Source organism: Hypanus sabinus, unplaced genomic scaffold (assembly GCF_030144855.1).
Source record: "Hypanus sabinus isolate sHypSab1 unplaced genomic scaffold, sHypSab1.hap1 scaffold_1157, whole genome shotgun sequence".
NCBI classification, from domain to species: Eukaryota; Metazoa; Chordata; class Chondrichthyes; order Myliobatiformes; family Dasyatidae; genus Hypanus; species Hypanus sabinus.
This window is the reverse complement of record NW_026779215.1, coordinates 13,234-135,508: the sequence shown is the minus strand read 5'-3', so window position 1 is coordinate 135,508 and position 122,275 is coordinate 13,234. Positions and strand designations below refer to the sequence as shown.

General features: G+C 45.3%; 4 protein-coding genes and 1 pseudogene across 12 annotated transcripts; 1 reads left to right on the top strand and 4 right to left on the bottom strand.

Annotated features, from left to right (window-relative positions):
• The first annotated feature begins 10,317 nt into the window (after nt 1-10,317).
• Nucleotides 10,318-46,052, top strand: LOC132386430 (zinc finger protein 235-like). Of its 9 annotated transcripts, none has more exons than XM_059958699.1 (2): nt 10,318-10,362; nt 18,798-21,818. In XM_059958699.1, exon 2 carries the CDS (start codon nt 19,127-19,129, stop codon nt 21,002-21,004), a length of 1,878 nt encoding a protein of 625 aa, XP_059814682.1. In that variant the 5' UTR covers nt 10,318-10,362; nt 18,798-19,126; the 3' UTR covers nt 21,005-21,818. The 9 variants fall into 9 exon arrangements, with proteins under 9 accessions (XP_059814682.1, XP_059814691.1, XP_059814687.1 ...); XM_059958708.1 differs by lacking the exon at nt 10,318-10,362 and adding an exon at nt 41,249-46,052 and having other exon boundaries at nt 18,683-20,989; XM_059958704.1 differs by lacking the exons at nt 10,318-10,362; nt 18,798-21,818 and adding exons at nt 32,856-33,328; nt 40,753-46,035.
• Nucleotides 46,053-51,148: 5,096 nt separating this feature from the next.
• LOC132386432 (NACHT, LRR and PYD domains-containing protein 3-like) lies at nt 51,149-56,397 on the bottom strand. Its single transcript, XM_059958710.1, has 6 exons — nt 55,721-56,397; nt 54,632-54,718; nt 54,314-54,484; nt 53,988-54,158; nt 53,665-53,832; nt 51,149-53,500 (listed from the first exon to the last, which is right to left on the bottom strand). The coding sequence occupies exons 1-6, from the start codon at nt 56,395-56,397 to the stop codon at nt 53,413-53,415; spliced, it is 1,362 nt and encodes a 453-aa protein (XP_059814693.1). The 3' UTR covers nt 51,149-53,412.
• Nucleotides 56,398-56,437: 40 nt separating this feature from the next.
• LOC132386431 (NACHT, LRR and PYD domains-containing protein 12-like) lies at nt 56,438-85,329 on the bottom strand. The gene is made up of 8 exons (XM_059958709.1): nt 85,163-85,329; nt 73,603-73,767; nt 71,134-71,245; nt 68,419-68,706; nt 67,685-67,855; nt 63,660-63,827; nt 63,497-63,562; nt 56,438-57,402 (listed from the first exon to the last, which is right to left on the bottom strand). Exons 3-8 carry the CDS (start codon nt 71,141-71,143, stop codon nt 56,438-56,440), a joined length of 1,668 nt encoding a protein of 555 aa, XP_059814692.1. The 5' UTR covers nt 71,144-71,245; nt 73,603-73,767; nt 85,163-85,329.
• Nucleotides 85,330-93,825: 8,496 nt separating this feature from the next.
• On the bottom strand, nt 93,826-99,838 carry LOC132386433 (zinc finger protein 850-like). Its single transcript, XM_059958711.1, has one exon. It carries the CDS (start codon nt 98,532-98,534, stop codon nt 96,153-96,155), a length of 2,382 nt encoding a protein of 793 aa, XP_059814694.1. The 5' UTR covers nt 98,535-99,838; the 3' UTR covers nt 93,826-96,152.
• A 9,912-nt stretch (nt 99,839-109,750) lies between these two features.
• LOC132386429 (gastrula zinc finger protein XlCGF26.1-like) lies at nt 109,751-120,836 on the bottom strand (annotated as a pseudogene).
• Nucleotides 120,837-122,275: the final 1,439 nt, after the last annotated feature.

Here is a 122,275-nt window from a genome sequence, read left to right as displayed (position 1 = left end):
GTGTGATTGGCAACTAAATATTCCTGGATTTAGTTGCTTCAGGTGTGATAGAGTAGGAGGAGCCAGAGGAGGAGGTTGCATTGCTTGTCCGAGAAAATCTTATGGCGGTGCTTTTGAAGGATAGATTAGAGAGCTCCTCTAGGGAGGCAATTTGGGTGGAATTGAAGAATGGGAAAGGTGCAGTTACACTGATAGGAGTGTATTATAGGCCACCTAATGGGGCGCGTGAGTTGGAAGAACAAATGTGTAAGGAGATAGCAGATATTTGTAGTAAACACAAGGTGGTGATTGTGGGAGATTTTAATTTTCCACACGTAGACTGGGAAGCTCATTCTGTAAAAGGGCTGGATGGTTTAGAGTTTGTGAAATGTGTGCAGGATAGTTTTTTGCAACAATACATAGAAGTACCGACTAGAGATGGGGCAGTGTTGGATCTCCTGTTAGGGAATGCGATAGGTCAGCTGACAGATGTATGTGTTGGGGGGCACTTCGGGTCCAGTGATCACAATAGCATTAGCTTCAATATAATTATGGAGAAGGACAGGACTGGACCTAGAGTTGAGATTTTTGATTGGAGAAAGGCTAACTTTGAGGGGATGCGAAGGGATTTAGAGAGAGTGGATTGGGTCAAGTTGTTTTATGGGAAGGATGTAATAGAGAAATGGAGGTCATTTAAGGGTGAAATTATGAGGGTACAGAATCTTTATGTTCCTGTTAGGGTGAAAGGAAAGGTTTCACCCTAGGTTTGAGAGCACCATGGTTTTCAAGGGATATTAGAAATTTGGTTCAGAAAAAGAGGGATGTCTACAATAGATATAGGCAGCATGGAGTAAAGGAATTGCTCGAGGAATATAAAGAATGTAAAAGGAATCTTAAGAAAGAGATTAGAAAAGCTAAAAGAAGATACGAGGTTGGTTTGGCAAATAAGGTGAAAGTAAATCCGAAAGGTTTCTACAGTTATATTAAAAGCAAGAGGATAGTGAGGGATAAAATTGGCCCCTTAGAGAATCAGAGTGGTCAGCTATATGTGGAACCGAAGGAGATGGGAGAGATTTTGAATGATTTCTTCTCTTCGGTATTCACTAAGGAGAAGGATATTGAATTGTCTAAGGTGTGGGAAACAAATAAGGAAGTTATGGAACCGATGACAATTAAAGAGGTGGAGGTACTGGCGCTTATAAGAAATTTAAAAGTGGATAAATCTCCGGGTCCTGACAGGATAATCCCCAGGACCTAGAGGGAAGTTTGTGTAGAAATAGCAGGAGCTCTGACGGAGATCTTTAATATGTCATTAGAAACGGAGATTGTGCCGGAGGATTGGCGTATTGCTCATGTGGTTCCATTGTTTAAAAAGGGTTCTAGAAGGAAGCCTAGCAATTATAGACCTGTCAGTTTGACATCAGTGGTGGGTAAATTAATGGAAAGTATTCTTAGAGATAGTATTTATAATTATCTGGATAGACGGGATCTGATTAGAAGTAGCCAGCATGGATTTGTGCGTGGAAGGTCATGTTTGACAAACCTTATTGAATTTTTTGAAGAAGTTACGAGGGTAAGGCAGTGGATGTAGTCTATATGGACTTCAGCAAAGCCTTTGACAAAGTTCCACATGGAAGGTTAGTTAAGAAGGTTCAGTCGTTAGGTATTAATGTTGGAGTAATAAAATGGATTCAACAGTGGCTAGATTTACTAGGATGTTACCAGGGTTTCAGCAATTAAGTTACAGAGAAAGGTTGAACAAGTTAGGTATCTATTCATTGGAGCGTAGAAGGTTGAGGGGTGATTTGAACGAGGTATTTAAAATTTTGAGAGGGATAGATAGAGTTGACGTGAACAGGCTGTTTCCATTGAGAGTAGGGGAGATTCAAACTTGAGGACATGATTTGAGAGTTAGGGGGGCAGAAGTTTAAGGGAAACACCAGGGGGTATTTCTTTACTCAAAGAGTGATAGCTGCGTGGAATGAGCTTCCTGTAGAAGTAGTAGAGGCCAGTTCAGTTGTGTCATTTAAGGTAAAATTGGATAGGTATATGGACAGGAAAGGAGTGGAGGGTTATGGGCTGAGTGCGGGTAGGTGGGACTAGGTGAGATTAAGGGTTCGGCACGGACTAGGAGGGCCAAGATGGCCTGTTTCCGTGCTGTGATTGTTATATGGTTATATGGTTTATATGGTTAACAGCTGAAGGAATTATTTCTGAAGTTTAAAGATTTATTTCCCTTTGTTCCCAAGCAAACCACGGTCGTAGTACATGACGTAGATGTTGGTCAAGCTAAACTGATTAAACAACACCCAAATTGCATGAAGGTAGAAAAGTGTAAATTGGCTGACCAGGGAATTGAGTATATCCTGGAGAATGGTATTATTAGGCCTTCAAAATGAGATTGGAGTCACCCTGCATTATTGTGCCCATACCTGATGGTAGTGTTAGATTTTGCACTGATTATAGAAAGGTAAATACAGTAACAAAAACAGATGCCTATTCTATCCCTAGAGTGGATGATTGCATCGATAAGTCTGGAAAAGCTAAATTCTTACAACGATTGATCTGTTGAAAGGGTATTGGTGTGTTCCATTGATGGACAGAGGTAGAGAAATTTCTGCATTTGTGACACCATCTGGGTTGTATGAATACAATGTTTTGCCTTTTGGAAGGAAAAATGCTCCAGGAACATCCCAGAGAAAGACTGATTTTGTAATTCGAGGGTGAGAACACACAGATACCTATATTGATGACTTAGTTACAGGGAGTGACACTTGGGAAGAGCATATCTCTGCAGTAGAAAAGCTGTTTGACAGGCTTTCCCAGGACAACCTTACAGTTAACTTGGCTAAGAGTGAATTTGGCCATGCCAGTATGACCTATCTTGGCTATGTTGTCGGTCAAAGCAAGTTGGCTCCTGTTCGGGCAAAAGTCCAGACAATTTCTCCAGTTCCTATTCTGACTGCTGAGAAGGCTCTTAGAAGGTTTCTGGGAATGGATGGATATTACCGTAAGAACTCTGCTGCGATTGCTCTTCCTCTGACCAATCTCCTGAAGAAGCGTGAAAAGTTTGTTTGGACCGAGCCCTGTCAGGATGCATTTGATCGATTGAAAGTTATTATGTGAGATTAGGCCAATCAATGTAGTGCTGTCAGCAAAATTTAATTAGCAGATTGGAGCTGTGGGTGGCAACACAAGTCATGGGTGCACAAAGAGTAAAGGAGGGGTCCAAAGTGACAACCCTGTGGGGTATGTGTGCTGAGGGTCAGAGAGACAAAGGAGATGGAGCCCACTCTTACTACCTGCCGGTGACCTGACAGGAAGTCCAGGATCCAGCTACACAAGGCAGGGTGAAGGCCGAGGTCTCTGAGCTCCTTGTCGATACTTCACGCCTTTGTATGGCTACTGCTCTGCCCATGACTGCAAGGAACGGCAGAGAACTTTGGAGAGCAGAGAACATCAGAGAAACAAGCCCCCACTCCATGGACTCTTCCTATACTTCCCCTCCCTCGGAAAAGCAGGCCATGTACACAAAGAACCTCATTACCTGGACATTCTTGCTGCAAGCCCGCTCCCCCATCGGGGAAGAGATACAAAAGCCTTAAAGTGCGTAACACCAGGCTGAAGGACCGCTTCCTGTCTGCAGCTATAAGCCAAATGAATGATAAAATGGACTCAACCTCACAATGTAACTGGACGTGACCCTGCACCATTGTCTATCTGCACTGCACTTTCTCTGCAGCCATAATGCTTTGTTACAGTGATTATTTTGTTGTATATCAGCTCAATGTACTGTTGGAATGTATCCATCTGTGTGGATGGTACGTCAGGCAAGATTTTCACTGTAGCTCAGTACATGATGATAATAAACAAATTTCCCATTTTAATTGTGTGGAAATATTAAACAGACTGAGCTTCTGCTCTGGAAGCTCAGAAGGAAACTGAACTGTTGTCATTTCTGAGGAATGCAAATATATGGAAAATACTTCAATCTCACATTACGATCTGTGGTACCTGGGATCAGGGTGGTGGGTCTCCCATCAGAATCCGGTATAATAGCACCGGCATGTGTCATGAAATTCGTTGTCCCTGCGGCAGCAGTAGAAAATAATTCAGAACAATAGATTTTAACAATTGTGATTTAAAATATGAATATACATATATATAGTACAAAAATGGAAAAAATGCAATAAGCTATTTTAATTGTGTGGAGCAATTTGACTGACTGGGTGTTGCTTCAGAAATTCTGAAGTGAAGCTGAACTAAACTTTACACATTTATGAGAAGCTCAGATAAATACAAAAGGCTAAATTCTCACATAAACGGGTCAGACACCCAGAAACATCGGCTGCACTTCAGCACCACAAAACAGTGGAATGAAACAACAGAAAGTGTTGCAGAGAAATAAACATTGTCCACCCACAACGAGAGGACGTGACAGATCCGGATCTCACTGACTTGTCTGAACGGGGAAAGGTGAAGCTACACGTACACATAGAGCAGTGACCCGCAGATGCTGCAAATCTGCAGAAAAACGTGAACAGGAACCGGGATCAGGTGACGGGTGGAGGGTCTCCCTCCTGAACTGGTGACTCTGCTCCTCGCCCCTCACACGCTGTCCTACCCATCCGCCGCATTCCCCACATTATTCCATATTTACCCCAGATACATGATTATTTTTCCACACCATATCTTCCCCGATCCTTTTCCCTCCACCTCCAGGTCACAGAGTCACCGGTTCAATTCCCATCCAGGTCCAAAACATAATTCAGACCCAAACAGGAAATGTTCATGTTTCATTTAAATCAGTTCTGTGTTCATAAACTCTAATTTCTATTTACATTCCTCCAGAGCCTTGCTGGACAGGAACTCTGAAACATCAAGTGAGAAACAGCAGGAAGAGGCCATTCAGCCCCTCTAACCATCAACAAGATGGCGGCTGCTCACCCATCTCAGCCACGTGTTTCTGCCCGATCCTCATTTCCTCGATCCCTTCGGTCTCCACACAACTGCCGGCCTCTGTTTTACATGGGGACGATCACTGAGTCTTCACTGCCCTCTGTGGTGGGGATTTACAGACATTCACCACCCTCGGAGTGGAGGCATTTCCCCTCATCTCAGTCCCAGACAGACCACTCCTCTTTTCAGAGACTGGGATCCCTGGTTCAACCGGTAATGATGTTGTGCATTTCAGTGTGTTCACCTCTCAGTCCTCGATTCTCCAAATGAAAGGGTTAGCACATTTGATCTTTCTCCATATGATGACCCCACCACTCCAGGGATCAGTCTGGTGTATCTTCATTGCACTCTCTATAACAAATACTCTCTAACCACTTTGTTAATCCTCTGTGGAATTAATTACCATCTTCTGCAGACCCATGTTGCTCCAACCACTCACCTCCCACCCCTGTCACTATTTCCACCTTCCCACCTCCCCGCTCACCTGGATCCACCTCTCACTCCCCAGCTCTTGCCCCATCCCCACCCCTCACCTCTTTTCTCTGACTATTTCCCGTCCACTCTCAGTCCAGAGGGAGGGTCTCGGCCCGAAATGTTGACGGTCCATTTCCCTCCACAGATGCTGCCCGACCCACTGAGTTCCTCCGGCAGTTTGTTCTTTGGTCTGTATAACCCGTGTTAGTTTGGGGAGCGGGATTTTACACCATATTCCAGGTACAATCCCAACAAGCCCAAACAATTGTCACTTTGCCCGGACCATTGGTCCCGCTTGCAGGGCAACAGTCTGCCGGTGTTTGCCCCCAATGTGGTGAATCCCTCTGCTCGGCACCACCGTGGGCTCAGACATTTCCACAGATGAGCCCCTCCTGTCCCCATCGGGACAAACATCCTGGCCGCCCCCTCTCACAGCATCTTCATCCTGTCAATAAAATCCCTCCCCGGGGAACCGGCATCGAACCGACGGGCCGAGCGGTCTCCTCCTACCTCTCAGCGATACATCAGACTCCGGCCGCAGGAGACGCTTCACAAACGCCCCAACTTCCCTCGGAGGGAAATGGAAATAAATCAGAAAGCGGACATTTACTTTGAGGTTTTCTCCGCTCTGAGGAGGCGGTCGGCGCTTGAGCGGGAGACGAACTCAGCGGGGTAACGCCCACTCGGCTTGTCCGCCTCCGTGACTGGTTGTAACCAGTGACTGACATCGCTTAGCACCAATAGGAATAGCGTAGCTCCTGAATCCTCTGTTGACAGCGGTGGGGGAGGGGCTGGTCACGTGATTATTAGCCCAGCCGTTAAACCGATAAAGCTCGAGCACAGCAGCGCGTGGTGACGTAAGACACCGCGCACGTGAGGGCAGATCCCGGTGTGGGGAGCCCATGTGTGACGTCAGGCGCGTGGGAACTGTGTCTGACGTCACCAGTGGGCGAGCGCTGGCATTTAAAAGCACCTTAATGGACTTTTCAGTGGGACAACAACATTAATGACGGGTTTCATCACTGAATCCAGTGTTGTGGGATGTAAAGTCCCCTGTTATGTGTCCGGCTGTGCCGTGTTGTTGGTGGAGTGGGCAGCGTGGTGTTTGTCTCGATTCGGGTCACAACACCAGAATTGCCAGCGGGGTCCACACACAGTGTATTAGTCAACAGAAAACACTGTGTGTATTCTCAAGTGAGGAGTCTGTGTGGTGATGCAGCTTCCCTGGAGGTGGACGAAAGAGGACACAGCAACAGGTGGAACCAGCTGCGGGAAGACATGATTTTTCAGGTCTGACGACGAGCTGAATGTACCATAACTTTCAGACTGAATCAGAAAACCATTATGAGGGTATTTGAAACGTCAGAAGCAGAGGAGATGTGATCCCATGTCTCCATCAGACCCTCAGTGAGATGGTTCCAGTTATAACGTGCAGGGATGAAAGCACAGTGATTTAATCACTGATTCTGACACAGTGAGAGGGTTAGTTTTGCTGTAAGGAAGCAACATTAATGCAAGAAGACACAGGAACTTCATCAGTTGCCAGTTGTTGAGCAGAAGTGACCAATCTCTATGCTACTTTGACAGAAACAGATACTCCCAGTGGTGACAAAGGGGCGCAGTCTGGTTTATTTCAGGTTGGAGAGGGGTGTGGAGTTTTGAAATCAATGCCTCGCGGTGCCACCATCGTTAATTTCCCATGTCCGGAGCGGTGGATCACACAGCACGGGAACAGGCCTTTGGCCGGCCATACCTGTTCTGACCATCCACTCACTGTCCACACGGGACCCATTCATCAGCACTTGGTTCACAGCCGACTGTATCTCGGCAGTTTCAATGCTCATCCTCTTCGTAAATGTTGTGAAGGGACCTGCCTCCACCACCACCTCGGGCAGTGAGTTCCAGATTTCAGCTACCCTGGTGACACCGGCTCCTCCGCTGTTGTGCGGGGTAGGGTTGTTTCCTTTGGGGGGGGGGGGGGGCTCGATGTTATTGTTCCCTTTTGTCCAGAGGGGTGGGGTTTGTAGATTGATGATCGGGATGCCGTTCTTTTTTTAAGCTGGGGTTGGGGTGGGAGTTTGATTTTTCTCTCTGAACGACTTTCATGCTGGGACTCACAAACACAACAGCTCGTTAGTTCCGCTGTATCTGTCAGTTCACCAGCGCTTGAATGCCGCCGATCCTTGAATGTGGAGGCGGAGATGCTGGAGAAGACAGCGCCCCATTCGCTGCAAGGAGAGCCCGAACACGTGCCCATGTCCGTGATCTGATTGGATACATCGCCATGACGTTCAGAGCAGTGAGATATCATTCCCTGGATCTCATTTTGGAAGGGATTCAGTCGGCCATCGCAGATACACCGACAGCTTCGCTCTGGGAAGCGGCCGTTCACCTGCTCCGTGTGTGCGAAGAGACTCATTCAGTTAACCCACCTTGTGACGCTCCGGTGTGTTCACAATAAATAGAGGCCACATTTCTGTCCGGAGTGAGCAAAGAGTTTCACTCAATCATCCCAGCTGCGGCAACACCAGCAACTTCACATCAGGGAGGAAGTTCAAATCAGCTCCGTGTTAAATGTTTAACCATCACGGTGATGAAGGCAGCTGCAGGTTCATGAGGGACTGTTACTGTCAGATTCTGCAGTTCTTGCGGCTGCTCATCGCACCCAGGACTGAACCCTGGTCACTGAGCATTGGAGGAGTCTGTTCTGCTGATGTTAGACTTAAACTAGACTGGTGTTTAATATTGTGGAGCTGTGAAAGATAAATCAGTTTGTATCAAATCCCGTGTCTCAGGTTCTTATCGTCTCTAACACACTCACAATGTACACTAGAGTGGCCACTCTGTCCATCTGGTCCCTGCCCATGTTTCTGTTCCATATCAGTATATTAAAATCTACCCCTGCCGTTCCCCCTCTCACTCTCCCTGTGATGACAGGTTACAACTAGTCACCGCTCCGTGGAATAGGAGATTTCTCTTGAATTTCAGAGAATCATAGAAATCTACAACACATTACAGACGCTTTGGCCCACAATGTTGCGCCGACCATGTAACTTACACTAGAAACTGCTTTAAAATTACCCTACCGCATAGCCACCTATTTTCCTAAGCTCCGTGTACCTATCTAAGAGACTCTTAAAATACTCTATTGTATTCGCTTCTGCCACCATCGCTGGCAATGCATTCCACACAAACACCACTCTTTGCTTTAAAACCTTAGCTCTGACATCTCCTCTGTACCTACTTCCAAGCAGCTTAAACCTATTCCCCCTCGTGTTAGCCGTTTCTGCCCTGGGAAAAAAGCCCCTGGCTATCCAAACGACCAATGCCTCTCATCATCTTATACACCTGCATGAATTTCCTGCATGATTTTCTCCGGGCTGAACAAGACGATGAGCTCACTGTGGTTGTGACGTTGTTCAGGGCTCCGGACGAAGTTGGTTAAACTCCTTCTTCTCCGCTCTTTTCAATGTTTTGTGTCATTTTCACCTATTTTAAAGGACTGTGCCTCAGACAGCTGGGTTGTTGCAATTTTTACGTACCAGCAGCAATAGATCACTAACGGAGTCTGGTTTCGATGTTAAAACCACTCTCTTCATTAGTATCTACTCCAAATCTAAAAGATTGAACGAAATAAACAGCAATTAACGGTGTTGTACGTATTCCAAACTATTGGGAAACAATACTTAAAGTCTTCAGATGGTAAAGTGGAAAAGTTCAGTAATCTACGGAACAAGCGAGTGAGAGGAGAGATTTGTAAATCCACACGAAGATGTAGAGAGAAGGCAATTACGACGAATTCCACACACATTCCACGCTGGGTGAACGAAATAACAGTCGCCGAAGATCTTATCCGTCGATTAGTTCCGAAATCCACTTAGAAATATCACCAGGTGACAGTCACAGGAATATCGTCTTCAAGTGGTTACCACAGAACACCCCGATTCCGGGTAAGGGAAATCCACACATATGGATTATACGAAGTGACAGTCACACATCCGTTGTGCACTGCGTGCCGATGATCAACCCAATCTTTTGGGCATAGCAGTGACAAGCTGAAGTCTCTCTCACTCTTCCTCTCTTCCTCTCCCTCTATCTCTCTCTCCCCCCTCCCTCTCCTCCCCCCTCTGTCTCTCTGTCTCTGCTGCAGCGCCTGTGTGACGTCACAGACCCGCCTCACTCAGTCACTTAAAGCGACACTCACAGTAAACGAACCTGCGGTCTCGTAACACAATGCACCTCTAAAGTCTGACAGCAGACTGGCGAGTGAAACTTCGATGGTGCAGAGTCGGAAACCAAAGAGTTGCCAGCCTGAGTCAGGCTTTGCGGCTCCAGAGAGAGAATGGGTCTGGAGTTTACGAGGAAGAGGAGAGGGAAGAAACAGACCAACAGGATATGGCTACAAAAGGAAAATCAGAAAAATTTGGAAAAAAGATTGTTAGTTTCTGCAAAATACTGGTGGAAATCAAAAGATTAGGCAGCAATTGTGGAGAGGAATAAATAAACAACTTTTAGACCGAGCCTCTTCAGCATGCCTAGACTGTGGACTCCACTGCTTAGTTACTACCTGAACTGCAGAGCTCCTCCAGCATTTTGTGTGTGTGCGCGTCTCTGTATGTCCAGCCACTGCAGAATCTCTTGTGTTTTATATCCACATTTTACATTGGCATTAGATACACGTGGATATTGAATACATTGTTTATGTGAGCCGCTTCCTGCGTTAAAAAAGCTTCAGATTTTTTCTATATACCCGAAAAAAAAATGAGATATGGACATTGAATCGGTGCTTCAAGAACTGTTTAATGGCACCGGTATTACCCAAAAGGCCCTGCCAGAATAATTCTTATCAGGCACTGAAGCGCTGATGAACTGCGCAGGCGTCAGGCTGACGACGTCCCCGAGTATCACGCATGCGCGCAGCACACGAGGCCTTGAAAATGTCGGTTGCAGGTAAGAGCGATTCTCCGTGTTTTTTTCGTAAACACCGACTTCGGGATAATTCCTCTGAATTTCGGAGACCGTGACCCGCAATCCCGGGACAGTCCTGCCCTCTTCCCTCTCTCTCAGCCCCACGACCCGTACACGGGCCCCGGGGAGCTTCCGGCTGATGAGGGAATGGGAACCGATGGATCTCTCAGACAGAGCTGAGCTCCAGCTATCTAAATCCAAGGATTAGGAACTCGGAGAAAGGGAACAAAATCTTTTACATCACCCATCTGTGGACACTCTCTGGAGGTCCAAGATTCGTATGTTACACGACTGCTGGACTAAGTGTGTAAATGTAGGAGTGGACTATGTTGAAAAATAGATGTGCTAGATTTTCTAAAATTGACTCCTTCTACCTTAGGCCACAACCTTATCTGTCATTCCTTATTTATTTATTTATTTATTTATCTATCTATCTATCTATCTATCTAGCTATCTATCTATCCATCTATCTATATTATATATATGGAAAAGCAGTATAACATTAGATGATCCAGCATAAGATGAAAGTTTAAACCTTAGCCTTTGTTTTAAATCAATACTTAGTCTTTTCTGTGATTAGAAAATCGGAATCTTGGTTAAATTACTGGACATAAAGTATGGTGAGGTGCATTGCTAGCATTGTAGATTAGCAAATATTCTACTGTGGATTGGACTTCCAGAGCACAGTTATTGGATATCCACAGGACAGTACTGTCAAAGACTAAGATGGTACTTTCAAATAGAATTGGAAAGGAAATGAGAGGGAATTTTTGAGTGATGCAGAGCAAGAGAAAAGGATTGGAATTGAGAGGATAGTTCTGGTTGATGATCTCCTTTCATGCCAACAATAATTTTATAATAATTATTCTGTGATTCTGTGTGAAGCTTTCCCTGGTCATTTGCCACCTCTTCTTGTGATTCTGCTCCTAAATGTGAAGACATGGAGAAGTGAGTTTAAAATTATGCCATCGAACTGGTTGTAAGAATGGACCACACCTATTGGTCCTCATTTGGTTTATTCGGAGCCTTGTCAATAGCATGAATAACTGAATAAACATCTCATTAGAACGGGGTGGATTAAACTGAATATATAGGATCTTTAAATTATACCCCTTCCCACTTATTATTTTCACTGGAAAAGAGATGTTGAAATTCTAAGTAATCCTGACTAAAGTGTATTAATGTTTGAAAAAAAAAGCTCAAGGTCAAATAAGTGTGAAACATTTGTAGAGTATTTTATAGGAAGGGACATTAAAGACATTCATCATTCATGCTGATTTTTCCTCCCAGCACTGCCGCAAATACACAAACCACCCCACCTCCCTTCAAATCTACTCCATGCTATGCCTGATGAACCAGCCAAGATTAGCAGTTCACCATCTGTGGGAAAAATTGAGTACAAATACCTAATAAGGTTGGGATGTGTACATTCGTCTCCCAATTTATGATGTAGGAGCATTGACATTATGCTGCTTTGTGTGTAAAATATACAATCCTCTTTGTTCAATTCTTTATTAGCTCGTGAACTTACAAGTTTGCTTCAGGGAGTTAAGCAATTTAATTTTAAACAACAGCATGAATTGACAAATGTTACCAATTTTAAATAGCAAAAAGTTTATAGTATTTTTTTCCTGGGAAAAAATAGAAGTGGGGAAAAAAAAGACTTTTGGTCTGAAGTTTGAATAGTGTTATCATGTGACTGCATTTTTCAAAAGAAAAGAACAAAGATTGTAGTTATCCAAATGCAGAAGGGTTAATCCTACGTTAAACTTGTGAATTAGGATTAAGAGATCCAAGATAATGTTAATTTAATGAAATAATTTAAATCCAATTAATGCTTTAAATCTACACTATATGTTCAAGAATGCATTTTAGGTAGCTCAACACCTCAAGCAGGTCAGTCAGGTATCTCTGCTCCCTTTAAACTTGCACGTTTCTGTTTCCCAGATGCCTTTGAAACTTACTTTGACCTTATTTTCTGAGCTTCTTTTAAACTTGGAGGTTATGTGGAACACATCATTCTGTAATGTGATGTCTAAAAACAGTGATTTGGAAGTGAGGTATGATATATTAATATGAGAACATCTAATAATACAGAAAATCTGCTGGTCCGACACCCAAGACCCAACCATGGCAGGTTCACTAAGTTTTACTGTGGTTCGTCACATGTTTGGAGGGCTGTCGCCTGAAAGTAATGATCATTAATCACCATCAATGTTACATAGTTCACACTGAAAATAAAAGCACAAGGGAGAAATCGGCCTCTGCCGCACCTTTTTTTCAGAGTGCTCAGTGGTTCATTTGAAATCAGGTCCAGAATTTTTCTGCACTTCTGATGGGAAATCTGTTGGATGTGTTTCTGACAAACAAACACCCAAAAAATGTAATGAGTCAATGCACCAAGTGGATTGAACGCCAGCACTTTTGAACAGTGTGTTTCAGCCTATTCTGTTTCAATCTTTATGAAATGTGAAATAATATGAAAGGTCTAGAACTTGATTGAGGGCTAAAAGATTACGAGAGGCATAGACAGGGTGGATAGTCAGTACCCGTTTCCCAGGGCACCAACAGCAAACACCAGAGGGCATATGTATAAAATTAAGGGAGGGAAGTTCAGGGGAGACATCAGGGGTAAGTTTTTTTTTACACAGAGGGTTGTGAGTGACTGGAATGACTTGCCAGGGGTGATGGTGGAGGCTAAAACATTAGGGGTATTTAACAGCCTCTTGGACAGGCACATGGATGAAAGAAAAATGGAGGGTTACGGGGTAGTGTGGGTTTAGTTCTTTTTTTTAAGGTTTATATGGGTTGGCACAACATGGAGGGCTGAAGGGCCTGTACTGTGCTGTAGTGTTCTATTCTATGGCTCTAAAATCTTTTACATCACCAGTTGAGAAAATCATCTTTGATCTACCTCCAATCACAAAGAGGAAATCTGCAGGTGCTGGAAATCCAAGCTACACACACAAATTGCTGGAGGAATTCAGCATTAGTACTCTTTTCCATAGATGCTGCCTGGCCTGCTGAGTTCCTCCAGCATTTTGTGTCTGTTGCTTGTTCTACCTCCTCTCGGTCTGCATTTTTCTACCAGTGAGAACACGCTTCCACCAATTCTGTCTGGCTACGTAATGATATCAAACACCTTTGCCCCGGGCAACAAGTAGCTTTCACATCAGAAATGTGCCAGACTCCAGGGAGATGGACTACTGTCCTTAAAGGCAGTATTCCTTGGCATTACCATCACTGAGTTCTCCACTGTCAGTCACCTGGGTGAGACTTGAGGGGAAATACTTATGTACAATACCGTCTGTATTGTTGCTGTAGAATTTTCAAGTGGGAAGAAGTGGAGTGATATTTGGAAATCTGAAATTGAAAGCATCATTTAGCAAGAAAATCACAAATAGGTGGTTTGCAAAAGCTGTGGCGAGTAAATCCTTCATTAACCTGTTACATAGGTTGTGTGAGAGTGCAGATGAACTCGATCAAGACTCAACCAGAGGAGATTAAAGTTCTTACTGACAGTGATTTGCTCGCTGTTGAAATGAATACCTCTCTATATAAAATTCAGTTTGCACATGTTGTTGTCACTGGGTAAAAATTGTACAGTACAAGGTTTTTGCACACACTGGTCATTACAAATTAGAGGGGATATTGGTGGGAAGGCGGGGAGACCTCCAGTGTCCCTGACGTCCTCACGTATATCCAGCTGCACTTTAAGGAGTTGGAGCTGGAAATGGATGAATTCCGCATCATCCAAGCGTCAGAGGGTGTGATAGGTATGACGAGCAGAGAGGTGAGTTGTACCCAGGGTGCAAGACACAGGAAACTGGGTGAGAGTCAGGAAGGAGAATGTTAAATAGCCATCGCCGAGTACTCTTGTTGCTATCCCACACAACAACAGGTGGACACTTTAGAAACTGTTGGGGGGAATTACCTGGCAGAGGAAAGTCAAAGGGGTGATAGGGGATTTGTTAGTTAGTGGAACAGAACTAGAAAGGGATGAGTATCCTAGTGGCAAGGCTTGCTGGTGCTCCCCTGTGGGGTGGGTGGTTAAACTAAAGTTGCAGGGAGGATCGGAGCCAGAATGACAGAACAGAGAGTGGAGAGGTTGAATTGAATCGAATTGACTTTATTACTTACATTCTTCATACATGAGTTGTAGAAATCTTTATGTTATGTCTCTGTCTAAATGTGCAATGTTAAATTTTTTAATAGTTTATAATAAATAGTATGTACAACAGGACAGTCAGGATAAATAAAAGTACAATTGTATCAGCATGAATTAATCAATCAGAGGGCCTGGTGGAAGAAGCTGTCCCACAATCTGTTGGTTCTGGCTTTCAGGCTGTGGTACCATTTCCCAGATGGTAGCAGCTGTAACAGTTTGTGGTTGGGGTGGCTCTGGTCCCCAATGATCCTTTTTACACAGTGGTCCTTTTTACACACCTGTTTTTGTCAATGTGCTGAATAGTGAGAAGTTCACATCTACATATGCGCTGGGCTGTCCGCACCACTCTCTGCAGGGTCCTGCAACTGAGTGAAGTACAGCACCCATATCAGGCAGTGATGCAGCCAGTCAGGATGCTCTCAATTGTGCCCCTGTGGAAAGTTGTTAGTATTTGGGGCCCCGTCCCACACTTCCTGAACCGCCTGCGGTGAAAGTGGTGCTGTTGTGCCTTTTTCACCACACAGCCAGTATGTACAGACCAGGTGAGATCCTCGGTGTTGTGTGTGCCAGGGAACTTAAAGCTGTTCACCCTCTCAACCCCAGATCCTGGGTCAGCCTGTCTCCATTTCTCCTGTAGTCTGCAGCCAGCTACTTTGTTTCAGTGACATTGAGGGCAAGGTTGTTTTTTTGACAGCAAACAGATGTCATTCAGACCTCAGGACATGAAATTATGATATTGTAGCCATTACTTGGACTTGCTTGCGCTCAACAGTCTGAGGGATTTCAAGGAACAAATCTGTAGAGACATTGCGGACTATGCCAAGAAACAAAGGTTGATAAAGTGAGTGATTTTAACTTTCCATTTATTGACTGGAATCCTAGGCTGTAAAAAGACTAGATGGGGTAGAGCTTATCAAATCTACCTTAATCAGTATGTAAAATTCCTGATGTAGAAGTGTGCAATAAGCTATTGGGAAGTGATCTAGGGCGAGTGACAGAAATTAGTGTATGGGAACACTTTGTATCTACTGATCATGAGATTCCAAGTAAATACAGAAAAGCAGAGGCCTGGACCTCTCTTGAGATTCTAAATTGGAGAAAGGCCAATTTTTATGATATTTACAAGGATTTGACAAGTGTGGATTGGGACAGGATGTTTTTTAGCAAAGGAGAACTTGGTAAGTGGGAGTTCTTCAGAAGTGAAATTTTAAGGGTGTAGAGTTTGTATGTGTCTGACAAAATAAAAGTTGAATGGTAACTAGTGCAGGGAATCTTGGTTTTCAAGAGATATTGAGGCCCTGGATATCTCGTTCCTCTAAATGCCGTGGACTGTTGGGTGCAACCAAAACTCATTAATTCATTTCATAATTCCACTCCTGAACTCATCTGACTTTCCTTTAGTTGTCTTCTTTTGGATTCTAAAAGCTTCCTAATGGTCTTTTGCTCTTTTGTTTGCCCTCTCCTCTGCTTTTATGTTGGTTTTGGTTTCTCATTTAATCCACGGTTGTGCCCTGCTGTCATTCCAATGCTTCCACGTCTTTGGGATGTATCGATTACTCAGCTCTCGAATTGCTCCCAGAAACTCCAGCCATTGCTGCTCCATTGTCACTCCTACCTTTTCCCTTCCAAACAAGTTTGGCCAGCTTCTCTGTCACAGAAACATGGAGAAGTTCAGTACAGAAACAGGCTATTTGGCCCATCTAGTCAATGCCAAAAACATTTAATCTCTCTAATGCAACTACCTGCACCGGGATCATCACGCTCCGTACCCCTACCATCCAGGTACCTGTCAAACTTCTCTTAATGGTGAAATCGAGCTCATATTCTCCACTAGTGCTGACATCTCATTCTGCACTCTCACGACCATTTCAGCAAAGAACTTTTCCAAATGCTCCCATTAAATTTTCACCTTCCCCACTTGCCCATGACCTCTGGTTGTCGTCCCACCCAACCTCAGTGGAAAAAGCTGCTTGCATTTACCCTATCTATACCCTCATAATTGTGTTTACTTCTGACAAATCCTCAGAGCAATGTAAAATTTCCTTGTTTATGTTTGGAGCCTTTTTTAGGTGTATAAGATGATGAGGGGCATTGAGTGTGTGGATAGCCAGAGGATTTTTTCCCAGCGTTAAGATGGCTAACAGGATGGGGCATAGTTTGAAGGTGCTTGGAAATATATGCGGAGGGGATGTCAGGGGTAGGTTTTTTACACAGAGAGTGTTGGATGTGTCGAATGCACTGCCAGCAGCGGTTGTCGAGGCGGATACAACAGGGACTTTTAACACTCTCTCAGATAGTTACATGGAGCTCAGAAAAATAGAGGACTATGCGCTAGGGAAACTCCCGGCAGCTTCTAGAGTAAGTTACATAGTCGGCACAGCACTGTGGGCCAAAGGGTCTGTAATGTGCTATAGATTTCTATGATTCTATGAAATTCAAGGGAAATCTCCAAACCCACGGAGTGGTGACTAGTAGTGAATAGTGGGAAAGTTACTGGAACGTATGTTCAGGAACCGGAAATATAAGTATTTGGATAGATGTGGACTGATTAAGTATAGGCAGCACGGCTTTGTGCATGGTAGGTCATGTCTAACCAATCTCATGGAGCTACTCGAGGAAGTTATCAGGAAAGTGGATGAAGACAAGGCAGTGGATGTCGTCTACATGGACTTTAGCAAGGCGCTTGACAAAGTCTCATATGGGAGGTTGGTCAAGAAGTTTCAGTCACTCAGCATTCAAGATGAGATAGTAAATTGGATGAGACACTGTCTTTGGCAGTATGGTAGCAGATGGTTGCCTCTCTGACTGGAGGCCTGTGACTAGTGGTTGCCACAGGGATCAGTGCTGAATCTGTTGTGGTTTGTCATCTAGATCAGTAATCTGGATGATAGTGTGGTTAACTGGATTAGCAGATTTATGACTGGTGGTGTAGTGGACAGCGAGGAAGACTATCATGGCTTGCAGTGCAATCTGGACCCCCTGGGAAAATGGTTTGAGAAATGGAAAATGGAATTTAATGCAGACAAGTGTGAGTTGTTGCACTTTGGACTGACCTACCAACAGAGGTCTTTCACAGTGACTGGTCGGGCACGGAGGAGTGTTGTAGAAGAAAGGGACCTGGGAATATAAGTCCTTAATTCACTGAAAGTGGTATCACAGTTAGATAGTGATGGAAAGAAAGATTTTAGCCCATTGGCTTTCATGAACCAAATACTGACAATAGATGGTTATTATGTTGACTTGTAAAAGAGGCCTAATTTGGAGTGTTGTGTGATGTTTTGGTCACCTACCTACAGGAAAGATTTAAAAGAGTTTCAGAGATTTCAGAGGAAATTCACAAGGATGTTGCCAAGTTTGGAGTACTTGGTTATAAGGAAAGATTGAACAGGTCAGGACTTCATTCCTTGGAATGTGGAAGATCGAGGTGAGATTTGATTGTGGTAGAGGGGCACAGATAGTGTAAATGCAAGCTGGCTTTCTCCACTGAGATTGGGTGGGACTTCAACCAGTGGCCAGGGGTCAAGGGTGAAAGGTGAAATGTTGAGGGGAACATGAGGGGAATCTTCTTCACACAGATGGTCATCTAGGTTTGGAATGAGCAGCCATCCCGAGTGGTGCATGCGAACTCGATTTCAACATTTAAGAGGTTCATGTAGGTACCTGGATGGTAGGGGTGTGGGAGTGGCAGTTTAAATAGTTCAGCACAGACTAGATGGCCCAAAGGACCTGTTTCTGTGTTGTAATTTTCTACAAGAACCTGAAATATTACAAAAATTCACTCTAACCCCTTTTAACCGCTGTGCGGACCAACCATTCATCTCAGCACGAGTTTTTTTTTTATATGGTGTTAAAACTGTGGCAGTTTAAGTTAATAATACATAAAAGAAAATCCTAGGTGCACATCCACAAAGACAATTTGCGTGAGACTGTTTCAGTTACTGTGGGGCCAGGCACCCATACTGCTCAACAGGAACAGGGAATAATACCAACGGAGAGAGTCAAAATGAGCCAGGTCACAGATTGGAGGCGGCAGAAATGCCCCATTGTTATAGAGACAGGAAGAGTATCAGGGAATTGATGGTCATTCCAGGTTCCAGCACTCTGCCCAGTCAGGAGATGATTTCTCTGTCCAACTTGGGTTGAACATCACTGTAACAGTGTGATACCAGATCAAACCTTGGCAACTCAAGAATTCTCATCTGAAATGTGGTCCTAAATCCATTGATGGATTTTGTAAATCTTTTCACAGGATAAAAATGAGAAGGAATTTGTCACCGGGAATCTCAAACACAGTCCGCCAGTTTTGCTGTCTCTGTCTGGATATTTAAGAAGTGGAGCAAGGATATTCAATCAACCATCCTTCCTGCTCAGACTGTGGGGAGGGATTTATTCGGTCATCTCAACTGAAGGTACATCAGCAAGTTCACACTGGGCAGGGCCATTCACCTGTTCTGTGTGTGAAAAAGGATTCAGTTGGTCTTCCCGCCTGTGGACACACCAGTCAGTTCACACCACACCGGGCGGAGGCTGGTCATCTGTTGAATTTCTGGGAAAGGATTCACTCAGTCATTTGACCTAATGGCTCACCAGCAAGTTCACACTGGGGAGAAGCCGTTCACCTGTTCAGTCTGTGGGAAGGGATTCACTCAGGCATCCAACCTACGGAGACATCAGCGAGTTCACACCGGAGAGAAGCCATTCACCTGTTCAGTCTGTGGGAAGGGATTCACTCAGACATCCAACCTACGGAGACATCAGCGAGTTCATACTGGGGAGAAGCCATTCACCTGCTCAGAATGTGGGAAAGGATTCAGTGAGTTATCCAACCTACTGGTACATCAGCGAGTTCACACTGGGGAGAAGCCGTTCACCTGCTCAGAATGTGGGAAAGGATTCAGTGAGTTATCCAGCCTACTGAGACATCGGCGAGTTCACACTGGGGAGAAGCCGTTCATCTGCTCAGAATGTGGGAAAGGATTCCGTGAGTTATCCAGCCTACTGAGACATCGTCGAGTTCACACTGGGGAAAAGCCATTCACCTGCTCAGAATGTGGGAAAGGATTTACTGATTCATCCACCCTACAGAGTCATCAGCGACTTCACACTGGGGAGAAGCCGTACACCTGTTCAGAATGTGGGAAGAGTTTTACTCAGTTATCCCAAGTACAGAGTCATCTGCGAGTTCACACTGGGGAGAGGCCATTCACCTGCTCAGACTGTGGGAGCAGATTCACTCATTTATCCAGCCTACAGAGACATCAGCGAGTTCACACTGGGGAGAAGCCGTACATCTGCTCAGAATGTGGAAAGGGATTCATTCAGTTATCCCACCTACAGAGTCATCAGCGAGTTCACACTGGGGAGAAGCCATTCACCTGCTCAGTCTGTGGGAAGGGATTCACTGATCCATCCAACCTGCAGAGTCATCATCGAGTTCACACTGGGGAGAAGCCGTTCACCTGTTCAGAATGTGGGAAGAGATTTACTCAGTCATCCCAACTACAGAGTCATAAGCGAGTTCACACTGGGGAGAAGCCGTTCACCTGCTCAGTCTGTGGGAAGAGATTCACTCATTCATCCACCCTACAGCGACACCAGCGAGCTCACACTGGGGAGAAGCCGTTCATCTGTTCAGTCTGTGGGAAGAGATTCACAGAGTCATCCAGCCTACAGAGTCATCAGCGTGTTCACACTGGGGAGAAGCCATTCACCTGCTCAGTCTGTGGGAAGAGATTCACTGATCCATCCAGCCTACAGAGTCATCAGCGAGTTCACACTGGGGAGAAGCCGTTCACCTGTTCAGAATGTGGGAAGAGATTTACTCAGTCATCCCAACTACAGAGTCATCAGCGAGTTCACACTGGGGAGAGGCCGTTCACCTGTTCAGAATGTGGGAAAGGATTTACTCAGTCATCCGACCTACAGAGTCATCAGCGAGTTCACACTAGGGAGAAGCCGTTCACCTGCTCAGAATGTGGGAAGGGATTCACTCAATCTTCCACCCGACTGAGACATGAGCGTGTTCACACCGGTGAGAAGCCGTTCAATTGCACAGAATGTGGGAAACGGTTCACTCTGTCATCCCACCTTCTGGAACACCAGCGAGTTCACACTGGGGAGATGCCGTTCCCCTGCTCAGAATGTGGGAAGAGATTCACTCAGTCATCCCACCTACAGAGTCATCAGCGAGTTCACACTGGAGAGAGGCCATTCACCTGCTCAGACTGTGGGAGCAGATTCACTCATTTATCCAGCCTACAGAGACATCAGCGAGTTCACACTGGGGAGAAGCCGTTCATCGGCTTCGTCTGTGGGAAGAGATTCACTGAGTCATCCAGATTACTGGAACATCAGCGAGTTCACACTGGAGAGAGGCCATTCACCTGCTCAGAATGTGGGAAGAGATTCACTCACTCTTCCACACTACAGAGACATCAGCGAGTTCACCCTGGCTAGCAGCCTTTTACCTGCTGAGAATGTGGGCAAGGATTCACTCAGTCATCCCAACTACTGGCACTCCAGTCAGTTGTTATGAATCCCTAGGTTTTGTTTGCTGTGGACTGTCATTTTAAGAGAGAGAGATTAAGAAGGTGAATCAGTCTGATTTGCAGCTTGTTTACATCACTCCCAGCTTGTTTAGTTTTAGCTGAGGACACAGACACTCAGAGTCAGGAGATGAAGGAGAAAAAATGGAAGGATCTATACAAGGGAAATAGGTGCCAAGGGTCACTGTTTGGAATTTCCCTATGCCCACAAAAGTGGGTTAATTATCGATCCAGCGTACACAAATGTGTGGTTGTCACGTCGTTTGATCCGTATGAGTGGATCTGATTTGGGGTATCCTATGAAGACCACTGATGTGTTAACCCTTGCCTGTGTGTGGTGTGGTAATTCATTTGAAGACGATACCCCTTGTGACAAGTCACTTTGGGTGATAATTAGTATGTGGATTTGGAAGGATGACAGATAAAATCTGCAGTGACTGTTCTCTTGTTTTACCACCATGCAACCTGTGGAATTCGACATAATTGCCTTCCCTTTACATTTACCCTGGATTACAAATATCTCTTTCATCAGTTATTCCGTGGCTGAACTGAACTTTCATAATTTACCATCTCAAGACTCCAGACCTTGGTTCCCCCATGCTCAATAGTTTTGGATTTATACTTACACACATATATAAACATAACACTGTTAACTTTTGTTTATTTTGCTTAAGTTACTATATTATAAGTACATTCTAATAAAGGTAGTTTTAACATCAAAAACAGATTCCTGCTGTAGTCTCCACGAGGAAATCTGCAGATGTTGGAAATTCAAACACACACAAAATGCTGGTGGAACACAGCAGGCCAGGCAGCATCTATAAGGAGAAGCACTGTCAATGATTCAGGCCGAGACCCTTCGTCAGGCAGTCTCAGGCAGTCCTGACGAAGGGTCTTGGCTTGAAACGTCGACAGTGCTTCTCCTTACAGATGCTGCCTGGCCTGCTGTGTTCCACCAGCATTTTGTGTGAGTGTTGTTTCAGGTGTAGTCTATTGGTGCTGATTTGTTTCAAAAGCTTTACAATTCATAACAAAATTGGGGCCTGCATCCGGGATATGAACATCTATGGGGGCGTCGTCATTAATTATCGATTTCATTGGGGAAGTCCCTTTTGATTTATTTGTGTGTGGAAAATCAGCAGCGGATGCTGATTATTGTTTGGAAGCAGCAACCTCTGAGGCATTAGAGGATGCCAGAAGGATTGAGTTGTTGAGTCTTGTTAGAAGGGTAAAACTTGTTATGTTGAAATTGACAATGAGGAGGGCACAGTTGCAGAGGATAACAGCTGAACATTATGTTTCTGAGAGTGTGTTTAAAGTGGAGGAGTTGGAGGTGTTTCCTGAAAGTAAATCTAGTGAGCTTGAGCTCCAGTATGAGTGAGAAAAATTAAAGATGGAGGCTGCGGAAAGGCAGAGGCAGTTTGAGGCTATCGAGGCAGAAAATCAGAGAGGAGGCAGAAAAACAGAGGGAGGAAGCAGAAGGACAGAGGCTATTCGAGCTGTAAAAGATACAGTGGTTGCAGCAAAGGGGTCTAGCGTTAGACTCTGGTGATGAGTTTGAGGCCAGTCAGGAAATTAAATTGGTACCTCCATTTGATGAGACAGAGGTTGATAAATACTTACAGCATTTTGAGAAGGTTGCTTAGAATTTAAAGTGGCCAAAAGAGGGTTGGTTCTCTTACAAAGGGGGAGGCTTAGCAAGCCTATTCTGCTTTGACAGTTGATGAAGCAGCTGATTATGACATAGTGAAACAGGCTGTGCTCAAAGCTTATGAGTTGGTCCCAGAATCATACAGGCAAAAGTTTAGAAATTTGTGGAAATCTGTGAACCGGACATATGTAATTTGCTTATGAGAAGTCTGTGTGTTTTGATTGCTGGTGCACATATATGATGATATATATGATGATGATAAATATATGATGATTTTAATAGCTTGAAAGAGTTAGTTTTAATTGAAGAATTCAAAAAGTGTGTCCCTGATGACACAAAAACATATTTAGATGAAAAGGATGCTGCCACTTTGCAGGAGTCTGCTAGATTAGCAGATGAGTTTGCTTTAACTCATAAGTTTAAGTTTACCCAGAATAAGAGCTTCCAAAAGAGTAGCAGGGATCACCAGGGTAAACGCGAAATTATAGCTGGGACTAGTGACAAGTGTAAGGATGAAGGGAAGCAGTTGAAAGAGAAATATTCTGGTCTTGCTTGTTACTATTGTAAGAAAGCTGGTCATATGATGGCTAATTGTTCTGTCCTGAAGAAGAAAAAGGAAAAGGTGTCAGTCCCGAATACCTGTGATCAGTCTGTTGAAGCACCTATCAACCCACAGGGTTCTGAACATTCTGTTGAGGCTCAGTTATGGACTGAGAGTTCTGACCGAATTAAGAAGGCTTTTGATCATTTTATGTCAAATGGGTTTGTATTAGTAAAGGAAGGGTGAACCCAAGAACCAGTGAAAATTCTTCAAGTTACTGGCGATTCTCAGTCACTTATATTAGACAGCATTCTAAAGTTTGGTGATGAGATTTAACACTGGTGAGGTAAATCTTATTAAAGGCATTGTGCCGTTGTACAAGGTAACTTTACTGTCAGGGTTGGTTTCAGGACCTGTTAAAATCGGATTATACTCCATTTTACCATTGGAAGATGTTGGTTTGCTGTTCGGGAATGACCTAAAATTGTTCCTGCAGTGCTATTGACAACTAAGACAACCACTGACGACCCACAGATGGATTTTAACATTTATCCTTCCTGCGCAGTAACTCAAAGTATGGCTAAGAAGTCTGCCGATGCAGACGGTTCTGTGCAGCATGATTCTGATATCCATGATAGCCAACATCGGGATTCAGGTTATGATGTCAGGGAATTTCTGCCTTCATTGTTTCAACAGGATTCAGGTCGTAAGTCTGATGAGAAAAATTTATCCCTGTCTGGGAAGGAGTTTATAGCAGAACAGAACCGAGACCCTGAGATTGAAGCTTTAAAAGAAACAACTTTCTCAGATGATGAGATTAAGAAAGTGCCAGTAGGGTATTATCTCAAGGATGGAGCGTCAATGAGGAAGTGGAGGCCACCTGCTATTCCAGCAAGTGAGGAATGGGCAATTGTTCACCAAGTTGTAGTTCCTAAAGTTATATGGCTGAAATTTTAACTTTGGCCTGCAGTCTGCCATCAGGTCGACATTTTGGAGTGAATAAAACTGTAAACAGTTATGAAATAATTCTACTGGCCTAATTTGAGGAAAGATGTTGTGACCTTTTGCAGAATCTGTCACACTTGTCAAGTTGTGGGTAAACTGAATCACTCTGCCCTATACCTGCATTCGGTGAACCCTTTTTAAAATTTATAGTGAGGGGACCTTTGTCCTTGTTAAAGGAACAGTGGATTGATGGGGATATACATCTTAACTTGTTAGACTTTGTGTAGAAGTTCAAGAATAAACTACAAGTCTGTAGTCCAGTGAGACAAAACTTAAAGATTTCTCAAAACAAAATGAAGTGTTGGTTTGATAAGTTGGCTTTGGAAAGAAAATACCAGGTGGGGGATAAGGTGCTTGCCTTATCTCCAATATTGATGAATCCACTTCAGGCTAAGTTCAATAGACCGCATGAAATAGTCTCTCAAATTAATGATCTGAATAATGCTATTAAAACACCTGACCAACGTAAACTAACACAGGTGGTACACATAAATATGATAAAGCCTTATTTTGACAAGCAGGCTCCATCTGTGAGTGTTGTTGTCAAAACAAATGAATCTGGTAACCCTGAGAATGAAGCAATTGACTCGTCTGAGAATTTTCACAAGCCAAACATGGTCGCAGTTAGGCTAATCAACTCGGTTGTTCCAGAAAACATTGTTAACAAGTCGGCTCATCTGCAGCCAAAGCAACAACAACAGCTGAAGGAAGTAATCCTGATGTTTAAAGATTTATTTCCCGATGTTCCCAAGCAAACCACGGTCGCAGTACATGATGTAGATATTGGTCAAGCCAAACCGATTAAACAACATCCATATTGTATGAACGTTGAAAAATGTAAATTGGCTGAGCAAGGAATTGAATATATGCTGAAAATGGTACTATGAGTCCTTCAGCATCAGATTGGAGCTCACCCTGCATTATTGTGCCTTAACCTGATGGTGGTGTTAGATATTGCACTGATTATGGGAAGGTAAATTCATTAACAAAAACAGAATCCTGTCCTATCCCTAGGGAGGATGATTGCATCAATAAGGTTGGAAAAGCTAAATTTCTTACAAAGATTGATCTGTTGAAAGGGTATTGGTGTGTTTCATTGACGGACAGATGTAGAGAAATTTCTGCATTTGTGACACCTTCTGGGTTGTGTGAATGCAATATTTTCTCTTTTGGAAGGAAAAATGGTCCAGGATCATTCCAGAGAATGATTGATTCTCTAATTCGAGGGTTAGAACATACAGATGCCTATATTGATGACTTAGCCACAGGGAGTGGCACTTGGGAAAAGCATATCTCTGCAGTAGAGAAGCCGTTTGACAGGCTTTCCCAGGACAACCTTACAGTTAACTTGGCTAAGAGTGAATTTGGCCATGCCACTGTGACCTGTCTTGGCTATGTTGTTGGTCAAAGCAAGTTGGCTCCTGTTGGGGCAAAAGTCCAGGCAATTTCTCAAGTTCCTATTCTGACTGCTAAGAAGGCTCTTAGAAGGTTTCTGGGAATGGATGGATATTATCGTAAGTTCTGTAAGAACTTTGCTGCTATCGCTCTTTCTCTGACTAATCTCCTGAAGAAGCGTGAAAAGTATGTTTGGACCGAACCTTGTCGGGAGGCATTTGATCGATTGAAAGTTATTATTTGAGGTTAGGCCAATCAATGTAGTGCTGTCAGCCAATTTCATTAGCAGGTTGGAGCTGTGGGTGGCAACACAAGTCATGGGTGCACAGAGAGTAAAGGAGAGGGCCAAAGAGACAACACTGTGGGGTATGAGTGCTGAGGGTCAGAGAGACAGGAGATGGAGCCCACTCTTACCACCTGCCGGCGATCTGACAGGAAGTCCAGGATCCAGCTACACAAGGCAGGGTGAAGGCCGAGGTCTCTGAGCTTCTTGTCGATACTTCACGCCTTCGTATGGCTACTGCTCTGCCCATGACTGTAAGGAACTGCAGAGAACTTTGGAGAGCAGAGAACATCAGAGAAACAAGCCTCCACTCCATGGACTCTCCCTACACTTCCACTCCCTCGGAGAACCAGGCCATGTACTCAAAGATCCTCACAACCTGGACATTCTCGCTGCAAACCCGCTCCCCCATCGGGGAGGAGATACAAAAGCCTTAAAGTGCGTAACACCAGGCTGAAGGATGGCTTCCTGTCTGCAGTTATAAGCCAAATGAATGATTAAATGGACTCGACCTCACAATGTAACTCGACGTGACCCTGCACCATGTGTCTATCTGCACTGCACTTTCTCTGCAGCCATAATGCTTTGTTACAGTTATTGTTTTATCGTATATCAGACCGATGTACCGTTGTTATGTATCGATCTGTGTGGATGGTACGTCAGGGAAGATTTTCACTGTCGTTCAGTACATGATGATAATAAACAAATTCCCCATTTTAATTGTGTGCAAATATTAGACAGACTGAGCTTCTGCTCTGGAACCACAGAAGGAAACTGAACAGTTCTCTTTCTGAGGAACGCAAATGAATAGAAAAGGCGTTAATCTCTCATTACGATCTGCGGTAAGTGGGATCAGGTGACTGGTGGTGGGTCTCCCATATCAATATCAGAATCAGGTTTAATAGCACCGGCATATGTCATGAAATTCGTTCAGAAGTAGAACCTAATTTTTAACCATAGATTTTAACAATTGTGATTTAATATAAGAATATAAATATCACATTGTTAAATTATATAAATAGTACAAAATGAAAAAAAAGATATAATAAACTATTTTAACTGTGCCGACTGTTTGACTGACTGGGTTGTTGCTTTGGAAGTAGTGGAGTGAAGCTTAACTGAACTTTACACAATGATGAGAAGCTCAGATAATTATAAAAAGCTAAATTCTCACATAAGTGGGTCAGACACCCAGAAACATCGGCAGCACTTCAGCAGGTAAAAACAGTGGAATGAAACATGCTGAAAATATTGCCGAAAAAAACCATATTGTCCACCACAACGAGAGGACGTGACAGATCCGGATCTCACTGCCTTGTCTGAACGGGGAAAGATGAAGCTCCACGTATAGGTAGAGCAGTGACCCGCAGATGCTGCAGATCTGCAGAGAAACGTGAACAGGAAACGGGATCACATGGCCGCTTCGGTCTCTCACCCCCAGACATGTCCGTTTACCCACTACTCTGTGGAAAGACGCAAACGCCACTCATATCTCCACTCACCTTAACTGTATTAGACATTTCAACCTCCAGGAAAAATATATCGTCTGTCCACTCGATCTATTCCTCTCGTAATCTTATAAACGTCCATCCAGTCTCACCCCAGCCTGCGCCGCTCTGGAGAAAACAACACAAGTTTGTCCAGCCTCTCGTTATAGCTCATGCCCTCTAATCCAGGCAGGGTCCTGGTAAACCTCTTCTGCGCCTTCTCCAAAGCCCCGACATCCTTCCAAGAATGGGGGCAACCAGAACTGTATGAAACACTCCAGATGTGGGCTAACTAGTTTTATAAAATTGTGTTACAAACTGTAGCGTTTTAGAAACAAACCAGCAGCAATAGAGTTCACACTGGAGTCTGGTTTTGATGTTAAAACCATTATCTTTAGTAGTATCGACTGATAATATAGTAACTTAACGAAATAAAGGAAAGTTACCAGTGTTATGTGTATATATGTGTAAATATAACTCCCAGACTATCGAGCGTGAGGGAACAATGCTCAGAGTCTTGAGATGGTAAAGTAGGAAAGTTCAGTAACACACAGAATAAATGATGGGAGAGAGATATTTGTAATCCAGGGTGAAACGTAGAGAAAAGGCCGTTACCTCAAAACAACCACCGTCGAAGTTCTTATCCGCTGAATCCGTCCACCGACGAGTTATCAGCGAAAGTGACCTGTCACAGGAATACCGTCTTCCAGGGGTTACCACACAACATTACCAGGCAAGGGTTAACACAAGATATTCCAAAACCTACTCCTATGGATTATACGAAGTGACAGCCACACACATTCGTTGTGGTTCCGTGTACCGATGATCAACCCACTCCTGTGGGCATAGGAGAGTTCCAAGCCTCAGCTGCGACTAACTGAAGCGATCAGCTTTTCCAGTCTCTCTCTCTCCCTCTCCCTCCCCCTCCCTCTCCTCTCTCTCTCCCTCTCTCTCTCTCTGATGGTTCAGTCCACAGTCAGCGCTGTCAGCCTGTGACTGACGTCATAGTCCCGCCTCCTCACGCCGGCGCTCTTAAAGAAACAGTCACAGTACGACCGCAGGCTCGTAACAGCCGCAACACAACTTCCCGACTTTTGAACTCAATGCTTCAACTAATAAAGACAACCATGCCATTTGCCTTCTTAACCACCCGATCAATCTGTGCAGACTCTTTCAGGGAGCGATGAACTTGGAGTCTAAGATCCCTCTGATCATCAACACTGTTCAGGGTTTTACATTTAACAGTGTTCTGTCTCATACATTCGACCTACCGAGCTGCCAAGATGATCATCACTAATCAAATCCCACTGAGATTTCTCAGGTCCTGTTGAATTTATTGCCAAGTGCTCAAGTACGGGAAGGTACAGGTACAGAGAAACACTGACTTGTGGCAGCATCACAGGCAAGTACATTCAGATAACACGCGGAACACAAATTATACGATTCTCTGTCAGTAACAGTTTATAAATATGTTTTATGTCATTAACGATATTTAAAATACATTGTGTCATGATCAATACTAAAATGTGCATTTGTGTCAATAACAGACTCGGAAATGTTGAATTTGGTCTCTGTCTCCATTCCTCCTGTAATCCACAACCAGCTCCTGTGTTTTTGTCACAATGAGAGAGAGGTTGTTTTCTTGACACCACTGTGTCGGGGTGATGACTTCTTCTCTGTCGGCTGCCTCGTTATTATTTGGGATTCGGTCGATCAATGTTCTGTGGTCAGCAAATCTAATTAGCAGATTGGAACCCGCCACTGCAGACCCACAGTGCACTATGTACTGATTGCAAAGCTACGAAATTGCATGTGAATAGCCTCCCCTCCCCCAACTCCACTCTTTCTGCCTCACCAGCAGACTGAGGCATCACACATCTCGCTGCCTCCGCCAGGATATTAAACTGTGAACAACTATGGTCAGGGACTGCTCTGTGGGGTACTCCAAACGCTACCTCCTTCCAGTCTGAAAACGATCCACTCATCCAGACACACACTACCGGCAGTTTATCATCTCCAACGAAAAAGCCTAATCACCTATTCCCGATGTTCAATACCATTGCTGACTCTGAGTTTACCACCGTCAAATGCCGGGAGGGACATAATAATCAGAAAGTCTCTAGTCACAGCCGTGTAAATAAAATGTGATCTCAGTGGGTGTGTGGCGCATGCTCAGAATGCGAAGGAGACAGACAAACTGAGCCAAGTCACAGACTGATGAAGGGGAGGAATGATCCATTTTGATACAGAGAGGGAATCAGAGAGTTTGATGTTGTGCCTGATGCCGGAACTGTGGCCAGTTAGAAGTCTTGTTCCTCCAACTTGTTTTGAACTGTGAAAATGTTTTATTTATACGAAGACACCATGGACGCTAAAGTTATTTGAGTTGAAATGTTGTCCTTCACCCACTGACGTGCTTTGTAAACTTTTAACAGTGTAGAAAAGGCAAAGGATTTGTGTATGGGAATTTCAAACACAACAACACGTTAGTTCCGCTGTATCTGTCAGTTCACCAGCGCTTGAATGCCGCCGATCCTTGAATGTGGAGGCGGAGATGCTGGAGAAGACAGCGCCCCACTCGCCACAAGGAGAGCCCGAACACGTGACCATGTCCGTGATCTGATTGGATACATCGCCATGACGTTCCGAGCACTGTGACGTCAATCACTGGCTCTCATTTTGGAAGGGATTCAGTTGGCCATCACAGATACACCAACAGCTTCGCACTGGGAAGCGGTCGTTCACCTGCTCCGTGTGTGCGAAGAGACTCATTCAGTTAACCCACCTTGTGATGCTCCGGTGTGTTTACAATAAAAAGAGGCCACATTTCTGTCCGGAGTGAGCAATGAGTTTCACTCAATCATCCCAGCTGCTGCAACACCAGCAACTTCACATCAGGGAGGAAGTTCAAATCAGCTCCGTGTTAAATGTTTAACCATCACGGTGACTGAAGGCAGCTGCAGGTTCATGAGGGACTGTTACTGTCAGATTCTGCAGTTCTTGCGGCTGCTCATGTACCCAGGACTGAACCCTGGTCACTGAGCATTGGAGGAGTCTGTTCTGCTGATGTTAGCCTTAAACTAGACTGGCGTTTAATATTGTGGATCTGTGAAAGGTAAATCAGTTCTGTATCAAATCCCGCGTCTCAGGTACTTACTGTCTCCACCACACTCACACTGTATACTAGGAAGGCCACTCGGCCCATCTGGTCCCTGCCCAAGTTTCATTTCCATATCAGTATATGCCGTTCCCCTTTCACTCTCCCTGAGATTACAGGTTGCAACTAGTCACCACTCTGTGGGATAGGAGATTTCCCTTGAATTTCATAAAATCACAGAAATATATAACATATTACCGATGCTTAGGCCCAGAATGTTGTGCCGACCATGTAATTTACTCCAGAAGCAGCCTAGAATTACCCTACCGCATAGCCACCTATTTTCCTAAGCTCCATGTACCTATCTAAAAGTCTCTTAAAAGATCCTATTGTATCCGCCTCTACCACCGTCGCTGGCAGTGCATTCCACCCACACACCACTGCTTAAAAAAATTAGCTCTGACATCTCCTCTGTACCTACTTCCAAGCAGCTTAAATCTATGCCCCCTCGTGTTAGCTGTTTCAGACTGGGAAAAAGCCTCTGTCTATCCACACGACCAATGCCTCTCATCATCTTATACACCAGCATGAATTCCCTGCATGATTGTCTCCGGGCTGAACAAGACGATGAGCTCACTGTGGTTGTGACGTTGTTCAGGGCTCCGGACGAAGTTGATTAAACTCCTTCTTCGGCGCTCTTTTCAACGTTTTGGGTCATTTTCACCAATTTTAAAGGACTGTGCCTCAGACAGCTGGGTTGTTGCAATTGTTACGTACCAGCAGCAATAGATCACTAATGGAGTCTGGTTTCGATGTGAAAACCACTATCTTTATTAGTATCTACTCCAAATATAAAAGATTAAACGAAATGAACAGAAGTTAACAGTGTAATGCGTATATATAGCTCCCAAACTATCAAGCTTGGGAAACAATGCTTAATGTCTCCAGATGGTAACGTGGAAAAGTTTAGTAATCCACGGAATAAGTGAGTGAAAGGAGAGATTTGTAAATCCACACGATCATGTAGAGAGAAGGCAATTACGAAGAATTCCACACACATTCCACGCTGGGTGAACGAAATAACAGTCGCCGATGATCTTATCCGTCGATTAGTTCCGAAATCAACTTAGAAATATCACCAGGTGACAGTGACAGGAATATCGTTTCCAAGTGGTTACTACAGAACACTCGGATTCCAGGTAGGGGCCAACAAAAGTGATACCACAGGATACTCCAGCAAATCCACACATATGGATGATACGAAGTGACAGTCACACATCCGTTGTGCACCGCGTGCCGATAATCAACCCGATCTTCTGGGCGTGGAAGAGCTCCAACCTTAGAAGTGGCAAGCTGAAGGTCCAACAGCTTGTGCCTGTGTGTGTGTGTGTCTCTCCTCTCTCTCTCTCTCTCTCTCTCTCTCTCTCTCTCTCTCTCTCTCTCTCTCTCTCTCTCTCTCTCTCTCTCTCTCTCTCTCCCCTCTCTCTCTCACTCTCTCTCTCTCTCTCTCTCTCTCTCTCTCTCTCTCTCTCTCTCTCTCTCTCTCTCTCTCTCTCTCGCAGCCGCAGTGTGTGACTGACGTCACAGTCCCACCTCACTCAGGCACTTAAAGCGACATTCACAGTGAACGGATCTGCGGTCTCGCAACACAATGCTCCACTAAATTCTGACAGCAGACTAGCGAGTGAAACTTCGAGTCAGAAACCAAAGAGTTGCCAGCCTGAGTCGGGGCTTTGGGGCTCCAGAGAGAGAGATGGGGTCTAGAGTTTAAGAGGAGGAGGAATCAAACCAGCAGGATGTGGCTACAAAAGAAAGATCAGAAACAATTGGAAACTGGTTGACCTAAAAAAATGTGGTTAATTTCTGCAAAACTCTGGTGGAAATCAACAGATCCGGAAGCAAATGTGGAGAGGAATAAATGGACATCGTTTAGGCCGAGCCCCTTTTGCACGCTCAGGCTGTGTACTCCGCTGCTTAGTTGCTGCTTGAACTACAGAATTCCTCCAGCATTGTGTGTGTGTGCGTCGCTGTATTCCCAGCAACTGCAGAATCTCCTGTGTTTTATAACTGCATTTTACTTTGGCATATGATACACGTTGATATTGAGTATATTGTTTATGGGAGCCGCTTTCTGCGTTAAAACAGCTGCAGATTTTTCTATACACACGAAAAAAATGAGGTATGTATATTGAAACAGTGCCTGCAGAAATCTTTAATGGCAGTGTATTTAAAATTTCGCTTACTCTGAAGCACCGAACAAATGCGCAAGCGTCAGGGTTGATGACGTCCCCAAGTATCACGCATGCGCACAGTACACAGAAGGCCTTGCAAATACCGGGTGCAGCTAAGAGCGATTCTCTACTTTTTTAAATAAACAGCGACTGAGGGACGATTCCTGTGAAATCCGGACACCGTTACCCGCAATCCCTGGACTGTCCTGCTCAATCTCCTCTCTCTCAGCCCCACGATCCGTACACGGGCCCCGGGGAGCTTCCGGCTGATGAGGGAATGGGAACCGATGGATCTCTCAGACAGAGCTGAGCTCCAGCTATCTAAATGCAAGGATTAGGAACTCGGAGAAAGGGAACAAAATCTTTTACATCAGCAGTTGAGAAGATCACCTTTGTTCTTTCCTCAATCACAAACAAGAGAACATCTGCAGATGCTGGAAATCCAAGCAACACAAATTGCTGGATGAACTTTTCCACAGATGCTGCCAGACCTGCTGAGTTCCTCCAGCATTTTGTGTGTGTTCTTGTTCTGGACTTTTCTACCGGTGAGAATATAATTTGTCCCATTCTCTTTTGGTACATAATGATATCAAACACCTTTGTCCTGGGCAACAAGTAACTTTCACATCACAAATGTGCCGGACTCCAATGAGACAGACTACTGCCCTTCACTTCATATTCATTGGCATTGCCATCACTGTAAGTCACTTGGGGGAGACTTCAGGGAAAATATTTATGTAGAATACAGAAACTGGTGATACCTGTGTGCATTGTTGGTGATGAAAAGTTGCTGGAGAATTTGCAAGTTGGAAGAAGTGGAGTTATATTTGGAAATCTGACTTTTTAAACATAATTTAGCAAGCAAACCACATATGGACAGTATGCAAAAGCTTTGTTGAGAAAATCCTTCATGTTCGGTTACAAGCCTGCTACATAGATCGTGTGAGAGTGCAGATGAACTGGACTGAACCCAGAGGAGATCAAAGTTCCTATTGACAGTGATTTGCTAGCTCATAAGATGAACACCTCTCTGTATAAAACTCACTGTGCACATTGTCACTGGCAACAAAATGCACAGTACAAGATTTATGTGCACACTGGTTATTCCAAATTAGAGGAGATATTAGAGGGAAGGAGGGGAGACATCCAGTGTCCCTGATGCCTTCACTGACAAGATGTACATCCAGCTGCAGCTTGTAACCCTGCACTTTAAGGTGTTGGAACTTGAGGCAGATGAATTCCACATCATCCGGCAGTTGGATGTGGTGATGGATGTGACATGAAGTGAGGTGAGTTGCACCTAAGGTGCAGGGCACAGGAAACTGTGTGAGAGTCAGGAAGGGGAATGCGGTTAAATGGTCATCATTGAATAATCTTGTGGCCATCCCCCACAACAACAGGTAGACCACTTTAGAAAGTGTTGTGGGGAGAATTAACTGGCAGAGGAAAATCAAAGGGGTGATAGGGGATTCGTTAGTTATGGGGACAGAACAAAAGGCGACTAATATCTTAGGCTTGCTAGATGTAGCGTGGTGTCGGGGGGCAATATGATTAAAATAAGTTGTAGGGGGAATGAGAGCCAGAATGACAGAACAGATAGTGGAGAGGGTGAATCGAATTGAATTGACTTTATTACATAAATACTTCATAAACATGAGATGGAGAAAACTACATTACATCTCCTTCTAAATCTGCAATGTGTAATTTATAGTAATTTATAATAGATAGTTTGTACATAGACAGTCAATATAACATCGAAATGCAATTGTATCTGCATGAATTAATTAGTCTGATGGCCTGGTGGAAGATGACGTCCCAGGGCCTGTTGGTTCTTTTGCTGTGTTACCGTTTCCTGGATGGTAGCAGCACGAACAGTTTGTGGTTGTGGTGAACTTGGTTCCCAATATCTTTTGGGCCCTTTTTACACAAGTGTCTGTGTAAATGTATTGAATGGCAGAAAGTTCAGAACTACGGATGCGCTGGGCTGTCCACACCACTCTCTGCAGGTTCCTGTGATTAAGGGAAGTACAGTTCCCATACCAGGCAGTGATGCAGCCAGTCAGGGTGCTCTCAATTGTTTCCCTGTAGAAAATTCCTAGGATCTCGCCCCATCCGGAACTTCTTCAGCTATCTGAGGTGGAAGAGGTGCTGCTGTGCTCTTTCCACAACACAGCCGGTATGTACAGACAATCTGAGATGCCTGGTGACGTTTATGCTGAGGAACTTAAAGCTGTTCACCTTCTCAACCGCAGATCCAATGATGTCAGTATCAACCGCAGATCCAATGATATCAGCCTGTCTCCATTCCTCCTGTCATCCACAATCAGCTCCTTTGTTTTGGTGACAGTGCGGGAGAGTTTGTTTTCTTGACACCAGTCAGAATAATTGCTGGCAGAGTCAGCAATGAAATGGTTGAGCATGGGGCGATGAATGTGCTGAGCTGTGTATATCACAATGCAAGAAGCCTCGTAAGAAAGCCAGATGAGCTCAGGACAGGGAATTGTGATATTGTAGCCATTATTGGGACTTGTTTACACCCAACAGTCTGAGGAATTTAGAGGAACAAATTTGTGGAGAAATCACAGACCATGCCAAGGAACAAAGGATAATTCAGTAAGTGATTTTAACTTTCCATATATTGACTGGGACTCCCATACTGTAAAAGGACTAGATGGAGTAAAGTTTGTCAAATGTGCCCTTAGTACGTAGAATTCCCGACGTAGAAGTGTGCAATAAGCTGTTAGGAAATGATCCAGGGCTGCTGACAGAATTTAGTAAACATCATACCGTGAGATTCAAAGTAAAGATGGAAAAAGAGAGGTCTGGACCACAGGTTGAGATTCTAAATTGGAGAACAGTCAATTTTGATGGTATCAGAAAGGATCTGACAAGTGTGGTTTGGGACAGGCTGTTTCCTGGCAACGGAGTATTTGTAAGTGGGAGGCCTTCAGAAGTGAAATTTTGAGGATATAGAGCTTGCATGTGCCTGCCAAAGTAAAAGTTGAAAGGTAACTGGTCCAGGGAACCTTGATTTTCAAGAGAAATTGAAGCCCCGGATATTTTGTTCCTCTAAAAGCCTCAGACTGTTGGGTGCTACTGAGATCCATTAATGACTACAAATCACAATTCCACACACTGAGCTCATCTGACTTTTTTGTTGTCATCTTCTGTTAGGTTCTAAAAGCTTCTGAATAGTTTTTGCTCTTTTGTTTGCCCTCTGTTTGACTTTTATGTTGGCTCTGGCTTCTCATTCCAGCCACTGTTGTGTCCTCAATGTTTTCACTTCTTTGGGATATATTGATCACTCAGCTCTTGCTTGCATTTGCCCTATCTATACTCTCATGGTATTCTATACTTCTAACAAGTCGTCCGTCCAATGTTTAATTTCTTTGTGTATGTTTGGAGCCTTTTTTAGGTGCATATGATGATGAGGGGCATTGATCGTGTGGATAACCAGAGGTTTTTTTTCCCAGGGCTGAAATGGTTAACACGAGGGGGGCATAGTTTTAAGGTGCTTGGAAATAGATACCGAGGCAATGTCAGGGGTAAGGTTTTTTTTTTACACAGATAGTGGTCGGTGCGTGGAATGTAAGCCAGCAGTGGTTGACAAAGCAGATACAATGGGGTCTTTTAACAACCTCTTGGATAGGTACATGGAGCATAGAAAAATAGAGGGCTGTGCACTAGGGAAATTCTAGGCAGTTTCTAGTGTAGGTTAAATGGTCGGCACAGGACTGTGGGCCAAAGAGCCTGTAATGTGCTCTAGATATCTCTGTCCTATGTGAAGGAGCAAAGCAACTTCGGTTATTCGCCGATCCTCTATTACCACCCCCATCACTAAAGATGACTTAATTATCTCTGCTGGGGTCCCTACAATTTCTGCTCTTGCCTCCCACAGGGTCTGAGGGAGCACCTGGCCATACCCTGGAGATTTATCCACCCTAATCTGCCTCAGGATGGGAACCACCTCCTCTGCTTTAGTGTGTACGGGGTCCACGATGTTAATGCTGCTTTTCCACACTTCCATTGACTTTGTATCCCATTTGCTGAGGAAACAGAGATGAAAGAAAATGAGGATCTCCCTCTCTGCTTTGTTTACAAACATGGATTGCCACGTTGGTCTTCCAGAGGACCAACTTTCTCCCTTGCAATACTTTTGCTCTTAATCTATCAGTAGAATCCCTTAGGATTATCCTTCATCTTTTCTGTGAGGGCAACCTCAGAATCAGAATCAGACTTTAATCGCCAAGTACCTGTACACATACAAGGAATTTACTTCCAGCAGATGTTGCCTCTCTGCTCATAACAATAATAATGATAAATATAAATGAAAATATAGATTATACATACAGGTAGTGCAATCCAAGTAATAGTTAGCCGACAGTTAACTGGCAGTCAACTGTTCAGCAAAGTGACCGCAGTAAGGAAAAAACTTCTCCAGTGCTTATTAGTCTTAGTCCGGAGGGATCTGAGGTGCCTTCCAGACGGAAGCAGTTCAAACAGTCCGTGCGCAGGATGGAAGGAGTCCTTTATGATGTTCCCCGCCCTCTTCTTCAACCTGGAAGAGTACAGGTCCACAATAGAGGGCAGGGAGGCTCCAATGATGCGCTCGGCATCTTCTTTTAGCCATCCTGATTTATTTCTTATAGCACAGAACACTAGAGGGGAATTCTAGGCAGATTCTAGAGAAAGTTACATGGCTGTCACAACATCTTAGGCTGAATGGCCTGGAATATGCTGTAGATTTCTATGTTGAACAACCAATTAACTTCTCTTCTTTAACCTGTGCAGGGTCCATGATTTTAATGCGGCTTTTCCACACTCCCATAGAATCTTTGTCCATCTCCTAATAAATAGAGATGAAAAATTATTTAAGATCTCCCCCATCTGCTTTGGTTCCACACGTGGATTTGCCATTCCGGTCTTCCAGAGGACCAACTTTGTGCCTTGCAATGCTTTTGCTCTTAATCTATCTCTAGAATCGCTGAGGATTATCCTTCATCTTTTCTGTGACAGCAACCTCATGCCTTCTTTTAGCCATCCTGATTTATCTCTTATGTGTTCTCTTGCATTTCTTATACTCCATAAGAAACTGCCTGTTGATCCCTGTTATGCAATTCCATTTTGTGCTTCACCAGGGTCTCAATATCTCTTGCAAACCAAAGTTCCCTACATTTTCTATCTTTACCTTTTATTCTGGCAAGGAGATACCCGCTTTGTACTTTCAAAATTTCGCTTTGAAGGCCTCCCATTTACCAAGCACACCTTTGCCATAAAGCAGCCTGTCCCAATCCACAGTTGCCAGATCCTAGTGTTGATTCCAGGTGTGGATCCATGTCCTGAACACATCCACCTTTCCTATGCTGCTCCTTGTATTGAAATATACAGGGCTCAGCATATTCACCGCACCATGCTCAACTTTTTCATTCCTGTCTTTGAGGACTGAAAAACATCTGTCTCCACAACCTCTCCACTACCTGTTCTGTTATTCAGGCTCCCATTCCAACTTTGGTTTAACCATCCTTATCCTCACCTCCCAGCATGCAGCTCTATCAGCCCTTTGGCTTTCTGCTCCCAGATCGATAAAAAGGAGGTACAGGCAGATAGGAACAAATGGAGTACTTATGAAATACAGGAAATTCAAGTGAACACTTATGAAAGAAATAAAAGAAGGCATCAGGTTGCCCCAGCAGACAAGGTGAAGGAGAATCCTTAGGGATTCTGCAGATATGTTAGTAGCAAAAAGATTGCAAGGGAAAAAAAATTAATCGTCTGCAGGATCAGAATGATAATCCATATGAGGAGACAAAATAGATGTGGGAGATTTATTTTGCATCCGTATTGACTCAGGAGATGGACACAGAGTCTGTAGAAGTGAGGCAAAGCAGCATCAACTTCATGGACCCTGTACAGATTACAGAGGTGGAGGGGTTTGCTGTCTTCAGGTAAATTAGTGTGGATCAATCCCCAGGGCCTGACAAGTTGTTCCCTAGGATCCTGCGGAGGACAAGTGCCAAAACTGTACGGGCACAAGGACAGATATTTAAATAATCTTAAGTGGCAGGTGAGGTACTGGAGGATCGGAGGACAGCCAATATTGTTCTGCTGTTCAAGGAAGGCTCTAAAAATAAACTGAGAAATTGCACATTGGTGAGCTTGACATCAGTAGTGGGAAAGGTCTTGGAATGTTATGTGCAGGAACCCGATATATAAGTATTTGGATCGATGTGGACTGATTAAGGATAAACAGCGTGCATGGTAGGTCATGTCTAACCAATCTTATAGAGTCTCTCGAGGAAGTTATCAGGGAAATGGATGAAGGCAAAGCAGCAGATGTTGTCCACATGGACTTTAGCAAGGCACTTGACAAAGTCTCATATGGGAGGTTTGTCAAGAAGGTTCGGTCACTCAGCGTTCAAGATGAGACAGTAAATTGGATGAGACACCATCTTTGGGAGAAGCCAGAGTGTGGTAGCAGATGGTTGCCTCTCTGACTGGAACCTGCGACTAGTGGTTGCCACAGGGATCAGTGCTGGATCTGATGTTGTTTGTCATCTATATCAGTAATCTGGATGATAGTGTGGTTAACTGGATCATCAGATTTGTGGATGACACCCAAGATTGGTGGTGTAGTGGACAGTGAGGAAGACTATCATGGCTTGCAGTGTGATCTGGACCAGCTGGGAAAATGGTTTGAAAAAGGGAAAATGGAATTTAATGCAGACCAGTGTGAGTTATTGCACTTTGGTATGACCTACCAAGGGAGGTCTTTCACAGTTACTGGTTGGGCACGGAGGAGTGTTGTAGAAGAAAGGGACCTGGGAGTACAGGTCCTTAATTAACTGAAATTTGTATCACAGTCAGATAGAGACAGAAAAAAAGATTTCAGCCCAATGGCCTTCATGAACCAAAGTACTGACAACAATAGATGGATTTTATGTTCACTTGTAGAAGACATTGTTGAGGCCTAATTTAGAGTATTGTGTGTAGTTTTGGTCACCTGCCTACAGGAAAGCTGTAAAAGAGGTTCAGAGAGTTCAGAGAAAATTCACAATAAAGTTGCCAGGTCTGGAGGACTTGGGTTATAAGGAAAGATTGAACAGGTCCAGACTTTATTCCTTGGAATGTAGAAGATTGAGGTGAGATTTGATTGTGATAGAGAGCATAGATAGTGTAAATGCAAGCTGGCTTTCTCCACTGAGATTGGGTGGGACTACAACCAGAGGCCAAGGGTTAAGGGTGAAAGGTGAAATGTTATGTGGAACATGAGGGGAAACTTCTTCACATAGACAGTCATCTGGGTGTGGAATGAGCATCCAGCACGACTGGTGCATGCGAGATCCATTTCAACATTTAAGAGGTTTGTGTAGGTACCTGGATGGTAAGGGTATGGGAGTGGGCAATTTAAATAGTTCGGCATAAACTAGATGGCCCAAAGTGCCTGTTTCTGTGTTGTAATTTTCAATGACTGTGACAAAAACCTGAAATAATACAAAAATTCACTCTAAATCCTTTTTAACAGATGTGCGGACCAACCATTCATCTCAGCAGGAATTTTTTATATGGTGTTAAAACTGTGGCATGTTAAGTTAATAATACATAAAAGAAAATCACAGTTGCACGTCAAGAAAGACTATATGTGAGAGACTGTTTCAGTTACTGTGGGGCCAGGCACCCATGCAGCTCAGCAGGAGGAGGTAATAATACCAATGGAGAGAGTCAAACTGAGCGAGGGTTCAAATTGGAGATGGCCAAAAGCCCCATTCTTATAGAGACAGGAAGAGCATCAGAGAATTGATGGTCATTCCAGATACCAGCACTCTGCCCAGTCAGGAGATGATATCTCTGTCCAGCTTGTTTTGAACCTCACTGTAACAGTGTGATACCAGATCAAACCTTGGCAACTCAAGTAATCTCATCTGAAATGTTGTCCTACACCCATTGATGGATTTTGCAAATCTTTTTACAGGTTAAATACAAGAAGGAATTTGTCTCCAGGAAGCTCAAACATGACATGCCAGTTTTGCTGTCTCTGTCTAGATATTTAAGAAGTGGAGCAAGGGATTCAATTGACCATTCTTCATGCTCAGAAAGTGGGGACAGATTCACTCGGTTAACTGACCAACTGGCATGTCCGTCATTTTACACAGGAGAAAGGCCATTCACCTTCTCAGACAGTGGGAATGGATTCACTCGGTCATTTCAACTGAAGGTACATTAGCAAGTTCACACTGGGCAAGGGCATTCACCTGTTCTGTGGGTGAGAAAGGATTCACTCAGTTTTCCCACCTGTGGACACACCAGTCAGTTCACACCAGGCAGAAGCTGGTCATCTGCTGAATTTCTGGGAAAGGATTCACTCAGTCTTAATGGCTCACCAGGGAGTTCACATCAGGGAGCGGCCATTCACTTGCTCAGTCTGTGGGAAGAGATTCATTAAATCATCCCACCTGCTGAGTCATCAGCGAGTTCACACTGGGGAGAAGCCGTTCACCTGCTCAGAATGTGGGAAGAGATTCTCTGAGTTATCCAACCTACAGAATCATCAGCGAGTTCACACTGGGGAGAAGCCATTCACCTGCTCAGAATGTGGGAAGGGATTCACTCAGTCATCCCACCTGCAGAGACACCAGCGAGTTCACACTGGGGAGAAGCCGTTCACCTGCTCAGACTGTGGGAAGAGCTTCACTCACTTATGCAACCTACAGAATCATCAGCCAGTTCACACTGGGGAGAGGCCATTCACCTGCTCAGAATGTGGGAAGGGATTTACTCAGTCATCCAGCCTACTGAGTCATCAGCGAGTTCACACAGGGGAGAGGCCCTTCACCTGCTCAGAATGTGGGAAGGGATTCACTCAGTCATCCCATCTGAAGGTTCATCAGCGAGTTCACACTGGGGAGAAGCCATTCATCTGCTCAGTCTGTGGAAAGGGATTCACTGATTCATCCACCCGGCAGAAACATCAGCGAGTTCACACTGGGGAGAAGTCGTTCACCTGCTCAGAATGTGGGAAGGGATTCACGGATTCATCCTGCCTACTGGTACATCAGCGAGTTCACACTAGGGAGAAGCCGTTCACCTGCTCAGAATGTGGGAAGGGATTCACTCAGTCATCCCACCTGCAGAGACATCAGCGAGTTCACACTGGGGAGAAGCCATTCAAATGCTCAGAATGTGGGAAGAGATTCACTCAATCTTCCACCCTACAGGCACACCAGCGAATTCACACTGGGGAGAAGCCATTCACTTGCTCAGTCTGTGGGAAACAATTCACTCTGTCATTCCAACTACTGAAACACCAGCGAGTTCACACAGGGGAAAGGCCATTCGCCTGCTCAAAATGTGGGAAGAGATTCGCTGGATCATCCAACCTACAGAGACATCAGCAAGTTCACACTGGGGAGAAGCCGTTCACTTGCTCAGTCTGTGGGAAAGGATTCACTCAGTCGTCCCAACTACTGGCTCACCAGTCAATTCACAATGGGGAGTGGCCATAGTTATGAATCCCCGGGTTTCGTTTGCTGTGGGCTGTCATTTTAAGAGAGAGCGAGAGAGATTAAGAAGGTGAATCAGTCCGACTTGCAGCTTGTTTACATTGCTCGCAGCTTGTTTCCTTTTAACCAAGGACACAGACAATCAGAGTCAGACGGAGACGAAGGAGGAAAAATGGAAGGATCGAAACCAGGGAACTAGAGGCCAAGGGTCACTGTTTGGAACTTTCCTATGCCCACAAGGGTGGGTTAATTATCGATTCACCATACATCGTATGTGTAGTTGTCACCGCGTTTGATCCATAGGAGTGGATCTGATTTGTGGTGTCCTATGAAGACCACAGATGTGTTAACCCTTCCCTGGGTGTGGTGTGGTAATTCACTTGAAGATGATACCGCTTGTGACAAGTCACTTTCGGTGATAAATCTTATGAGGGTTTGGAATGACGACAAATAAAATCGATAGCGACTGTTGTGTGGTTTTACCACCATGGAACCTGTGGAATTCAACATAATTGCCTTCTCTCAACATTTACCCTGGATTACAAATATCTCTCTCATCACCTGAACTTTCATACTTTGCTATCTCAAGAATCCAAGCCTTGTTTCTCCAGAGCTCAATAGTTTGGGAGTTTTATTTAAACACATATATACACATAACATTGTTAACTTTTGTTTATCTTGCATAAGTTACTATATTACAAGTAGATTCTAATAAAGATAGTTTTAACATTAAAAACAGACTCCAGGTATAGTCTATTGCTGCTGGTTCATTTCTAAAACGTTATGATTCGTAACAAAATTGGGGCCTGCATCCAGTATATGAACAGATTTGGGGGCGTATTCATTAATTATCAATTTCATCCCTTTTCATTTATTGGTGTGTGGAAAATCAGCAGCAATGGATGCTGACCAACCTCTGAGGCATTAGAGGATGCCAGAAGGATTGAGTTGTTGAGACTTGCTAGAAGGTTAAAACTTGCTAAGGTGAAATTGACAATGAGGAGGGCACAGATGCAGAGGATAATAGCTGAACATTATGTATCTGAGGGTGTGTTTAAAGTGGAGGAGTTGGAGGTGTTTCCTGAAAGTAAACCTAGTGAGCTTGAGCTCCAGTACAAGTGAGAAAAATTAAACTGGAGGCTGCGGAAAGGCAGAGGCAGTTTGAGGCTAGAGAAGCAGAAAAAAACAGAGAAGAGGCAGAAAAATAGAGGGAGGAAACAGAAAGACAGAGGCTGTTTGAGCTGGAAAAGATAAAGAGGTTGCAGCAAAGGAGTCCAGCGTTTTTCTCTGGTGATAAATTTGAGGCCAGTTGGGAAGTTAAATTGGTCCCTCCATTTGACGAGGCAGAGATTGATAAATACTTTCAGCATTTTGAGAAGGTTGCTCAGAGTTTAAAGTGGCCAGAAGGGGTTTGGCTTATTCTCTTACAAAGTGTAATTAAGGGGAAGGCTCAGCAAGCCTATTCTGCTTTGACAGTTGATGAAGCAGCTGATTATGACATAGTGAAACAGGCTGTGCTCAAAGCTACGAGTTTGTCCCAGAATCATACAGGCAAAAGTTTAGAAATTTGAGGAAATCCGTGAACCAGACTTTTATGGAATTTGCTTATGAGAAGATAGTGTGTTTTGACCGCTGGTGCACATATAAAAATGTGAATGATGATTTTAACAGCTTGAAAGAGTTGGCTTTAATTGAAGAATTCAAAAGGTGCGTCCCTGATGACATAAAGAGATATTTAGAAGAAAAGGATGCTGCCACTTTGCAGGAGTCTGGGAAACAGTTGAAGGAGAAATATTCTGGTCTTACTTGTTACTATTGTAAGAAAGCTGGACATGTGATGGCTGATTGTTCAGTCCTGAAGATGAAAAAGGAAAATGAGGCAGTCCCAAATGCCCGTGGTCAGTATGTTGAAGCACCTATAAATCCGTAGGGTCCTGAACATTCTATTGAGGCTCAGTTAAGGTCTGAGAGGTCTGACCGAGTTAAGAAGGGATTAGATCATTTTATGTCAGATGGGTTTGTATTAGTAAAGGAAGGGTCAACCCCGGTAACAGTGAACATTTTTTGAGTTACTGGGGCTTCTCAGTCACTTATATCAGACAGTGTTCTAAAGTTTGGTGATGATTCTAACATTGGTGAGGTAAATCTTATTAAAGTCATTCGGGGCGACATGGTTTCCGTGCCATTGCACAAGGTAACTTTACTGTCAGGGTTCGTTTCAGGACCTGTTAAGATCAGATTATGCTCCAGTTTACTGGTGGAAGATGTTAGTTTGCTGTTAGGGAATGACCTGGCAGATTGTAAAGTTGTTCCTGCAGTGCAGTTGACAACTAACCCAACCACTGACGAGCCACAGATGGATTTTAACATTTATCCTTCCTGCACAGGAACTCGAAGTATGGCTAAAATGTCTGCCGATGCGGGAGAGCTTACAGCAGAACAGAACCTAGACCCTGAGATTGAAGCTTTAAAATAAACAGCCCTCTCAGATGATGAGACTAAGAAAGTGCCAGCAGGGTGTTACTTCAAGGATGGTGTGTTAATGAGGAAGTGGAGGCCACCTGCTATACCAGCGAGTGAGGAATGGGAAATTGTTCACCAAGTTATAGTTCCTTAAGTTTATAGGGCTGAAATTTTAACTTTGGCCCACAGTATACCCTTAGATGGCCATTTTGGAGTGAGTAAAACGGTAAACAGGATTACGAAATAATTCTACTGGCCTAATCTGTGGAAAGATGTTACGAGCTTTTGCAGAACCTGTCACACTTGTCAAGTTGTGGGTAAACGTAATTAGGTCACCCCAGTGCCCCACTGTGATCTATACCTGCATTCGGTGAACCCTTTTCAAAATTTATAGTGGATTGTGTTGACCCATTGCCAAAGACTAAAGCTGGCCATCAATATCTGCTAACTATTATGTGTACTGCATCCGGATTCCCAGAGGCAATACCTCTCAGAAATGTTAAAGCTAAAACTGTGGCGAAGGCTCTTACCAAGTTTTCTACATTTTCTGGTTTGCGTAAAGAAATCCAGTCTGATCAAGGACATGATTTTACATCTGGATTATTCCAGCAGGTAGTTTATGAACTGGGAGCTGAACAAATTACATCATCTGCATACCATCCAGAATCACAAGGGGCTTTAGAAAAATTTCATTCCACCCTCAAAACAATGATTATGATATTAAAATGTTGAAAATGGAAAAGACTGGGATGAAGGTATACATTTATTTTTGTTTGCAGTAAGAGAGTCGGTACAGAGATCACTGGGCTTTAGTCCATTTGAACTTGTATTTGGTCAGAGAGTGAGGGGACCTTTGACCTTGTTAAAGGAACAGTGGATTGATGGGGATGTACATGTTAACTTGTTAGACTATGTTTTGAAGTTCAGAAATAAACTACATCAAGCCTATAGTCTATTGAGACAAAACCTAAAGATTTCTCAAAACAGGATGAAGTGTTGGTTTGATAAGCGGGCTTGCAAACGAAAATACCAGGTGGGGGATAAGGTGCTTGCCTTATCTCCAATGTTGACAAATCCACTTCAGGCGAAATTCAACAGACCGTATGAAATAGTCTCTCAAATTAATGATGTGAATTATGTTATTAAAACGCCCGACTGATGTAAACTAACACAGGTGGTACATATAAATATGAAAAAGCCTAATTTTGACAAGCAGGCACCGTCTGTGAGTGTTGTTGTCAAAACATATGAATCTGGTAACCCTGAGAATGAAACAATTGACTCATCTGAGACTTTTCACAAGTCAAACGTGGTCCCAGTTAGGCTAATGAACTCGGTTGTTCTGGAAAACATTGATAACAGGTTGGCTCATCTGCAGCCAAAGCAACAACAACAGCTGAAAGAATTAATTCTGAATTTTAAGGATTTATTTCCCAATGTTCCCAAGCAAACCGCGGTTGCAGTACATGATGTAGATATTGTTCAAGCCAAACCGATTAAACAACACCCATATTACATGAACGTAGAAAAATGTAAATTGGCTGAGCAAGTGTTGTAAGTGGGGAAACAGATTCGATATGTCTCAGAAGCAAGGACTTTGGACAGAAAATGATTTTATTTACAGAAGGCAATCGTGGGAAAACGGCAACAGAAGCAACACGCACAATTTACAGCAGTCGTGGGGAAAGTCGGTTCGGCAATAAAACACACACGGACAATTACTAACGAACGTGGGAATATCGCCTGGGAACAAAGTGCACGCGCATAACACCCGCACACACACGCAAACACACAAAGGAAAATTCTATACGATATCCGCCAGCCCTTGACCCTGTGCAGGCACAGCTCTGTGTTATTAAAGAGAGTAATCAACGCTCCCAACCCTATTCAATGCACAGCTCACTAACAATTTCTCCAGCGCCGTTCCACGGTTCTCAGCCTGGAGTGAAGCAGGGTGTCTCTCGGAGATGGCAAAGGGAAAGCACACGCGGCACCCTTTATAGTGCTCAGGGATGGAGGGTCCAGCCCAGGTAATCTACAGAGGGGCCAAAGGCTCCGTGCCAGCAGAGTGAAGCCGATTACAAAGGCCGATTGCTCGAGGCCAAGTACAAGGCTAATTAAAGGGGCCAATGGTGAGGTGTGTATTTGGCAGGTGGTGTGCCTTGACCAGGTAGTGGGTAGGTTTGTCACGTGAAAGTCACGACCCCTCCAATACAGTCTACCCCTCGGATCCACGCCACTCGCCAAGCATTACATGTAACAGAGTGAGAAGGAAAGTGCTATATCTTAATGGAAGTCTTACACTTAACTATTTCTAAGGTTAACGCTGTATGTGACTGTACAGAACTAGAGAAAGACAGACGTGCTCTGAATAACATACACACAGCGATGATAACGAGAGGTAAAACGTAGAGAGAAGGCAAACACGCCGAATTCCACGGTGGTAATTAATAAATATCAGTGGTGGAAGATCCTCCGTCGAGCCGTTCCAAAGCTACACACGAATTACCACCAGAGTGATCTGTCACAGGGATGCCGTCTTCAAGGAGTTACCACATCACTCACCCAGGCAGGGGGTAACTTCGAGTGGCCCCACAGGACATTCCCAGATCCACTCCTTTGGACTATACGGAGTTACAGCCACACATCCGATGTGCTCCGGATCGATGATCACTCCACCCTTGTGGGTGTAGCAGAGTTCCAAATCCCCAGCATCGACAAACTGGAACTGCTGCCTTTTCCAGGTTCGCTCCTCTCTCTCTGTCTCTTCTTCCGACTCCTGACCGTGACTGTCTGTGTCCTTGTTTTAAAGGTAAACAAGCTGCGAGTCGGTCAGTGAACAACGTCATAGTCCTGCCTCACTGAAGCGCTCTGTTAAAGTGACAGTCCACAGTGAACGAAACCTGCGGGTCCGTAACAGTGCATTGATGGGCGAGGAGGGGTCAAACCTTGATTGGCAGGTGACGTGCCTTCCGACCGGGTAGTGGGCAGTGATGTCACGTGACAGTCACGCCCCCTCCGATACACTGCGTTAGGCAATGTTCTCTCAAACCGTTCAGTCTCAGTGTACTCCCGACATGAAAACAATTAACCCTGTCTTTCCGTCCAGACGACCAAGAACGCTCGGAGTCGACTTTCCTCCAGCAGCTGGTTCTCACAGCGCCAGTGCCTGGATCCCAGCTCAGAGTAGATGAGGAAGAATGTCCTTAACTCCTGGCAGAGTCATCGGGCGCCGTCATGACAAGTTTTTGCACCGATCTTTCTGGTGATTGCTCATGGCGTTTCTGCGGCATTCTCCAGCTTTATTTTTACGAGGTCGAGTTGCCGCTCGACGCTCAACCCAGCACGGATGGAAAGCGTGCAAGAGAGCCGGCTGGCCTTGAACTCGGGACCCTTCGCTCCGGAGTCCGGCGCTGATGCCACGACGCCTCACAGTGCCGAGGGGCAAATTCCATCCACACCAGGTGATGGTTCGAGGACGGCATTTGCCACATTCAGGTTGCCATCGCAGGGAGCTGTACGCTTGACAGACATAGAGGCGATCTATTCGAGAATCTCTCCCTCTAGACACTTCTGGAGAAGGCTCCAGAGTCAGGAAGTAGATCCCGCCAGGCGTCCACCAAGTCAAAGGAGCCGACTAACTCCTTCAGCTTCTTTGCCGATGCTGTGTCGCGCTGGAGACTGCAGAGGTTCTCCACCTCGAAGGTACATTTGAAGTCCCCACTCCCAGGACCCATGGAGCTCAGTAGAGTGGACAGCTGACGGAATAGGGAATAGGCGCGTCAGCATCACCCCGCCCCTCAGGGCAGACACGTTGATGAAATGCAGAGGTTCACCATCCAGGCGCACAGCCAGATGGAGCAGGCGGCCGGGCACCGACATCTCGAGCTTTAACCATTTCCGGCTGGAAGGTCGAGGCCAACAGGATCGTCACCCCGCTAGAGTTGGAGCTGAGGAGGCTCATGTAGACCCCTCCTTGCCGCTGCAGGAGCCAAGCGGACTCGTCCCCCGCGGTGGTATGGGTTCCCTACAGGAACCTCACCGTATATCGCCCATCCCAAAGGACTGAGAGATTCTTTTATCTGCCGAGAGAACCCCTGCTACCATTAAAATTTAGACCAGCTACAGTGAGCTTCATGTAAGGAGTTTACTAGGACTCAGCACCTGCACCCTTCCCGGTGAGAGCGGAGGCACCCTCAACCACACTAGCCCGAGAAAAAAAAACAAGAATTCTCTTTGCTTTCCGGGGCCCAGTGGTGCCAACGCCACTCACCTGTGACCCACCGTCTCCCGAAGGAGCGAGGCTGATTCCCACTCTGATGTCCCTCACCAGGTCATCCGGAAAGGATTTCAGCTGCCGCCTGACATTCCCAGACACAGCATTCCTCTTCCCCTTCACCTTCCGTCTAAGGATGACTCGCAGGGACTTCATCAGCCTCGGTGTGCCAGACCAGCGAAGCGAGGCTAGCTTAGGCCGATGCTTTGCACCCTCAGAGGTGAGAATGAACTCTCTCATTTCCTCCACAGGTATCAATGGGGATTTCTCTGGAGGGGTGAGGATGTCCTTTGTCTCACTCCACCGCCTCACTACAGATAGATTCCCCCGTCTTCATCCCCGTGTGTTCGAACAGACGGCTGCACTTAAAGCCCACACTGCGCAGCGGGTACCTCCCTCATACCTTTCCGCTGCACCGTCGCATCAGTCTTATCCACAGTTACGACAATGGAGGGATCATCCCCAGGGTCTCCCTGCTAGTCGTTATTTGATGGGGTCGGCATGCAGAGTACATCACCCTTCCCAGGAGGCAGGTATGAGTTGGGTCTCAGCAGCTCAGATCCTAGGGATCCACCGGCAACCCGATTATGAGAGTGAGAGAGCTTGGTCTCCTCTCCGCTCTTACTGTTTAATGCACTTGCCCCCAGGGAATCGCTTACTACTAAGTCCTGGGTGGAGGGCTTCAGGGCTGTCGCGATTGTGCAAACAGGGCTGGCACTAACTTTCAGCACAATCACACCACCTACCACAGGACTAGTGGCTACATCTGGGGATTCAGGGTTAGACACAAGCTCTACCCGGATTCCCACCCTTTCCTGGGAAATCCCCGCATCTACATTCCCTATCCTCTTGGGGGAAGATACCCTTCTCTTCTGAGGCGCACACAGGTGCCGGATTCACCAATGACGCGGTACTCTCCGCTTCCATCTGCGCACTTTCCCGAGCCTCCCGCTCCACTTCAGGGCAAATAGGCGGGAGTTCTGCGGTCTCGGGGGCCGACTTCTTAGTGTGTTTGGATTTCTTCTTTGCTTTCTTTCTCAGCATAAGCTCCTCCCCGTCCCTCGCCTGAACTTCCTTGTACGTAGCCTCAAGATCTCCCACCTGAACCACGGGGCAGGGGCAGGGACTGAAACAGACGTAGGAATAGGAGCAGGAAGCAGGAGTCGGCTCAGGTGCAGGCACAGGAATAGGATCGGGGCAGAGGTAGCTGGAGAATTAGTGCCCGAAGTGGACATCCTAGGGTTTCGGGTGTTAGGACAGTCCCTCCGAAAGTGCCCCATCTGAACCACGGGCAGGGGCAGGGACTGAAACAGACGTAGGAATAGGAGCAGGAAGCAGGAGTCGGCTCAGGTGCAGGCACAGGAATAGGATCGGGGCAGAGGTAGCTGGGGCTCTGGTGCCCCAAGTGGACACCCTAAGGTTTCGGGTGTTAGGACAGTCCCTCCGAAAGTGCCCCACCTTCCTGCACGTAGCCCCAGGAGCACCCGCCTGAACCACAGGGGTAGTAGCAGAGACTGGAACAGACGTAGGAACAGGGACAGGGTTAGAGACAGGGTCAGGAGCAGGAGCAGGGGCCGGCACAGGTGTAGGAACAGGGATGGGATCAGGGGCAGAGTTAGCTGGGGCACTGGTTCCCGAAATGGACTCCCTGGGTTTTCGAGTGCTAGGACAGTCCCTCCGAAAGTGCCCCACCACCCCGCACGCATGGTACCGTGGGCGCTCAGAGTTCCAATACACCTGATAGTCGACCCCCTCGGGCCGGACAGTAAACCGGCCCTCAACGTCGTCCTCCATTTCCAGCTGCATGAACACCTGACGCCGGAAAGAGATTACGTTACGGAGGGTGTGTCTCTTAAATTTGAGTCTGATGTCAGTTATCTCTGACCGTACTTGTCCCAAGCTGTCTAGTGCGGGAAGCAGGACCTCGTTGGGGATTAAACGCTTAACGTGTCCGAAGACAATTCGCTGCGTGGACATGTCACCAGCTTCATCTTTAAAAGGATGTTTTCCACCGTGATCCCCCCAACTAAGATCCCGGTGTACTAACTCATCATTCTCTAGATAAAACACTGCCTTCCCGAACTCATTCACTGTGGCCAAAATGCCACCTTTCCCAAACAAGTCCTCCAGAGCCGCCACATATATTTTGCAGGGCGGTTCTTAGATTCAAAATACATTGCACTCGCGTTCTCCTTTCACCGACCAAAACAAGGCGTTGTCCGAGGCTGGAGATGCAGCCGTCTTTATCCAACTCCCCGAAGGCCTGCAACTCCGTGGAGAACGGCCCGGCATGCTGACACTATGTCCAAATCTAGAGATATACGGATGTGTCGGTTATAAGTCCTGGAACGAGTTGAGTGACTGGCCTGAAAAGTTTGTACTCGACAGTATCTTGCAGGCTCGGCACCAGAAATTCCAGCGCCAGGAAAGGCTCCGTCGGTCCTGCAGAACTTCCAGGCCGTGAGAGGTCGAGACTTCTCAACAGATGCTCCGGCTCCTACACCGAACGAGAATCACGACGATAAAGAGGAGGGACGTTGTTCCGATGTTAATGGGAGAGCAATGGCGTTTGTCTCCGTTGTTTGGAGCAAACCGGTCTCCTGGAGAATTGCCAGCAGCTGCAGCTGGGAGCCGTCAACGAACCCAGTCCAAACTGGCAGAAAAACTCCAAACGAAGCTTCCACGCTAAAACAGTGTGTGATGGGTGAATGTGGAGGGAGCCTTACTCTGTGTCTGACACAGGAATTGTGCGATGGGACAGTCTGGAGGGAGATTTTCTCAAAGTCTGACCTGCGATTGTGTTATTATACAGTGTGGAGGGAATTCTCTCAGTGTCTGACCCCGGTAGTGGGTTATTTCATGGTGTGTACAGAGATTCTCTCAATGTCTGACCCTGTGAGTGTGTAATGGGACGTGGTGTAGGTAGGTTCACTCTGTGTCTGACACCGGTAGTGTGCGATGGGATGGTGCGGAGAGAACTTCACTGTCTCAGAACCCGGGAGTGTGTGATGGGATAATGGAGAGGGAGATTTACTGTGTTTCTGACCCCCAGTTGTATGTAATTGGATGATTTAAAAAGAGCTTCATTCAGTGTCTGACCCTGGATGGTTCTGATGGGACGATGTGGAGTAAACCACACTCTCTGTCTGACACAGAGATTGTGTGATAGTACCATGCGGAGGAAGCTTCACTCTGCGTCTGACCCAGAGACTGTGTGATGCGACATTGCAGAGGGATCTTCACTCTGTATCTGATCCGTGGAGAGCGTGATACACTCTGTGTCTGACCCTCTGCTGTTTCCGACCATTGAGGATGCAGGTCTGATAGTATACCGTATATGAGCTTCCAATCTCTTTTGTCAATTTTGTCTGCAAAGCCAGGAGAGTGCTCAGGAAGGCTGGGGTCAGGAGAGTGGGTGTATCTCGGGTGCAAGGAAGCGGTGGTCAGCCTGGATGGGGATAGGGACTGAAGAGATCCTGGGGACTGGACAATCTCAGCCTGGAACTGAGGCGCAGCTGTACCACTTCATTGAGTGTGTGTGTGTGTGCGTGTGTGTGTGTGTTTGTGGTTCCCTATGCTACAGTTCCAAGGTGAACACAATGAGAATGTCCTTTGTAATCTGTTTCAGCTCAAGAACTCTTTTGGTATATCTCACACTGCAGAGACGTGTTTTCTCCCCGTGTCTGAACCCGGGAGTGTGTGATGGGACGGTGTTGAGGTAGCTTCACTCTCTGTCTGACCCCGGGAGTGTGTGATGGGACGGTGTTGAGGTAGCTTCACTCTGTGTCTGCCCCAGAAGTGTTTGATGGAAGGTGTGGAAGGAGCTTCACTCTGAGTCTAACCCCGACAGTGTGTGATGGGATGATGTTGAGGGAGCTTCACTCTGTGTCTGACCCCGGGAGTGTGTGATGGGACGATGCGGTTGGAACTTCACCCTGTGCTGAATGCCGGTATTCCATCCCGCATCCCATTCGTACTTGGGAACTCAGTGAAATCACGTCTGACATTACAGTAGATGTTAACTGTCTGTGGGCGCCTCGTCTCTGAGACGCTGCTGTACCAGTGTGAGGAGCTCAGAACCATTATTGCAGTTCACCGAGTGCGGGGGGCAGCAGTAACCCCAGGTCACTGTTTCTCCCCTAGTGAGACTCAGGTCCGACACCAATGCAGGAAGTTACAGCAGTTTATTGATTTCATCATGACAAATGTAAATTAAGGAATGTTTGAACTGGATAGGACGTGGAATCACGTCACTGCGGCACCGCCTCTGAGATCACAGAGAGCTCGGCTGAAGCCAGGATCTGTTAGAACAGTTAGAAATTAAACGTGTATTGCAGGAAATCGGCCAACATGTCCTCATCCAGCGAGCAGGGATGATCACACATTCAGATCTTCACAACTCCACTCTCAGTCCTGGTCTGGGTTCCTGCAGAGATCTCAGTTCCCTCTCTCCTGTTGGACTGAACCGATTCCAGTGCAGCCTGAAACAGATGGGAGAATAAAGATGAAATAAACTGATTACACAACAGTGTCAGTAACAGGGGACCGGGGTTAATGTTTCAACAACACTCACAGACAAATATCACCAGAAAACCCGCGGATCCGCTGATATTTCATCACATTGAACATTAACACAAGCACTTACCCGATCCGCCCCAGACTCGGGAGGGTCAGTATGACGCGGCGGAGAGCCGGGACAGATCTGTCTGTGAGCGAGTTTAATCCCAGGTCCAGAACCATCAGTGATGAGTTTGTAATGAGAGCGAAGGCGAGATCCTCGGCGCCAGAATCCCTGAGACCGACATTGTACAGACTGGAGATGAGAGAGAGTGAGGGTGAAGGACACAGAGAGACAGGAGATGGTACAAATCCCCAGTGCATATCAGTAACACAAGTACTGATCACATTAATGTTCAGTGTCAGGCACCCAGTGACTGTAAACACAATCTCCCACAGTCTGGTACTTACAGCAGTTTCTGTATTTTACACTCTGGGTTCCTCAGAGCCGCAGAAACCAGTTTCACTCCTGAATCTCCCAGTTTATTTTCACTCAGATCCAGCTCCGTCAGTGATGGGTTTGTACTGAGAGCGGCGACGAGATCCTCGACACCAGAATCTGTGAGACTGTTATCTCTCAGCCTACAGATGAGAGAAAGTGAGGGTGAAGGACACAGTGAGATACGAGACGGTAAAAATCCCCAGTGTTTATCAGTAACACAATTACTGATCACATTGATGTTCAGTGTCAGACACCCAGTGACTGTAAACACAATCTCCCACAGTCTGGTACTTACCACAGTTTCTGTATTTTACACTCCGGGTTCCTCAGAGTCACAAACACCAGTTTCACTCCTGAATCTCCCAGTTTATTACGACCCATGTTCAGATCCATCAGTGATCGGTTTGTTTTGAGAGCAGAGGCAAGATTCTCGGCACCAGAAACTGTGAGATCGATATTGTCCAACCTGGAGATGAGAAAAGGTGAAGGACACAGAGAGAGGAGGTGGTACAAATTCCCAGAGTTTATCTGTATCTCAATTACTGTTCACATTAATGTTCAGTGTCAGACTCTCAGTGACTGTAAACACAATCTCCCACAGACTGGTACTTACCCCAGTCTCTGTATTTTACACTCCGGGTTCCTCAGAGCCGCAGACACCAGTTTCACTCCTGAATCTCCCAGTTCATTCCCCGCAAGTCTAAACACAAACAGACAGATTGCTAAACAAATTGATGAATTGATGAGGGTCTGAGGGAATTACTCTCAATCAGGTATTTCAGGAACCACTATACCCTTCAGTAAATCACTGATCAGTGTTCCCATCACTGTCAACGTCCCTCTCTGCCCAGCTCCAGGGTATTCACCGAGTATCAGTAATTTAATCTGTTGGTGTGATCCTGTAAAATACACATATTCTGTCTCATTTCTGACGGTTAGAGAAGTGTTATTGGCCTGGGAGCATCAGAAGCAGCAGGGAGGAATGATGGAAGAAAGTCCCACAGTGTGGAAAATTTATGACTGGGAGACTGTCAATGGGAATGGTGGAAGAGACCGCACCTGAGGAAAACTCGATGGGAAGAGAGATCCCACAGGAGGAAGGAGGATGGGAAAAGTTAATCCTACAAGACGAGAGGATACAGAAAAAGATTTCATGGAAGAGGTGGGTCTGAACTGAGGCCCACAGTCGGGAGAGAAGATTTGCCCATGGGGTCTGGGTATCTGGTAGTGAGCACAGTCACACAGGTGGCCTGATGGTGATAGTCACACAAGAGGAAGGGCAGGGGAGGACAATCTCACAATGGTATTTCTTTCCTTCTCACTGGGACAGTCTGAGGACTGTCTCTTGTCCCTCACCGGGAAGGGAGTGTGAATCTCTGACCCACCTGCTGCAGTCAGTGTCGGTCTGGGTGTCAGTAACAGTGAGAAGGAACATTGTCAATGGACGTGTCACAGGCAGCGAGAAACACGGCCATTCCTGTGATTTATTATCATTAAACCAAAGGCCGGTGTTCTCAGAACTGACAAAGTCTCTAACAGCCCTTCACAAGGAATCACAGAAACCTCCTGTACTTGGGGAATTAGTGGCCAATCACTAGGGCATTTGTCACCATTTTTCAGAACCTCAGTTACTACAGTTTTAACCAAATCCCTTGACATTGAAACAACACAATGGAACAGAGTGATAGATAAGTCAAGTTACCTCAAATCCTGGCACTTGTGCAGCCTGGGTCCCAGCCGCTGGATTCCTTCACTCTGAACAAGGCAGTACTCCAGGTCGAGGTGTTTTATTGTGTCACGGAGTCCGATGACATAAGACAGGACCGCGCAGTCAATCGGGGTCAGTGTCATTCCACGGAATGAAAGTGATTCCATTGATTCCAGTGTGGCCTGAGCCAGTCCAAGATTCTGAGACTCAAACAGATAGTGCAATGTGTTCAGGAGGCTCCTTTTACCAGCTTCACTCTCTGTGTTTGAACTCTGGTGTTTAACCTTCTTCTTCACCCAGTCAATCACCTGGCAGGTTGTTTCATGAGGAAATGGACCCAGAAACTCTTCCAGGCCCCGAGCTGTCATTGGGGAGGAGAGACCAGCAACAAAACGAAGAAATACCTCAAATCGTCCATCTGTCGTGTTGTGGGCTTCATTGAGGAATATCAGGATATCCCCGGGATATGGATTCAGGAATTGTGCGACTGCAGCTACAAACTCTTGGATGGTGAGGTGTGGGAATGTGTACACCACACACCGGGCAGAATCCTCTCTCTCCAAAAGCTCCATCAGGAACCCGGACAGGAACTGGGAAGGCTGCAGATTGTGGTTGATCAAATCATCATCTGTAAACACAATCTTCTTCTCGGACACTCCTCTGAAGGCCATCTGACCAACCCTGAGTAACACATCACGGGGGTTCTCAATCTCACGGCCGTGGTTTTTCAGGATGTTGTAAATATAGTAGGAGTACAGTTGGGTGATGGTCTTGGGAACTCCAGCAGTAGGAGGGGTTGTAGCTCATGGTGTACAGGATCTCGTTCTCCTTCACATATTTGAAAACAGCTGCCGCCACCGTCTGATCTTCAAAATGCCTGCTGAAATATTCCTTCCTTTCCTCACCAAACAATCCCAGGATTTCAGCCCAGACACTGATCTCTGCCTTTTCCAATAAATGTAACGCAGTGGGACGGGTGGTCACCAGCACTGAACACCCTGGGAGCAGCTTGCCCTGGATTAAACTGTACACAATGTCAGACACTTCACACCACCACTCGGGATCTGGGCACTGGTGCTTGGGTTCTGTATCTCTCCGACTGTCAGCAAAATCGATTCTGTGTTTGAATTCGTCCAAACCATCGAATATAAACAGCAATCCCTCTGGGTTCTTCCAGACCTCTCTCAGGATATTCCCAAAGTAAGGATACTGATCCAGAATCAGTTCCCTCAGGTTTATTCGACAGTTAATGGTGTTTAAATCCCGGAATTTGAAACTGAAGAAAAACTGGAATTGTTCGTATATTTTCCCCGTGGCCCAGTCATAAACAATCTTTTGTACCATTGTTGTTTTCCCCATCCCCGGGATTCCAGCCACTGCTGCTGAATTCCCAGTTTTAGATTTACTCCGGGAAAAGCTGCTCTGGAGTAACTGATCAGTCCGGATTTTTTCCAGCTCTCTGCGGAGATGTTTCTGTCTCCACTCCTCGTGGTCTCTGCCTCTTGCCAGCAGCTCATGTTCCACCAGTCTCCGATCTCGAACAGTAGAAATGACCGTGAGCTCAGCGTATCGGTCAACCAGCTGGAAAACCGTCACCTTCTCCCTCATCAGGATCGTGTTCACTCTCAGTGTTTCAGTTTGTGCCCGCAGAGTCTCCTTGTGTTTCTGTTGAACATCTTCCATGGGAACAGAGAACATAGTCAAAATGTTAAATGGTTCAACGGACAAAGAATATTATAACTGCATTTCAACATTCAGTGTTTGAGATTACATGAATTAATTCAATGCTTACATGGATATTAGGCAGAAAGTAAAATTCTGTTCACAGACACCGGAATTGACAGCGATGGATGTCTCAGAAAATGTCCATTTCTCATATTCTGATACTAGTTATTTGTGAAGGTGAACTTTCCCCTGATATCCTATTCCAATCCTGACTGCACTCCCGTTGCAACAACATTTCACTATATTTCAAGCATTGCTTGCATCATTAACAGATGATGTTAATGTTGATCTGGCATGGAAATATGGAGAGAAGGACACTGTGAATTTTGGCAAAGCTGCACACTGGGGAGTCCATTGCTCTTACATCACAACAAGAGCAGAATATGTGGAAAATACTCAAGTCGGGCAGCGGGTGGGGGAGAATCACAGTGACATGCGGATCGATAACCCATCAGAATGACAAGAAAGAAAATGGGTAGTTTTCAATCGCAGTGATGGAGGATTGGTGGAAAGGTGAAATCTCTGTTATTGGAAGAAGCCAGAAGCGTCTGTCTCAGTGATGGACATTGTTTATGTGGAGAGGGTGGTGAAGTCTTGGCAACTGCTACTCATCAGTCTTGCTGTGGCGGTGTGGGGCGCTGTCTTATGAGGCCTCCGTCTGTCAAAGTCGACCATGGATGTCCTGACCCCTTCATTTCCATTCAGCAATGTCTACCCATGATCATATTTGCATATGCTTGTATGGAGTGCTGAATCCCCCTTGTGTTGATGAAAATCTATCCTTAGAGCTAATTGTGGATTTCAGAAAAGGCAAGGTGAGGGTACACAACACAGCAATCCTCATAGAGGGATCAGAAGTGGAAAGAGTGAGCAATTTTAAATTGCTGGCTGTCAATATCTCTGAGGATCAAACCTGGAGCCAATATATCAATACAGCTACAAAGAAGACACAACAGTGGCTATCAGGAATTTCCAAAATCACTCGAATTTGTAACTGGGCATTGTAACTGGCTGCATCGCCGTCTGGTTCATGGGGACCACTGCACAGGATCAGAGTAAGTCACACACTCAACGATTCAGGTACAACTTCACCTCTGCCATCCAGTTTCCTAATGGACATTCAACCCCTCGATAGTGCCTCACAAATCACTTTTTTTATTTCCATTTCTGTACAACTTATTTAATTTAACATTTCATATAATCACGCAGTCATGCATAACTCTACATGCACAACTTTCAGGCCCTGATGCCATTTTGCTGCTCAGCCAGCTCCACTGGACAGGCCACGTGCCTCGCATGGACAATTCCAGGTTACCGAAAGCAGTATCTAAGGAGAACTCACTCAGGGCAAGAGAGATGGTGGTGTCCAACGCAAGAGATACAAGGACCAAATTAAGCAACAGCTCTCTCAGGCAAATATGGAGGTTGTCCACGGAAAAACCAAAAATTCAGAGGAACCCAGAAGAGCGACTGCTGGAAAGAGGAGGAGATGCAAGAAGGATCCAACTACCGAAATGCCCGACTCCCAGCGACATCCGTGTTCCAACTGCTCCCGGGTGTGCAGATCCAGCATTGGCCCCCACAGTCAGCAACGATCGTGCCGTCATCCAGTACGTACGTTCGCACACACACACACACACACACACACACACACACCTGTGTGTTATTATCACAGAGGGTGATGTTTTCCACCAGAAACCGGTCAGGACTGCCCAAACCAGAAATGCTGCAACAGCAGTTCCGTGCGAACAGCACGTATTGCATGACTGACAGCTTACATTGTTCGTAATCAGCAGGAGCTCAAGAAATGCAGCTCCGATTTGTGGAATATCAGCCAGACAGCGAAACGGCAATACCGAGACAGGATTCAGGCACAACTCTCCTCCAACAACACACACAGCTTAGAGTAAGGTCTGCACACCATCGTGGACTTCAAAGCCAAGCATCGCTGCATCTCTCCCAGATGAGCCAAATCTTTTATACGCTCGGTTCAATATCGCCAACACTGAGGCCCCGAGGAGAGCTGACAAAGCGACCTGCACATTGGTCATCTCTGAGGCTGAAGTTCGCATGTGTTTCCAATGAGTGGACAGTTGCAAGCCTGCGGGACCGGACGACATCCCAGGGCGGGTACTCAGGATGTGCACGGCGCAAATGGCTGGTGAGTTTACGGATATTTTTAATCTCTCCCTCTCCAAGTGTAGAGTGCCGTCCTGCTTCAAAACATCCACCATTGTCCCTGTACCTAAAACTACGAAGGCAACATGTCTGAACGTCTGGCGTCCTGTCGCTCTCACCTCAAAAATAAGCAAATGCTTTGAGAGGCGGGTCAAGGACTAGATCTGCCGCATGCTGTCACCCACACTGGACCAACTACAATTCATCTACTGACACAACCGAACGTCAGATGACACAATAGTCACTGTTCTGCACACCACCTTAAACATCTGGAGAAGAGGGATGCTTATGTGAGAATGCTGTTCTTGAACTACAATTCAGCAATCAATACCTCCATTCCCTCCAGGCTTGACAAGAAGCTCAGAGACATCAGCCTTGAGCCTGCCTTCTGCAGCTGGATCCTGGAGTTCCTGCTGGATCACCGGCAAGTGGTAAGAGTGGGCTCCTTCACTTCCGTCCCTCAACACAGGAGCCCCTCAGGGCTGAGTCCTGTGCTCCCTCCTTTACTCTCTGTATACGCATGATTGTGTTGTAGATGATACTATATTTATTGGCCAAATCTCAAATCATAATCATGTATGATTATGTGATGTATGATTATGTTGAGAAGTGATCACCCTGACACACTGGTGTCAAGAAAGCAACTTGTCCGTCTATGTTGCAAAAACAAAGGAGCTGGTTGCAATGTCACAGAAACAAGAGGACTGGAGACAGGCTAACCACTATTGACACCAGTGGATCTGGGGTTGAGAGGGTAAACAGCTTTCACATCACTGAGGACCTCACGTGGTCTGTACACACCAGCTGTGTGGTGAAAAAAGGCTCAACAGCAACTCTTTCACCTCAGATGGTTGATGAAGTTTGGTATGGACCCCAAATGCTAATGATTTTCTACAGGGCCACAACTGAAAGCATCGTTGGCTGCATCATTGCCTGGTATGGGAACTGTACTTCTCTCAATCGCAGAACTCTACAGAGAGTGGTGCGGACAGTCCAGCACATCTGTAGTTGTGAACTTCCTATTATTCAGGTAATTTCATAGACGGGGGTAAAAAGGGCCCGAAGGATCATCCTGTACCCAAGTCGCGCCACCCACAAACTATTCCAGCTGATAGCATCCGGGAAACGGTACCGCAGCATCAAAGCCAGGACCGACAGACTCCAGGACAGCTTCTCCCACCAGGCCATCAGACTGATTAATTCACGCTGATACAATTCTATCCCTATAATTGTATACATAAATACACGCTCACCACACATGCACACGTAATTGTGCTGCTGGCACAGAAAAACAATTTTCACGACATGTGTCCGTGATATTAACCCTGATTCTGAGAATTTTTATCTGGCTGTTGTCTCATTTTTTTAGATCTGTCCTTCATCATCCTCATACTGTCCTCTTGCATATCAATCTAAGTGCGCTCCAGTGCACATGGTGTTTTCTACAAATTGTTATTTCTTATTTTTCTTTGCATATTTTCCAGATCTGCTTCAGACCAGGATACTGTACCAAAATTATATGTCAATATGGGCACAGTGAGTGTTTACAACCTTTGTTATATTTTTACTGTTCAGCTCTGTTTGGCAGATTTTCTTGATCCTTAATGTAAATTCAGATCTTCTTCAGCCTTGAAGTAAATTTTGTTGTAAGGTTTTCCTTTATCACACGATGATCTATTTTCTTTGCTAATTGATACCCTAAATATATGTTTCATATTCTGTTGCTTTGCTTTTCTGATGCTCTGTTTGAAATTCTACTGGCTCTATTGCACCTTTCTTTATGTTTAACGTTCTGCACTTTTCTAGTCTGAAGTTCATCCTTATATATATTTGGAAATTAGTTCCATTATTTGAATTATTTGTTTTAGCTTTAGCAAGAGCAAATAATTTCAAAGCACCAATATATAGCTGTCTCAAGGTACAATTCGTATTTTCTTCTGATTTGATACCTGATTTTTGTCCGTTTCAGTGAATAATGAGCGGGTTTAAAGCTAGACAAAGCCATGGTGGGTTCAGTGAATCACTCTGGAAAATCCCTCAATTTATTTTGATAATGGTGGTTGTTCCTTCATGGTAGTTAATAGGACGATTATTTTCCACCAATGATTCATCAGATTGTGTGGAAATTTCACAAATATTGGATGAATCTTATATATACTTGGAATATCTCTTAACCATGTGGGGGAGAGAAACAAATGTTTTTTGATAGACAGTAAAACACTGAAAGATTTCTGCTTTCCACAGAGTTTGAAGTAGAATTACATAATCTGTTTTCTGTTGTTCATACCCGACCGGTATTCTTTCTGCTCTCCTGTGAGTATATTGTGGTTATCTAAGTGAGTTGTAATTAGTTACAAGATGCACGATGCTGCAATTTACATATTAAAAAATGGTCTTATTATTAAGAGCCAATAATAACAGTAGTCTTATAAATGCAGAATTAAAGCTGTCCTTGAGGCTGGTGTCCTTAAGCCTTTTATATCTTCTGCCCCCATGGGAGTATGAAAGAAAGAATATTTGAGGTGGTTTGGGGTTCAGCAGCAAGGCTTTGGGTGGGGTTAGCGTCTTGCCAACCTGATTACACATGGATGTTGTCTACTTGTATATTGGTAGAGTCTTTGACAAGGCCCCACATGGGAGGCTCATACAGAATATTAACATGCCTGGGAACTGTGTGAATTGTCCTGGCTGGCGGGGACCCACACTGGGAGAAATTTCTTGGCTGGCGGGCGGTGAATCTGTGAAATTATGGAAGACATGACATTGGGTATATTTAAAATGCAAGTCGATATGTTCCTGATGAGGTAGAGTGTCAACGTTTACTGTGGTAATGGGGTAGAGAGGAATTGAAGAGCAAATTCACTGAGCCGAATAGCTTAATTCTGCTCCTGGATCTTATGGTTTTAGGGAGAATCTGGAGAATTTTATACACCTGATTGTCCAGCTCTTGGAAGGATTGGAGAGGGTGCAGAACAGGTTCATCGGGTGTTGCCTGGATTCGGTGGCATGTGCTACAAGTAGAAGTTTGATAAACTTGGTTTGTTTACCCTGGTGGTAGAACAGAGATCTGACAGAGGTGTACAGGTTTGAGAGATAAGAGTTTGGGTCGACAGCCTGTATTTTGTTTGTTATTTTTTACTTAAGACCTGTGTCTAATACCAGAGGGGATTTGGTTAAGGTGAGATGGGGTAAATTTACAGCAATTGTGGGTAGTTTTTTTCACAGAGTTGCAGGTGCCTGGAATTTACTGTCTGGGTCATGTCGGGGGCAACTATGCTAAAGGTGCTCCAAGTTATACATGAATGTGCATGAAATGCAAGGATATGGTCAATAATATAAGAAAGGATACTAAAGTCATTTTTTTCGTTCCCAGATATATAAAGAGTAAAAAAGAGAGGAGGGGCTGTATGGGAACCCTGAAAAATGATGCTGTAGTTGCAGTAGCGGGTGAAAAGGAAATGCCAGACAAGCTCTGTGCAAGTCGCTAGCGGAATTACAAAAGGTGAAGAACGTCAGTGAACAGAATTGTGTGTAGTGCTATTACAAAGGAAAAGGGGCTTGGAAGATGAAAGGTCTGAAGATAGAAAAGTCACCTGGACTGGGTCATAAAGTGTATCAGGAGCCTGTCAGAAGTGTGTGGGGATTACTAGAACGTGAGGACCTGGAGTGAAGGCTTCACCAGAACCAACAGTTGGATTAATAGTAAAATACAATGTAGAATATTCAGGTTGCAATGAGAGATTCTCTGAATTGTAACTTGAAACCAGAGATCAGTGAGTGATTAATGGTGAATTTTCCTTCCCAGATTCCACCAAGTCACAGTCAAAATTCTGAGATGCGGTTTGAACTGACAATTTCATCACTCACCAAGCAGTTCAGTAGGTAACTCAGATAACACTTGGCCGATGTTCATGTATTCCTGTGGATCCGGACCTGTTTGAATCAAAATATGTCCATGAAAACAGAGCTCGAATAAATAAACCTGTTTATTTCAATGTGCCTGTGTGTTCAGTGTGTTGTTTTAACATACCGAGTTCCTGTATTTCCCTCAGTATTCTGTCCAACTTCGGTAACTCAGTCCTCCACATCAGAAAGGATTCCCACATCGCCCTCCGGGCCCGGGAGCCTTTGCCAATCACCAAACTGAGGAAGAGTCTGGAACTCTCTGTCCGGTTTCCCTTCTCTGTCAGTTCAGTGACTTTCTACAAAAGGAAAAAATGAATTTATTATGGAGCAGACGGACAGACATGGAGAATGTGCAGGAAAATATCTGTTCTTGGTCCCGGTAGCTTCAGAACAGATGCAGTCACTGGGCTGCTGCCTCATCCTCTCTGGGTTCAGTCATTAAAAGAGAAACCATTACTGAAGGAAATTCTAAATCAATATTGTGGAAGTGTCACGTACCCCGTGACTGGTTAAAAAACCAACAGAAATAGAAAATACCGTAGAGTCTGGTTTTGCTATAAACTAATGCTATTTATTAGTAACTACGCAATACATTAATATAAATGCAGATATATCAAACAGGTTAGCAATATATATAGTTAGTATATATAAGTGTGGAAACAGGAAAACCAAGTTTCTTCAATCCTAGGGGTAAATGGATGCAGTCTTCTGATGATGAATGAAGTTCAGTTCAGTTCGTGGTATTGAGTTAAGTAGTGATGGAGAGAAAGAGAGGGAGAGTTTTGAGTCTTCAGGTTATGACGCCATCGATCATCCTGTTGTCCTCCGAAATCCTTTGGAAGTCACCGATTGTGACCGCAACAAAGGGGACCATTCTGTCGTGGAATTATTCACACAGGCGAGGGTTGGACACACGAATAACCCCCCCCCCCACCGGTCACACCTTTTTCACACTGTGAGAGCCACTGTTCGATTCTCCTTATCGATCCTACAAAACCCACCTTTTCTGTGGCCACAACAAAGCTCATTCAGCGTCCAAAACCATGTGTCTGTAGGTCTATCAACGGACCTCCTACTTATCTCACCGTGCTGAACTCCAGCTGTCCACCAAATAATGCCGCCCTCGGTCACCATGGCGACCCACGAGCTGCTCACTGCTCTCTCTCCGTAAGAACTCACAAGCAGGCAATGTCCTTGTAAAAGTGTAAAAAAGCTTGCAGAGAAATCATAACACCATCTCCGAGCAGTCAGTCAGTCAGTCTCGCTCTCTCTCTCTCTCTCTCACACACACACACACACACAAGGTGTCCGTGGTTCAACAACTCCCTCTCTTTTTCAAAAACACAGTTCACAGGAGTAATTCAGGACCCCGCCAGTAAGGATAAGGATTCACTGACAACCTGCAGAATATTCAACATGATTAATTTACTTGTCCATCAATGTGCAACATTGCATCAAAAAGATGTGACTACAAGAATGGAAGTGAGGGGAGAGCGAGAGAGCAAAAATGGGTGGTGGGCATCACTGAATTCTGGATGAAAGAAGATCATATTTTGGTGATTACATCCAAGGATAAATATTTCACCAGAAGTGTAGGCAGGTGGGTGAAAGGGTTGTGTTGACTCTGTTGTCATGAAAATAAAAGTCCTTATAAAGAGGTGATATCGGATTGGACGATGTAGATGTTAAGAAACTGCATAGCACCCTGAAAATGACCCTGATGGAACAGTAACCAGGATGTGAGCTACAAATTCCAGTGGGAGAGAGAAGAGGCATGTTAAAATAGTCATGGGGAATTTCAATATGCAGGTAGCTTTGGAAAATCAGGTCGGTGCTGAATACCAAGAGAGATAATTCATAGAATGCCTCTGAGATAGCTTTTGAGAGAAGCCTGTGTTTGAGCCCACTATAGGAAAGGCGTATCTGGAGTCTGTGTAGTGTATTGCACCAGATTTGATTGGGGAGCTTCAGCTAAATAAACCCTTAAGAGGCAGTGATCAGCAAATAGCAGAACTCACACAGCAGTTTGAGAGGGAGAAGGTAAAAGTTAGATGTATACATATTACAGTGGAATAAAGGAATTACAGAGGCGTGTGAGAGGAGTTGAGCAAAACCAAATTGGAAGAGGACACTAGCAGAGGCAACAGCAAAGCAGGAATAGATGAAGATTCTGGGAGGGATTCGGAAGGTGCAGGTAGAGGTTGATAATCCCAAAGATGAAAAATTATACCAGAGGGAGGATGAGCAACCGTGGCTGATGAGGAAGTCAATATCAGTGCAAATGCACAGGAGAGTACATAGAATATAGCAAAATATATTGGAAAGCTGGAGGACTGGGAAGCTTTTACTAACCAGCAGAAAACAACAAATAAGCTGTAAGTATACAAAATATGAAATATGAAAGTAGGCTACCTAATAATGTAAAATGGCTCACCAAAAGGTTTTCCTGATATATATGTTCTTTTCGGACAACCTATTGATTTTTGGGGTCATGAGATATCAGCTTTGTGCATGGTAGTTCATGTCCAACCAATATTAAAGTTTTTCCAAGGAAGTTACCGGGAAAGTTGTTGAATCAATGGAAGTGGGTCCTGTCTGCATGGACTTTCGCACGGCATTTGACAAGGTATTGCATAGGAAGGTTGTCAAGAAAGTTTATTTGCTCCGCATTCAAGGTAAAATGGTAAATTGGATTTGACACTGGCTTTTTGGAAGAAGACAGAGTGGTTATAGATGGTTGAATCACTGCCTGGGATCGGTGCTGGGTCCATTGTCTTTGTCATCTATATCAACAATCTGGTGAAAATGTGATTAACTGGATCAGCAAATTTGCTGATGACACCAAGAGTGGGAACGTGTAGTGGAGAGTGAGGAAGATGACCAAAGCTTGCAGTGGTGTCTAAACCGGCTGAGAAATGGGCTGAAAGATGACCGATGCAATTTAATGCAGACAAGTGCAACATGTTGTAGTTTCGAATGACCAAGCAGGGTCGATCTTCTTCAGTGACTAGTAGGGCACTGAGTAGTGTGGTAGAACAAAGTGATCTGGGAATACAGGTCCACGACTCCTTAACAGTGGCAGAAAAGGTAGATGGATCGGAAAGAAAGTATTTGGCACACAAGCCTTCATAAATGAAAATATTGAGTACAGGAGGTAAGATATGATGTTGAATGTGTGTAAGACGTTGTTGAGGCCTAATTTTGAGATTCTGTGCATTACCGGTCACCGACTTACAGGACAGATGTAAAGAAGTTTGGAAGAGTACAGAAAAAAATTACAAGGATGTTGCGGGACTGGAGGACCTGAGTGACAGGAAAAGATTGAACACATTATGCCTTGGAATGCAGAAAACTGAGGGGAGATTTGATAGATGTACACAAAATCATGACGGGTATAGATAAGGAAAATGCAAGCAGACATTCTGCAACAAAGTAAAGAAGTACTACAACAAGAGGTCTTCAGTAAAGGATGAGTGGTGAAAAGTTTAAGGGACACATGAGGGGAAACTTCTTCAATCAAAGGGTGGTGAGAGTGTGGACTGAGCTAGCAGCGCAAGTGGCACAAATGGTTAAGAGTAGTCTAGATAGATACATGAATGATAAGGGTATAGAACACTATGGCCCAGTGCAGGCCAATGGGAATAGGCAGTTTAAGTAGTCTGGCATGGAATAGATGGGCCAAATGGCCTGTTTCTGTGCTGTACTTTTCTATGACTATGACAAATCAGCCACTTATTGTGCAGGAACTTAGACGGAGACCAGACCAGCAGTACCGCAGTGAAGCCAGTTGACCCAATTTACAATCTGACAGTTTAATATTCATCCTGGATTAATGAGCTGAGGTGAATTTGACCGACGGTCCTGATAAGATGAAAAATTAAATTTAGACTGAATGTCTGTTCAACAGTCCAGGTATGCAGCCACTGCTCTTATGTCACACTGATAAATACAGCAGGTGTGAGAGGAAATGGTGACGCTGAACCTGCAGTTCCCAGTGCTCACCACCTTAACAGCTGAAACCAGATCTGCTGGAGACGTCAGAGATCAAAGTCTCCATTGCCATGTAGAACACCTAGAATGTGCAGGAGATTAATATCGATCACTATTACCTATGATACCAGCAGTTTGGTGACAATACACAAACTATACTTGCCTCATTTTCTTCTCTACTGAAATGTCCCTCCTTTGTCAACATCCAACCGAGTCTTTCAACCTTTTCTTCAATCGCTTGTTTGAGTCTGTCCCTGTAGAACTTTGTCAGCTGGTACAGTCGATACTCGCCCCCCTCTGCCAGGAGGTCGGAGATTGTAAACTCTGGCTCTGGGAATATAAAAGTGAATGTAATCACAAACTCAAATATCGCTTGTCTCCCCCGCTCTCACCCAACTCAACAAACCAGTCATCTCTTGAACCTCAGTGTTCACCTGCTTTCAGCTGGAAACACATCTTTTGCCCTAATCTTCAACACTGGCCTTATAACCCACCTATCAATGTGCTGGGCATGACGTTACCAGAAGGAACATATTCCTTAGAAACCTGTCTCTCCTACCGTCCCACCTACTCACTGATTTCAGTTTCAGATGGGCAATAAATGCTGGGAATGTCAATGATAGTCGCTTCCCAGAGATACTCTCTCCATCCTGGTGAATACAATTCCCATAACTCATATCCCCTTATCCGGATAGCTGCATTTCCTCCGATACACATCCTGGAAATCATCTCAGCAGGTAGTACATTTCCTGTAGTAGGGTAACGGGTGCCTCAGTATGCCACATACACCACTCCCACGCATTTCACCTTTCTGAACAACCCTCCAACAAGGAATAGCATTTACCCGCTTCCTGCCTCATTCTGCAAGCACATCACCCTGAGGTTTCACTCACCTGCTCCTTGGTGGGGCCTGGACAATTCCGTGATCAATGAGCTTCTGAGCTGACAGGCGATCACCTCTCTTGTGCTGGTTCCAGATTCCTGATCGGTGTCTCTGACATCACTGTCTCTGGGCTGAATTTGCTCCTCCTTCTCTGCGGCTGGACCGCTTTCCATTGGGACATTGCTCTCAGTCTGACCCCGCTTTAGTATCTTGCTTCCCATGTCCTGATCATCTTCCCTCGATGAGTTGCCTGAAATAAACCTCTTGAGTACTTTCCGTATCCGATTCAATTTCCCACCTGAAATAAATGATGAATTGCAGGTTTAGAGAATTTTCTACTTAAACAAGGATTAACATTGGGTGTCTGCAATGGAGCTGAGACTTCGGCTGACCAGATTTTGAGTGGGACTGTGCTGGTAAGTGTGAACCACAATTCTTGCCAGGTGAACATTATGATAAGCCGGTGTCTGGACACATCCACACCCAGAAAAGGAACTGGAAAGACACAGTAATACTGATATCAGAATACGCATTAGTTAATTCCCGGGTGATACTGGGAATTATCACTGGGATTATCTTCCACAAGTATAAATCTCCCTGGATCACAAACTGTCCAGTCACCTGTGTCACTCACAGACAAGCCACTGGATTACTCATTGTCCGATCCTCTAGATCACACGTTCTCCGTTTGCTTTGTCACACAGTCTTGTCCCCTGTGTCACAGAATGACCACTGCCTTGAGAGGAACAATGTCCAGTCCCCTGGGTTACAGACTGACCATAACCTTGAAGCCCGTGATGCCTGGTCCCAAGGACCCATCCGGTCTCCTGGATGGTGATTGTCATGGAACAGCTATACAAGTCATTGGCAAAGGGAGAGTCTTGAGTGAAGTTCTAGGAGCTAAACTTCAAGTCTCCCTCTTGCAGTTGCTAATCTATAGGATGGGTGTGATTCAGCTAGAGAGTGCAGAGGAGATTGACATTACTGGACGGGGCTGTTTGGTTTTTGTGTTATATGGTTCGGCTGGGACAGTTTGCCGCCGCTCATGGGAGCTAAAGGGTAACCTTATACACGTACATAAAATAATCAGGGTGCAGATAGGGTAGATGGTCGTAGTCTTTTCCTCAGGGTAGGTGAGTCTGAGACTCGAGGGCAGAAATTTAAAAGGGACTGAAGGGGCATTTTGCCACGTTGCGGGTGATGGGTTACATGCAGCCAGGGGAGGGTGCAAACACAAATAAAATTACAAAGTTGAGAATATGTGGAAGGAAAAAGGATAGAAGAAGTCTGCAAGGGAAATTTGGGAAAAGCTGCTGGGAAATTCGACAAGCTCAGAGACATTTAGAACAGCATGAATTAGTTGGGCTGAAGACCAGTTTCCACACTGTAATCTCCATTTTATTCCACCTAAAATCACAGATTTGAGCACGATCACAATATCTGCTGGAGACAAATACAGTTGGTCATTGGTTATACCGGGTCTCTGATCAGAGATACTGAGTATTTAAATTCAGGTAGCAGGTCATCTCAAGAGGGAAATATTGAGAACTCACGTTCACCATTTGGCCACAGACCAGGCATGGATTGGGGTATTAAAACAGAATTAGAATCAGGTTTATTATCACCAACATGTGACGTGAAATTTCTTAACTTAGCAGCAGTACAATGCAATACATAATCTAGCAGGGAACAAATAATAATGGATAAAATAAAATATAATAAACAAATAAGTAAACTAATTACGTATGTTGAATAGATTTTTAAAAACATGCAAAATCATAAAGAATGTATATTATAAATAAAGTAAGGTTGTGTCCAAATTTGGATGCCCATTTAGGAACTGGATGGCAGAGGGGAAGGAGCTGCTCCTGATTCGCGGAGTTGTGTACCTTCAGGCTTTTGTACCTGCTTTCTGATGGTAACATTCAGAAAAGGGCATGCCCTGGGTGCTGGAGGTCCTTAATAATGGACGCTGCCTTTCTGAGACCCAGTTTCCTAAAGATGTCTTGGGAAATTTGTAGGCGAGTACCCAAGATGGAGCTGACTAGATTTACAACCTTCTGCAGCTTCTTTCAGTCCTGTGCAGTAGCCCCTCCATACCTGACAGTGGTGCACCAAAGCAGACCACAAGTTTATCTAAAATGAAGTGTGTCCTGATCCTCAGCCACTTCCAAGGCTGGCAATGTTCTCGGCTCAGCTATGGAAAACAGAGTTTGGAAAATTCCCCTCATCTACTTTGCGCATTGAGGGGGGAGTTGATAGCTGTCCTGACAGAACCCGAAATGTATTATCACAGAATCTCTGAAAAACCGGAAATGCTCTTATCACCTGACTCTGAATTTTATAAATGAAAGTTGGAGATGTCTTTCACCTCTAAACAGGCCCTGATGTGTAACAAACCCTGAACCTGGGCTTTACCGTAATGAACAACACCACATTCCTCTTAGTGTTTCACCCTCAACCTGCTGATTCAGGGTCTCCGGCTCCTTTCACTCAGGTGAAGCTTTGCCTGGTGAGCGGAGTCATTCGACCATTACTGGTGTCAGGTCCCTGCGCTGGAACTGTTGGAATGATCGATTACACAAAGCCGCTTTACCAGTGGGGTCAATGACACTGCTTGATGAAACACTTCTCTGCCCTGTTAGTGCCTGTGTGAGTTTCTTCATCTGAACTATTGTGCATCAACAGGGCAGAAGTTTAATTATAAAGATCCCAGTGAACATACCTGTAGCCATTCTGATTCTGACTGACGGTTGTTGATTGTCGTCTTCTTGTTTACACTTTGGTCGCGGTGCAGGACAGCTCCACCTGCTGGTGATGCCCTGAATTGCACAAAACTAGCAGACAGTGAGTCAGAGAGGGTAGGATTACTTTACAAATGTGACAGTACCGCCGTCCTCTGAATCAGAGCAGCAGTTTGCTTAGGGATCAAACATTCCCTGTTAACATCAACTCCCACACCATGTCTGTATGTCTGTCCAGTGATATCTGTTACATCCTACTGATAGAGTCACAGAGCAAGAGAGCGCAGACACAGACATTTCAGCCCATTGAGACAATGCTGACCACAGTGCCCACACAGATGGTCATTATTTTCTAAGTTGGGCCCATTTCCCTCCAGGCCTCTTCATTCCATCTTCACATCCCAACTTCAAGAATTATACAATTGTGCCTGCCTCATCCACTTCCTCTGGCAGGTCCCTCCACATAATCACCATCCTCTGCATGAAACCATTGCTGCTCGTGTTGGTTTTGCAATCTACTTTGCCCATTTAGATCCCCTATAAGCTACGATAATCTTCATCATGAGTACCATCTACTAATTTTGTGTCCTTGCAACACCTAGGGCTTTCATTTATCCAACTTCCAAAGGACTCCTCATGTTCCTTTCAACCTCTAAGTCACTTTTTAAGCTCCTTCCAGGCTACCTTATAATTCACTAGAGCCTTGCTCGAATGTTGCTTCCTAAACCTAAACAATGCTTCCATTTCCCTTTTGCTAAAATGTTCTCATCTCTTGAGAACCACGGTTCATTTATATAAACATTCTTTCACTGTGTGTGGAACAAACCTACCCCGAACCACATTCAAGTGTTCCTGAAACAACCTTCACAGTTTCATTGTACATTTCCCTTTGAAAATGTTTTCCCAATTTACTCTCACAAGTTGCTCCGAACACCATTGTAACTATCCATCCACTAATTAAATACTGCCTCATATCATCTGCTAATATCCTTGTCCATGACCATGATAAAAGTTGGGGTGTTGTGGTCACTGTCTCAAAAAGGTCACCCATCATGATATCTGTCACCTGACCAGCATCATTGCCTCATACTAGATGCAGAATGGCAACTCCTCTAGTTAGCCCATCCACATACTATGTCAGGTATTCATCCTGGACACACAACACATTCTGCCCCATTGACACATTTTGGAACAAGGAGGTGGGGTCAACATCAGGAAAGTTGATGTCAACGATGACAACAACCTTGTTGCTTTTGCACCTTTCCCAAAACTGCCAAGTTATCTGCTCTCATTATCCCTGCCGCTTTGGGGGTGGCCTATAGAATACTAACGGAATGATAGCCCCCTTCCCATTTCTGACTTTCAGCTACATTGATGTCCACTGTTTATGTAGCTGTGATACCATCCCTAATTAGTAAAGACAATTCTCCCCTTTCACCACCACCCGCTCTCTCCCCCCCCCCCCACCCCCCGTGTATTATGAAACAACTAAAACCTGGAGCATCAAACACCAACCCTGCCCTTGTAACAGTCTAGTCTGTGTAATGGTGATAACATGTACCATCCATGTTCTAAGTTACTCGTATTCTTAATACTTATTGTATAGAATTAAACTCATTTTGAACTGACTATATGATGCCCTGTCCACATCTGATCCTTCCACAATCTCTGTGAACTTGGCATCTACCTTTATATCAACTCTTCTATCATCTGACCAAACACTCTCATTCCCATCCCACATTGACTGAGTTTAAACTGACCCTGGCAGCTCCAACAGTGCTGGCTGCAAGAACATTTGTTCAACTCAAGTACAGATCTATGCGTTTGGTACAGGGTCAAAGGTGAACATAACTTCATTGTAAAACCTAATTCTGCTTAATCACAGATTTGTAGGCTCTGACAATTTATTAGTAGGGAAGTATTTGATGACGACAGTGTATGGAAATGTAAATGATTGGTTGGCATTTGCTAGTTCGGACTGAATGAAATGTGGTGCTGGGACATTTGGCTTCAAGAGGGTTTGTTCTTAGCAGAGGCTTGCACGACGATATACTCGAGGGCAAGTGTATCATTGCAGCTTGCAATAGACAGAGGAATCAATGCAACGTTGCTGAAGTTCATGGTAATTCCACATTTCTGCAATCACTACAGTAGGAACCAACTGTGGCCTCTTATAAAGGGAGGAAATTCTCAATGCATTTTGAGATTATTGTGACCTAACACAGCCAAGCAAGAAAACAGCAGAACTGATAAGAGTTTGAAATGAGCAAACAATATGAGGGAATGTGTGTGGCTTCACAGATCTGGGATGCTGACAGCACATTAGCAAATCTGGAGTGATTGCAACCGGCACCTCTATATTTATTCAATCCTGCTCCAGCTATTTCCTCCCTTCCTTGGTGCAGAAATGTAATGTCCAAAGGACCAGTGTTTGAGTGAATGAGACTCACCAAACTTTCTCCTGACTGAATCACTGGAATCTCCGAGTCAGATGGGTCCTCTCCAGTTGATGCTCTCAATCCTCGGACTGGTTCACTTGTTGCTGCTCCCTCGTCTTCAGTTGTGGTTTGCTTCCAGTTGTGGATATTTCTTCCAATAAATTTCTCACCGCAGATCTAAATTTAACGTGAGAGATAATGAAGCACATTAACAATACAAAGGAGAATATTTCTGCTCAATGCTCCTAAATGCAAAACTCACTGAAATTTATACTTGAAGAAAAATATAACGATCTCAATGAGCAAATATGTAATTGTCCCTCACAAGTCACAAAACCTGATATGGGATAGGAAGGAGTCATCGTTCAGTCATGGTAAGACACAAGATGGAGGAACAGAATTAGATGATTTGGTCCAACTGGTCTGCTCCACCACTCAACCATGGCTGATTTTTATTCCAACACCATATTCCTGCCTTCCTCCTGTAACCCTGAAGCCACTTAGCAATCACAAATATATTAATCTCTGCCACAAATACACTCAATTGGCAGCCTCATCCACCATCTGTGGCAACAAATTCCACAGATTAGCCACCATTTGACCAAAGAAATTTTTGTCATCTCAGTTTTAAAGGGAAGCTTCTTTATTTTCTGAGTCTGTGCTCACCGATCGCAGAAACCCCATCTAATGGAAACATCCTCTCCAGATCCACTGTATCCAGGCTTTTCAGCATCTGGTAGGTTTACTTAACCATACATTTCCAACCCCGCCCTGCCACCATTGTCCCTCTGAACTCCATTGAGCACAAAGCCCAGAACCATTGACTTAACAGATAGGTGACAGTGAGGGGAAACTCCAAACTTGGTTTGACCAGTGAATCTCCTGGGTCCAATTCTACTGCTACAAACATTTAATGACCACATCTCCCTGTGAGGGATGGAATGAGAACTCAATTCTCTCCTTAAATTAGCAGTTATTTTTTCTAAAGGAATTCCAGAAACAAGCAACTGAGACCAGACCAGAAATACTCGCTCAACACCTCATCAGCCCAAGAAGCTTGATCCCCAGAGCCATTTTACCTGTGTCAAGATCTGTGGTATCCCAGGACCCAATCTCACAGGGCCACACAGCTGAATCTGCCACTTACTGACCCTAGAATCCTCGCACATCATCCCATATCAGGGATTCCCCCACAACCAATGCCCAGCTGCCTCAGATTTCTGATTCACTGTGGAAGAAGGAACATCTGCAGAAGTAGTGACCTGGGCCAAATCCCAAATCCCTAAGCCCAGAATCTCCATCCCAGTATAATAGCCCAAGCACCAATTTTCCCAGGACTCTTTGTTGCCAGTAACATGGTGCAGTGACTCTGCCATTCAGAGTTCAAAAACTAACACTCCTACCTCAAGCTGTGGCAGAATGGGAAGCTGATGATCCTCTGATCAAGATAGCGATCAGGTTGGAAAACCTGGCTGTGGGTCACTAGATACCAGAGATACATTTCACATCGTCTCCAGCAGCTAAACTGAACACATTTTATTATCTTATTGTTAAGTGGGATCTTGCCCAGCACAATTGCCCATCACATTTCCTGTAAACTAACAGGAATAAAATGCTTTTAATATAAAATTGAAATTAAAGTTCTGGAAACTCGGTACATCAGATTGGATGTGTGGAAAGAGAAGCTGTAGAAGAACTACAGTAGAACTACAGAAGAACTACTGTAGAAGCTGTATCAGAACTGGGACTGTCGAAGATGCTGCCCGATCTGCTGAATGGTTACAGCATTTTATCTTTTTACTTCAAATGATGCACTACTATTGACTGATTACAAGATGTTTGTGATGGTCTGAACAAATTTGCACAAATGAAATGCCCACATTCATTAGTTTTCTCTTCATTCAAACACAGGGTTAATACAGTCGACACAGTCAATGCTCTCAATATCCTCCCCACCCCACTATCTAGTTGTTACATCTACTCCTGAGGCCACTAACTCTTACTGAGTTATTCACCACTCCCTGCACATCTGGTGGGCTGTTACTCTGGCAATGGAAAAAGCAGCTCTCCAAAAATGACCGAAAAAGAAAATAACTTCAAATTTTAACTATATCTTTAAAATTCAACTTTAAATACTGCAAATTACCTCAACAGAAAAAGTAACATAATGGCCCTTTTCTAATGTTGAAACTAAAATTGCAATGACTGTCTTTACCCTTCCTCATGCTGCATTCAATAAGTCCTCTGGTAGTTCCAGGTAACAAACACCGATTTCAGAAATAACTCAGTGAGACAAAATACCTCGCAATGAAGACAATGGAGGAGAAATATGGTTCATATCTAATCATTGGTGGGATACAGGCTGGGCAGAGGTTGAACAAGATGCTTGATATATATCATTGAGGTGGTGGGATACAGGCTGGGCAGAGGTTGAACAAGATGCTTGATATATATCATTGTGGTGGTGGGATACAGACTGGACAGAGGTTGAACAACATGGTTGATATATATCATTGAGGTGATGGGATACAGGCTGGACAGAGATTGAATAAGATTGTTGATATATATCATTGAGGTGGTGGGATACAGGCTGGACAGAGATTGAATAAGATTGTTGATATATATCATTGTGGTGTTATGATACAGGCTGGACAGAGGTTGAACAAGATGGTTGATATATATCACTGAGGTGGTGGGATACAGGCTGGACAGAGATTGAATAAGATTGTTGATATATATCATTGTGGTGTTGGGATACAGACTGGACAGAGGTTGAACAACATGGTTGATATATATCATTGAGGTGATGGGATACAGGCTGGACAGAGATTGAATAAGATTGTTGATATATATCATTGAGGTGGTGGGATACAGGCTGGACAGAGATTGAATAAGATTGTTGATATATATCATTGAGGTGGTGGGATACAGGCTGGACAGAGTTTGAACAAGATGGTTGATATATATCATTGAGGTGGCGGGATACAGGCTGGACAGAGATTGAATAATATTGTTGATATATATCATTGTGGTGTTGGGATACAGACTGGACAGAGGTTGAACAAGATGGTTGATATATATCACTGAGGTGGTGGGATACAGGCTGGACAGAGATTGAATAAGATTGTTGATATATATCATTGTGGTGTTGGGATACAGGCTGAACAGAGGTTGAACAAGATGGTTGATATATATCATTGAGGTGATGGGATACAGGTTGGAGAGAGGTTGAACAAGATGGTTGATATATATCACTGAGGTGGTGGCATACATGCTGCACACGGGCTGATTGAGGTGGGAAGTAAGCAGATGGAACTAGGTGGGAGAAGGGATCAAGGGTGATCACTGATGGTTCACAAGCAATATATGGCTACCGAATTAATGAAACATACTGTGCTGCTCTGGGTAGTGGGTGGGGTCGTGGTTGACAACCCACCCCTGCATTCCTAATGACCAACACTGTTTGTTGTTCTTGTGTTAAAATGCATTGCGAGATTATGGTGGGAATTTCCAGTTCACTTATTGTTAAATTTTAACCTGGGTTATACAGTAATTTGCTCTTGTTGTTTGTTGGTCAGACTGACTGTAACCGGGGTGTGTGATGGTCACCGCCCCCATCAGTTGGAGACTGGTTGGGTTCACTCTCCGGGTCACGGTGCCCAGTCTGTTTTGTGTTGTTTGTTGGTCAGACTGACTGTAACCGGGGTGTGTGATGGTCACCGCCCCCATCAGTTGGAGACTGGTTGGGTTCACTCTCCGGGTCACGGTGCCCAGTCTGTTTTGTGTTGTTTGTTGGTCAGACTGACTGTAACCGGGGTGTGTGATGGTCACCTCCCCCATCAGTTGGAGACTGGTTGGGTTCACTCTCCGGGTCACGGTGCCCAGTCTGTTTTGTGTTGTTTGTGGGTCAGACTGACTGTAACCGGGGTGTGTGATGGTCACCGCCCCCATCAGTTGGAGACTGGTTGGGTTCACTCTCCGGGTCACGGTGCCCAGTCTGTTTTGTGTTGTTTGTTGGTCAGACTGACTGTAATCGGGGTGTGTGATGGTCACCGCCCCCATCAGTTGGAGACTGGTTGGGTTCACTCTCCGGGACACGGTGCCCAGTCTGTTTTGTGTTGTTTGTTGGTCAGACTGACTGTAACCGGGGTGTGTGATGGTCACCTCCCCCATCAGTTGGAGACTGGTTGGGTTCACTCTCCGGGTCACGGTGCCCAGTCTGTTTTGTGTTGTTTGTTGGTCAGACTGACTGTAACCGGGGTGTGTGATGGTCACCTCCCCCATCAGTTGGAGACTGGTTGGGTTCACTCTCCGGGTCACGGTGCCCAGTCTGCTTTGTGTTGTTTGTGGGTCAGACTGACTGTAATCGGGGTGTGTGATGGTCACCTCCCCCATCAGTTGGAGACTGGTTGGGTTCACTCTCCGGGTCACGGTGCCCAGACTGTTTTGTGTTGTTTGTGGGTCAGTCTGACTGTAATCGGGGTGTGTGATGGTCACCTCCCCCATCAGTTGGAGACTGGTTGGGTTCACTCTCCGGGTCACGGTGCCCAGTCTGTTTTGTGTTGTTTGTGGGTCAGACTGACTGTAACCGGGGTGTGTGATGGTCACCTCCCCCATCAGTTGGAGACTGGTTGGGTTCACTCTCCGGGACACGGTGCCCAGTCTGTTTTGTGTTGTTTGTGGGTCAGACTGACTGTAACCGGGGTGTGTGATGGTCACCTCCCCCATCAGTTGGAGACTGGTTGGGTTCACTCTCCGGGTCACGGTGCCCAGTATGTTTTGCGTTTATCATAATAAAACCATTATTGAGATTAAGCAGCGCCCTCATCTGTCATTATGGACCAAATGCTCGCCACAATACCACTGTATAAAAGATACCAAAATAACAATGCTAGAACAAACTGTATGAACTTTGTCATATACGCTTTGCCAATCACCAAATTTTATCAATGCACCATAAAAAGTTTTCCATCCGGATACTCCACGCCTTGGTATGGTGACTGCTTTGCCCATGGCCGCAAGGAACTGCAAAGTTACGGACACAGATCAGCTCATCACAGAAACCATTCTCCCCTACATGAACTCCTTCTGGACTTCCCACTCCCTCAGTAAAATCAAAGATCCCCACAACCCGGGACATTCTCCTTTCTCACCCACACCATTAGGGAGAAGACACAACAGTCATTAAGTATGTATCACCAGACCATGGGTGGTTCTCCCCAACAATGAACTGACATACAAGCATAATTAGGCCATTTGGCTTATCGAGTCTGTTCCGGCATTCAATCATGTCTGATCCTTTTTCCCTCTTCAGCCCCACTCCCCGGCCTTCTCACCACATCCAATTAACATATCAAACTCCATCTTAAATACCCCCAACCTGGCCTCCAAAGCTACCTCTGCTAATTCCACAAATTCACCCACACTGGCTAAAGAAATTTCTCTGAGTTCAGTGAAGCGTATCCCTCTGATCATCAACACTGTTCAGGGTTTTGCATTTAACAGTGTACTGTCTCATACATTCGACCTACCGAGCTGCCAAGATGATCATCACTAATCAAATCTCACTGAGATTTCTCAGGTCCTGTTGAATTTATTGACAAGTGCACAAGTACGGGAAGGTACAGGGACAGAGAAACACTGACTTGTGGCAGCCTCACAGGCAAGTATATTCAGTTAACACACGGAACACAAATTGTCCAATTCTTTAACACACGGAACACAAATTGTACAATTCTCTGTCAGTAACAATATAGAAACATGTTTAACTTCATCCTGCTAATCGGACCAGAACAACGGGCTGAGCGGCGGCTCATCTCAGACGGTTCGGTGAGAAGGTCTCACAACCCGGACCGACCCCGGCAGATTCTGTGAAGGAAGCGAGGCGAGGTCGCCAGTTTGGGAAAGTTCATCCCCTCCCCCTTCAGGTTTCACCGATCACCTTGTGTTTCTCTCTCCCTCCCCACCCCCACCTTTTATTCTCCAGTCCTGACGAAGGGTTTCGGCTGCTAATGTGACTGTATTCTTCTAGATTCTGACCGGCCTGCTGAGTTCCTCCAGCCTTTTGTACACATTGCTCGCATTTCCAGCAACTGCAGATTTTCTCTTGTTTGAGTTCGGGAAAGTTAACTCACTACCCAACGTCAGACCTCCCACTTGGGACCGGCTTCGATACTCACCGAAGGGAAATTGTCGGTGTTGCTCCGCAGAGAAGGAACCCCTCCCGATGCCGATCCCACTGCTGACCCACTTCCACAACGAACGGAAAATACCACTCTTCAAGGACTCAGCATGCGCAGTGTGAACATTGCGTCATCAGTGCGGAAGGCAGGGCTCAAAAACAAACCTGCAGATGCTGCAGCTCTGCGGCAAAATGGGGTCACGTGACAGGTGGAGAGTCTCCCATGTGACCCGGTGACTCTGCTCCTCGACCCTCACACACTGCCCGACCCACAGCCGCATCTACAACACTATATCATATTTACAACAGCTACATTTGTAATTTTCCCTCTGCATCTTCCATATCCCATCCCACTACACCTGTGTCACAGGGTTTTGGGTTCAGTTCCCATCCTGGTCTGACACAGAAGTCAGACACAAACAGAAACTGCCCAAGTCTCATTTAAATCATTTTATGTTTATAAGAACTAATTCGGTGAGCAGTGGTGTGACTCAGGAATCTATTCTGGGACCCTTACTCTTCCTGATTTTTATAAATGATCTGGATGAGGAAGTGGAGTGATGGGTTAGTGAGTTTGTTGATGACACAAAGGTTCGTGATGTTGTGAGTAGTGTGGAGGGCTGTCAGAGTTTACAGTGGGACAGTGATAGGATGCAAAACTGGGCTGAGAAGTGGCAGATGGAGTTCAACCCGGAGATGTGTGAAGTGGTTCATTTGGTAGGTCAAACATGATGGTAGAAAACAGTATTAATGGTAAGACTCTTGGCAGTATGGAGGATCAGAGGGATTTTGGGGTCCAAGTCCACAGGACGCTCAAAGCAGCTGTGCAGGTTGACCCTGTGGTTCTGAAGGCATACGGTGCATTGGCCTTCATCAATTGTGGAATTGAATTTAGGAGCTGAGAGGTAATATTGCAGCTATATACGACCCTGATCAGACCCCACTTGGAGTACTCTGCTCAGTTCTAGTCTCCTCACTGCAGGAAGGATGTGGAAACCCTAGAGAGGGTGCAGAGGAGATTTACAAGGATGATGCCTGGATTGCGGAGCATGCCTTATAAAAATAGGATGAGTGAACTCAGCCTTCTCTGCTTGGAGCGACGGAGGATGAGGTGACCTGATAGAGGTGTACAACATGTTGAGAGGCATTGATCGTGTGGACAGACAGAGACTTTCTCCCATGGCTGAAATGGCTAGCACAAGAGGGCATAGTTTTAATTGCTTGGAAGAGGAGATGTCAGGGGTAAGTTTTTTTACACAGAGAGTGGTGAGTGTGTGGAATGGGCTGCCAGCGGTGGCGGTGGAGGTGGATACAATAGGGTCTTTAAAGAGACTCCTGGAGAGGTACATGGAGCACAGAAGAACAGAGGGCTATGGTTAACCCAGAGTAATTTCTAAGGTAAGGAGATGCTCAGCCCATTATTGTGAGTCGAAGGGCCGTATTCTGCTGTAGTTTTTCGATGTTTCTAATTTCTATTCACATTCCTCTAGCCTCACTGGACAGGAACACTGAAACAGCAGGTGAGAAAAAGCCCCCCTCCCTGACCAAACCGTCAGCAAGATGGTGGCTGCTCTCCCATCTCAGCCACATGTTCCTGCCCAATCCTCATTTTCTCGATCCCCTCGCTCTCCACACATCTGCCGGCCTGTTTTATGTGAGGACGATCACTGAGACTTCACCTCCCTCTGTGGTGGGGATTTACAGACATTCAACACTCTCGGAGTGGAGGCATTTCCCCTCATCTCAGTCCCAGACAGTCCACCCCCTTTTTCAGAGACTGGGATCCCTGGTTCAGCCGGTAATGATGTTGTACATTTCAATGTGTTCACCTCTCAGTCCTCGATTCTCCAAATGGAAGAGGTATTGCATTTGATCTTTCCTCATATGATGACCCCACCACACCAGGGATCAGTCAGGTGAATCTGCATTGCACTCTCTACAACAAATACTCTGACCTCTTTTGTTAACCCTCTATGGAATTAATCTCCATCTTCTGCAGCCCCAACCACTCACCTCCCACCACTGTCACTCTCACCACCTTCCTACCTCCCCCCTCACACGGATCCACCTCTCACTCCCCAGCTCTTGCCCCATCCCCACCTCTCACCTCTTTTCACTGACTATTAGACTATTCTCTGTCACTCTTAGTCCAGAGGGAGGGTCTCGGCCCGAAATGTTGACGGTCCATTTCCCTCCACAGATGCTGCCCGACCCACTGAGTTCCTCCGGCAGTTTGTTCTTTGGTCTGTATAACCCGTGTTAGTATGGGGTGCGGGATTTTACACCATATTCCAGGTACAATCTCAACAAAGCCCAAATAACTGTTAAGGTCATTTTCATTCTTATACCCAGTAACTCTTGCAATAAATACAATGTACCTTGGGCCTCCCTCCCTACCCAATGCACCTCAGTCCATCTCCATTCGATCACGCTCAGGATTTCGGTTTGTCCTACAGAAGTGGGTGATCTCAAATTTCCCACATTGGCCTCCAGCTGACCTGTTGTTCCCACTCACTTATTTTGCCTCTGTAACCCCGAAACCTTTTGACAAGAGACACAGAACATAGAACAGTGCAGCACAGGAACATGCCATTTGGCCCACAATGTTGTGCTCAAACTATTTAATTAATCAAATTGCCAACTAGACTAATCCCTTCTGCCTACACAATTTTCCCTCACATTCATGTGTCTATCTAAACATCTCTGAAATGTCTCCAATATATCTGGGGCTACCATCACCGCAAGCAGCACATTCCAGCAACCCACCACTCTGTGTGAAAAAAACACTTCCCCCTACATCTCCTTTCAAACTATCCCTCTCACTTTAAATGCATGAATTTTGATATAGACATTTCTACCCCGGGTAAAAAGGGAGGATCTGGTCCAGCGGATCAGACAGCTCAGTTCGCGTGTCCTTTCAAGATTACATTAATATTAATATAATATTCATATTAATTACCATTTATTAACTATTCATATTGTTATAAATATTAATATTCATGTTTACCTATGCATATTTATTGATATTCACATTAATTACTGTCTAATCTTACTGTTAACATTGTGGTTATTACAAACTCCCGGAGTCTGGGACATCTGTCACCAGCATGGTCTGCGAGTGCAGATTGGGAAGGGGGAGGCGGCGTCAGTGACCTCTGCACCAGAAAAGGACACGGGTTTGTACAGCCTCCTGTGAGATACAAATGTCCATATAGTGGACTCAGATCTGGTGGCATATCTGGAGTTGACGAATCTTACTGTTAAATGGGATCTTGCCCAGCACAACTGGACATCAGGCCAACAGGAATAAAATACGTTTAATATGAAATTGAAAGTGCTGGAAACTCTGTACATTAGATTGGAAGTGTGGAAAGAGAAACACTAGAAGACCCAGTATCAAAACTGGGACTGTACAAGATGCTGCCCGATCTGCTGAACAGTTCCAGCATTTTCTCTTTATACTTTAAATGATGCACAACTATCGACTGATTACAAGATGTTCGTGACGGCCTGAACAAAGTTACACAAATGTAATGCCCACGTTCATCAGTTTTGTCTTCATTCCAACACAGGGTTAATACAATCGATACAGTCAATGCTCACAACATCCCCCACCCCACTATCAGTCTGTTACATCTGCTCCCGAGGCCGCTGTGCTCATTGCGGGACGGTGAGCAGAGAGCGAACAAAGGTCCACCATTCCGTGCAGGTCAAGTGGGCTGTTCCCGGCAACAGAGGAAGAGGCTCTCCAAACATGACCAAAACAGGAAATTACACACTCAACTTTAAATGCTGAGCCTCCTTCTGACAGAGATTAACACAGCGGTCATTTGGTAAATTGAAACTAAAACTGTAGTGACTGTCTTTACCGGACCTTGTGCTGCATTCAATTACATTTGCTAATCACGTGTAACAAACACCGATTTCAGAAATAACTCAGTGAGGCCGACAGTTCGGGGAAGTTACCGGGACTCACTGCCCAACATCAGACTCCCGACACGGGCCTCAATATCCACCGATGGGAAACAGATTTCTCCGCCGGCTCCCCGCCCGAGGGGGCAAGGACCCCCTCCCCCCACTCCCTCCCTCTCCCGATCCGCTTCAACAACGAACGGGATGAAAACAAACCACCGCCCACCCGGGGGCTGTGAGCGCGCAGGGTGATTATTGTGTCATCAGAGCGGAGCGTCTCCCCAGGGGGGAAATTCCAGCGACCGACCCAGCAGACTCCGTGGGGAACCACAAACTCGCCCCTCACATCTTCTTTAACCTACCCCCCCCCCCCCCCCACTTATCTTAGACATTTCAACCCTGAGAAAAAAGATATTGTCTAACTGCTGTATCGACGTCTCTGAAATTCATACAAACGTCCATCCAGTCTCACCCCAGCCTGCGCCGCTCTGGAGAAAACAACACAAGTTTGTCCAGCCTCTCGTTATAGCTCATGCCCTCTAATCCAGGCAGTGTCCTGGTAAACATCTTCTGCGCCCTGTACAAAGCCCCGACATCCTTCCGAGAAAGGGGGCGACCAGAACTGTATGAAACACTCCAGATGTGATCTAACTAGTTTTATAAAGCTGCAACACAACTTCACGACTCAATGCTTCAACTAATAAAGACAACCATGCCCTTTGCCTTCTTAACCACCCGATCAATCTGTGCAGTCTCTTTCAGGGAGCGATGAACTTGGAGTCTAAGATCCCTCTGATCATCGACACTGTTCAGGGTTTTGCATTTAACAGTGTACTGTCGCATACATTCGACCTACCGAGCTGCCAAGATGATCATCACTAATCAAATCTCACTGAGATTTCTCAGGTCCTGTTGAATTTATTGCCAAGTGCACAATTACGGGAAGGTACAGGTACAGAGAAACACTGACTTGTGGCAGCATCACAGGAAAGTACATTCAGATAACACACGGAACACAGATTATACAATTCTCTGTCGGTAACAAGATAGAAACATGTTTTACTTCATCCTGCTAATAGGACCAGAACAACGGGCTGAGCGGCGGCTCATCTCAGACGGTTCGGTGTGAAGGTCTCACAACCCAGACCGACCCCGGCAGATTCTGTGAAGGAAGCGAGGCGAGGCCGCCAGTTCGGGAAAGTTCATCCCCTCCCCCTTCAGGTTTCATCGATCATCTTGTGTTTTTCTCTCTCCATCCCCACCCCCACCTTTTATTCTCCAGTCCTGCCGAAGGGTTTCGGCCGCTAATGTTTACTGTACTCTTTTCCTGGATTCTGCCCGGCCTGCTGAGTTCCTCCAGCATTTTGTGCGCGTTGCTCGCATTTCCAGCATCTGCAGATTTTCTTTGTTTGCGTTCAGGAAAGTTAATCCACGACCCAACGTCAGACCTCCCCGCTCGGGACAGGCGTCAATACTCACCGAAGGGAAATTTTTGGTGTTGCCCCGCAGAGAATAATCTGTCTCCGGCTCCCAGTCCAAGGGGGCGAGGACCCCCTCCCGATCCCGATCCCTCTGTCGACCCGCTTCCACACAGAACGAAAAAACAACACTCCCGACCCCGGGACTGTGAGCATGCGCAATGTGCTTATTGCGTCAACAGGCGGTGGGCGGGGCCTCGGAATCAAACCCGCAGATGTTGCTGCCGATCTGAGGTAAACGGGATCACATGACGCTGGAGGGTCCCACGTGATCCGGTGACTGCTCCTCGCCCTTCATACACTGCCGTACCCATCGCCGCATCTCCCATATTATTTAATTATTTCCCTATTTACAACAGATACGTATTTAGTTTTTCCCTCCATCCCCAGGTCACAGAGTTAGAGTTTCGATTCCCATCCCATCCCGACACACAATTCAGACCCACACAGGAAATGTGCAGGTTTCATTTAAATCAGTGTATGATTATAAACACTCATTCCTCTTCACATTCCTCCGGGATCACCGGACAGGAACACTGAAACAGCAGGAGGTGGCCATTCAGTCCCTCTAACCATCAGCAAGATGGCGGATGTTCTCCCATCTCATCCACATGTTTCTGCCCGATCCTCATTTCCTCGATCACTTAGGACTCCACACATCTGCCGGCCTCTGTTTTACGTGATCACGATCATTGAGTCTTCACCACCCTCTGTGGTGTGGATTTACAGACATTCACCACCCTCGGAGTGCAGTCATTTCCCCCCATCTCAGTCCCGGATTGTCCACCTCCTTTTTCAGAGACTGGGATCCCTGTTTCAACCGGAAATGATGTTGAGTATTTCAATGTGTTCACCTCTCAGTCCTCGATTCTCTAAATGAAAGGGTTATCGCATTTGATCTTTCTTCAAATGATGACCCCACCGCTCCAGGGATTAGTCTAGTGAATCTTCATTGCACTCTCTATAACAAATACTCTCTAGCCTTTTTTTTAATCCTCTATTGAATTAATTTCCATCTTCTATAGCCCCGTGTTGCCCCAACCACTCACCTCCCACCCCGTCATTATTTTCACCTTCCCACCTCCCCCCTCACCTGGATCCACCTCTCACTCCCCAGCTCTTGCCCCATCCCGACCCCTCACCTCTTTTCTCTGACTATTTCCCGTCCACTCTCAGTCCAGAGGGAGGGTCTCGGCCCGAAATGTTGACGGTCCATTTCCCTCCACAGATGCTGCCCGACCCACTGAGTTCCTCCGGCAGTTTGTTCTTTGCTCTGTATAACCCGTGTTAATATGGGGAGCGGGATTTTACACCATATTCCAGGTACAATCTCAACAAATCACTAATAATAGTCACTTTGCCCGGACCATTGGCTCCGCTTGCAGGGCAACAGTCTGCCAGTGTTTGCCCCCAATATGGTGAATCTCTCTGCTCGACGCCACCGTGCGCCCAGACATTTCCACTGATGAGCCCCTCCTGTCCCCACCGGGACAAACATCCTGTCCGCCCCCTCTCTCACCATCTTCATCCTTTCAATATAATCACCCCTCTCCCTCCATGGGGAACCGGCATCAAACCGATGGGCCGAGCGGTCTCCTTCCTCTCAGCGATACATCAGACTCCGGCCGTCGGAGATGCTTCACAAACGCCCCCAACTTCCCTCGGAGGGAAATGGAAATAAATGAAAAAACAGGAAATTTACTTTGGGATTTGTTCCGCTCCTCCGAGAGTTCGGCTCCACAGCTGGAGACGAACTCAGCCGGGATAACGCCCTCTCCGCTGGTCCGTCTCCTCTATTGGGTGCAACCAGTGATTAACATTCCCGCGCACCAATGACAATAGCGCAGCTACTGCAGCGTGGGCAGTCGGCGGTGGGGGAAGGGCTGGTCACGCGAATAGTAGTTCAGCCGTTAAACCGATAATGCTGGAGCTCACCGGTGACGTAAGACACCGCGCACGTGAGTGCAGATCCCGGTGTGGGGAGCCCATGTGTGACGTCAAGCGCGTGAGGGAGCCTGTGTGACGTCACTTGTGGGGGAGCACTCCTATTTAAAAACACATAAATGAAATGTTGCTTTTCTGCCCAGCGTGCACGCTGACTGGTTCTTTAATATCATTCCACAAGATAGCTGTTCTGTCTCCGGATTCATAGATAATACTGCATTGGTCTCTGCAGTCGGGATCCTCTATCCAGTATCGAAGATTCCCAAAATCTTTGAAAGGCTGTTTCTCTGGAATTCCCCAATCATCAATATCCATGTGCTTATCAAAGTCTGTGAAGAAATTAACACGAAAGGTATTGCTGCTGTCTAACTTGCAGCCATCTGCATCTTTTTACCGCACCCACAGCACAAGCTGGTGAACTGTATTCCCTATCGTCTTCCATCTGTCCCTGAGTAAAATCCATCTGTAATATCCCCAAACTTGGAAAAGATCTTCTGGATAACATTTCGACGTTTCTCTAGCCAATCTGGTTCAACTTGTGGTCCATTATCCACAACAATAACAGAATCTATTCCATCAGCTTCTGGAGGTTGATTGTTTAAAATATCACCCCGCAATTCCTCGTCGGAGATAGCATCATCCACGAAGCCTTCGGGATCACTGAAACCTTCCTCCAACTCCTCCAATGCTTAGAGCCCCGGGGAGCTGTTGACACTGATCAGCTGGATGATTGGGAGGAAGAGACAGTTGATTTTATTTCTGACAGAAGTAATTATCCCTTTTGGAGATCAGGAGTAGTCTGATACAGTGCCACCATATTTTTCAGCGAAGCTGATTTCTCCTGCATCATCTAGAAATTCAATGTGCTCCACGCTGCAAAGATCATCACAGTGCCTTTTCCTGTATCAGTTTCCGTGGTGGTGATAAAGACGCTGCCTTCACTTTTACTAATTGTGAATAAATTCCACTAATTAGCAGCAGCTCAGCAGTTTACTTTGTGCAACTATCACTAGTCACTGTGGAAGCTGTCATTGGCTTAAGTAAGAATATTAGTGAGGCACTCTTTCCCGTCGCCATTGGCTATTTTTACATCCATGGTAAGTCAACATTGTATTTTGTACGGAGGATTATTGAGACTACAAAGAGAATTATTACGTATTTTAGTGTCCACACTGGACTGTACCCTCCTCCATTCAGGTTATATCTGACATCAAACGGGATAAAATAAACCTTAGTAACAGAAAAAAAAAACACGTAAATGGTCGTTTCTTATGATTTCGGTGGGACAACAACATTGATCACGGGTTTCATCACTGAATCCAGTGTTGTGGTATGTAAAGTCCCCTGTTATGTGTCCGGCTGTGCCGTGTTGTTGGTGGAGTGGGCAGCGTGGTGTTTGTCTCGATTCCGGTCGCAACACCAGAATTGCCAGCGGGGTCCACACACAGAGTATCAGTCAACAGAACACCTCTCGTCCCTGCAGTCTTTGTTTCCTGGTAAACTCAACACCCTGACAGTGTGGACCATAGATACCCCTTCCTCTCAGAGTCAGGGGATCATTCAGACAGCTGATCGCTGAGAGGAATTATATTTATTGGTCATTAAAGTTCGCCCAGATTCGTTTGGACGGATTTGATGTGGAGTTCGGGGTGTCACAGTGAAAGGGCCAGACGGCCGAACTCTCTCCGTTGTCCAAACATCCTTCCAGGTGAGGCGACACTTCACCTGTGAATCCTCCGGGGTCGCCTGTTGTGTCCGCTGCTCCCGATGTGGCCGCCTCTACACTGGCGACACCGGCTCCTCCGCAGTTGTGCGGGGCAGGGGTGTTCTTTTACCGGGTGTGGCTATTTTCTTTCTTTTGTGCGGAGGGGTGGGTTTAGGGGGTTGACAATCGGGATGCCGTTCTTTTTTATGCGGGAGATTGGGGTTGGAGTTTCATTTTTTTTCTCTCTGATCGACTTTCATGTTTTCTTTGTTTGGTTCTCTGGAGAAGAAAAAAAAACTCCGCGTTCTTTATGGATACCTGCTTTGATAATAAATTGAACTATCCGCTCCGAGGGGGACTTCCGGTGTCCAAACATTTCAATTCCGATTCCCTTTCCCTTTCCGACGTGTCAACCCATCTTGTGCCAAGATGAGTCCACCCTCAGTGTCCAAGATCAGAACCTTATGTTCCGTCTGATGGCATGAATATAGATTTCTCCTTCCGGTGAATTTCCCTCACACCCCTCCCTCCCACTCCCTCTCTGACTTTTCACGTCCTCTCACCTGCTTATCACTTTTCTCTGGGTCCACTGCTCCATCCCTTTCTCCGATTCTCCACTCTCCTCTCCTATTAGACTCTATTTTCTTCTGATCTTGAGCTTTCCCACCTACCTGGCTTCACCTGTCATCTTCCAGCGAGACATTTCCTCGCCCGCACCGATTTTATTCAGATATTTCTCCCATCCCATCTCAGTCCTGAAGGAGGGTTCAACTGGAAACGTCGACTGTTGACTCTTTTCGATTGATGCTGCCCGGCCTGCTGAGATCCACCAGCATTTTCTGTTGCTCTAAATTTCCAGCATCTGCAGACTTTGTCGTGTTTGTGATCTTCCTCTCCGTCGTCCCTCTGGCCTCCGACGACTGGTGGCGCTGTGCAGACCTCCGTCCACCGGTGTTGCTACGGAGAACCTCCTGCGAAACGCAGTCGCGGCGTTTCTCCTATTCGGGCAGCGGAGAGTAAGGGGCTGATCCCGGGGTTGTGTAAATCGGGACCGGCTGCAGAGGGAAAGGCTTGGGATCGAGCTCGGCCGGACGGCTGGAAGCTCCGGGCTCTCCGGTCCCGAGCCCCGGTTATAGCTTTGCGCCCGAACCCTGTGGGATCGGTAAGTTGTGGTTCCCCGAGCCGGAAGGATGTTTGAAACGAAAGGAATCTGTCTGTGTGTATGGATAGAGCTGATAGGTGGATGTATAAGTGAGGGGTGAGTGGTCGGATGAGGGATGTGGGAGCAGAGTGGTGATCGGACGTTCCCTAACCCGGGGAAGAGAGGTCCCGGGACAAAATAAGTTGTTAACTGGGGAGAATCTGGGCAATTGGATGAGCCAGTTGGCGTGTCCTTTCAGGAAGCAGCAATTCTCTGTTCATATTAATTACTGTGTAATCTTGCTGGTAACATTGTGTTTGTTACAAAGCCCCAGAGTCTGGCAGAGCTGTCATCGTCATGGGCTGCGACTGTAGATTGGGAAGGGGGGGGGGTAGTGGGGGAGAGAGGTCAGTGACCTTTGCATCAGAGGAGGACACGGGTTTGTACAGATGGTTCGGATCAGGTGGGACAACCGGTGTTTGCAAAGGGAGAGAGAGTTTTAACCAGCGCAGCATGGTCAGAGGTGGAGGGGTACAGGAGCTGTCTGATAGATCGTTTTAATTGTTTTTTATAATCTCACAGATGGTGACTGAGGAAGAGGCTTGTTGATGGAGGATACCCGGAGGTGAGCAGGTCAGACACGGTATCAGGAGAGTGACAGTGATGTGATTTCCTGTGTCACGGGTACAGACAGTCATCTCAAGTGAGGAGTTTGTGCGGAGATGCAGCTTCCCTGGAGATGGAGGAAAGAGGACACACCAACAGGTGGAACCAGCTGTGGCAAAACATGGTTTGTCAGGTCTGACGATGAGCTGAATGTACCATAACCTTCAGACTGAATCAGAAATTCATTCTGAGGGTATTTGAAATGTCAGAAGCAGGGGAGATATGATCCCTTGTCTCCATCAGACCCTCAGTGAGATGGTTCCAGTTATAACGTGCAGGGATGAAAGCACAGTGTTTGGATTCTGATTTAATCACTGATTCTGACACAGTGAGAGGGTTAGTTTTGCTGTAAGGCAGCAATATTAATGGAAGAAGACACAAGAACTTCATCAATTGCCAGTTGTTTAGCAAAAATAATCAATCGCTATGCTACCTTGACAGAAACAGATATTCACAGAGGTGACAAAGGGGTTCAGTCTGGAGAGGGGTGTGGAGTTTTGAAATCAATGCCTTGCGGTGCCACCATCGTTAATTTAGCATGTCCGGAGTGGTGGATCACACAGCACGGAAACAGGCCTTTGGCCAGCCATACCTGTTCTGACCATCCACTCACTGTCTACACTGGTCCCATTTATCAGCACGTGGTTCACAGCCGACTGTGTCTCGGCAGTTTCAATGCTCATCCTCTTCATAAATGTTGTGAAGGGACCTGCCTCCACCACCACCTCAGGCAGTGAGTTCCAGATTTCAGCTACCCTCTGAGTGAAAAGTCTCTTCCTCAGATCCCTCTAAACCTCTTCATCCTCTGCTTAAATCTGTGCGCTCTGATCGGTGACACCTCTGTCCCAGGATAGTGGCCAATATGGGCATCAGTGAGGCCTTTGATAACATTCACAGGGTAAGTTGCTGTGGAAAGTCAGATCACACGGGATCCAGGGAGAGCTGGCTCACTGGATGCACAGTTGTCTTGATGGTAGGAAGCAGAGAGTGATGGTGGGAGGCTGTTTATTGGACTCGAGGCCTGGGCCTAGTGAGGTTCCTCAGCGTTACTCCCCATTGCTCTCATTATTCATTGACTTTTAATTAATTTGCATTTGCACAGTTTGTTGAATTCTATGCTCCACTTGATCTTTCATTGATCCTGTTACTATTCTATAGATTTGCTAAGTGTTCCTGTAGGAAAACAATCTCAGGGTTGTATGTGGTGACATATATGTACTCTGATAATAACATTTACTTTGAACATCAACCATTGCTACTTGTCACCCAGATCAATAATTTGGTTAAGAATATACAGGATTTGGAGAGCTTCGCAGCAAGTTCAAACAATTAGTTTTTCTGAAAGATATTAAGTATAAACACTCCGCTCTGTTTCCCTCTCCGCACTCGACCACCCCCTCCCATTACTGTCTTCCCTCTCTGCCCCATCCTCCCTCTCACCCTGATATTGGACATTCATTCAGGGTGAAAGTGAATTATTTCTGAGGAATCTGAAGGGGAATTCTTCACTCAGAGGTTGGTGAGAGTGTGGAATGAGCTGCCAGTGGAAGTGGAAGATGTGGGTTTGATTTAGACACAAAAGAGGAATTTAGGTGAGGACGTGGATGGAAGTTGTATGGAGGCTCTGGTGCAGTTAGTTGGAACTAGGCAGTAACAACAAGAACAGGTCAGCATGGACTAGAAGGGCCAAAAGACCTGTTTCAGTGCTGCGGCTGCTCTCTGTGACTCTAATAATATTCTCATTTGTAATTTCCACAATCAGTACTTTGCTGTTTATGACTGAATCCAGAAATTTACTCAAACAAGAACTGAAAGACTCTTGGCTGGCTACAGAAAGTGTTCACAAGCTGTGATACTTGCCAAAGGGGGTGTTACTCGGTACTGACCAAGCAGGGTCCGCAAAGTTTTGTTTCTGGCCCTTTTCCTTTTTTGTTATTTTGAAATTGTAAAAGATGGAAATAAAAATGTAATCTTGCTTAAAATATTAAAGAAATGTGTCATCTTTAACTATGCCTTTTGTAATCAGGTCATCTTTTAATCACTTAGCTAGTCACAATAACAGAAGTTTTGACCAGGGGTGCCTAAACTTGTGCATGCCACTGTATATATCCTGTGCCATCCAAGTTGCTTCCAAAAATTCCAGCCGTTGCTGCTCTGTTTTCATCCCTGCCCAGGTTTTTTTTAGATCAATTTTGACTAATTTTTCTCTCATGCCTCTCTAATTCTCTTTATTCCACATCGACTTTAGCTTCTCCTTCACTAATGTCATGGTGAATTTGATCATATTATATTCACTTGCCCCTAAGTGTTCTTTGGATTTTAGTGACCTAATTAATTCTGGCTCATTACAACACCCAATCCAGAATAGCTGACCCCCAAGTGAGCTCAACCATGAGCTGCTCTAAAAAAGCATCTTGTAGCTATTCTAGGAATTCCTCCTCTTGAGACCAACACCATCCTTCCTAATCTCCTGCATGACAATCCCCCATGACTATCCTAACATTACACTTTTGGCAAGCATTTTCTATCTCCCCTTGTAATTTGTGGACCACAAATTGAGGCTCTCGAAACAATTCCTATCAGGGATTTTGTTTTACATTTGCTCTTCCTTAATTCTACTCACTGATATTCTACATCTTCCAACCCTGTGCCACCTATTCCTCATGTTTTTATTTAATATTTTACCAACAGAGCTACACGACACTACAACCGGCTTGTTATTTCAAGAAACACAAGTATGTGGGAAACGAGAGGACCTGCAGATGCTAGAAATCTAGAGAACTAAACACAAAGTTCTGGAGGAGCTCAGCATGTCAGGCAGCATCTATGGATGGGAATCAACATTTCAGGCCAAGACCCTTCACCAGGACTCTTGATACCCACATATCTGGAATATCAACAAGCAAAGACAATAGAAAATAGTGTGAAATAGGGAGAACCTTTGACAAAATTTAGTTCGAGGCATAAGAAAACCTGCCAGAGCTCAGTAATTAACAAATACAACAAAGGCAATAAACACTTTCATCAATACCGACATTGACTTTTTCTAAATAAAAATACCTTAGTCCTACTTCAATCAGTAAAATTTACAAAGATAAATAAGAACTTCAGAAAACTTCAGAAAAGACTACTTACACTCAAACAGTACCTTAGACAGGAGGAAGAGGAATAACAGAAATGAAAAAAAAAATCACACAACAGTCAGATAAAACTTTTAGGTGTATATTTTCTTCAAAAGTAAACGGGATTCAGCACTCCAAGTGTGTATGTGCAATTGTGCTAAGAAGACCAGAAAACTTAAATGAGAGGCCAACTCAGAAAAATGAATAATCAATATGGAAGAAAACATTAACAAATGGAATGAGTATGACTCTCCATGGGAGACATCCCAACGATCTGAGCAGACAAGATGTTGAAAAGGAAGCATCAAGCACCTGACTGAGAGTTGGACACCTCTTCCCAGAAACAGAGGGATTCCTTGCAGAAATACAGGACAAGGTGGTTAACAAAAAACTCACAAATACATACAAACAAGGCAATAAATGCAGAAAATGCCAAGAGAAACCAGACACAATCCAACATATTCCTCGGATCCTGCAGCAGTTTAACTCAATCTGATTACTTATGCAAGTACAATCAAGTGGCAAATATAATTCACCAAAATCTTGCTTAAAAATACAAACTCATGAATGACCTCTATCACCTCATTAAGGCACCATAAATTGAAGCCATATCCAGTTAGGGACAGAATCTCACAATTTATATTATAATCAATACATTATAACAGACAGGTTAATCAAAAATAACTATCCAGATATAATATTACAGGATAAACAATCAGGAATAACTCCTTCAATAGATATTACCATTCTGAACACACATGTGCCTCAACAAATGAGGAATCTCACAACAGGCATTGTCTGTGTTGTCAGTCAGACAACTGAATTATTTTCCATCAAATGAGCTTCCAAATCTTGCTATCTGTCATTTGTTGCCACGTCCCGCTGCTGATTCCCTTCTCCTCACCATACATTCTTATCCCGACCATCGTCCAGAGCCCCAAACTCTGCAATGTGCGGACCCGCCTCTGGTTTCTGACCCTGCTTCGTTGAACATCCAATGGATGGTTTCCCATTTGGCTTTCAGTCTTTAGAGTAGAGTGGTGTTTTCTAACAACCCTTTAGAAGCAGGGAAAATGGCCCAAAATATGGAAATGTGCCCTGAATAAGGAGGTTAACTCCCAATGTCATTCTTCATCAGCCCAGAGATCTGAGGGGTGAAGAACATCTCAGACAGAACTGCAATATGTGTGACTTCTTCAGTCAGTAGAAAAATTAAGGGAAACCTCTTCACCACTGGTTTGGAACCCATCACCACAGGGAAGCAGGAGATGAACAATAGGGGAGGATTTAAAAGGACTGTCAAGGAATAGAATCATTGGCAGGGTCCAGCCGGCCTGAGTCCACTAGTTGTGTTGTAAACTCACAGAGTTCCAAAGACAAAGTTTAAAATAGAACTGATTTATTTGTCTCAGATGCAGAATATTAAACTCCAGTCCCATTAAAGGAGAATGTGCAGCAGAAGAAACTCCTCCCATGCCCAGTGACCAGGGTGCAGAACTGGGTGTGGTGAGCAGCAGCAATAATTGCAGAGTTCAGCACCAACAGTCAGTCTTGAAATCGCATTCAGCAATGGATGGAGAAATATCCAGCATACAGCTTATTGAAACTTCCTGCCCAGTGTGAACCCGGCGGTGAGTCACAAGTATAACATGCTGCAAGGTTTCACGGCTACTGTAATGGCCTCTATGTAATGTTTCACTGCTAAGGTAATTGATTCTCTGCAGCAACAATGTTTAGGTTATGACTAGAGATAACAGGGTTTGGGAGTGCGGGGCTCTCCAATGGCAGAAATGTTGTTCTTTCCTGTGAGTCTGGAAGAGAGAATTTCACCACCTTTTGCTGGGGAGAGATGAGAAGATGTGAATGGAGAGAGGAGAGACTGGGCCCTTTTTCTTTCTTTTTGTTTTCTTTACTAACCCTATAGTCTAAGTAGGAATTATAAATCTCAATTGTTTAATCACATATTGTGTACAGTTTGTTATTTCAGTGTACTGATTTGGAACGGGACACATCATGAAGCATCCACCCAAATGAGATTTCTTAAGTTGGCTGGGTTGGGGAGCTATCACTCTAAAAGTTAAGCTGCTAGCCGAAGTGAGAGTTGCATATGGTTAGAGGACTGAGTGAATCGATTCCCATATTCACAGCAGGTGAAAAGCCTCTCCCCAGTGTGAACTCAATGATGCACATTCGGTTGATTTGGCTGAGAGAATCTTATGCCAAACTCTAAGCAGGAGATCGGCCTCTACCCAGTGTGAACTCGCTGATGTATCTTCAGTTCAGATGACTCAGCGAATCCCTTCCCACAGACAGAGCAAGTGAACGGCCTCTACCCAGTGTGAACTCACTGATGTATCTTCAGTTCAGATGACTCAGCGAACCCCTTCCCACAGACAGAGCAAGTGAACGGCCTCTACCCAGTGTGAACTCGCTGATGTATCTTCAGTTCAGATGACTCAGCGAATCCCTTCCCACAGACAGAGCAAGTGAACGGCCTCTCCCCAGTGTGAACTCGCTGATGTCTATTCAGCTTATATGACCAAGTGAATCCCTTCCCACAGACTGAGCAGGTGAATGGCCATTTCCCCGTGTGGGCTGACTGGTGTCTCTGCAGGTGAGATGACCAATTGAATCCCTTCCCACAGACTGAGCAGGTGAACGGCCTCTCCCCGGTGTGAACTCGCTGATGTACCTTCAATTGAGCTGACTGAGTGAATCCCTTCCCACAGACTGAGCAGGTGAATGGCCATTTCCCCGTGTGGGCTGACTGGTGTCTCTGCAGGTGAGATGACCAATTGAATCCCTTCCCACAGACTGAGCAGATGAATGGCCTCTCCCCGGTGTGAACTGACTGGTGACTCAGTAGCTGGGATGAAAGAGAGAATCCTTTCCCACAGTCTGAGCAGGCAAACGGCCGCTCCCCAGTGTGAACTCGCTGATGTAACTTCAGTTCGGATGAGCAAGTGAATCCCTTCCCACAGTCTAAGCAGGTGAACGGCCGTTCCGCAGTGTGAACTCGCTGGTGAGCCATTAGGTGGGATGACTGAGTGAATCCCTTCCCACAGACTGAGCAAGTGAATGGCCTCTCTCCAGTGTGAACTCTCTGATGTACCTTCAGGTGGAATGACGCAGTGAATCCCTTCCCACAGTCTGAGCAGGTGAATGGCCTCTCTCCAGTGTGAAATCTCTGATGTGATTTCAGTTGAGAAGACCAGCTGAATCCTTTCCCACAGACTGAGCAGGTGAACGGCCTCTCCCCAGTGTGAACTCGCTGATGGACCTTCAGGTCGGATGAGCAAGTGAATCCCTTCCCACAGTCCGAGCAGATGAACGGCCTTTCCCCAGTGTGAATTCGCTGGTGAACCTTCAGATGGGATGACTGAGTGAATCCCTTCCCACAGTCTGAGCAGATGAATGGCCTCTCTCCGGTGTGAACTCGCTGGTGTACTTTCAGTTCGGATGAGCAAGTGAATCCCTTCCCACAGTCCGGGCAGGTGAACAGCTGCTCCCCAGTGTGAACTCGCTGGTGTACTTTCAGTTTGGATGAGCAAGTAAATCCCCTCCCACAGTCTGAGCAGGTGAACGGCCTCTCTCCAGTATGAACTCTCCGATGCACCTTCAGATTAGATGACATAGTGAATCCCTTCCCACAGTCTGAGCAGGTGAACGGCCTCTCTTCAGTATGAACTCTCTGATGTACCTTCAGATTAGATGACATAGTGAATCCCTTCCCACACTCCGAGCAGCTGAATGGCCTCTCCCCGGTGTGAACTGACTGGTGACTCAGTAGCTGGGATGAAACAGAGAATCCCTTCCCACAGTCTGAGCAGGCAAACGGCCGCTCCCCAGTGTGAAATCGCTGATGTAACTTCAGTTCGGATGAGCAAGTGAATCCCTTCCCACAGTCTAAGCAGGTGAACGGCCGCTCCCCAGTGTGAACTCGCTGGTGAACCTTCAGATGGGATGACTGAGTGAATCCCTTCCCACAGTCTGAGCAGATGAATGGCCTCTCTCCAGTGTGAACTCTCTGATGTATCTTCAGGTGGAATGACGCAGTGAATCCCTTCCCACAGTCTGAGCAGGTGAATGGCCTCTCTCCAGTATGAACTCTCTGATGTGATTTCAGTTGAGAAGACCAGCTGAATCCTTTCCCACAGACTGAGCAGATGAATGGCCTCTCCCCCGTGTGAACTCGCTGGTGGACCTTCAGGTCGGATGAGCAAGTGAATCCCTTCCCACAGTCTGAGCAGATGAACGGCCTTTCCCCAGTGTGAATTCGCTGGTGAACCTTCAGATGGGATGACTGAGTGAATCCCTTCCCACAGTCTGAGCAGATGAATGGCCTCTCTCCGGTGTGAACTCGCTGGTGTACTTTCAGTTCGGATGAGCAAGTGAATCCCTTCCCACAGTCCGGGCAGGTGAACAGCCGCTCCCCAGTGTGAACTCGCTGGTGTACTTTCAGTTTGGATGAGCAAGTAAATCCCCTCCCACAGTCTGAGCAGGTGAACGGCCTCTCTCCAGTATGAACTCTCCGATGCACCTTCAGATTAGATGACATAGTGAATCCCTTCCCACAGTCTGAGCAGGTGAACGGCCTCTCTCCAGTATGAACTCTCTGATGTACCTTCAGATTAGATGACATAGTGAATCCCTTCCCACAGTCCGAGCAGGTGAACGGCCTCTCCCCACTGTGAACACGCTGATGTAATTTCAGTTTAGATGAGCAAGTGAATCCTTTCCCACATTCCGAGCAGGTGAACGGCCTCTCCCCGGTGTGAACTCGCTGGTGAGCCATTCGGTCAGATGACCGAGTGAATGCTTCCCCAAAATTCAACAAATGACCAGCCTCTGCCCAGTGTGAACTGACTGGTGTGTCCACAAGTGGAAAGACTGACTGAATCCCTCCTCACCCACAGAACAGGTGAATGGCCTTGCCCAGTATGAACTAGCTGATGTACCTTCAGTTGAGAAGTCCGAGTGATTCCATTTCCACTGTCTGATCAGGTGAATCGTTCCACCCTGTGCAAAATGATGGGTGTGCCAGTTGGTCAGATGATTCAGTGAATCCTTCCCCACAGTCTGAGCAGGAAGGATGATTGAGTGAATCCCTTGCTCCACTTCTTAAATATCTGGACAGAGACAGCAAAACTGGTGTGTTGAGCTCTAGATTCCCGTACAAAAATTCCTTGTCATTTTTGACCTGTAAAAAGATTTACAATATCTGTCAATGGGTGAAGGACAACATTTCAGATGAGTTCACATAAGTTGTCAAGGTGTGATCTGGCATCACACTGTTACAGTGAAGTTCAACCCAAGTTGGAGAGAGAAATCATCTCCTGACTGGGCAGGGTGCTGGTATCTGGAATGACCATCAAACTCTCTGATGCTCTTCCTGTCTCCATATGAATGGGGCATTTCTGCCATCTCCAATCCGTGACCTGGCTAAGTTTGACTCTCTCCACTGGTATTGTTCCCTGTTCCCACTGAGCTGCATGGGTTCCTGGCCCCGCAATAACTGAAACACTCTCACACAAATAGCCAGCAGTGTATTGCATGAACCCCCCACTACCTGTGTAAAAAAACTTACCACTGGCATCCCCTCAGTATCTATTTCAAAGCACCTTAAAACTATGCCCCCTCGTGTTAGCCATTTCAGTCCTGGGAATAAAACCTCTGGCTACCTACACGATCAATGCTGCTCGTCATCTTATACACCTAAAAAATGCACTAAACATAGACAAGGTAATTAAACATTGCATGAGGATTTGTTGGAAGTATACAGAATTATGAGGGTATAGATAGGGTAAATGCAAGCAGCTTTTTCCACTGAGGTTGGGTGGGATGACAACTAGAGGTCATGGGTAAGCGGGGAAGGTGAACATTTAATGGGAGCACATGGAAAAGCTCTTCACTGAATTGGTTGTGAGAGTGTGGCATGAGATGTCAGCACAAGGGGTACATGTGAGCTCAGTTTCACCATTTGAAAGAAGTTTGGATGGGAGCCTGGATGGTAGGTGTATGGAAGGCGATGGTCCCAGTCAGGTAGTTGCAATAGATACCTTAAGTGGTTGTTTAAGCATTGACTAGATGGGCCAAATAGCCTGTTTCCGTACTGAACTCCTCCATGTTTCTGTGACAGAGAAGCAGGCCAAACTTGTTTGGAAGGGAAAAGGTAGGAGTGACAACAGGGCAGCAATGGCTGGAGTTTCTGGGAGCAATTCAGGAGCTGAGTGTTTGATATCTGAGGTCTGAACAACATCTGACTAGTGTCAAGAAAACAAACTCTCCTTATTGTCACAAAAACAAAGGAGCTGATTGTGTACTACAGGAGGAATGGAGACAGGCTAACCCCTATTGACATCAATAGATCTGGGGTTGAGAGGGTGAACAGCTTTAAGATCCTCAGCATGAAGATCACCAAGGATCTCAAATGCTCTGTACATACCGGCTGTGTTTTGAAAAGAGCACAGCAGCACCTCTTTCTCCTCAGATGGTTGAAGTTGCTTGTTGTGGGCCCCAAATCCTAAGAACTTTCTACAGAGAGACAATAGAGAGCATCCTGAGTGGATGCAGCACTGCCTGGTATGGGAACTGTACTTCCCTCAATCGCAGGACCCTGCAGAGAGTGGTGCGGACAGCCCAGTGCATCTGTAGATGTGAACTTCCCACTATTCAGGAGATTTACAGAGACAGGTGTGTAAAGAGGGCCCAAAGGATATTGGGGACCCAATTCACCACAACCACTAACTGTTCCTACTGCCACCATCCAGGAAACGGTACCACAGCAAAAGGACTAATAGGCTTTGGGACGTCATTTTCTACCAGGCCATCAGAATGATTAATTCATGCCGATACAATTGCATGTTGATGTTATATTGACTCTTCTATGTATAAACAATATATTATGTTACTATAAATTACACATTGCACATTTAGATGGAGAGTAACATAAAGATATTTACTCCTCACGAGTATGAAGTATGTATGTAATAAAGTCAATTCAATTCGACTCAAATCACCCTCTCCACTATCCGTTCTGTCACTCTGGCTCCCATTCCCCATACAACTTATTTTAACCACTTCAACCCCTCACTACACCAGCTCTAGCAAGCCTTAATACTAGGATATTAGTCCACTTCTTGTTCCATTCCCATAACTAATGAATTCCCTATCACTTATTTGACTTTTCACTGCCAGGTAATATCCCCAACAGTTTCTAAAGTGGTCCAAATGCTGTTGTGTGGGGTGTCCACAAGAGTACTCTTCGATGGCTGTTTAACTTCATTCACCTGCCTGACTCTCACCCAGTTTCCTGTGTCCTGCACCTTGGGCGTAACTCACCTCTCTTCATGTCACATGCATCACCCCCTCTGACTCCCAGCTGATCCAGAATTCATCAATTTCAAGTCCCAGCTCCTTCAAGTTCAGGGCTACAAGCTGCAGCTGGATGCACATCTTGTAGGTGAGAGCATCAGGGACACTGGCAGTCTCTGCACCTTCCATCCAATACCCCCTCTAATTTCTAATGACCAGTGTGCACATAAATCATGTACTGTGCTTATTTTTACCAAGTGACAACATGTGCACAGTGATTTTTATACAGTGAGGTATTCATTTTAACAATGTCAATAAGAACTATGACCTGCTCTGGATTTGATCGAGTTCATCTGCACTCTCACACGAACTATGTAGCGGGAGTGTAACGGGTAATGAAGGATTTTCTTACCAGAGCTTTTGCACATTGTCCATAAGTGGTTTGCTTGCTAAATTACAATTCAAAAAGTCAGGGTTCCAAATATCACTCCACTTTTTCCCCACTTGTAAATTCTCCAGCAACTTTTGCATCGCCACAATACACACAGGTAACACCAGTTTCAATATTGGACAAAAACATTTCCCCCGAACCCTCCTGATGAATTAAGGATATATACAAAAAAAAAATCATTTTGAACCTATGTAACCTCTGGCTAAAAGAATAGTTGGGACTGAATAGGAATATTTGAACCGAAGTAAACACTGTCTTCAGTGGTTAGCTAAGACAGGCTCATCACCAGTTCTCTACGGCTTGCAGAGAGACACACTGAGAGATGATAACATTATACATTGTACCCTCATAAGTTGATAACATTATACATTGTACCCTCTTTTGAGTAAAGGGAGGAGGACTCACTGATTAGGACAGGAATAAACATCTGTTTGTAATTAAGTCAGGGCCTTGCAAAGGGAATAACTGTTAAGGACTGGACAGTGTATCCATCTGTAATTAAAACCTTCAGTTAGCAAACTCTCTTATCTAATTAAGTTTGGAGCCAACAGGCTTGGTGGGCATACCAGTTCAAATAACATTTTGCAATAGGAATGTATGGGGCTTACTATGCATAAATATATGGCTGTAACCTGACTAAGTCAGTCCGCTTATTAGATGGTGGCAGTGCTTACGTGCCTTCCCTTTAATAACATGGTCTCAAACTCCTGCCGGAAAATGAACTGTGGTGACAATAAGAAGCTGGTCTGCCGAGTTTTATTCAACTTCAACATTTGGAGTCACAAACACGATCCCAACATAGGGAGTGCTGAGCGGATGAGCTGAATGAAGATGTAAAGTGGAACAGTATATTATCAGCAAGATGGAGGAATAATGCACGTGAGAAAGGGAAACAGGTATGTACTGCAGAAGGAACGCCAAAGGTTGGGAGATGCTAAAAGTGGAGCGTGAATGGGTGGATGGGCACCAAAAACAAGAGCAGGAAAAACAACGTAAGCAAACCGAGGTTGGTCCAGATAGGAGAGAAGGACAGGAATATCAGTCTAAAGTTCGAACTTACAGGGAAACAAGGGATCCCAAACCCATGTCTGTCATACCAACCCTATTTGAGGACAGTGACCATGATGAGGAGTGGGCACCCACCGTACCTCTCCTACCTTACCAGGGGCCAAGTTCACCCAGTGCCCCCGAACCCCAATCCTCCCAGTACCCAGATACGGTGGCCGCTCAGGTAAAACAGTGGCACAGGGAAGGGGATGTCTCAACACCCTGAGATCACGAAAGGGAATACCAAGGATTATTCCGAGACAATGAGGGAAGAATCCAATAAATCCCCAGAGTTAGTGGCTCCACAAAGACAACTGCCCACCTAAATGCAGCCCAATCCATGAGCAGGAGGAGGAACAGCCCTCAGTGATTCTTGTGTATGCACCCTGGAAGCCTCAAGAAACGATAATGATCATGAATCAAGCCCCAGATAGAAAAGAAAACCCAGCACAGTTTGCTCAGTGTGTCCACAGTACTACACAAATGTCTAATGCGACTCCAGAAGATTTAATCAGTCTCTGCTGCATGATTCTGTCAGCTGATGAGGGGTGGAAATGGAAGGCAGAATTGCGATACCAAACCTATCAGGAGTTACAGGCAGGAAAACATAATGAGAATGAACAGACAGACCAGATCATTCAAGCCTTGGAAAGGGCTCTCCAGCAACCTGTAAACATCACTAAAGTACCTGAATGCAAACCTAACCCTGGGGAATCAGCACCAGACTATTGGGAGTGATTTGTGGCCTGCTATGGCACTTTCACAGGAGACCAAGCCTTTAATAATGGGAATCTGTCCCCCCAGTTTAATGTCCCACTGCTCCAAAACTTACCAACTAAGCCAACATGATTAAAACAGATAATATGGATTGGCCTGACAATGACCGAAATCGAATGTGACAAGCTTTGACATATTATTGGAACCTGATTTTTAATTCCTGATCAACCCCGAAAAGAATTAATATTAAAGTGAATATGCTCTGTGGGAAGAAGGACGCGAACGGGCTATATCTAGGGAACAGAAATGGGAACAAAAACCTACTAAGGAACAGGTGGGGACAACAACCCGTTTAGAAATTGACGAGCAAGGATGCTTCCTACTGTGGGTATCATCCCTCAGGAAGAGCCCAATGTAATATTGACAGTTGCTGGACAACATTGGTGGCGTGGAGAGGGGAGACCTGCAGAGAATCTAATGGAGGCCGACAAACTATCACAGCCATTTTCAATTCCAGGTTAAAACAGGTCCATTTCATGAAATATAAACCAAGAAATAAAAAGAAACTGGAATTACCAGAAACACTCTGCAGGTAAGGAACAGCTTACAATACAATTCAATTAATAACATTTCATCACATTGAGTTCAAACATTTTCAGTTTTTAGTGCAGATCTCCAGCACAGCTGCCTGATTTCCACTGTGTGATTTCCAAACACAGTTTGAACACCAGACTCAGGGTCTATTTCTACCGTTGTAAACACGGAACAGCCCATTTACTCACAGCCTCTCCCTGTGAGGATAGAATGGGAACTCATCCTCTCTTCAGATTGGCAGTCATTGCTTCCAAAGGAACTCCAGAAACAAACATCTGATCCCAGACCAGAAATACTCGATCAACACCTCACAAGCCCAAACAGCTCGATCCCTGGGTCCACTTTAGCTGGATCAAATACTATGATATCCCAGGACCCAACATCACAGACTCACACAGCTTAATCTGCCACTCACCGACCCTGAGAGTCTCACACATCGTCCCCACATCTCACACTGGGTCGTGCAATCTGGGATTTCCCCACAACCAATGTCCAGCTGCTTGAAATTTCTGCTTCATTGCAGGACGAGCATCCGGCCCCTTCTGTAGAAGCTCAAACCAAAGTCAAAGCTAAAACACCAACAGTTCCATTTGCCTGGAAAGCCGATCACAGGATTAGAGCCCAAGCACCAACTCTCCCAGTACTCTTTGCTGCAGGCAAAATGCTGCAGTGTGTCAGCCCGTCACTGTTCATAAACGAGCACCTCCACACCAATGCACAACAGAAATGGGACCTGATGACCCTCCGGCATTCCAGCTAACAAAAGCCGATTCTGGAAATGACTCAGCGAGGCCAAAGGTACAAAAGAACACTTCACAATGAAGACAGAGATTGGAAGAAAGTTTGCTGATATATAACATCGAGGAGGTGGGATACAGGGTGGACCGAAGATGACCCAGATGGGAGATGTAAATCACTGAAGCAGGAAGATGGGTTTAGGAGACTGCACAGAGGTTGTACAAGATGAGCAGAGATAAGCAGATGGAACCAGGTGGGAGAAGGGATCATACATTCAGGGGTCCAGTGCAACCAGAGCTCACCGGACCACCACTCCGACACCTCTGTAAAAAAAGTCAAAATAAACAAGTGGGTAATTTAACAGTGGCCACATATTAAATAGAGGGAATTCTACGGAAGCAGGGGTTGGGAAATGGGGGGAGTTGGCTGGTGGGGAAAATACCACTAATAACATTAGGATATTTGATCATTTTTGGTGAAATCCTAGAGCTGTGACTGTTTTTTATTTAGGTATTTGTGAAATTCCTTCTCGCTCAACCCATTGTCCAAGGAAGCTGGGAAATACCTGCACAGAAGTGCGAGCATTTTCCTGTTCTTTCCAATGGGTACCATTGGATTCCAGGAAGGAGCTATATTAAGCAAGGAATGAACATAGAAAATCAAGTTTAAAAGTTGAAAACAATGAAAGAAAAATTCACTGCTCGCTCATCTTCTTCCTGATTTTGATCAAATACACAAGCTAATCATCCAAGATCCTCTTCTACACCTGGATAAATTTAGTTTTGTTTTACAAGCTAAATGGAAAAAAAGCATTTCTGGGCTATAAGGTAGTTTTACGTCATTTCAACTATCATTAATAGCGGATCAACCCCCTGGCCTCGCTCCACCAACTGTAGCTGATGGGAAAGAGGCTCTTTTTCTCTTTGTGTTGATAGGAAAAAGAGTAATTTAGTGAGGCAATGAACAAGATAAAATGCATTTCCAAAACTCCCAAATGGTTGCTGTCCTCCCCGTTAACATTTGTCACTTCCAAACTATGATATTTTCTATTTGTATAAATGCAATAATAATTTATGTAAAGATTCAAACTTCTTTAACTTTTTATATATTTAAAGACTAAACAGGATCTGTAAAGGTCAAACCAAGTAACACACGACGTGTGAGGATATTGTATCAACACTCACAGGTACACTTCCCGTCCAACCATTTCTGCGAGAGAAACGGTACGAGGCAGAGTTGCCAACCTACCAATTTTCAGACTAATTTTCAGCAATATAAGTGGCTTTAGCAATAGTTCATCACACTTTCTATTTTCATACTTGATTACTTGGTTCCAATTTAGATGGTTAAAAGTGTAAAAAAATGAATTGCTTTATTTCTGTTATTTTTATACCTCTGAGGAACACTGCTAAGCGCTGCGGGCCCTGCCGTCTGCTCCGAATCAGTCGTATTAGTAAGGCTATATCTACGGTGGTCCGTGGTTTACCCGCTAATCCAAAAGTAAATTTTTCTCACTAACAACCCTTTGGCTTCTAAGCAAACAAAGTTATTTTACTTGCTTGATAATTATATTTTATGATAATAGGTTAAGTGCAACCGTGCAATACTTTGTCATATTATTAAATTAAGTATTATATGTTTACTTTTACCATTTATACATGGAAATGTAATGATAGGCTGTAATCTTGTTAAGGTCTTAGCTATCACTATATTTCTGTGGAGCTGTGGAATTCATATATTTCTTTCACCTTGGTTTACTGCTTGATATTATAGGAAGCCCTATATATGTCACATCCAATTTGTGCACCTGCTCATTACACGAATGGGGCAAGGCGGTTGCCCAGTTAATGAAATGAGCATGTATACAAATTGGATATCACAAACTGGAGGTGATTGATAAGTTCATGGCCGAAGGTGGAAGGAGTCAATTTTACAAAACCAAGCAATTTTCAATTATCTGAAACAGAAATACCACAAAAGTTATTAACTTCAAACTTTCTGCATAATCACTCAAAGAGTTGAACGACACGTGCAGGTACCGAGAGCTGTATAACTTCGGGCCTTCCAATTTAGGCCACGAACATCAATCAAGCAACCTCCTCCCCCCCCCCCCCCGTACAGCTCCGGCAGCTAAAAAATTACCACTGCACCCCTGCTCCAGCCGCTAAAAAATTACCACTGCACCCCTGCTCCAGCCGTCCTGCAGAGCTCAGGCCCGGCCCTTTCCCAATGCAACCGGCCCCAGAGTTACACAACACCGGGATCATTCCCTACTCACCCCTGCTCTAATCGGAGAACCGCCAACAGCGGCAGTCGACACCGCACATGCGCTGAGCAGGCGGTACTCCGCAGCGCCACCGGTGACCGGAGGTCTGCACATCGTCGCCGACGGCAGGAGATCCGCACAGTGCCACCAGTGGCTGGAGATCCGCACAGCGCCACCAGTGGTCGGAAGTCGGAAGGACAACGCAGAGGTAAATCACAAACGCGACAAAATCTGCAGATCCTGGAAAACCAAAGCAACACAAGCAAAATGCTGGCCGAACACAGCAGGCCGAGTAGCAACGGGAATGGAAATCAGAATGAAAATGTTTGGACACCGGGAACTCCCGCTCGGAGCGGATAGTTCAAAGGTTAGTTTATTATTAAAGCCGGTATCCATAAATGACAGGGAGTTTTTGTTTCTCCATAGAACCACGAAACAAAGAAAGAGCATGAAAGTCGTTCACAGAGAAAAATCAAGCTTCCACCCCACCACCCGGATCAAGAAGAGCGGGATCCCAATCGTCAAACCCCAAAACCCACCTCTCCGCACAAAAGTAAACAATAACATCGAGCCCCGATTAAAAAAAAACACCCCTACCCCGCACAACTCCGGAGGAGCCGGTGTCGCCAGTGTCGAGGCGGCCGCATCGGGAGCAGCGGACACAACGGGCGACCCCGGAAGGTTCACAGGTGAAGTGTCGCCTCACCTGGAAGGATGTTTGGACAACGGAGAGAGTTCAGCCGTCCGGCCCTTTCACTGTGACACCCCGAACTCCACATCAAATCCGTCCAAACGAATCTGGGTGAACTTTAATGACCAATAAATATAATTCCTCTCAGCGATCAGCAGTCTGAATGATTCCCTGACTCTGAGAGGAAGGGGTATCTATGGTCCACACTGTCAGGGTGTTGAGTTTACCAGGAGACAAAGACTGCAGGGACAAGAGGTTTTCTGTTGACTAATACACTGTGTGTGGACCCCGCTGGCAATTCTGGTGTTGTGACCCGAATCGAGACAAACACCACGCTGCCCACTCCACCAACAACACGGCACAGCCGGACACATAACAGGGGACTTTACATCCCACGACACTGGAGTCAGTGATGAAACCCGTGATTAATGTTGTTGTCCCACCGAAATAATAAGAAACGCCCATTTTGGTGCGTTTAAGTACGAGCGCTCCCCCACAGGTGACGTCACACAGCTTCCCCCCCCAATCGTCTGACGTCACACATGGACTCCCCACACCGGGATTTGTTCTCACGTGCGCGGTGTCTTACGTCACCCATGCGCTGCTGTGCTCGAGCTTTATCGGTTGAACGGCTGGGCTAATAATCACGTGACCAGCCACTTCCCCCACCCCTGTCGACAGGGGATTCAGGCGCTGCGCTATTCCCATTGGTGCGAAGCGATGTCAATCACTGCTTACAACCAGTCGCGGAGGTGGACAAGCCGAGTGGGCGTTACCCCGCTGAGTCCGTCTCCCGCTCAAGCGCCGACCTCCTCCTCAGAGCGGAGAAAACCTCAAAGTAAATGTCCGCTTTCTGATTTATTTCCATTTCCCTCCGAAGGAAGTTGGGGCGTTTGTGAAGCGTCTCCTGCGGCCGGAGTCTGATGTATCGCTGAGAGGTAGGAGGAGACCACTCGGCCCGTCAGATGTGTGGAGACCGAAGTGATCGAGGAAATGAGGATCGGGCAGAAACACGTGTCTGAGATGGGAGAGCAGCCGCCATCTTGCTGATGGTTAGAGGGGCTGAATGGCCTCCTGCTGTTTCTCACTTGATGTTTCAGTGTTCCTGTTCAGCAAGGCTCCGGAGGAAAGTGAATAGAAATTAGTTTTTATAAACACAGAACTGATTTAAATGAAACGTGAACATTTCCTGTTTGGGTCTGAATTATGATTTGGACCTGGATGGGAATCGAGCCGGTGACTCTGTGAACTGGAGGTGGAGGGAAAGGGATCGGGGAAGATATGGTGTGGAAAAATAATCATGTATCTGGGGTAAATATGGAATAATGTGGGGAATGCGGTGGATGGGTCGGGCAGCGTGTGAGGGGCGAGGTACGGATTCACCGGTTCAGAAGGGAGACCCTCCACCCGACACCTGATCCCGTTTCCCGTTCATGTTTTTCTGCAGATCTGCAGCTTCTGCGGGTCACTGTTCTATGTGTCCGTGTAGCTTCATCTTTCCCCCTTCAGACGAGGCAGTGAGATCCGGATCTGTCACGTCCTCTCGTTGTGGGTGGACAATGTCTTTTTTCTCTGCAATAGTTTCTGCATGTTTCATTCACTGTTTTGAGGTGCTGAAGTGCTGCCAATGTTTCTGGGTGTCTGTCCCGTTTATGTGAGAATTTAGCCATTTGTATTTATCTGCGCTTCTCATAAATGTGTAAAGTTTAGTTCAGCTTCACTTCAGAATTTCCAAAGCAACACCCAGTCAGTCAAATTGCTCCACACAATTAAAATAGCTTATTACATTTTTTCTATTTTTGTACTATATATATGTATATTCTTATTTTAAATCACAATTGTTAAAAACTATTGTTATGAATTAGTTTCTACTACTACCACAGCGACAACAAGTTTCATGTCATATGCCGGTGCTATTAAGCCTGATTCTGATATTGATATGGAACCTGTTCCCAGTTACTGCAAATCATAATGTGAGATTGAAGCATTTTCCATATATTTGCTTTCCACAGAAATGACAACAGTTCAGTTTCCTTCTGAGCTTCTGGAGCAGAAGCTCAGTCTGTCTAATATATCCACATAATTAAAATGGGAAATTTGTTTATTATCATCATGTACTGAGCTACAGTGAATATCTTGCCTGACGTACCATCCACACAGATGGATACATTCCAACAGTACATTGAGCTGATATACAACAAAATAATCACTGTAACAAAGCATTGTGGCTGCAGAGAAAATGCAGTGCAGATCGACATATGGTGCAGGGTCACGCTGAGTTACATTGTGAGGTCGAGTCCATTTTATCATTCATTTGGATTATAACCACAGACAGGAATTCAACTTTCAGCCTGGTGTTACGCACTTTAAGGCTTTTGTTTCGCTTCCCCCGGGTTTGCAGCGAGAATGTCCAGGTTATGAGGTTTTTTGTGTACATGGCCTGCTTTTCCGAGGCAGGGGAAGTGTAGGAAGAGTCCATGGAGAAGAGGCTTGTTTCTCTGATGTTCTCTGCTCTCCAAAGTTCTCTGCAGTTCCTTGCAGTCATGGGCAAAGCAGTAGCCATACAAAGGCGTGAAGTGTCGACATGGAGCTCAGAGACCTCGGCCTTCACCCTGCCTTGTGTCGCTGGATCCTGGACTTCCTGTCAGATCGCAGGCAGGTGGTAAGAGTGGGCTCCATCTCCTCTGTCTCTCTGACCCTCAGCACACAAAACCCACAGGGTTGTCTCTTTGGCCCTCTCCTTTACTCTCTGTGCACCCATGACTTGTGTTGCCACCCACAGCTCCAATCTGCTATTTAAATTTGCTGACAGCAGTATATTGATTGGCCTAATCTGAAATACCGATAACAATCAATCAAATGCCTTCTGACAAGGCTCGGTCCAAACAAACTTTTCACCCTTCTTCAGGAGGTTGGTCAGAGGAAGAGCGATAGCAGCAAAGTTCTTAGAGAACTTACGATAATATCCATCCATTCCCAGAAACCTTCTAACAGCCTTCTTAGATTCTTAGGTTCTATGAATAGGCTTTTGCCAGAACAGGAGCCAACTTGCTTTGACCTACAACATAGCCAAGATAGGTCACAGTGGCATGGCCATATTCACTATTAGCCAAGTTAACTGTAAGGTTATCCTAGGAAAGCCTGTGAAACAGCTTTTCTGCTCCAGAGATATGCTCTTCCCAAGTGTCCCTCCCTGTAACTAAGTCATCAATATAGGTATCTGTGTGTTCTAACCCTCGAATTACAAAATCCATCATTCTCTGGGATGTTCCTGGAGCATTTCTCCTTCCAAAAGGCAAAACATTGTATTCATACAACCCAGATGGTGTCACAAAGGCAGAAATTTCTCTACCTCCGTCCGTCAATGGAACACACCAATACCCTTTCAACAGATCAATTTTTGTAAGAAATTAGCTTTTCCAACCTTATCGATGCAATCATCCACTCTAGCGACAGGATAGACATCAGATTTTGTTACTGCATTTACCTTTCTACAATCAGTGCAAAATCTAACACTACCATCATGTTTGGGCACAATAATGCAGGGTGACTCCAATCTCATTTTGAAGGCCTAATAATACCATTCTCCAGCATATACTCAATTCCCTGGTCAGCCAATTTACACTTTTCTACATTCATGCGAAGTGGGTGTTGTTTAATCAGATTGGCTTCACCAACATCTACATCATGTACTGCGACCGTGGTTTGCTTGGGAACATCGGGAAATAAATCTTTAAACTTCAGAATTAATTCCTTCAGCTGTTGCTGTTGCTTTGGCTGCAGATGAGACAACTTGTTAGTAATGTTTTCTGGAACAACCGAGTTCATTAGCCTAACTGGGACCATGTTTGGCTTGTGAAAATTCTCAGACGAGTCGATTGTTTCATTCTCAGGGTTGCCAGATTCATATGTTTTGACAACGACACACACAGATGGTACCTGCTTGTCAAAAAAGGTTTTATCATATATATGTGTACCACCTGCGTTAGTTCAAGTCAGTTGGGTGTTTTAATAACATAATTCACATTATTAATTTGAGAGACTATTTCATACAGTTTATTGAATTTCACCTGAAGTGGATTCGTCAACATAAGGCAAGCACCTTACCACCCACCTGGTATTTTCTTTCGCGAGCGCTGTTATCAAACCAACACTTCATTTTGTTTTGAGAAATCTTTAAGTTTTGTCTCGCTAGACTACAGGCTTGGTGTAGTTTCTTTTTGAACTTCAAAACATAGTCTAACGAGTTAACATCAATCCACCGTTCCTTTTAACAAGGTCAAAGGTCACTCTGCGACCAAATACAAGTTCATATGGAGTAAAGCCCAGTGATTCCTGTACTGACTCCCTTTCTGTGGAAAAAAGCAAATGTATTCCTTCATCCCAGTCTTTTCCATTTTCAACACAATATGTCTTAATCATTGTTTTGAGGGTAGAATGAAATCTTTCTAAAGCCCCTTGTGATTCTGTATGGTACGCAGATGATGCAATTTGTTTTGCTCCCAGTTCAGAAACAACCTGCTGGAATAATCCAGATGTAAAATTACATCCTTGATCAGACTGTATTTCTTTAGACAAATCGAATAAAGTGAAAATCTTGGTAAGAGCCTTCACCACAGTTTTAGCTTTAATATTTCTGTGAGGTATTGCCTCTGGGAATCCGGATGCAGTACACATAATAGTTAGCAGATATTAATGGCCAGCTTTAGTCTGTGGCAATGGGCCAACACAATCCACTATAACTTTGGAAAAGGGTTCACAGAATGCAGGGACAGGCCACTGGGGTGACCTCATTAGGTTTACCCACAACTTGACAACTGCTTTTTGGAAACTCTTATTCAGGGTAAACATAACTTTATCAGTTAAAGCAAACTGATCTGCTAATCTAGCAGATTCCTGCATAGTGGCAGTATCATTTCCATCTAAATACATCTTTATGTCATCAGGAACGCACCCTCTGAACTCTTCAATTAAAACCAACTCTTTGAAGCTGTTAAAATTATCATTTACATGTTCAGATGTGCACCAGTGGTCAAGACACACAAATTTCTCAAAAGCAAATTCCGTATGTCTGGTTCACAGATTTCTTCAAATTTCTGAACTTCTGCCTGTCTGCTTCTGGGACCAACTCACAAGCTTTGAGCACAGCCTGCTTCAATAGATCATAATGTGTCATGAATAGGTCATGACCATGTGGCTAAGGTGTTGAACTCGTGATCTGAATGTTCGAGCCTCAGCCGAGGCAGCTTGTGTGTCCTTGAGCAAAGCACTGAACCACACACAGCTCCTGCACATTTATAGCCCAGTGGCGATGATTGGGGGCAGCATAAATAAATAAATAATAAGCTGCTTCAGCAACTGTCAAAGCAGAATAGGCTTGCTAAGCATTCCCCTTAATTACACTTTGTAAGAGAAATTTCTGTCTGCTTTTCTGCCTCTCCAGCCTGAAACTGCCTCTGCCTTTCCGTGGCCTCCATCTTTAATTTTTCTCACTTGTACTGGATCTCAAGCTCACTAGGTTTACTTTCAGGAAACAGCTCCAACTCCTCCACGTTAAACACACCCTCAGATACACAATGTTCAGCTGTTATCCTCCGCATCTGTGCCCTCCTCATTGTCAATTTCACCTTAGCAAGTATTAACATTATAGCAATACTCAACAACTCAATCCTTCTGCTGTTCTCTAATGCACGAGAGGCTCACACTTCCAGATATCTATCAACATCCACTGCTGCTGGTTTTCCACACACAAATAAATCAAAAGGGATTTCCCCAATGAAATCGATAATAAATCAATCCTTAAATGTGTTCATATCCCAGACGCAGGCCCCATTTTGTTACAAACCGTAGTGCTTTAGAAACGAACCAGCAGCAACAGACTCCGCCTAGTGGCTACGCATTTTAATTCCACGTCCCATTTCCATTCTGATATGTCTATCCATGGCCTCCTTTACTGTCAAAATCAATCCAAACTCAGATTGGAGGAACAACACCTTATATACCAGCTGGGTAGCCTCCAACCTGATGGGGTGAACATTGACTCCTCCACCTTCCGTTAATGCCCCTCTTCCCCTTCTTACCCCATCACTGACATATTTAATTGCCTGTTTTCCATGTCTCTCTGGTGCTTCCCCCCCCCCCCCACCTTTCTTTCCTCCGAGGCTTCCTGTCCAATGGTCCTCTCCCATCTCCAGCTCTGTATCACTTTCGCCAATCACCTTTCCAGCTCTTAGCTTCATCCCACCACATCCGGTCTTCTCCTATCATTTCGCATTTCACCCTCCCCCCACTACTTACAAATCTCTTAGTACCTTTCCTTTCAGTTAGTCCTGACGAAGGGTCTCAGCCTGAAACGTCGACAGTTCTCCTTATAGATACTGCCTGGCCTGCTGTGTTCCATGAGCATTTTGTGTGTGTTGTTTGAATTTCCAGCATCTGCAGATTTCCTCCTGAGTGTTATGTGTATAAATAAAATTCCCAAACTATTGAGCTCGGGGGAAACAAGACTTGGAGTCTTGAGATGGTAAAGTATGAAAGTTCAGTTCAACCACAGAATAGGTGATGAGAGAGATATTTGTAATCCAGGGTAAATGTTGAGAGAAGGCAATTATGTCATATTCCACAGGTTACATGGTGGTAAAACAAGACCAACAGTTGCTGTAGATTTTATCTGTCATCCTTCCAAATCCACATACTAATTATCACCCAAAGTGACTTGTCATGAAGGGTATCGTCTTCAAAAGGATTACCACACCATAGCCAGACAAGGGTTAACACATTAGTGGTCAGCGCAGGATACCCCAAATCAGATCCACTCCAATGGATCAAATGAGGTGACATCCACATATTCAATGTACGGAGAATCGATAATTTGCCCACATTTGTGGGCAAAGGAAAGTTCCAAACAGTGACCCTTGGCCACTAGTTCCCTGGTTTCGATTCTTTCCATTTTTCCTCCTTCGTCTCCGTCTGACTCTGAGTGTCTGTGTCCTCAGTTAAAACTAAACAAGCTGCACACAATGTAAACAAGCTGCAAGTCAGACACATTTGCCTTCTTAATCTCTCTCTCTCTCTCTCTCCACAGCAAACAAAACCTAGAGATTCATAACAATGGCCACTCCCCATTGTGAGCTGACAGGTGTGTCAGTAGGTGGGATGACTGAGTGAATCCTTTCCCACATTCTCAGCAGGTGAACGGCCTCTCTCCAGTGTGAACTTGTTGATGTTTCTGTAGGGTGAATAACTGAGTGAATCCATTCCCAGACTGAGCAGTTGAAAGGTTTCTCCCCAGTGTGAACTTGCTGATGTACCAGTAGGGTGGATGACAGAGTGAATACTTCCCCACATTCTCAGCAGGAGAACTGCCTCTCTCCACTGTAAACTTGCTGATGACTCTGCAGGGTGGAAGAGTCAGTGAATCTCCTTCCACATTCTGAGCAGGTGAATGGCCTCTCCCCAGTGTGAACTCACTGATGTTTCTGTAGGCTGGATAACTGAGAGAATCCCTTCCCACATTCTGAGCAGGTGAACGGCTTCTCCCCAGTGTGAACTCGCTTATGTCTCTGTAGGGTGGATGACACAGTGAATCCCTTCCCACATTCTGAGCAGGTGAACGGCCTCTCCCCAGTGTGAACTGACTGGTGACTCTGTAGGGTGGATGACTGAGTGAATCCCTTCCCACAGACTGAACAGGTGAATGGCCTCTCCCCGGTGTGAACTCGCTGGTGACTCCGTAGGTGGGATGACTGAGTGAATCCCTTCCCACAGACTGAGCAGGTGAATGGCTTCTCCCCAGTGTGAACTCGCTGGTGACTCAGTAGGTTGGATGACTGAGTGAATCTCTTCCCACATTCTGAGCAGGTGAACGGCTTCTCCCCAGTGTGAAGTCGCTGATGTCTCTGTAGGCTGGATAAATTAGTGAATCCCTTCCCACAGACTGAGCAGGTGTACGGCTTCTCCCCAGTGTGAACTCGCTGATGTACCAGTAGGGTAGATGACAGAGTGAACCCTTTCCCACAGACTGAGCAGGTGAACGGCCTCTCCCCAGTGTGAACTCGCTGATGTATCAGTAGGGTAGATGACAGAGTGAATCCTTTCCCACATTCTGAGCAGGTGAACAGCCTCTCCCCAGTGTGAACTCGCTGATGATTCTGCAGGGTGGAAGACTCAGTGAATCTCCTCCCACAGACTGAGCAGGTGAACGGCTTCTCCCCAGTGTGAACTCGCTGATGTTTCTGTAGGCTGGATAACCAAGTGAATCCCTTCCCACATTCTGAGCAGGTGAACGGCTTCTTCCCAGTGTGAACTCGATGATGTCTCTGCAGGTGGGATAACTGAATGAATCCCTTCCCACAGACTGAGCAGTTAAATGGCCTCTCCCCAGTGTGGACTCGCTGATGTATCTGTAGGTGGGATGACTGAGTGAATCCTTTCCCACAGACTGAGCAGGTGAATGGCCTCTCCCCAGTGTGAACTCGCTGATGATTCTGCAGGGTGGAAGACTCAGTGAATCTCCTCCCACAGACTGAGCAGGTGAACGGCTTCTCCCCAGTGTGAACTCTCTGATGTTTCTGTAGGCTGAATAACCAAGTGAATCCCTTCCCACATTCTGAGCAGGTGAACGGCTTCTCCCCAGTGTGAACTCGATGATGTCTCTGCAGGTGGGATAACTGAATGAATCCCTTTCCACAGACTGAGCAGTTAAATGGCCTCTCCCCAGTGTGAACTCGCTGATGTATCTGTAGGTGGGATGACTGAGTGAATCCTTTCCCACAGACTGAGCAGGTGAATGGCCTCTCCCCAGTGTGAACTCGCTGATGTACCAGTAGGGTAGATGTCTGTGTAAATCCTTTCCCACAGACTGAGCAGGTGAACGGCTTCTCCCCGGTGTGAACACGCTGGTGTGCCATTAGAACAGATGACTAAGTGAATCCTTTCCCAGAAACTCAGCAGTTGACCAGCCTCTGCCCAGTGTGAACTGATTGGTGTGTTCACAGGTGGGATGACCGACTGAACCCCTTCTCACACACAGAACAGGTGAATGGCCTTGCCCAGTGTGAACTTGCTGATGTACTTTCAATTGTGATAATCGAGTGAATCCATTCCCACTGTCTGAGCGGGTGAAAGGCCTTTCTCCTGTGTAAATTACAGGCGTGCCAGTTGGTCAAATGTCCGAGTGAATCCCTCTCCACAGTCCGAGCAGAAAGGGTGGTCAATTGCATCCCTTGCTCCACTTTTTAAACATCTAGACAGAGACAACAAAACTGATGTGCCGTGTTTGAGCTTCCTGGCGACAAATTCCTTCTCATTTTTAACCTGTAAAAAGATTTAACAAAATCCATCAATGGGTTTAGTGCAACATTTCAAATGAGATTACTTGAGTTGCCAAGGTTTGATCTGGTATCACACTGTTACGGTGAAGTTCAACGAAAGTTGGACAGAGAAATCAACTTCTGACTGGGCAGAGTGCTGGTATCTGGAATGACCATCAATTCCCTGATGCTCTTCCTGTTTCTATAAGAATCGGGCATTTCTGCCATCTCCAATCTGTGACCTGGCTCAGTTTGACTCTCTCCATTGGTATTATTCCCTGTTCCCACTGAGCTCCATGGGTGCCTGGCCCCACAGTAACTGAAACACTCTCACACAAATAGTTTTTCTTGACTTGCAGCTGGGATCTTCTTTGATGTATTATTAACTTAAAGTGCCACAGTTTTAATGCCACATAAAAATTCCTGCTGAAATGACTGGTTGGTTCACACAGCTGTCAAAAGGGGTTAGAGTGAATTTTTGTATTATTTCAGGTTCTTGTCATAATCATAGAAAATTTCAACATAGAAACAGGCCCTTTGGGCCATCCAGTTTGTGCTGAACTATTTAAACAGCCCACTCCCATACCCCTACCATCCAGGTACCAACACAAAACTCTTAAATGTTGAAATTGAGCTCGCATGCACCACTTGTGCTGGCTGCTCATTCCACAGCCGAATGACCGTCTGTGTGAAGAAGATTCCCCTCATGTTCCCCTTAATATTTCACCTTTCACCTTTAACACATGGTCTCTGGTTGTTGTCCCACCCAATCTTCATGGAACAAGCCAGCTTGCATTAACACTATCTGTGCCTCTCTATCACAATCAAATCTCCCCTCGATCTTCTGCATTCCAAGGAATAAAGTCCGGATTTGTTCAATATTTCTTTATTATCCAAGTCCTCCAGACATGGCAACATCCTTGTGAATTTTCTCTGAAATCTATGAACTTCTTTTACAACTTTCCTGTAGGTAGGTGACCAAAACTGTACACAATACTCCAAATTAGGCCTCATCAATGTCTTCTAGAAGTCAACATAATATCCATCTATTGTTATCAGTAACTTGGTTCATGAAGGGCAATGGGCTGAAATCAATCTTTCTATCCCTATCTACCTGTGATACCACTTTCAGTGAATTAAGGTCTTGTATTCCCAGGTCCCTTTCTTCTACAACACTCCTCTGTGCCTGACCAGTCACTGTGAAAGACCTCCCTTGGTAGGTCAGACCAAAGTGCAACAACTCATACTGGACTGCATTAAATTCCATTTTCCATTTCTAAAACCATTTTCCCACCTGGTCCAGATTGCACTGCAAGCCATGATAGTCTTCTTGCACTCCACTGAACCCCCTGTCTTATTGTCATCCACAAATTTGCTGATTCAGTTAACCACACGATCATCCAGATTACTGATATAGACTGACAAACAACAACAGATCCAGTACTGATCCCTGTGGCAGCCACTAGACACAGGCCTCCAGCCAGAGCGGAAACCACACTCTGGCTTCTCCCAAAGACAGTGTCTCATCCAGTTTACTGTTTAATCTCGAATGCTGAGTGACCGAACCTTCTTGACCAACCTCCCATATGAGACTTTGTCAAGTGCCTTGCTGAAGTCCATGGAGACAACATCCACTGCCTTGCCTTCATCCACTTCCCTGATAACTTCCTTGAGAGACTCTATAAGATTGGCGAGAGCCATGCTGCCTATCCTTTACCAGTCCACACCTATCCAAATACTTACAGTATATACCTGGTTCCTGCACACATTCCAATAACTTTCCCAGTTCTGATGTCAAGCTCACCAACGGATAATTTCCTAGTTTATTTTTACAGCCTTTCTTGAACATCAGAACAACATTGTCTGTCCTCCAATCTTCGAGTACCTCACCTGTCACTAAGGATGATTCAAATATCTGTGTTTAGGCCCCGATAATTTCTGCACTTGTCTTCCGCCGGGTCCTAGTGAACAACTTGTCAGGCCCTGGGGATTGATCCACACTAATTTGCCTCAAACCCCTCCACCTCTGTAATCTGTACAGGGTCCATGAAGTTGATGCGGCTTTGCCTCACTTCTATAGACTCTGTGTTCATCTCCTGAGTAAATACGGATGCAAAAAAAATCTTCCCAAATCTATGCTATCCTTCATATGGATTACCATTCTGATCTTCCAGAGAATTAATTTTTTCCCTTGCAATATTTTTGCTCTTAACATATCTGCAGAATCCCTGAGGATTCTCCTTCACCTTGTCTGCTGGGGCAACCTCATGCCTTCCTTTATTTCTTTCGTAAGTGTTCACTTGAATTTCCTGTATTTCATAAGTACCCCATTTGTTCCTATCTGCCTGTACCTGGTATGCACCTCCTTTTTATTGATCTGGGAGAGGAAAGCCAAAGGGGTGATAGATCTGCATGGTGGGAGGTGGGGGTAAGGAGGGTTAAACTAAAGTTGCAGGGGGAATGGGAGCCTGAATAACAGAACGGGTATTGGAGAGGTTGTGGAGACAGATGTTGTTCAGGCCTCAGACAAAGTCAGGAATGAAAAAGTTGAGCGTGGTGCAGTGAATATGCTGAGCCCTGTATATTTCAATACAAGGAGCACCGTAGGAAAGGCGGATGTGTTCAGGGCATGGATCAATACCTGGAATCAACACTAGGATCTGGCAACTGTGGACTGGGACAGGCTGCTTTATGGCAAAGGTGTGCTTGGTAAATGGGAGGCCTTCAAAGCAAAATTTTGAAATTAGTAAGCGGGTATGTCAGAATAAAAGGTAAAGATAGAAACTGTAGGGAAACTTGAATTGCAAGAGATATTCAGACCCTGGTAAAGCACAAAATGGAATTACATAACAGGGATAGGCAGTCAGTTCCTTATGGAGTATAAGAAATGCAAGAGAACACATAAGAAATCAATCAGGATGGCTAAAAGATGGCATGAGGTTGCTGTCACAGAAGAGATGAAGGATAATCCTCAGGGATTCTAGTGATAGATTAAGAGCAAAAGGATTGCAAGGCACAAAGTTGGTCCTTTGGAAGTCCAGAATGGCAATCCACGTGTGGAACCAAAGCAGATGGGGGAGGTCTTAAATATTTTTCAAACTCTATTTACCCAGGAGATGGACAAAGGGTCTATGGGAGTGTGGAAAAGCGGCATTAACCATTTCAACCCTGGGGGAAAAAACACTCCTCTGGCCACTCACACGCTCAATACCCCTCATCATTTTATGTCTCTAAATATAAACAAGGAAATTATACATTGCACAATCTACTTTCCACGATTCAGTACATTTACATGGCCAGGTGTGTAAAAAGGGCCCAACGAATATCAGGGAGCAACAGGCCCAATTCACCCCAACCACAAACTGCTCCTGCTGCTACCATCCAAGAAACGGTACCACAGCCAAAGGAGCAACAGTCCCCGGGACATCATCTTCCACCAGGCCATCAGACTGATTAATTCATGCTGATACAATTGCATTTCGATGTTATATTGACTGTCCTATGTGCAAACTATCTATTATAAATTACTATAAATTACACATTGCCCATTTAGATGATGTAAGGTAAATATTTCTACTCCTCATGTTTATGAGGTATGTATCTAATAAAGTCAATTCAATTCACTCTCTCCACTATCTGTTCTGTCATTCTGGCTCCCATTCCCCCTACAACTTATTTTAACCACATCACCCCCTCCCCTGCTCACTACCACTAGCAAGCCTTACCACTAGGGTATTCGTCCCCTCTTGTTCTGTTCCTATAACTAACGAATCCCCTATCAGCCTTTTGACTTTCCTCTGCCAGGTAATTCCCCCCAACAGCTTCTAAAGTGGTCCACCTGTTGTTGTGGGGGATGGCTACTGCAGTACTCTGCGATGGCTATTTAACCTCATTCCCTTTCCTGACTCTCACCGAGTTTCCTGTGTCCTGCATCTTGGGTATAACTCACCTCTCTTCGTGTCATATCTATCACCTCCTCCAACTGCTGGATGACCTGGAATTCACCCATTTCAAGTTGCAGCTCATTGAAGTGCTGGGTTACAAGCTGCACATCTTGTAGGTGAGGGCATCAGGGACACTGGAGGTCTCCCCTCCACTACCCCTCTAATTTGTAATAATCTCCCCTCTAATTTGTAATAACCAGTGTGCAGATATATCTTGCACTGTGCATTTTTTACCCAGTGACAAGATGTGCACAGTGAATTTTATATAGAGATGTATTCATGTTCACAGCTGGCAAATCACTGTCAATAGGAACTTTGATCTCCTCTGGGTTTGATTGAGATCATCTGCACTCTCACACAACCGATATAGCAGGCCTGTAACAGGAAATGGAGGATTTTCTCACCAAAGCTTTTGCACATTGTCCATATGCGATTTCCTTGCTAAATTACGCTTTAAAAAGTCAGATTTCCAAATATCACTCCACTTCTTCCCATTTGCAAATACTCCAGTAACTTTTCAATCACCAAAATGCAAACAGGCATTACTAGTTTCTGTGTTCTACATAAATATTCCCCCTGAACCCTCCCCCAATGACTGACGGTGGTGAATTCAGTGAATGCAATCCCAATGAATATGAAGGGAAGGGCAGTACTCTGTCTCACTGGAGTCTGGCACATTTGTGATGTGAAAGCTACTTGTTGCCCAGGGCAAAGGTGTTTGATATCATTACGTACCCAGAGAGAATGGGACAAAACATGTTCTCACCGGTAGAATAGTCCAGAGCAAGAGGAGGTAGAGGAAGCAACACACACAAAATACTGGAGGAGTTCAGCAGGCCAAGTAGCATCTGCGGAAAAGTGTCCTAATGCCGATTTTCTCAACTGGTGACGTAAAAGATTTTGTTCCCTTTCTCCGAGTTCCTAATCCTTGCATTTAGATAGCTGGAGCTCAGCTCTGTCTGAGAGATCCATCGGTTCCCATTCCCTCATCAGCCGGGAGCTCCCCGGAGTCCGTGTACGGATCGTGGGGCTGAGAGAGAGGGAAGAGAGCAGGACTGTCCCGGGGTTGCTGGTCACGGTGTCCGAAATTCAGAGGAATTATCCCGAAATCGGTGTTTAAGATAAAAACACGGAGAATCACTCTTACCTGGAACCGACATTTTCAAAGGCTTCGGTGTACTGCGCGCATGCGTGAAACTCAGGGACGGCCTCAGCCTGACGCCTGCGCAGTTCATCGGCGCTTCAGCGCCGCCGAAATTCTTAACGCATGGCCCTATGGGTAATCACGGTGCCATTAAACATTTCTGCAAGCACCAGTTCAATGTCCATATCTCATTTTTTTTTATGGGTATAGAAAAAATCTGCAGCTGTTTTAACGCAGAAAGCGGCTCCCATAAGCAATATACTCAATATCAATGTATATCTAATGCCAAAGTAAAATGCAGATATAAAACACAGGAGAT

Coding starts and splice junctions, on each gene's coding strand:
- LOC132386430 (XM_059958708.1), top strand. CDS start 19,127: ATGGCTCACCAGCAAGTTCACACTGGGGAGAAGCCGTTCACCTGTTCA. Junction 20,990..41,248: donor CACTACAGAGACATCAGCGA/GTTCACCCTGGC, acceptor CTGAGTCATCAG/CGAGTTCACACTGGGGAGAA.
- LOC132386432 (XM_059958710.1), bottom strand. CDS start 56,397: ATGGCCTTCAGAGGAGTGTCCGAGAAGAAGATTGTGTTTACAGATGAT. Junction 54,719..55,720: donor CACAAGTGCCAGGATTTGAG/GTAACTTGACTT, acceptor GTTTGTGTTTAG/ACTTGCGGGGAATGAACTGG. Junction 54,159..54,313: donor TGTAAAATACAGAAACTGTG/GTAAGTACCAGA, acceptor TCTCATCTGTAG/GCTGAGAGATAACAGTCTCA.
- LOC132386431 (XM_059958709.1), bottom strand. Junction 63,828..67,684: donor TAGAGAAGAAAATGAGGCAA/GTATAGTTTGTG, acceptor TTTTGTAGAAAG/TCACTGAACTGACAGAGAAG. Junction 63,563..63,659: donor GAGGGAAATACAGGAACTCG/GTATGTTAAAAC, acceptor TGATTCAAACAG/GTCCGGATCCACAGGAATAC.
- LOC132386433 (XM_059958711.1), bottom strand. CDS start 98,534: ATGGCTCACCAGCGAGTTCACACCGGGGAGAGGCCGTTCACCTGCTCG.